The following is a 142,308-nucleotide window of genomic DNA, read 5'->3' on the forward strand; positions in this document are numbered from 1 at the left end:
AGTATATTAAGAGAATCATTCACCACTATCCAGTGGGATTTATTCCTGGGCTGCAAGGGTGGCTCAATACCTACAAATCAATCAATGTGATACACCACATTAATAAGAGAAAGGCTAAGGACCATATGATCCTCTCAATAGATGCTGAAAAAGCATTCAACAAAGTAATGCATCCATTCCTGATATTCTCTGAATATTTCTTTAAAAAATAGCATTCTGTCTCTCTCTTTCTCTCTGTGTGTCTCTCATGAATAAATGAATAAAATCTTAAAAAAGCAGGGGGGATCTCTGGGTGGCTCAGCAGTTTAGAGCCTGCCTTCGGCCCAGGGCATGATCTTGGAGACCCAGGATCGAGTCCCATGTTGGGCTCCCTGCATGGAGCCTGCTTCTCCCTCTGCCTGTCTCTCTCTCTCTCTCTCTCTCTCTCTCACTCTGTGTCTCTCATGAATAAATGAATAATATCTTTAAAAAAAATAGCATTCTGTTCACTTCCCCTCCCCCAGGTATGCAATACATTTTATTAATTTTCTGAGGATATTTTTAGTTTTTCCCTCCTACTTGTCTCTGTTTCATCTGAGTTTCTTTCTCTGCCTGCCAAAACACTTTCTTGCTTCTCTTTCCCTGTCTCAAGGCTTTCCTATCGGAGGCCTTTCTAAGATGTCCGGGGAGCCTTGGCAGCAAATCTTATTTAAGGCAGAAGCACCAACAATCTGACAGGAAGTTGTGTGCACATAGACACGGTTTGTCCTTGGATAGGCTTCCCCAGAGGTGACCTGGTGATGAGCCCAAATGCTACCATCTCCCAAATGCCGTCTTTTCTCCTGAGCTGGGTAGTTTTTCTGCCTGAGAGGAGATCTCTAATTTCTACTGGGGGGTCTGTAGCCTTCTGAGGGTGGAATAGCAGGTGGAGGTCTACGATTCTGTATTCAATCCCCACTTAGGTATGATGCTTTGTCCCCAGCCTCCACTTCACTGACCCAGTGTCACCACTTTCCTCTCTCTGGAGAGGAAGCGTTCCTTCCTCAGCTTAAGTGGGGAGGGACCTTGCAGCAGGAGGGAGAGGGCGGCTCTAACTGCTTTCACGCTGCTCCTTCCATTTCCAGCCTCACTCCTGCTCGCAGAGGAGCCGGGCAGCTCTCCTTCCAGAGTCTTTCCAGGCACAAGGCAGATCCGGCTCGTGTGTCCTGTTGTCTCTTCTCCGGTGTCTTGTCTTTTTCTGTCATTTTAGTCAGTCTTAGTGGGAGTGGGGGCAACCCACGGGGCTTACTCGTGCGGGCACCGTGGCGGGGCTGCATCACCTCCTGGCACATCTACATGCCGGCTGCCCCGCTTCTGCTCTCAGGCCCAGCTGTCTCCCCTGAGCCCAGACCCAAGCATTCAGCTGTGTCCTGGCACTTTCTCCGCAGTGGGTCCCCAGGCCCCTCAAGGGCAGCACAGCTCCCTCCACACCTTCTCTTCCTCCTGTGTCCTGCAGGAGTGAATGCACCCCCCCATTCCCCTGTAGTCCGGGAACTGGGTCCTTCCACTTGCCCCCAAGAGGGTCAACCATCACACACTGTCAGCTCGTGAGCCCGTCCACATCTCTTCATCCCCACCAGGACCTGTCAGGGCCACGCATCATTTCTCCCCCAGACTGCAACACCCCTGGCATCTCTCCTTTCCACCGGTGGGGCTCGGGCCGACCTCTCTCAACCTGATCACGCCCAGGGGGTTCTCACTGTCCTGAGATAACCTAACCCTTCACTTGGCCTGTGAGTTTTATTGTCTGTCCCCAGACAACAACGTCGGCAGGCCCACCCCCTGCTTCTAACCCCGAGTACTCTATGCTCCAAATATCACATGACGTGTTCTCTCCATGCCAGCCGGGCCTTGGAGTTGGGCCTATCTGTTCCTTGCTCCTTCCCCTGTCTCACCTGTCTTCTCTCTTCTTCCTGCCTCTTCTCCTTTCTCTGATCTCTTGTTTATTAAGCGTCAGCGTCAATGTTACTGCCTCCAGGAAGCCTTCCATGACTGCGCCCCACCCCACCTTCCCAAGCTTGATGTGGTGCCCCTTGCTCTTGTACTTGTTACATTGCTAATGAATCAATCCAGGGCCCAGTGAAGTTGGCCGTGGTCAGAGTGGGTGTCTGTCTTTTGTCTGAGGAGGATACCTGTATCGGGCATCTTCAGGAGCCTGCTGTTTGGGAGACACCCCTGGAGGAGAGCTCGTAAATCACTCTGTGCTTGCCTCAGTGGCACCCAGGTCTATGGGGGTGGGGTCGGCCGAGAGAAGGAGGGGGGTCACAAAGCTTCACCCCTCCGAAGTGAGTGCGGGTTTCCCTCCTCTGCAGTTTCCTTGGACTGCAGCTGTGCTGGAACAGAGACCTGGGGAGTGGGGGGTGGGGTGGAGGGTGGGGAGGGGGTGCGCTGGGAAGCAGATCCAAGCCTGGGTGCCCAGGGTGGCTGAGTCACCATGAGGAGCTCCTCCTCGGCGAGTAGCTCCTGAGGCAGGATGGCAGCTGGGGAGCAGCGAGGCCACTTCAGGGTGATCAGAGTCCCTGGCCAGTGTCTCAACCCCATCCCCATCCCACCCCAGTCACCGCTTCCTGCCTCCCTCCTCCTCCCTCTTGCCACCTTTAAACTAAACATCACCCCGCAGTGTTTCCTACCCCCCTCTCTATCCCCACCATCCTGCCGGCCCCAGATCAGGCTTCATTTCCTCTGGCCTGGTGTCCTGTGGGGACCAGATTCTATTTGGCCCCTACACCTGCCTGCTCTGGTGGTGATGAGGCAGGAGCCTGGGATGGTCAAGAGCAGAGGCTCTGGAGCTGGGCTGCCTGGGGCTGGAAATCAGAGACCTTCATGGGTCCAGGGCTCCCTTCCCTCATCTACAGATTGTGTGTGAAAACAACACTAGCTCATCGGACTGCTGTAAGATGAAGCCAGGTGATGTGTGTCAAGCACTTGGAACGGTGCCTGGTGCACATAAGCCTTACAAAGTGGTGCTTCTTATCCCTAGGCAGGTGCTCAGGGATGTCTGGGCATAGACTGGTGTCAGGGCTGCTGGAGAGCGCGCTGTCCTCTGCTCTCTGGACCGTAGCCTCCTTGCTGGTCTCCCTGCCTCCTGCTGACCCTTCCGCTCCGCCCTGTCCTGTGGGACGGCCAGGGCTGGCCTCTGCCTACTTCTCTGCCAACTACACACATGCACACGTGCATGCACACACCCCTCCATTGGGTTCCCTGTGCCCCTGGCTGGTCCCATGTTCCAGGCTTTTGCTCATAAGGTTCTCTCTGCCAGCAAGTGGCTGCTTGTGGCCTTGGGCTGTGGTCACCTTCTCTGTGAAGACTTTTCTTCTCAGCTACCTCAAACTCAGGTGTAAACGTGCCCACCTCACACTTACTTGCCTTGTTCCTCCCACCGGCAGCTTCTTCGGGAGCCCTCCATCCTTGCAGATGCTGCGTGGAATGGCAATTGGTTGCCTGTGAGTCTCCCCAACTCTGGCATCGGGAGTGGGCGTAAGCCTCCAAGGTCCAGGGACCTCCCTGCTCTAGCACAGGCGGCAGGTGCTGCAGGATCCCACGGGCAGACGCAGCCCTTTTGCCTGCCTGGGCAGCTGGGATCCTGGCCATCTGCAGGGGGCAGGGGGCAGGGGGCAGGGGGCAGGACCGTGCCAGCCTCTGCTCACCACCTTCTTGCCCACCGTCCTTCTAGTCCTTTCTTCCTTCCACACCCCAATATTGAGTGCCTGGAGGTCAGAAGTGAAAGGGAGATGTCCGGCCCTGTCGAACTCCCAGGCCTGTGGGACATCACGAAACTGTGCTCTCCGTGGCAGTCCTGTCCTGATTCTGAGGAGGCCAAGGCCCAGGAGGCGGGGGGTTTGCTGAAGGACACGTGGCGAGCTGACGGTCAGGCTCCTACTGACTGTACTTCTCTTGTGCTCATAGGTACAAATACCACGTCTATAAGCCTGGCCTCTGCCCTCCTCCCATTCCCCGTCATTCCTTAGATCTTCAGGGCCCCTTCTGGGGCCAACCACTGCATCCTAACCTGGTCCATCTTAAAGGGATGGCACCAAGGGTAAGATGTCCTTAAGCTCCAGTGGGGACCATTCCTGCGGTCCCATGTGCCATGGGAGAGCACTGTTGGGTTAGCGTGGCTGCTGGAAGATGCTCCCCAATGCCCAGCCTGGGCTTACAGCCATGTCAGTCACGTCTACCTCAGGATGAGTGAGATCCTGACTCCTTCCCAAGGTGGCTTTTTTTATTTTTATTTTTATGATAGTCACACACAGAGAGAGAGAGGCAGAGACACAGGCAGAGGGAGAAGCAGGCTCCATGCACTGGGAGCCGGACGTGGGACTCAATCCCGGGTCTCCAGGATCGCGCCCTGGGCCAAAGGCAGGCGCCAAACCGCTCCGCCACCCAGGGATCCCCCAAGGTGGCTTTTAATAATGGGAGTTAAGGACAGATTCAGGGCACCAGAGAGGGAAGTGCCTTTGCCTGAAGTCACACAGCATGGGCCAGGCAGAGATAGGGAGAGATAGGGAGCCTGGGCTCATTCTGAACGTACATCCCAGAGCCGCAGCTAGTCTTCAGGGCACCCATACTGCTCCCTCTGCCTTCTACCTGGCGGGCCCCATGGGTACTGTGGAAAAGCTGCAGGGACAGGTGGAGGCGGAGAGCGGGCATGCGGAAGATGAAGGAAGGGGAAACATCCCTTCAGACCATTACCCTGCCCCACTCTTCCCAGCTATGCACTTGTTTCGGGGGGGTCTGTGGGAGAAGAGAGGGGCATCGAACCATGTGCCTTCCTCCCTATTTCGCCAGACTCCTGGCCATCGCCTCCTCTCCTTCTAGCGGAGGGTGGAGTTTTTGTTGTTGTTTTTGTGGTGTTTTTGGCATAGACGGTGAACTCTGGTTGTCATGGCAACTCCAGCAGAGGGAAGCAGGGAGAGGGCCTGAGTGGGGTGAATGTATCCCGCCATCAGCTGGTTCTCTAAGTGGGGATGTGCAGACGACAAAGGCTGGGGGTCCAGAGAAAGGCCCTGGCCTAGGAAGGCCCTGTGGGCCTCCACGCCCCCTGTCTGACCTGGCTCCAGGCTGCCTTTGGCATAATGCAAGCCTTTCTCCTCTTGAGGGAGACATGGGCTTCCCCCTGCTGCCACATGAAGTTCTGAGTAAACTGTCTTAGTGTGGGTGAGGGAGAAAGGTGAGGGAGAGCTGCCCGGAGAAATGTCCCCCGGCTGGGGCACTCGTGCTGACTCCTTGGTCCTGTTGAGGCAGCGGACAGGGAGTGACAGGGCCAGGGAGTCCTTTGGGTGGCCTGAGACACGAGCTCAACCACTCCAAGCCTCCGTCTGGGCAGCCACACGAGAGCACGGGACCAGGCCTTTGATGGTTAAACACTTTTCCAAGGCAATAGTCTCCCTTTGCTATTCATTTCTTATAACACATGTCCCTCCAGTTCACTTTTCCACTTTGACAGTGACAAAGAAATAGTTTTCTACTAAAACAACAGCACATGGCCAGTGCTAAATGGCAGCTGGCGTTGGGAATGGGGGCGATGGGGAGTGGTAGGGACCGTAGCCAAATGGAGAGCTTTTTTTTCTGGATGACGGGCACTGTGCCTACTCACTCCAGTTGACTGTTGCCATGTGGACATGCTGGCTCAGTGGCTCTGGAGGAGCCAGAAATCCTGATTCTGGGAAACTTCCTGATTTTTACCTTTATCCTCACTGTAGTCCTGTGCCCACGCAGACACAGGACTTCTCAGGATCAAGAAGAGAGGACCCCTGCTCTCACCTAAACAGTTAAAATAGACCAAGCCTTTAGAAATCATCTCATTTGCCTCATCCTGTGCCAGATAGGGACACTGGGACCCAGACAGGACTGGGACCTGTCTGGCCAAGGATACTGAGCGGGTTTGCGGGAAGGCTGCAGCGGGAGGAACCCAGGGCGGATAAACAGGACCACCCAAGACTGTGTGTGCTGCTGAGCCCCATGGCGAGCACCTTGCCCCACATCAAGGTCAGATGGGATTGAGAGGACCTGGGGATTATAATCATCGTAGCCTATCCTGGGATAGACACGTCTTGGTGCTTTACACATATGTGTCCAAGAAGCAGAGTTTGTGTCAATTAAAAAAACAATTTTATTTTTGTATTCCAGAGACCCCTGAAAAATGCTATTGGGGAATCTGTCTTTTGCTTTATGAGATGAGAACTTGGGCAGATCCCATGTCTTTTCTGCTCACTCTTAGGCTATAGAGAAGGTGTTAATTATAACTCTGATATTGATTTAACAGCCCTTTGCCCACGCCTGCCTTGGGTCTATAGTGGGAAGGAGCCCACGGTGGGTTTCTTTGTGCTTCTTCCCTCCTCTGGCCCTTATCCAGCTTACTAGCCTGTTTCTGACCCCTCCTGGGTGTGGGAGCGGCAGAAGGGGCAGGAGGGAGGTGGGAAGGGAGAGTTGGCACCATTATGAGCTGGCTTCCTATTCTGAGCCTGGCAGGTGGGTAAAGCTGGCCCTTCTTCTGCAATACCTGGGTGGGCGCTGTCTTTATTCTGGTAGTCAGGGAAGGAAATGGCACTCTTCATGGGAGGCAATGCCCACCCCACTGTCCACCGCCCAGCCACAGGGGCCTCTCATCAACTGGACCATCCCAAGGAACTTGATTGGTGTCGGATGTCTTATACCTGGGTCACTTGCCTGCTGTGTGACCTTGTTCAAGACCTTGTTCAAGACTCCGTTGGTCTTAGCTGCCCTCCTCTGTAGAATAGAGAGGCTACGTACTTTTGCATAAGGCTGTATTCCTGCTGACCAGGGGCAGCCAGGTCCTCTTGTCTTCTGGCTCCTACCTGGGCCCCAAGCAGAAGAGCAAAGCCACTCCCCAGTTGCTCGAGGATTCTGAGCTCATGTCCCCCTCAGAGCCTTCAGGGCCTCTGCTGCTTGCTGGAGATGCCCTCCCGTCTCTGAAGTCGCCCCTGTCCCTCTGCCCTGTGAATGCCCCGCTCCTGCCCTGCCATCCTCCTTCTTCCCCAGCACCACCTGAGGGTGGGGAATGTGATGCAGGGGGAGGACTTGACACCTGCTGGGTCCCTGGACTTTTTCCTCCTCCTTGTCTTCCATCTCCTGACCCCACTCGCACCCAGCACAAGGTCCTGCAGATGGGGAACTGCCACAGAGGAATGGTGAGGATCCAAGAGGGCCAAGTCAGTGCCTGGAGGAGGATGGGAACCCAGCAAGAGTGAGCTGCTGGTCTTGGGTCGAGGGAGAATTTGCTTTGAGACAAGGAGAGTGGGTGCAGGCCTTCCACCCGAGAAGGGGCTCAAGTTCTGGGGACCCTGTGCTTCCTTTCCTCTGTAATCAGAGTGCTGGGGAGGCATGCCCCTGACCTCCCGGCTGGCTGGGGACAGGGCTCTGGGGGCAGGGCTGAGACTGTGTAGCAGGATGGGCTTATTACCAGGAGTCTCAGCTCCTCCTTCCATTTGGGAAGTCACTCTGATTTTCAGAAGAACTGGGGCCAGTCAGGTTAACCAAGAAATATCTAGGAATCAGCCCTTGACATTTTGTCCTAACTCCCAGAAAACAGCCCCATTACCTGGGCCCCCACAGGCTCCCCTGCTCCTGGCCCTGGTCTAGCCCTTCCCATACTGTGGGGAAACATGCACCATGCACCCGCCCCCTTCTTTGAGGCCCAGGGCTTGGGCTGTGTCCTGCTCCTCTCTGGACCTCAGCCCTGGGCCTCTTACCTGGCACAGAATCGGTATTTGACCAATGTTTGGCGAGTGAATGACTGAATGCATCCAGGAAGAAGGGGGGACAGGAAGAGAGGGGAGAGAGAAGGGGTGGGAGTCTGGGTGTGGGTGTCAGCTCCAGCCTGCTGAGTTCATTTTTGCCTCACAGCAGGAAATGGGGGGGCACGGGGGAGGGTACTTAAGATAATGACCTTCTGGTGGGAGGTGACACACCGCTGGCCTACTGGCCCTGCCCCTGCAGCCGGTTGAGCAATGAGTGGCTCAGCCCCACACTCCTCCCATCCTGCCCTTGTCTGGGCCCCGGGAGCCGCTTTGGGGAGGTAGGGGCAGGTAGGCAGAGATTTGGAGAGGGCCAGAGGCAGCAGCAGGTGGAAGAGGACAAGAGAGGAAAAGAGTGGGGATGGAGACAGTGGAAGGAAAGAGAGCAAAAGACGGGTTTGCTTTCAGAGCAGGGATGGAGAATCTGAGATGGTTCTTGGCCCCACAAAGAAGAATCTACCTGCTGGGTCCTGGTTCCTGAATCTGGCCTATCTCCTCTGAAAATGGGTGGAGTTCCTGTGGGGGACGAGGGGCTCCAATCCAGCCCCCTGGGCATGGTTGACCAGAGCCAAACAGACTCTCTCCTTCAGTCCTTAGAGTCAGGGGACGCAGTAGTGAGGGAGTGTGACCCTGTGCTGCTCACTAAGTGTCTCTATGGGCCAGCTGCTTAAACTCTGTCTGCCTCAGTTTGCCCATCCGTAACCTGGGGATAATAATAGGACCATTTCATGGAGGGGTTATGAGTTTTGGACGACATAATCCAAGGAGAGGCCTGAGCCTGGGACATCACACAGTCTCCGTAAATATGTGTTATTATTACTTGGGGTTCGGTGAATGGAGGCAGCAATCGGCAAACACCGACCTTGTGCACACCTGTGTTTTTACCCGCTGAGAGGGGGAGAATGACGCTGGCTCCGACAACCTGCCAAGAAGCCAAGCTGATATCAGACAAGAACAGCAACCGTTTACAATTACTGGCCTCTTCCTTGGCTTTTAAAAACATTTAAAATCTCCGTCCAATCCTCTGAAGAAGACATTGACCCCCATTAGGAAGGGACAGAAGCCAGAGGAAGATGGGTGTTTTACCCAGGGTCACGTGGCCGTCTGGGGGCTCCCCCTGACTTGGGCTCTGGGGAGGGGGTTAGGGGTGTTGAGAGGTGGGGACAGGAGGAGGCAGTGTTCCTGCTTGGTCCCTGTCATTATTTGTCCTACACACTTGCTGATTCTGAACAGCAGACACCGAATCTTCAGGCCTCAATCACCTGTCTATTTGAGGAGAAAATTGGATGAAAATGGCCTAGAGCTTTCAGCCTCCAGTTCACGAGAAGGGAGGGCAGCGAGGAAGAGAGTAGCTTCTGAGTCTGAGGGTGTTCTCAGGGCCAGGACCTCAGGAAGCAAGGCCCCGAGGCCTGGTGGATGCCTGGGGAGGGGGTAAATGTCAGGGGAGGCATCAGGGTCCTAGACCCCGACCTCCCTGCTGCAAGATAGAGGCTCCTAAACCCCTCCCCCACAAAAAGACATGATGCAAAACTCACCTATGACCACTGGGTCCTGAAGTTTTTCTGCAAGAAAAATAAAAAGGACGAGTGGAGGACATGTGTGGCATGCCCGGAGGCCCTGCTTGGCACTCCCTCCCCTGCATCCTGGTCTTCATTTGTTTGGCCTATTGGAAAAACTGGGAAGGAAGACCTGGATCCTGCCCTCAGGAAGCCTGTGGTTGGTGGGGACCAGACTCAGCCCAGGTCAGCCAGAGAAGAGCCCTGGTTGAGGTGGAGGTCTGGCTGGAGGGTAGCGCTTGCTTGGCCAGCTAGGCAGAGAAGTTCAGAAAAGGGAGGTCAGTAGAGGTTGAGGCAGTTGGGGAGGTTCCTGTGAGAGGAGTGGATAAAGCTGGTTCTTCAGGACTCGGACAGGGGGACTGAGGAGGAAGAGCCCTCGGGTGGAGGTCTTCTTGTCTTCCCCTAGCTGGGGCAGAGTAAGCGATGAAAGATGACAAGATGGGGGAGGTGAAGGAAAACACCACCTAGTTGGGCCAGGAAAGGGTTGAGTGGCCAGTAAGCCAGGAAAGAGAAACCATAGACCTGGAAGCCAGATGCAGAGAGAGTTGGGCTACGGGTATTGGACATGACACAGTGGGAAATAGGGAGCCATTGAGGATTCTGGAGCAAGGGAATGGCTTGGTTAGATTAGCAGGTGGCGAAACTCATTCTTCCCCTGGCTGGAGAGTGGATGAGAGTAGAAGCTTGGTGACTAGTTGGGAGACTATCATAACTGGTAAAAGGCAGTGGTGCCCGGGTTTGGACTATTCCCAGTGGTTGGAAAGGAGAGACTAAACACCTTTGTAATGCAGATGTGGGATAGCCTGGGGTGGATCAGATGGGGATGGGATTCATCTACGCGGAAAAGGCTAACTTCTACCTAGGTTTCTGGTTTGGGCAATTAGGGGGATGGGGTGCCATTTGCAAAGACTGAGAACACAATGAGGAACTTGACTTTGGACTGGCTGAGTACCAAGCATCTGTGAAGCAGCAGTGTGGAGTCAGTCCATTGGATGGTTGGGTAGGTAGGGGCACAAATGAGCGATGGGGGCCCACTGGCAGATAGATGGGAGTAGAGTATGGTGCTCAGTAGGGTGGCTGTGAATAGCAGAGCCTGGAGAGAACATCTGCACCTCTTCCCACAGACACTGTGCTATGACCCCATCCTGAGGGTTGCCTGGGAGTTTCTGCTAAGAGTAAGAAGAGGGTCAGAACCCAATCCTGGGGACCATCATCGTTTAAAAGGAGGCAGAGGAAGATGGTGATGGGTGGACTCTAGGAAGACAAGGGGCATGGTCATAGGTGTCTGGTGTCACAGAGGGCAGTGTGGTGAGGCAAGAGGCTAGCAGGAGGTCATGGGGCCTCCAGAGTCACAGCGTGGGGTCAGCTGATGGAAAAGCTCAGAGCCCAGAAGTCAAGTCAGGTCTGCTGTTGCTGGTGCCCATGGGGTAAGAGGGGGTCTGCAAGCTATCTTGGAAGCAATTTGGGGTTGTACTACTCTGCCTCCCCAAGACCCCACGGAGGCCCTCCATCTTGTGCTCATGGGATGGAGGAGCTGACCATCTGGCGTCTCTACCCTTCCCATTTGTCCTATATCTTGACCATTTGTCTTCTTGGCCTGCCTACTCCCTTTCCTGTCTTCCTCCCCATGTCAGAGCCAGAGGCCTAGACTATTACAGGCCTGAGCTTATTACCAATTCCTGCACCCTGCTCCCAGGACTCAGGACTCCCTTTCCAGGGGTGCAGGAGTACCACGTGGACAGAACCTGAATTGCATGCTGCTCTTCAGATCTATTCCATGAATAACCCATGGCAGGGCTTGGGGGTTAGACACGGGGGGAGGGACCAGACTTTAAGGTGACAAAGTACACTAGCAAGTTGGCCTGAGGGCCACTGCAGGGAGCGTGGATGGCTCTCTGCCACCCACCCCGCCACGGTGAGCAGACATCAGTGCCCACAGCCATGCCCGTGACCGAGGGAGGCAGTGAGCACCTGGATGTCAGAGAGCTGATAGCACAGACTCTGAGGTCCATGCAGGGGGCACCGGGCGCTCTAGGAGTGGCTGAGTCATTCCCTGAAGCTGCGGTGGCTGGAACATCCAGTCCCTGCTGGTAGACAGGAGCTTATCTGGGCCACCCGCCTGCCCATCTGATGTGATCTCTGCGAGGAGACCTTGTCCTCGGCACTTCCCTGCAGCACAGAGGCCGTGCAGAGCTGGGCTCAAGAGGGGTCAAGAGGGTCCTGAAGTCCATGGCCCCCACACCAGCGCACAGGTCTTGGGTCTTAGAAGCACCAGATATGCCCCTGTCTAGAGAGAAAAGGAACCCTCGCTTCTGTTTTTTGCAACCCCTGTGGGGTGTGAGCCTCTCAACTGCAGCCCCTGACAAGGGGTGCCTATATGTATCTCACCCACTGGGCTCAAATACCCCTGGAGATCAAGGATGCCCAGTTCTGCCCAGAACAGAGGCTCGGTTTGGGTAGGTGGGCCAGCAACATGGGGGGAGGGGGAGGACTTGGAATCTGGAAGGACTTTTAGAGAATGTCTTGTCTGGTGTGGGGTTTCAAACACCTTTAGCAGCAGCTCAATGACTAAAACACATGAGGGTAGTCACTCTGACTGCAGTGGGGGTGGTGGGCTGGGGCCACCTATTGACTCCTAACCTTGAAGCCCACCCCCAGCGGCCACCACCAGGAGTGGCTTTGATTAACCCCTAGGGTGCCGGGTAGCACAATTTGAAAAACTGCCCACCAGCATCACTCTGCATGATATACTCGGCCTACCTGTTTTACAGATGGGTATGTTGAGGTGTAAGAAGGAGGTATAACTTATATAAGGTTGTTTGTGGTGGAGCAAAGGGACAGGAATCCAGATTCCTGCATCCCAGCTTGGGACCTCCCAGCCGCCTGATAGGACTCCATCTTCTCAGACTGCTGATGGGATGCCAACAGCTCTGTTTTAAAGAATAATTGTGTTGTCCTAATTGTGCATCTCAATATTGTAAGCCACCTTACATCTGCTTTGGAAACAGGCCAGTAAGCATCGTAAATGCATATGTAAAATCATGCTTCCTTTCGTTCAACCCTGGTCTCTGCTGCCCTGTGGGAATATTTAATAAAAGAGGGTCAACCTGGCCCCTGCCCTTGAGGAGCTCACAGTCCAGATGGGCATGGAGGAGAGAGGACTCTGGCCCACTGTCAGATGCTGCAGCCAGGCCGGAGATGACAGCTGGCCTTCTGTTGTGTGCCCCATGGTGGTGGTGGGGGGGGTAGGCTGCAGGTTAGATTCCCCTGGGGGCATCTTCCTGGCTAGCTGTAGGGCAGAGGCATGTGATCCGTATACCCTCTGGCTCCAGCTTGAATGCTGTTGAGAATATTGACTCTATCTGTTGATAGCCATGACCTTAGGCAACTTTGCTAACCTGTCTGTGCCTCAGTTTCCTCATCTGCAACGTGGAGATTATAAATTACAAATCTCAAAGAGTCGTGAAATTTGGCATGTATCCATTTGCTAAACACCTAGCACTGCACCTAGCATATGGCGAATGCCCCTGAGCAGTTAGCCGGTGATAATGATGATATATGCTTGGGTTAAAATGGGCTCTGGAAGAGTGCCCGCCCTGGGGGGTGGTGGGGGTTGGGGTATAAACTCTCCCATGGGCATCACTTCTTGCCTGAGGCTTGATCATTGGAACCCTGCTTGAATGGAGCAACCTATTGTAGAGGACAGCCTGGGAGCTGGGAGCACGAGGCTGGGAGCTCAGATCCTTGTGCTGCTGCCAAGGACCTGGGACGGGGCTGTGTCTTCTCTGAGCCTCCATTTCTGCATCTGTGAAGTGAGGGACATTACACCAAACACACGTGGCGCTGAGAGTTAGATCAGACGAAGGCGTAAATAACAATCACTTGGCCTGGCATGTTGGAGGCATTCAGAGAAAGTTTGTTCCCTGCGCTCGGCCCCGTCAACAAGAGGATAGCAGGAGGACCCTGGGTGACATATCACACAAGGATCCTCCCTAGAATTTGGGAAGAAGGTGGAAGTAGCAGCTGGCAGCTAACACAGATGGAAGCAGGTAGAGAGTCCAGGCTGGGGCAGAGGAAATGTGCATTTTCATCACTTAGCACATTTCCCAGATGTTCACTGTGTCTGGCCCCTGGGCTGGGTCCTGGGTCGATGGACAAGGCTGACATCACTCCTGCTCCCGGGAGCTCCCAGGGTGCGGGGAGAGGGGTGAAGATGTATGCTCAGATGAACACTGTGCCGGGTAGAAGTAGAAAGGCTGGCCTGCGGGCTGAGGGCTCTTTGAGCTAGGGAGGGCTGGGGTTGGGTTTGGTTCGGTTCGGCTGGGGCTTGAAGGACAGCTAGGATAGAAGAAATTCGGGTATGCCAGTTAGGTTGAAGAACATCCCATGTGGAAGGGCCCCACAGGCAAGTGCTGGGCGGGAAATCATAGGCAAGCGGATCTGAAACCCCGCTACATCCCTACCTCCTACCTGGGTCACCCCATTCAAGCAGGAACAGAATTCCCCCTGGAGGAATCAGAAAGGGCTATTTCCAAAATTTTCACATAGCAACAAATGGTACAACCCATGGTTCACTTTTGAAATATTGACCAAAGCTCTAGCACCACACAGGGGAGTGTTGACTGCAAATTCACCATAGGCCGGGAGAAGGTCCAGTGGAGCCTGGTGGGAGCCTGGGCAGGGTCAGCCTAGGCCCGGAAGGCTTCTCCGAGGAGGTGATGTTGGCGGAAGCCAGCCTGCTGGCGGGAGAAAGCCAGGCTGAGAAAGCTACAGGCGCTCATTCACTTCCTATTGCAGATCAGAGCAAGGAGTTTTCCTCAGATTACTTCTCACTAATAAGACAGGCCTCTTCTCAGGCACGACTGCTGACATGTTTTGTTTTCCCCAGATGGGGATAATCAGCCTGTTTGGTAGTCAGGCTGACAGCTCAGGCAGCAGGCGGGGGCTGGGGCGGGAGGCCCGGGGCTGCAGGCAGCTCTCAGGGAGCAGATGCCGCTTGGTTGCCTGGCTGCCTGGGTGACAACCCCGAGCAGGTGGGGACTGTCATTTGTGCCGTGGAGAAGAGGGCTGCGGGGCAATGTCGCTCGGTTACGTGAACCCCAAGAGCCCACCTGGCCGTCTCCCCACCTCATTCAGGCCTAATGTCAATGCTGAAAAGCATCCAGCCAATCCCCTTGCTTCACGAGAGGAGACCAGTCAAGATCTGTGCTTGGAGCTCCCTCTCCTTCGCTGGGAAGATGTCCATGGTTCCCCATCCCACAGCCCTGACAGCCCCGGCCTTAGATGCCGAGCCAGGCATGCACGCTTCTCCCACTTGGGAGACCCGCCTTGGGATCTCGATGCGCAGGTCATGGCCAAGCTCTTCGGCTCCATCTCTAAGTGCTGGGCTGGAAGCCTTGTGAACGGAACACAGCCGGGCTGAGGAGTGGGTAAAGCAGCCATATCCACCTTGAGGATGATGGGTCCCCCACCCCATGGGTCCCTGGAGGTCCAAGGGAGGCCCCAGACCTGCTCCACCTGGCTTCAAGTTTCCCCTCCTTCTAGGCTCTCCTTCCCCTCCTGGACAGCCTTTCTGGATGCCTTGCACTCGTTTCCCACCCAACACACACTCTGATTTCTTCTACTGTATTGAAGGAAGGGGGTGGGCCGCCCCAGCTCCAAGCCCCCACGGCCCCCACCTCAGCACCCCTTCTCTGGCTCCCCAACCAGAGCCCAGCAGAGAGCCCAGCTCTGGGCCGACAGTGTTTGCTTCTCGCTTCCAGTGCAACAGGCCTGGGTTTCCTCCTCCCCTGTGGCTGCACATTCCAGCTCCTCCGGAGAGCGAGGTGTAGTAGTGGCCTTTCTGGAGCCTGAGGTGTTTCCAGAGGGGCCTGGTGGGGGACCCGGCCACGGAGACCATATGCCCCCCGGCTGTGTGTGCCTGTGTTGCAGCTCCCGGGCCCTGGCTCTGTCCTCGGTTCCTTGCCCTCAGTGTGTCAACAAGTCAGGGCCTCCCTCGGCACCTCAGTTTTCCCAATCTGCCTTGTGGGTGTCCAGAGGACCCCAGCAAGAGGCCTACAAGGCAGTGGCCCCCAGGAGAGGCACCTCGGGGACCACCAGCCATCTGGCCCTCGGTCGCGGTGTGGAGCAGCTTCCTCCTTCGTGGTCTCCCAGGCAACGCCGAGTGCCTGCCAAGCTCGCCGCCGAGGCCTGGCTCCTGCGCACATCTTTAGTGCCACACAGAGATGGCTGATGGCAGGAGCCGGGGCGAGACCCAGCCTCCCCAGCTGTCACGGGAAGCAAATCAGATAAGAGCTGAGTGGGGTCAGGAGGAGGGAGTGTTGGAGCCAGGGGTCCTGGGAAAGAAGCTCAGAGGCCATGACTGCCACTGCCCCCCCCCCCCCCCGCCCCGCCTTAACACTGCCCTCTCTGTGACCCTGCTTTCAGAACCCTCCATGTGGAATCTCACAGCCCTGGACCTCAGTTTCTCTATATATCAGAGGAACGGGGTGGGGGAGGAGGGAGGGATCTCTAGCCCTCCAGACTCTAATGGCCTGAGACAAGGGCCCAGCCATGATGCCAGGAGCCTGTGCAATGGGCCCCGAACAATCTTTGGGAAGGTGCATCTCTCAAGGGTGTTTATTAGGCAAAATCTCTAGGATCATTTGCTCCAAGATCCTAAAACCACCCTCTGCTCTTCACTCCATGCCCCAGCTGAGGATCCTTATCCAGGCTGCTTTGCTCTGCTAGCCTCTCCCTCTGCCACTCCCAGGATTTGCAGGCTCTGGTGGTTGGGCAGTTCTTTCTTAAATTATAGTCACTCATGAGCTAAGGCCCTTAGTGCATTCCACCCCTGTCCTGAGAGATGTGGAAGCTAGAGCTGGCCCTGGGAGGGGGACCAAGGGGGTGTGCAGAGAGGATAGATCCTGGGTACTGCTACTGCTGCATGTAGAGGGCTGAGACGTAGGGAGAGCTCCTAGGACAAGGACCGGGGAAAGGGGTGATGTCCGGCCTCCAGGGTATTCCCAGGTCTGGAGGAAAGATCCAAGCATTCCCCCTCTAGGCTGGGCTCCCAGATGCTCACCAGGCCTGGGACACGAGAAGGGACTGCTATGGTGGGGAGTTCTGCTGAGACTGGGCTGCTGGCAGCATCAGATGGCCACAGAGACAAGGATGTCGTCAGCCACCTTGGCCTCTCTGTGTGGACTGGAAAATGCACCCTCTCTGGGCAGACATGGCCCCGCAGTGCACAGATTCCAGTCCCTCAGAGGCTACCCCCACAGACTGTTGTTGAACGGAGCAGATTCGAATTGCTGTCCATAGAGGCCTGCCAAGCAGAAATTGGAGAGGCAGCAACTCTGGCCGACCCACTGGAGGATCAAGGGAGATTGGTGGCACAGGAGGTGGGGAGGCTTTGGTGCCTGTGGGCTGAGGCTGGATGCCAGGGCAGAAAGGGTATCGGTTCCTTCAACAACTACTAAGTGAGAGCACCTGCTCATTGCCGGGCACCGTTCTGGATGTTGGGAGCACAGGGATGCCCAAGATGGACAAGGTCCTGGAGCTTATGTTTTGCAGGGGAGAGGCAGTCAATAGTAACCTAAACAAACAAACAAACAAACCAGGTGGCAGGCAGAGGCTTACGTCAGGCAGCGCGATAGTGAGTGAAGGGCCATGATAGATGGGGGACAGGTGGATGAGTCTGGCAGGCTCCTCTGAGCCTTAAGCTGAGGCCTGAGTGACAAGGAATCAGCAGAGTAAAGGTCAAGGGAAAAAGCATGGCAAGTGGAGGGAACAGCCCGGCGAAGGCCCCACGGAGGGAAAGAATTTGGCCTGTTCATAGACTTCCAGGAGGCTAGAAGACGGGAGCGTGGTGGATGCTGAGGAGAGAGTAGGAGAAGCACTTAGCGGACAGAGGCCAAATCTGGGGACTCAGCCAACTGTGGTGAGGAGTTTGGACTTTGTGCAGTGAGAAGCCAGTAGAGGAGTCCAAAGAGAGGACACTCAAGAACAGTGATTCTCAACCGGGAGTGACCCCCTCCACCCCGGGATAATTGACTGTTCTGACTGGGGGTAGGGGTGGGTGCCACGGGTACTTTGTGGTAGAGGCCAGGGACACTGGTAAGCGTCTTACCATGTGCAGGACAGCCCCACAACAAGCGATTATCTGGTCCCGAATGTCAGCGGTGGGAGGGGTTCTGAAGCCCTGGCTAAATGTTGGTGCTCCCCAGGGCTGCTGCTCATTTTGAATAACCCAGGGTCACACTGTACTCACATCTAGCTCTTTCTATATATACTCTGGGTTCAAATTCTGTTTCCACCACGTGCCCGAAATGTCAGTGGTGCAGAGGTTAAGAAACTCTGGAATGGAAGCGTCGAGACTGCTTAGACCTGCGCTGGCCAGTGTGGTGGCCCCTGGCCTTGGGGGGCTCCTGAACGTTCAGATGTGACTAGTCTCAGGTGAGATGTGCCGTGGGTGTAAACCGCCTACTGCGTTCTAGACGAGGTATACTGCAAGTGATGTAAAATATCCATATTTTATATTGACTGCATGTTAAAATCTTAATATTTTTGATACACTGGGTGAGATAAAATGTTTCTTTAAAATGAAACATTTAATGAAATGTTTGCTTCTTTTCACTTGCCTCTTTTCATTTCTTTTCAACGCGGCTACTGGAAAAATTTAAGTTAGACACACGGCTTGCATTTGTAGCTCCGTTATGCTATTGGATGGTGCTGAGGTGGCCGGCGATAGTGTGACGGGACGGCTTCCTAGGTGCCCAGCACTGTTCTACACACATCACCGACTTCCTTCCCACAACAGCTTCCTGAGGAAGATATTATATCCCGTTTAATGCAAGGAAGCTGTGGCCCAGAGCAGTTAAGTAAGTTGCCCAAGACCACACAAGGAGGAAGGGTAGAGCTGGTTCTGGAATCTGGGTGCTTAAGCAGGCCCCATGAGGATGATGGCTGGGTTATGGTGGAAGGGATGGAGTTGGACAGATGTGAGGTGATTCAGGACCCCCATGGGGCTCCACGGGACTCTAGTGGGTGGGCACAGCAAAGCGGGAAGGGAAGAGAAGGAATCAAGAATGCTCACTAGGGGACACCTGGGTGGCTCAGCGGTAGAGCGTCTGCCTTTGGCTCAGGGCGTGATCCCTGGGTCTGGGGATCCAGTCCTGCATCGGGCTCCCTGCGGGGAGCTTGCTTCTCCCTCTCCCTCTGCCTATGTCGCTGCTTCTCTTTCTGTGTCTCTCATGAATAAACAAAAATAAAATCTTTAGGGGATAAAAAAAAAAGCTCACTAGGCTTTGCTTTGAGCAGCAGCAAGTGGGGGTGATGCCATTCATGGAGATGAGGAAGCCAGAGCAGGAAGCCCAAGGGTTCCATGCTGGCCCTGCCAGCTTCAAGATGACTGTACGCATCCAACTAGAGACAGCAAGAAGGTGGTGGGGTTTGTAGGGGGGCATTTGGGGTGGAGATAGACACTTGGGGGTCAGTTGCAGGCCGCATTTAAGGACACGGGGGTGATTTTATCACCCAGAGAGAGTACAGATGTTGAAGAGAGGGTTGCTCAGGATGGAGACGCAGAGCACACCAACATTTAGAGGGTGAGCCATGGGGTAGGAAGCCGAACGGGTGGCTGAGAGAGAAGCCAGTGGTGCAAAAGGAAAACGAGGCAGAAGGAGAGGTCTTGGGAAGGAGGGTGGCTCATTTTCAGGCTCATTGAACAGCCTGTGAGCTCTGGCTGGTGGGAGCAAGATTGCAGGAGAACTCGGGGTCCAAGGAAGGACGTCTGGGCTGGAGCCTTGCAGGCTGCCCAGATTCATGCCGAGTCCCCAGAACTAGGCATCTCTGTTTCCCAGAAGATCAGGCAAGGAAGGGCCATGTCAAAGGGCCCCAGCTAAGGTGAGAGGAGGGCCCAGGGGTGTGGGAAGGGAGACCCAGGCAGCTTATTTCATTTGATAGTCAGGAAGTCCTTCCTGATACCTGACTGCAATCTTAACTGCCTCAAAGTGGGCCTACAGGTCTTTGTAGCCAAGCAGAGCAAACCCCCTGGGACACGTATTTCTTTTGGCTGAAGACAGAACATGCTTCTCCCTCCCCACCTCTCCCCCCAAACCCATCAGCCCCAGCTTCCCCAGGCTTTTCCTTCTCCCTTCGCCTAGGAAAGGCAACAGCCCACAAATTCATCTCAGGGCTTGGACAGTTTGGAGTTCGTGACACATGGGGAAGGATAGGTAGCAACTCTGCTCTGAGCTTCTTGGGTCCTGCCTCACTCTAGAAGCTTCCAGCTGGCCCTCATCCCTAACTTCCACTGTTTCTCTGAGCTGATTAGGAAGATCTGTCTCCAGGAATCTGTTCTCAAGAGCACTTGTTTCTGGTTTGGCAACTTGCTCTCTGCCACCTGGTACCTGACTGCAGCCCAGCCTGGCTTCTGTTCTCTGCTCATTCTTGGCCGTTTGGGGTACCCCTGCCCCTAGCCCAGGCCTGGTCTCGGCTCTCCTACCGCTTTCTCGGGGCTGTCATCCCAGCGCACCAGCCCCCGCCTGGCCCCCACCGCTAATCTCTCCATCAGCAGCTTCTCCTCGACCGCACTGCCCACAGAACCAAGTGCTTTGTCGATGAAAAAGCCCTTTGGGGGCAAACACAGGAAATTAAAGCCTCAGAGCACAGTAAGAAAATCCATTCTTTTTCATGGATTTCTGCAATCCGATTGTGTTAGTTTCTCCTGAGTGGTTGGGATATTCCGGTGTTGCTCACACTCACAGGGGCTGGTGGCGGGGGGGCGGGGGGGTGTCAGGAAGGGGGGTGATGCTGACAAGGAGGGCCTATGTCTGAGATTTGGCCACCCACAGTTCATACCTTTGGGGCTGTAAGGCTGGCCATTCGGTCACCGGTCTCTGGTCTCCGGGGTGTCTTTAGCAGGAGGGAGCCTTCAGGGCATTGTCAGAAGCTAACACCTAGAGTGGATTTGTTGATGGCCAGCTGAGCTTTGTGACTCTGAGTGTAATGTGGGAAGAGAATAGACTAACTCGGGGACAGAGGCATCCATGGTCTACTCTCCATGCCTGCATGGTTTCATCTCAAAATGAGGGGGTTGGATGAATGGTGTTTAAACTCCCTTCTGGGTATAATTCATGCCACAAATGTTAGTAGAGCTCCATCCATGTGCCAGAACTTTCTGAAGCCTCAGCCACACTGAGTGTTCCCAGAGCCCCAAATCCACCAGGCAGCAGCTATGCCCCCTTACCTCCCTTGGCTACCACTGAGACCAGGCCCAGCCTGCCGCCCAGCAAGCAAGCTCACCGGCTGGGATCTTTGGAAGCCATCCTGCCACCGAGGACCTCAGGAATGCTGCACTCTGGTGGGCATCTTCTCCTTCGAGAATCCCAAGATTCCACCAAGGGCACTTCACCACTGGGTCCCTGAGAAGGCAGGCAAGGTGCCGGGGGAAGAAAGGTAGGGAGTGCAGAATGCAAGACATGGCCTCAATTTGGGGCCTTAACTTATCATTTGGGGGAGCAGAAAGAGAAGGAATAAAAGGAGAAGGTGGGAAGAGCAGGGTTTTGGAGTAGGATACATGGAGGACTCCTTCAAGTGCTCGGGCTCTGCTGACATGTCCCAGTGTGGGGACTGTGGGCTGAGGTTGCAGCCAGCCCTGGGAAAGCCCTCCAACTCAGGGCTCTGGGAGGTGGCCGCATGCTGGACATTGGGAGAGCAACCCCACAGGACAGACTGGGCCATCCTGGCCCAGGGGGAGCAACAGCAGTCACAGATGGGGCAGGAAGATCTGTGAGCCTCAGGGTAGGGGCTCAGCATCGGATTATCCAACTCCATCATGTCTTCTAGTTCTATCCATTTTTTTTTAAAGATTTTATTTATTTGTTCATGAGAGACACAGAGAAAGAGAGGCAGAGACACAGGCAGAGGGAAAAACAAGCACCTGCGGGGAACCTGATGTGGGACTCGATCCCAGGACCCTGGGATCATGATCTGAGCTGAAGGCAGATGTTCAACCACTGAGCCACTCAGGTGCCCCTCTATCCATTTATCTATCCACTCATCCAGGAAACATTCTCTGGTAGGCATTCCTTTGCCACCCCACCCTCACCCCTCCCCATCACCACTGACCTCTTGCCCAGGGGCTCCCCCGCCCACAGGCTGTGGCTATTATTTCCTGACCCCGTGTCTGACCTTTCACATCTGCTCCTGGCCAAAGTAACCCCCGGCAGGATAACTGATTTCCTGCTTTGTAGATGGTCACGATAGGTGCTGGTTCTCAAAACCCTTACCCCCGCCAGCCCATAACACTGGCAGGAACCTCACCCTTACAAAGAATTGGCAGTCCTCACATTCTACACTTGCAACACACTAAAGCTTTATTTGATTATAAACTTGAAGGAAGAAAGGGAACCAGTCCGCAATGAGTGCATACCCCGGGTCAGGCATTTTCCATAATAGCTCACAACCATCTGAATCTGGTAAAATCTTAACAGCAAAAGTAGCTAATAGTTATTATTAAGTACTGCTGTGTTCTAGGTTTTATGCTAAGTGATGAAGACACAGGCTCAGAAGGGATAAGTGCTTCCTAACTCTCCCAGTGTCACATAATCAGAGTGTGGCAGTGTGGACGTTCAAACCAGCTCAGCTGACCCTCGTCACCTTCCACTTCGACCTCCCAAAACAGACATTGGTCATGAGCTTTGGGGACCCAGTGGAGGGAAGAAAATGATTGCTCTCAAGGAAATTCTGAGGGTAGGGCCCTCTTCGGGGGAGCCTACCTGTACCCTGCTGTTGACCTCTGCTCTCATAAACCCTGGGCTCCTCCTGAACCAAATGCTATAAGGTTTTTTCCTTTTAGGCTTTCACTTATGTCAGGCACGTTCTTCTGTAAGTGCCCCCAAGAGCAGCAGGGATTTATGGGTCTTTTTTGTCTCTGCCTCCCTCCCTAGCTCTTCCTGGTACTTGACCTGAACAAGATTAAAGGTGTTTCATAAATTCATACAGTTTCATTAGCACCCGCTTGGGTCCCCACCAAAAAAACCTTACCACTTTGTGGGATTGAGTACCCTATAGCTATTCTGTTTTACAGATGAGCATTTTGAAGTCCAGAAAAACAGAATGGCTAGAGAGAGAAGTGATAGATGTCCCGAGGGTTCACTCGTGCGTATGCACGTGCTCACAGTACAGGCTGGCCTGGCACTTGCAGAGAGGACAGGGGGCTGTGGCGACAGCGGCTGCAGTTGTCCTGGGCAGGGGGGGCTGGTTCCCAGGAGGGAAGGCGGAGCCCCTCAGTAGTAGGCTCCGGCCAGATCAGCTTCCAGGGCCGGTGAAGGCCAGAGCAGCTTCCTGAAGAACTCATGAGTGACGAGTGACATGCGGGGAGCCCCGGGAAGTAGAGAGGGATGGAGGGAGAGAAAAAGGGAAAGGAACCTATTTTGTTTCTCTAAAGCCCTGTCACTCCTGAGAGGACCATCGTGTTTCCTGTTTGGCTCTCCTTACTGCGTTCTTGCAAGGACCGTGATGGAGGTAGCTGGGTGGCTGCTCTGGGTCACCTGCTCTCCTCTCCACGGGCCTAGGAGTGTGGGAGGGACTGCAGGTTGGTTCCCTTCCCACCCCATACTCCTTCCCGAGGTGTCTCATCCATGCCTGTGGTTTCAGTTATGGCCACACCTGTGCTTCCTCCACCGCACCCTGCGCCGTGAGGACCACCGTGAGGGAGCTTTTAGCAAATGCTGCTTGCCCGCCCTGTCCCAGACCGACTAAGTCAGAATCTCAGAGATGGGCCTGGCTATCAGAATTTGTCACCCACTCTTGTGCAGTCAGGGTTGGGAACTGCCGAGTCCTCCTCTGGTTTCCCTTTCTTCCAGCTGCCACCTGCCCTTGAAGCTTCCTACCTATCCCCTTTGCACCTCTTCTTGTCTCCTCTTAGGATGCCTCCAGCTCAGTTTGCCTGAGTCAGGTTCATCATCTGTACACCCCATCTCACTCCGCAGTGAAGCCTGTTTCTCCCTCGGGGCTCCACCCAGCAGTGCAAGCCGGAAACCTGAGGGCGGACCTGCCTCCTTTGTCCATTTGCTTAGTGTCTAATTGCCGCTCCATGGAGATCTGATTCAGCACCTCGGACAGAGAGACATAAATTAGTGGTGCCCCAGCGTCCAGAGAGCATAGAAGTTTCTCTAGTTTCCCTCTTTCTCTCATAAGAATTTGTATGGACCATTCAGGATGGTGTGGCAGCTCCATAACCAGCGGGGTCCCAGGGTTCCTCCTCAATCGGGTGCATTTGCTCTCCTTCGTAAGCAGCCTTCTTCTCCTTGTCCAACATGGTGTTCTCATCCTGACCATCATGTTCCCGTTGCAGCCAGTGGGAAAGGGCAAAGGGGAAGAGGAGGTCATGCCTCTCCCTTTGGGGGTACAAACTGAATGTTGTTCACATCACTTCTGCACATGTCCCATCGGGCAGGATGTAGTCACAGGCTCATACTCAGCCATAAGAGAATCAGGGAAACACAATCCTACTGACTTCATCTCCTCAAATGGTGTCCAGTCCCCCCACTTCTTTCTACCTCTCCCACCATCCCCTTAGTACAAACCATAATCTCCTTCCACATCTCCTGCCACAGCCTCCTCATCTCCTCACCTCCTCCAGCCTGGTTTGTCCTTTGCATCCTGGTGTGATATCATTTCAATGCAAAGGAGACCTGATCATCTGTTTAGCAGCTTCTTACTGCTCTTAGGATAAAGCCCCAGGGTCTTTCTTGACCCTTCATCAGCCCCAAGACTCTCATGATCTGATCTGCCCTCTGGCCTCAAATCAAAGCCTCCCTCCCTTGCTGTCCATCCTCCAGCCACACTGGTCCAAGTCCCGGGGGTTGAGCACAGACAGCTTCATCTCTACTCATGGCCTTTGCTACTTTCACTGCTGCAGCATTCTCCCCTTCCCATCACCTCCTACCTTCTCCTGTTTCCCTGTATTTGTCCCGCAGATGGAAGAAAAACTGACAGTTGCCCTGAAAAACTCCCCTGACCCCTTGAATGAGATCAGATCACCCAGTCCCTAGGCTTAGGGCACCCTATTCTTTTATTTTGGCATTGCAGGTTGTATTATATTGTTAGTGTGATCATTGCTTAGGTTGTGTGTACCCAGCTGACTGTAGGCTCCAAGAAGTTAGGACCATTGCACTGCCTGTACGGTGCCTGGCATGGTGCCTAGCCCACAGGATATCTTTCCTAAATGGTGGTTGCTCTGGTGAACATTGAGGATTGTAGAAGTATGAAGAGTGATTCCCAGGTTTTTGGCTTATCAAGGAGATGAATGTGGCACCATCTGTGGAGATAGGGCACCAGGAAGGGGTGAAGACTGGGTCAGTATCTTACATTTAGTGTTGGAAATGCTGGGCTGAGATGTCAAGTAGGCTATTGGACATATGGATATGGACTCTGGGGAGATGTCCCACTTGAGTCAATTGACATGAGGGGGGATTCTCCACCTGACCCAAGGTTATCATAAGTCAAGCCCACCAGAAAGGCAGCCATTTAGGGCAAGGGGTGTGTGGGGGGGAATCCTGGCAACATGTTCAACTTTAAGTGGGGCAAAATGGGAAGGAAGTACCAGAATAACTCCCCACTCTAGTTCTCCCTACCAGATATTCTCAGAAGGGCTTGCTTAGAGGCCCCTTAGCCTGTCCAGGAGACTGAGGTTCTGAGTAGCATGTATGGTGAGCATGGGAAAGCTGGAGCCTGTGCCCGCCCACCTGGTGATGGTGTATACCTCTCGCTCCGCTCCACACCCACAAGCAGTCTAGCTCAGCAAACACAGATGGAGTATCTACGGAATGCCAGGCCCCATGGGGATCAGTAATGACAGTGCTGGGGAGGGGCAGGGAAGTAGAAGTAGTACTAGCTAGTGCTTGCAGAGGACTCACTCACACCAGACACCATCCTGGACACCAACTATTTAAACACATTTGATACTTGGGACAACCTTATGGCATAATAATATGCTATTCTTCACATTTTACATCTAGGAAAACTGTGGCAACCAAAAATTAGAAATAAGACCACAGCGACTGAGTGGCAAAAAGAAGACTTCTTTGCTTAAGCAAGCTTAGAGGTGTGGGACTATCTCCTTGTAATAGTGGCGAGAGCTATTGTCACTACTATTGGATGGGTAGGCCCACAAAGGGGTTTCTGGTGAACATAATGCTTCTTACCAGCACTCAGTCACCCCCCACGTATATCCTCAGTAGTTTTCATTGAAACTTCTTGCCTTCTCTCAGAAAGCCTGGAGGTGGGTGGTGGGCTAATGTTGGCAAAACAGTTTTGAGGCCATTCCCCTTGCAAACCCTGCATAGACAATTTCCCAAAATGATTCTCAAGGGGGTAGAGAGTGGGCAGTGCTGGAAATGGATAGGAATTTTATATAAAGATTTTATTTGAGAGAGAGAGAGAGAGAGAGAGAGAGAGAGAACATGAGCAGGAAGGAAGGGCAGCAAGAGAGGGAGAGGCAGGTTCCCAGGACCCTGGGATCATGACCTGAGCTGAAGGCAGACTCTTAACCGACTGAGCCACCCAGGCACCCTACATAGGAATGTTTTTAACGTCACAATGACTGGGCAGTGCCCTTAGCATTTAGAACTGGCCTCAAGACGCCAAATGATTTGCATTGCAAAAAACAGCCTGGCAATATCCTAACCAAAAAGCCCCGGTATTGTCCTCCTTGAGAAATGAATGTGGGGTTATGTGACTGAAGCGTCAGTTAGAAGCAGTGCTGTGACCCAGATTAGCAGGCAGGCCTCTTCCCATCAGTCAAGAGTGCTCTGCAGGGCATATTCCCACCTGTCACTGAAAGAGAATGAGTCCCAGTGGGGGAGATTTGGATGAAGCACTGGACAAGGAAAGTTGTGGAGGGGGTAGAGCATCTTTCCCTGCCATCCTGGCTCCACTGGCCCTGTGAGGTGTAGCTGGCACAGCACCCCCACTGTGGCCTATAGTCTCTCCCTCCTCTGTTCAGATGATTGCAGTTGAGAGGTCTGTGGGTCCATCCATTTCTTCCAGGCAGGACTCCCTTGACCTTCCTGGGACTGAGCAGGGTGTGTGTGTGTGTGTGTGTGTGTGTGTGTGTGTCTATGTGAGAGAGAGAGAGAGAGAGAGACGAGTTACATGCCTAAGGGGGAAGGCTCTTTCTAGAAGAAGACTGTTGTTCCTCCACCTTGGAGATGCTGAAAGAAGTGCAGGGAATAAACAAAGACTCAAATTTATTTGTTACTTGAGCTGGTATAGAGTTCCTCCTTGAAAAGTGCCAGGCTCTCTAAGGAAAAACAATGACCTCTTGCAAGACGCTAAAACCAGCCATGCTGAAGACAAGACAGGGGGTGACAGAGAAGAGGAAAGAGTGCAGTTGAGGAAGGGAAGTTGGGAGACCCGTTTGTGTAGGTGGCCACTGCCAGGCTTACAGACATTCACCTATATTGGCCATCATCAAGGTCAGCATCCCTATGGCCACTCTACTTCCACCACCACCAGGACCAGCTCCTCCATCACTCCACCCAACTCTCTTGCCACAGTCAGTGTCTCCATCTTCACTGTCTGGGTCAGGTTAAACCCTGGTCCATCGGCCTCCTTCCACATTCTCTTTCTCATACTGGAAAGAGCCTAGGGTGGAGCAGAGCTACCTCTGGACAGAAGACCCTTCCGAGAGTCTGGACTTTGAGCGGGAGTTCAGCTCAGGCCTTCATAATTGTGAGTTTCCAAAAGCCAATGTGTCTCAGGGGGCTCTATCTTACCATTTTTAAGAATCCTACTAGTCATTTGGGTTCTTTGAGGTAAAGCCTATTTTCAGAGATCTGTGTGCTCATTAAGGAGGAATCCACAGGGGGGATCAGGGATTGGTCTTGGATTAGGGCAAGGGGTTACAAGTCAGTCTGTGGTCAGGGCAGAGGTTTCCTCTGAGACTGGGATTAGAGACTAATTTGAGACACGGTCAAGGGTCAGTGTCCAGATGGGTCAAAGTGCTGACTGGGACTGAGCCAGTTCTCAGGGTAGAAGATCATCAGGTGTCCATTAATTGAACCTCTTATATGCAAAATTTCTTACAAAGTGCCACCATTATTCGGGGTCAATCCATTTCCTTGAGGGATTCCTGCACCCTCCAGTCCCCTTGCCACCATTGCCCTTTCAGCTCTTAGTCCTCTGGGGCTCAAAATGCAGCCATACTCCTGCGCTGGGGGATAGACTGCAGAAAAAGATGGAGAACATTCTGAATCCAAAGCCCTCCGCAGCCTGAGCCTGCAATTGGAGGAGAGGGCACAGCCGGGCCTGGTGCCTAGCCAGCCCTGGCAGCTGGATGGCCAGTTGTAATGGGATTAGGGCTGGCCATGCCCGCCCCCCCCCATACTCCGCCCCAAACCTCTCCCTCCCGTTCTCCCCCCTGCATCCTGATTAGGATGCAGCCCTCGGCTCTACCTACCCCGCCAGCCTCATTGTCTCAAGCAGAGCCAGTGCCTAGCAACCCTCACAGGGGAGCCCTTTCCCACCACCGCCCTGGCCCCTGGCCCTGCCCCTCCTCTTCTGAGCACCGGCACCACTTGTGTTTTTGTCGCTGCAAAGGAGCCAGGGAAGCAAAGCCAGCTGGGCTCACCACGTTCTCCCAATGACCCGATTCCAAGAGTCTCTTCTGAAATTCTGGCCCTCCTTTCCAAGATTCCTAGGTCCTATCAGCCATTCTCAGATGACATTCTGAGATTCCAGAGCTCCGTTCTGGAATTCTCCAAATCCTAGAGTCCATTCTAGGAATCTATGAATTCTAGAATTGCAAAATTTTATGACACGGTCTCAGACCACTGAATTGTATTCTAGGATTTGGCTTTGGTGTTACAGAGGGCTCTGTGGTGCCAGAGTGGGATCATGAGCCAGGGTGACAGAGGTTAGAAGATGATGAGGGCCTGGGAGCTGCATTTTATTCTCCAAGAGCATGGAGATCAATGAAACTGCCGCCTGGGAAGAAGGAAGGTGGGACTCCCTCCTGGATTCCACAAACACTCTTCAAGCCCTCTAGGTGCTGAAACAGAGTAACGAGCAAAGGAGGAGCCTGCCCTTGAGCAGCTCCCACTCTCTTGGGGGAGACAAATATTGAACAAATAGACAAATAATACCACGTTGTACAAAGTGCTATAAAGAAAGAAAGCAAAAAAAAAAAAAAAAGAAAGAAAGCAAACAAAGAATTAATACTTTATTGTACTTACCCTGTGCTAGACGCTGTCCTAATGCTTGACATATCTTATTTAGATTTTATAACACTGTGAAAAAGTAGGTGCTATTCTTTAGTCCCACTTTAGAGATGAGAGAATTGAGGCACAGAAGGTTGCATAATTTGTCCAAGTGGCAGAGCTGGGACTTGAACCCAGCAGTTTGCCTCCAAAAATCTATGCTTATCCACTGTGTTGTAATGCAGGGTAAGAGGGTAGAGAGTGATGGAACGAGAGTGCTGTCACACTGAGGGGGAGCGGGGGGTGGGCAGGGACATTTGACCAGAAACTTATCGGAAGGCGAGGGGGTGATGCATGTGTCTGTCTGGGGAGTAAGCCAGGTCTCTTCTTGCAATGTGGAGGACCCATGTTCTCTATGTTCCAAGGCTGGAAAAAGGCTTCTCATGGGGGACCTGGTGGGAGGGGGTAGGCTCATGGAGGTGCTTGTCTCTACGGCCATAAAAGTCCCCTTTGCTCACCCTGGCCAGATTCCCTTGTGTCCTCTCCTCCTTGGTCATGCAGATGAGTCCCTTCCTTTCCAGAGAAGTGTCCTCTGAACACAAAGGAAAGAACTAAAAGAGACAATCCTCTCATGACAGGACCAATCAGCATGGCTAATTCTGAGTAATTAGCAACCCTCCCTACCACCTTGTCAGGCTGTGGGTGGCCCAGAGTGAAAGTGAGTGACACTGTGAGGACTAAATCCCTCTGAGAAGGAAGGGGGAGTGGTGAGGAGTGGTCAGTGGGGGGAGGTGGCCAAGCATCCTTGACCATCCACGCACACCTGGCCTCCTGATGGTGTTCTCAGTCTGTCCTGCCTATAGACACAGGCTAGGGAGTGTAGACAGGGGTACATCAGGGACAGTGGGATCAAGACAAGTGAGCATGAGTTCTGGCTTTATGATTATGCTATTAGCGTCTTTGAGCAAGTTACTTCGCCTCCCTGAGGCTTGTTGTCTTCATCTATAATCCTGGGGTAATCCTAATCCCTAATCCTTCAGCTTTATGATGACTCAAAGAGCTAATGAAATAAGTGAACAGGGTGCCTGGCATATAGTAAATGCTCAACAAGTAGAAGTGCTCATCAGTGGTTCACCTTCGTCCTCTGTTGCCTTGGATGACTTGGAACAGTCCTTTGTTCTCTCTGGGCCCTGGTTTCCACACCTGTACAACAGAGTTAGGAGTTGGTGACTTGCTTGTCCAACCAAAAAAAAAAAAAAAAAAAAAAAAAATTCCTGAGTACTGATTTCATGCCAAGCACCAGAGATGGAACAGGACCGACACAGGCTCTGAGCTCAAGGAGCTTTGGTCAAGGGCTGTTCTGACCCCATTCCTCACGTTCCGGCTCTAAGTCATGGGGACTATGGTAGACAGACTTGTAAGGTCCCTGAGATTTCTGCTTCCTGTGTACATGCCCATACAAACCCCTCCTCTTGAATGTGAGCCGGACCTATAAATATAATGGAATTTTTATTTTTCTGGTTAGGCTACTTATGTGGCAAAGGGGAAGGGATTTTGCTGAGGTTGTTAAAGTCCCCTAATAAGTTGAATTTAAATTTGCCAAAAGGGATATTAGCCTGGGAGGGCCTGAGCTAATCATGTGAGCCCATTATAAGAGGGTCTAGAAGTCAAAGACCGAGGCAGAGTCTCTCTCCTGTTGGCCGGAAGAAGCAACCTGCCATGTTGTAGAGAGGGCTACACGGCAGGGATGGTGGGAGCCTTCTAGAAGCTGAGGGCCCTCGCCCCACAGCCATGATGAACAGACTGCCTATAACCTTGGGAGAAGACGCTGAGCCTCAGACCAGACCCCAGGCCTGGCTGACACTTTGACTGTAATCTTGTGGTATCTTAAGCAGAGGATCCTGCCTATGTTCCTGCCCCAAGAAAACTGAGATAACCACTGTGATTTGTTTGAAGCCCTTGTGGTAACTTGTTACATGACAATAGAAGCCTGATAGACAGACCCTACCCTTGAATGTAGGCGAAGCCTTGGGTCAACCCCATCCTGCCACCTGCAGCCAGCTTCCCTGTCCCTGCTCAGGGCCTAGAGCCCCCAAGGCTCCAGTGAATTCCTTGCAGACAATGCTCCCATCTGCCAAGGCAAAGGGTTGTTTCATCAGCTGCCAACCTGCTCCCAAAGTTGGTCGTCAAAGAACGTTCTATTTGCCCTACTTTTAACATAATTATCAGCATTGCTCGCACAACACCGAGTCAGGGCTCAGCCTGTCGCAGGCCCCTATTATCCTGAGCTGCTTTTCTGGGAACGGCTGTATCCACGCCTCATGCCTGCTGCTGCCTCCCACATGAATTATCTGTAATTTCCACACCTCCGTGCTTGCCGAGGCCCCATGTTAAAGCCAGGGACTTGTGGCGGGCTGGGTGCACTGTGATTTCCAAGGCAGCCAAGTCAGGCTCTGAGAAAACTGGAGCAAGTGCAAGTAGAACCTGGCTTTGACTGTGGGAGCTACAGGGGGGTGGGGAGAGCGAGCAGAGGGGAGCGGGTGTCCATCCCAGGAGGAGCCAGAGCCAGAATGAGGGCAGTGCCTGAGCCCCTAGCAATCAGAGAGGGCAGGGCATGCATGATGGGGCTCTGGAACACACGCAGTATGGCCCATTTGTGGGATGCCCGGGAGGGGTCCCTTGTGCTGCAGAATATTACACCAACTCCAGACTGTGCCAAAGAGGGAGGAGGGGATGGGTGTAGGGATAAGAAAAGAAAGCCCTGTGGATAGAGAGGAGTTGGAGATGAGAATAGATCGTGCTATTCTCCTTCAACCGGTGCCCTGCAGGGTATTCAGCTCCCATGGGTAAACAACTGAGCTCTCAGGGAAGGGAGTAGGGAAGGCGAGTGAGAGATGTCCCCGTCTGACAGCTAAGAAGCTATGCCTCCACCCAGAGGCCCACTGCCCGCGTGCAATTCTGCAGGAGAGAAAACATCTCTGTCTTGGTAGGGAAGATGTACTTTCATACCACGTATCTGTGGATGGGGCCTTTGTGTGTGCGTGCGCACATGCTTGGACCCCATGTGAATGCCCCTCTGGGCACAGATTTTGGATGGAAATGCATAGGTGGGGACATCTGGGTGGCTTAGCGGTGGAGCTTGTGCCTTGGGCTCAGGTCGTGATTCCAGGGTCCTGGGATTGAGTCCTGCATCTGGCTCCCTGCAGGGAGCCTGCTTCTCCCTCTGCCTCTGTCTCTGCCTCTCACTGTGTGCCTGTGTGTAAATGAATAAATAAAATCTTAAAACCAAAAAAAAGGAGATGCATAGGCATATGTGTCACAAGTATTCAGGAGTATGCATAATCTGAGCACTACGCTGCATTCGAGTATTTGTGAACATGGGGGAGGGAGACTACCTCTCACTTTCGCTCTGAGCTTTATGGGATTACTTCTTTGGCCACTGGTCTTCCAACACACCCACATTTTCCAACTCCCTTTCTAAGAGTTATTATGGTTCAGGGGAGAGAGCACAGTAGTCCAGAGACCTGGGATGAGGCCCAATTCTGCTACTCGTTAGCCTTGTACTACGAGCCTGTCGTTCTGTTGCCCGAACCTCATTTACCCTGTCTGTGAAATGGGGTGCTAACCAGTCACATCTACCTAGAATTCAGAGCTCCAGGCCCCGTTGTCCCCTGGCCCTACCTGCCCCTACTCCAGACAGTTCTCTTCTTGCTCATCCTTATCCATTGCCACGCCCTGGTGTGGAGGCAGGGCAGAGACAACTTGGGACTCCTCAGCTCTGAAGGTGAGTCTTCTTTCTTCCTGTACTCCAGGCTGGTGGGGAGGCAGGATTTCCAGAGCTCCTGGAGCACAGTTTGAAAACCATGGACCTAGGCAGCCTTGTGTTCATTGCCTTGGCTTCTCAGAGAATCCAGAGGGTCCTGAGGACCAGCATCCATGGGGTAACATGGCATGATTCATGGATGAGGATGTGGACCTCAGAGGGGAGGGCCGGGGAGGAGAGTGTATCGACCTCCGGGATGTGCATGTGGAATGGCTACTGTCTCAGGGGAGCCCCAGCCCTGATGCCTGCAATGTCCCTGGAGTATCCATGGGAGAGGATGTGTGTATCCATGGGAGAGGGGACCTTCATGGGACAATGGGCGTGGCTTGCACACTTGCATGGGCTGAGCACTCCAAAAACCTCCCTGCCCCTGCCCTGCTGTGCTTCCAGGCCTTCCACTGGGCATCCCTAGGGGCACCTGGGGCTGTCTGGGTCCAGCACAGGAGCAGGAGCTGATTGGGGGCCTTCAGAATCAAACTTTCCCCAAAGCTGTATAATCTGGGCCTCTGGCTCCCACTGGCCTGAATGAGGACTGAGCCAGGATCAGCATTTTTTATTCCAGAGAAAGAAACACATACTCTAGTAGAGCTGGGCATTCAAGGCCCATTCCCCACATACGAGTCAAATGGGTTAATGCACATAAGGCAGTTACTCCCCATCCTTTCCATGCCTTAGAGATCGTAGAAAACTAAAGTATTTATATAGTTGCTGGCTGCCTAGCAGGCCGAGGGACAGTACTGCAGTGCACAGGTAACCGGTTCTGGACATACAAGGATGCCACCTTGGGACGCTCACATGTAAAGCATTTAGCCGAGGCCCTGTGACGGTGGATCTGAACCTTCACCACACTTTAGAATGGGCTTTAAAGAAAATAATTTTGCCCAGGCCTTACCACGGGCCAACCGTCTAGTGATTCCGGGTGGTGAGACCTGGGCATGGGTATATTTTTAAAGCTCCCCAGGGAGAGTTGAGAAGCCCTGGCCCAAGAATGAAGTGAGCATTCAGCAAATGTCAGCCAGCTCTAACGAAAGTGGCTCCGTGTCCTCCAATGTGCTGTTCTCCTTGACTGAGCAGCAGAAGGGCTGGGCTGGGCTGGGCTGGGCTGGGGGGCCAGGAGTCATGGAGGGCACCACTGCTCAGGAGAGATGAATGCCGGGTAGGGCAGCCTGGCATCCATCTCCCTCAGCCATGTCTCGGAAAATTGAATTACCACTTGTATTTTTCAGCTGCTGCCCGCCTGGCTGGCTGGAATGTGGAAGGGAGCTGAGGCAGTGAGCACCTCAGGGTAGGGAAAAGGTTGTGGGGAAGACCCCCCCAGCCTCCCTCCCTAGGAGAGAGGAGGCAACTCAAGGGGTCCTTTGGGAGGAGACCATTCCCAAGGTGGGCCCTCAGTCTCCGATCTTCCCAAAGGCAGGCAGGTAGGATGAGAATGCGCTGGCTGGCTCGGGGGAAGGGGGAGACTCTGGCCCTGTCTGTCCTCGGGAAGGTCCCTCTGGGGGAACAGGATTGGTGTAGCTGCTGTTCAAGGACAACCAGGTTTGTTTGGAGAGACCAGAGCCTCTGCCTGGAGGAGCAGAGCCCAGGTTGTGAGAGCCCAGCCTGGGTCTCCAGCACGATGGAGGCGGCCCACCAAGTAGAACACCACTAAACTGAACACCGGGACACAGGCTTGGGTCCCCAACCTGATGAGAAAGTTGCCTGTGTGTCCTCAGCCTAGTCCTCTCATCCCTCTGGGGTCAGGCACTTGATTCACAGGGAAGGGGACTGGACAACCTCCCGGATCCTCACGCAGGCTGATGTTCCTAGGCAGGGCTGGCATCAGAGTCCATCCACAAGGCCGGCTGGCCCATACAGCGCTCTGGAGAGAATTAGGGAGATACCCCCTCTAGGACCAATGAACAGAAGTGTGCACTGCCCACACCAAGACGTACATGTGGGGACACAGAATAGATGGCAGGGGGTACAGAACCCTAAGCACTAGGGATCACAAAGCAAATGCACCTGGAACAGAACGAAGGATCTCAGAGCCAAGGGGACCTCTTCCAGGGCCCTGGCCATTGACATTTCCAGGCTGAGCTGGGCTGCCATAGGTGACTCTTGGTTTCCACCCTTCCTCACACTCCCGGGTCCCCAGCGTCCTGCTTCCCTCCTGCTTCCCCAGACTCTGAGACTCCCAGCAGACTTCCTTTCCCTCTCCTGACATTTCACAGTTCACAGAGCACTTTCAGACACAGCATCTTATTTGAACTTCACTGGAGAGGAAGGAAGCAGGCTCCCAAGGGTTAGAGGAGCAAGCCAGGCAGGGGTGTAGCCAGGCCCACGGGGAGGTTCTGTCTGTCTGTCTGACTCTAGCACAGCACCTGGCCCTCTTCTCTCTAGAGAGGTCCCACTCTTTATTGACACAGAGAAGGACTGGCATTCTCCTCCTCCAGGAAGTTTTCCTGGACTGAAAGGAATGTGATTCACGCAGACCAAGTGTGGTGTACCAGCCGGGGCTAGCGTTTGCTGTGCAGTGAGGAGACATCACCAAGTCTCTGGGTGGACCTAGGCACTCCCTGCATCTTTCTGGGGCCTCAGACACCTCCTATAAATCTCCATTATGGATTTCTCTTCTCAGTTGGACTGGAATCCCCAAGAAAAGATTCATCTGTTCTTCCTTCCTCCTTCTTGAAGCTTCCTTGATAGAGTGGCCACACCCAAGGCTTGGCCCATAGAAGGCTGGACAATAGCTTACTTGAACGGGGAAGGACAGCCTGGTTGCAGAACTGTGGATCGGGGTTTGGAGGGAGCTCTCGGGATGCTCACGTCTGGGGTGTGACCAGAAACCAAGAGCAGGGGCAGGCGGAAGCAGAGGTTGTGGGTGTAGGTGGGCAGCGGTTAAGTGCTTTGCCTGGGAGCACTAACTGTCTTCAGTGAGGCTCTGGCTCTACTACTGACTGGCTACCTGCCCTTGACCGGCTCGGTTCCCCTCATTAAGCTTCAATTTACCCACCTGTCCTAGGAAGAGGCTGAGTCGGACCCCAGTAACAGTAGTAATAGCGATTTATTCATTAGCGACTTAAATAAAATCAGCGAAGGCCTACTAGGGGGGATATGCACCATTCTTATTTAATACTGGGAGGGCGTGGGCATTATGATTCCACCCACACGGGGTTAAGAAGCTGAGGCTCGGAGAGGTCAAGTCACCAGCCCAAGCGCACCGTCTGACTTCAGAGCAGGATAAGTTGTAAGCACCCCCCCCTCCCCGCCCCCGTCCCCACCCTCACCCCCCGCTCCTTTCTGGCCACAGAGGTGTTCTCCAGGGGTCACATTTGAGGACATCCCCGGAGGGGGGGGGGCGGGCAAAGCTGGCCGATCTTCCCAGGCCCTGGGCTGTGGGGGCCCAGAGTAAGCCAAGCGGACTCTGGGACTTGCTGGGTAAGGAAGGCTTCCCGGAGGAGGAAGCGCAGACTAGACCCACGGACCCGCAGGGACTCCTGAGGACGCGGAAGGGGGCAGAGGAGGGCTTTCTGGCTCGGGGAGGCTGGGAAGGGGGGCAGCGAGCCCCGGCCCAGCCCGGACCCTTTGGGGCGCGCGCTCGCCTCCGCACCGCCGCCGGGGTCGCCCGCAGCTCGGGCGGTGTCGGGGCGGCCGGGGGAGCGCGGCGGGCGGGGTCCCGCTCCCCCGCACCCCCCGCTAACCCCTCCCCCGGGCGCCCATTGGTCCACACCCCCACCCGCACCCCACCCTGCGAGGAGCGCGGCGGAGGCGGTGGTCGCTCGCCTCGCTCCGGCCCGGCCTGGCTTGGCGGCGCCTCTCCCGCAGGACCGAGCCCGCGGGGCGCGGGGCGCGGGGCGCGGGGGGCGCGGGGGCGCGGGGGGCGGGCGGGGGCGCCGCGCCCGGGCCCGGGCGGTGACTGGCGGCGGCGGCGGCTCCAGCTCCGGCGAGCGCGGTCCCCGCGTGCGCACACGCACACGCACACGCCGCGGCGCAGGGGCCCGGACACCGGCCGCCGGCGGACACGCGGACGCGGGGACCCGGGCTCGGCGCGCGCTCCTCGGCGCCCTCGCTCCAGCCCGGGCCTCCCGCCGGAGTCCGCCCGCAGCCCGCAGCCCGCAGCCCGCAGCCCGCAGCCCGCCGCGAGGCCCGGTGCGAGCAGGTAAGGGCCGCCCGGCCGCCCCTCCCGATGCAGAACCCTCGTCCCCGCGGGGGGCAGCGGCCCCTTCCTCCCCTCGGCGACCCCCGCGGCCCCTCCCGCTGCTGCTCCCTTCCTGCGCGACAGCCCGACCCCCCCCCCCCCTATCTGGGGTAGTACCTGGGGCAGCAGCTCCCTGCAGCCCCTCCCCGCGCCAGAGGGAGAACCTGGGGCAGGACCGGCACTGCGGCCGGGGGGACCCAGGGGGACCCAGGGGGACCCAGACCGAGGGACCCAGGGGGACCCAGAGGGACCCGTCTCCCTACTCCCAAGGCAGACGGACGCGCCTACGCGGATGGGGAAGGCAGCGCTGGAGGGGCCCTGGCTGCTGGCTACCGCAGTCCCCAGGGGGGCTGAGGGGTGGGCAGGCGCCGTGCAGGGGGGGTGGGGGCAGGGGCCAGCCTAGAATGCCCCCCCCATAGTGACACATTCGGGATTGTCCAAAAGAAGCGTCGTCTCTCGGTTTCCCGCGGCGCAGAGGGGATGGGGTCTTGACGCCTGGGCGCGGGTGGTGGTCTCGCAGGAGACGCCCTAAGGGGGCCCGGGGGGGGGGGGGGGGAGCTCCGGCCTCCCTGGGCCCAAGAGGGCCAGCCCGAGACCCCTGCCGGCCGCCTTAAAGGCACAGGCTCCTGCTGCAGCTGCGGGAGGCGGGGGCCACATCCTGGGCGGGACGTTGGCTCTTTGAGGGCCTCCGAAGAGGCCAGGGCCGGGGAGGGGGTGAAGCTAGCCGCTCAGGAGGGAGCCTGGCCAGAAGCTGATTGCATGTCACACGGAGCTGGGGAGCGGAGCCTCACCACTGGAAGGAGTTCAGGCCCCTTTTGGAAGCCGCTGGGGGAGGGCTGGTGGGCCCCTGCGAATTCTCCAGACCATTTCTACGCTTTTAGTGTGGTCAGTGTCCCTGACTTTACCCTGGCCCTATAGCGTCCCACAAAGCATCCCCTCTCCCCGCTAAAAAAGAGAGAAAAAAAAAAAAAAAAAGAGAAAGAAAGGAAGGAAACACACAGCAGTTAGCTTTTCTGTTGCACAGCCCAGTGTGTGGGGTGCCTGGGGAGTGGGATGGGGCTACACACCATCAGTGGAGGGTCACTTGCCTTGGGACTGCTGTTAGGCAGAGAGAGACAAGCATCAGGTCAGGCTCGAGGCTTTGAGTGGATGTGAACTAGTGAATGGGATGAAAAACTATTTATGAGCTTGGGGGTGGGCAGCAGCACCCAGATTTTCTCAGGAGACCCCAATCTCAGTTCGGTGCTGGCTGAGGGTGGGGTTGGCAGAGTCCCCAGCTGAATCTGGGGCTCCTGCTCCCCGCTGACCTTGGGGAGGGCAAGCAGAGGTGCCAGTCTGGATACAAACCGAAATTGGAACATACCCATTGGAAACAACACACGGGGGTGGGCTCTTGGCCAAATCTTCCAACCAATCCATCAACAGGTGGGTAGGGTGACCAGGGATGCAGTCCTGGTCCCTTCCTCTATGGATGATTCATTGGTGGGTCTGTATCTGGGCCCGGCTCCCTCTAGTCTGTTTGTCCCTGTGTGCAGTGAGGACAGGTGTCAGTGGGGAGCCTCTCGAGGGACCCTTCCCTGCATTCTGAGGACTAACCAGGCTGAACATCCATTAAAGTCCTCTTTTGTGTAAAGTTCAGGCTGGCAGGAGGTTGATTGGAGAAACACTTTGGGACCCCCTCGCCCCCCCCCCCTTTTTTTTATGTGGCCACCCCTCCCTGTCACTCTTCTACTTTGGGACACTCCTCAATTTGTGTTGAATACACAAACACATAAAATAGGTATTTACAGGGATCCCTGGGTGGCGCAGCGGTTTGGCGCCTGCCTTTGGCCCAGGGCACGATCCTGGAGACCCGGGATCAAATCCCACGTCGGGCTCCCGGTGTATGGAGCCTGCACCCTCTGCCTGTGTCTCTGCCTCTCTCTCTCTCTCTCTGTGTGACTATCATAAATTAAAAAAAAAAAAAAAGGTATTTACAAATCAGTATGTGCAGCTAAGGGGCTAGGAAAAACAGGAGCTAAGGCCACAAGGTGGCTTTCTTCCTAGGGAGGTGGCCTCAGATTGAGTGTCCTGGGTCTCTATCCTCCCAGGGATGAAGTCTTCACTGACCAAGGGCTGGCACCAGTTAAGTGGAGGACACTTTGTGCTGTCTGCCAGAGGGCAGAACCAAGGTGTGCCAAGCGCAGAGCGGGAGCCCAGCTCAGTGCCAGGAAGGCCTCACTTCCCTGAGAGCCACCCAGCATGGAGCCAGTACCTGGGGGTGACAGTGAGTTTCTGTCTTAGGAGGTATGTGAGCAGAGGTCTGATGCCCCAGATAGGGCTGTTGGGGGCTCTCTACCCTGGTAGGGCCAAAGGCGTGGGAAACCTTGGCCGCCCCTGGACAGAGCAATCTGAGTCCAGGGACTGAACGTGCTGGGCCTAGTGGTCCAGCTGCCTGGCAACATACAGGCTTAGAAACTCCTTGGCGGCGACATTTGTACTAAGCCCTGGATGCCGTCAGAGGCACATGGTGACAGCCACCCCCACAGTGACACACAAAGAGGTAGTGACACACTGCCTAGGAGGCATGTAGGTTTCCAGTGACACCTGTCACCGGGCTGGGGCAGGACATGCAACAGCAGAAAGACATATGGACTTTGGGACACACTGTCTCACACAGATCTTGCATACCTGGGGACTCGGACATTGGCCACAGGAAGATCACAAAAGTCTTCCTTAATGAAAGTCTGGATGCACACGGAATCAAATGGAGAAAGTGCACGTGTTGCATGAGATTAGACTGAGGGTTGACAAACTTTTTCGGGAAGGGGCTAGATAGTAAATAGGCTTCGCTGGCCGTGCACCCTGTGGCAGCTGCTTCGTTCTGCTGTTGTAGCAGAAAAGCAACCGTAGGTGACACGTAAACAGATGAGCGTGGCTGTGTTCTGATAAACTCTGCTTAGGGATGCTGAAATTTGAATTTCATACAATTTTTTATGTGCCATGAAATGTGAGTCTTAATTTTTCCTGACCATTTAAAAATGTACAAACCCTTCTTGGCTCCCTGGCTGTACAAAAATAGGGGACAGGCTGGCTCGGACCTGCTGGAAGTGTTTGCCAACCTCTGGCCTAAGGTCAGAGAAGAAAAGTGATTTAAAAGATTAAAGGAGGAAGGGCTTAGTCCTGGGAGGCCGAGCTGCCCTAGGGGGCCGTGGATGCTTCCCTCCACTCTGCCTGGAGCCCCGAGTGTCCATCTGCTTAATGGGTCAGTGCCAGGAGAGGCTCCCTGCCCGGCCTCAGCACCGCACCCCAGACAGGTCTTTGCTGTGTACGTGTGATAAATCTAAGGACACCTGGAGACAGCATTCATGAAGATGAAATGATGGTGTGTCGCTTTAGCTCACCACATAGGTCCTGAGTCCCCTTTTCCATTGACCCTCTGTGTCCGGGTCCCTGCCCGCCTCTACCAGGAGGGAGATGCAGTGACACCTGGACAAGCCCCATGTTTCCAACAAGATTTGAAGCTCACAGTGAGCAGGATGAGACCTGAAATGGCCCAGGCAGGAGGGAGGGTCTCCTTATCTAGGGCTGATGGTTCTCAGACAAGGGTGAAATCAGTGGAGGTAGAGGCAGCCAGGGCGGGCTTCCTAGAGGTGGTGATGGGAGGTGGGCTTGACCTTGAGGATACCTGGATGCTCTCCATCCAGTGCCATACGTTGCCTTCACCATCCTCAACCTTCCCCTTCTCCCCCCGACAAATGGGCACTGCAAAGGCTTGGCGGAGGAAAAAAAAAGCTCCTTTGTAGGCTCCTCCACACGGCCCAGCTTCTGATTGAAGGCTGTGTAGTGAACCAGGTCTTGCCTTTGGTTTCTTCCCCTCCCTCCTGTTCCCTTTTGACATTTCCTTCCTGCCATTTGCCCCGAGGTGGGCCAGGGAGTCCTTCCTCTCCCCTTTTCCATGAGTCTCTGGATTCTGTTCCCTTCCTTCCATTCCCTGCCCAGGGATTCCCCTCCATCACCTCCACCCTGAATCCGGAGAATGGCCTCCATGTGGGTTTTTCCCCTTCTGCTCGGCTTGCCAGCCGTCTGAGTATTGCCTCAGTGGGAAGCTTCTCACTTCACTCCCCAGCTTAGGGGCCTTCAGTGCGCCTGTCTTATCCCAGGGACCAAGGCTGCAGTGTCTCCAGCACCCGCAGACTGGCATCAACCTCCCACCCCCCTGACATCTTGCTGAGCCCCTGAGCACCCCCAGTCACCCTCCCAAGCCCATTCTCCAGGCACTTGTCAGAGATCCCTGGGGAGGTCTCTGGGCTCCCACTGTATGCTGGGGTCATGTGCGAATCAGAGCTGGCTCCCCCTTCCAGGGGCTCATGCCCACTCAGGAGGGCCTGGGGGGGTGACAAGGAAAGGCAGATAGAGAGGCACTCATAGTCCCTCCCTGCCTGGGAGGTGCTCCCTGGACTGTCAACAAACAGGGGTCTGCTCCTGGCTTCCATTCCCTCCCTGGCCACCCTCTCCCTCCACGCCTCCCACTGCCTTCCACCGGGCCCCTGCCTGCTATCCGGACTCTCCCTCCACCCCCATTATTATCTTCTGCTTCCTCCTCCCCCTCTCCTCCCCTCTCAATCCCACTTCGTGGGGGGTGGGTCTCTCCCTGGCAGAGAACTTCCAGCATCCCTTCCAGGACAGCAGATGTGCCTGGACTCCTCAGTGTGGAAGGGCTTTGCAGCGTGACTTTGGGAAAGTCTCCTGGTTCCTTGGGGCCTCACACCCTCGTAAGTGAGATGGGATAACACTCCCAATGTGCATGTGTGCGTTCCAGCCCAGCCCTTCCCTGCCCTGAGCCCAGGTTTCCCACGTGTCAAGTGGAGGGTGTGGGTGGGATCGTGGGGGACCCTTCCAGGGACCTGGGTTGTGTCACTTACTGTGCACAGGACCTCAGAGGCCAGGCTCTGAAAGGGGAAGGTTTGAACACCCAGAGGAGCATCAACAGTAATGATTAATCGAGAGGATGCCCTGCAATCGAGAGGATGCCCATTACCCAGGCATCGGGCTGTGGCCCTCATCAGCTCTGACCCTACTGAGGAGGAAAGAGGCTTTAGAGGTTCCCTGTTCCTTCTCCAGAAGCGAGTGTAGTTTCCTCCCTTTGAAGGGTGAACTTGGCATGGGGGGTGGGGGCAGGGTGTCGGGGTAGGTAACATTTTTATCCTTTGGTCTTCCCTTCCTGGTTTCCTGCCCTGGGAGGGAGAAAAGGAAGTGGGGGGCAGATCCTGCTCAGGTGCACTAAAAAAGGGAGTATGTGGTGAGCAAGGGAGGCCAGTGATCCACTTCCTGTGGGTCAGCTGTCTCGTGTCAGGCTTGGCAGTGCCCGGTGAGGTGAAGGGAGGGGTGCTGAGCAGCCAGGGGAGTTCAGTAGTGGGTAGCCCAGATGGGCCCCAGCCCCATGAGGGCAGAAGAAGGGCCTAGATCTGTGTGGCCCAATGGAGCAGGTGGGTGAGGTGCTGCCCTCCCACCGTGGGGGTGTGTAGAAGGCAAGGGCTGGCCCCGAAGGACATGGTGGAAGGAAATCAGAGCTTTTCCCTGAGGGCCCTGGGCCAGCCGCTGAGCGGGGTGGGCGCCCGGTCCCCGGAGCTGGGCCACCCTCAGCCGGAGTGCAGCAGAAAGGGTCCTGCAGGTGCAGTCGTGGGGCAGCGGGGAGTGGCTGCAGGGTCTCTGAGTCCCCTCCCACTCCCATGGGGAAAGTGGGGAGCCCGGTGAGTCACCGCTGGCTCCCGTGTGCTGACTGATGACACTCTCTTCCTGTGTGCTTGGCGCAGTGGCTCACCGAGCACGCGGCGGCTGCTCCAGTCTGTTCCCGTTGGTTGCTGTCAGTCCACCACGCTGGTGGGGCCCGAAGAGGGCCTCCCGAGTGTGGACGGGGGAGCAGACTCCCCTGTAGACCACATACCTGTCACACGTGCATTCCCGCCAGGCAGGGCTCCAGTACTCTCTGCTGTGTGACCTTGGGAAGAATCTCACCCTCTCTGGGCTCAGTTTCCCCACAGGGAGCACCGTAGTAATGAAAGATGGCCTTTAAAGCCCGTCTCTGGTGTGAAATGGTGTGTCTATAATGAACTCTTCCTAAGGAAGATATTTCAGATGTAGAAATACGTGCAGGGGGGAGCTGACCAATCCCCTAAAGGTGTGGGAAGGATCACGAACAACATACAGTGCATTCTGCGCTGATCTTCCCTTTGCCAAAGACGGAGAATGGCAGGAGTGTAGGATGGAGTGTTCGAGCTTTGGAACCAGCCAGCTTGGGTTCCCTCCCAGCTCTACTGCATATTTGCTGTGTGACTTTGGAGAAGTCACTTAGTTTCTCTGTGCCTTAGTCACCTTAGCTATAGAATAAGGATAATGCTAGCAACTACTTTAAGGTTTGGGGCAGGTGAAATGAGTTAATGCAAATTGATTGCTTGGAAGAGTCCCTCGCACATACTGGGCGTTTAATAAATGTTAGTCATTAGCAAATAAAGGTGTAGCAGCCCTGCTGCTCCCATTTTGCAAGTGACACAGGGCTATGGGGATAGAGGTGACAGCGAGAAGTGCAAAAACCTGAACACAGGTAGTAAGAAATTAGTGACGGTTAATACCAGTGTGGCCCTACTGTTGGAACCAGGCTATGCGATAGACTCTGTAGTTTACTTACATGAATTTGGTGTCTCACCGTAGTATTTCTGAGATAGTATTACTATTATTTCCATTTTACAGTCAAATCGAGGCACAGAAAACCTGATTTTCCTGAAGTCCTAAGTCTTAAAACTCTAGCAAAGTGGTCCCCACGTCCGCCACCATAAATGCCAGGGAGTAGGGTTTAATTGTTCTCAGATCAGTTGCAGAAGCCAGTTGCCCCAGCAGAGCCTGCACCCGAGAGAGCGAGCCTGGAATATCGGTGACCCGCTTGTCCTGAGCCAGCTGTGTGGCGGGGCCGAAAGAGTCCAGTGTTCATCCTCAGGGAGGGGAGAGTCCCACCCCAGACCACAGTGGCCAGGCCTAGCCTTGTCCTGTGCCATGGTCCCTGGCAGGTTGGGGGAGTGCAGAGGGGAGGTGGCCAGGATGGGGTGGGGGAGGAGGAGCAGCTGACAGGACTGGCAGGTGTCGGGGAGGGACACATCTCAGGGGGCGGGATCTCAGGGGGCAGGGGCACCATGCATGTGGCCCACAAGAGGAGCAGGTTTGGGGCAAGTGGCCTCCAACTGTAAACTCTGAGCGTAGTCCAATAAGGGTGCAGGGAGGTGTGAGGGCGTGGATGGGGGGCGGATGAGGGGCAGAAATGCCAGAAGGGGCTGGGGACACTGTCATCTTGGAGAAGCTAGAGAAGATGATCCCTGAGGTCCCCAGCTGGGGGTGGGGGGCATGGGGGAGATCAAGGCCCTGGAGCTCTCCCACACTCTCTCTCTCACTGGGGAGTCCGGTTGGGCAGGGGGTGGCCTGGGGAGGGGTGGGGAGAGGACACTAGTGGGCTAAGAACGATTAGATCTTAAGAGTTCTCATCACAAGAGAAATGTTACATCTGTGTGGTGACGATGTGAACGAGACTTAACCGTGGCGATGGCACAGATGAACATCCACTCGTTACGTCGCGTACCTGGGACTAATAGAATGCTACGTGTGTCAGTTATATCTCAATTAAAAGAAAAGAGGGCGAGAGTGGGAATGGGGAAGCCGGGTCCAGATCCAGATGAGGCCCTGTGATGAGAGCACCCCAGCCCCTCCACCCTGCGTCACTGGGCTGCTTCACATCATTGCCTGAGCAGCCTAGTGACAAAGCAGAGCTGGGGGATGGTGGGGCCTGTGGGGCCTCGGCTCCGGCTGGTTTCTAATCAGTGCCGAGGCGCTGGCCTGCGGAGAGCGGGCAGGAGCACCCTGCAAGTCCGGCGTGCCCCTGGGAGTGTGCGAGCGTGTGCGTATGTGTGTGTGAGCATCTGTGCCAGGATCCAAATATATCTAATTGCCTCTGTGCATCTGAATGCCTTTGCGTACTCATGTGTGCGTGTTACTCCTGTAGATCCAGGATCTGGTAAATGTACGTGAGCCTCTGCCCTGCTGGGTGCTTGCATCTGTACCTACCTTTACGCTGTGTCCTGGGTGTGCTTCTGCATTTCTGTGAGGGAGAGCGTGTGCGTGTGCAAATGCGCGGGGATTTGCCTGTCAGCCCCTGAAGGAATCTTCACCTTTGGGTATCTCGTGCGTGGCAGTGTACTGATGCCTCAAGTGGGTGCCCTGGGGATGGATGTCTCTCTTTGTCTCTGTGGGGTTGACATGTGTTTACGCTCTTCTCTGTGGACCTGCTTCTGTGTGTGTGTGTGTGTGTGTGTGTGTGTGTGTGAGAGAGAGAGAGAGAGAGAGAGAGAGGATATCATCAAAAACCAGCGAGCTCTCAAACACAAATCCATTCTCTGCTTGCGTGCTGCCGCCCACTTGCCCCTAGAGCACCCAGAGTTGTGGGAGTTGCTTGCTCTTCCGGTCCAGCCCTCTCAGTTCTAATAAAGGTCAAAACAGGCACCTTAAAATCCTACCCTATGTGAGCGTTACCTGGAGAGCCAGAACCGGCGTTGATCTTCGGGGCCTCAGCCCCGGAGACACTGACTCAGTTGGGCAGGGATATTTTTAAATGCCCCTCAGTGATTCTGATGGGTGGTCCGAGCTGAGTGTGGGCTAAGAGGTCAGAGCACATCTTCGGACCGGGGTTGGGGCTTGGGGACGGGGCAGCAAGTCTCCATTTGGGGGACCCCGTCCTGAGGGAGGCAGGTAGTGCTGTTGCCATCTCAGAGTGTCGCTGAGAGCCCGGAGCTCTTGATGTCATTTCTAAGTGCTCTTGTCAGGTGTCCTCCTCCAGGAGCCATGCTCTGTGTCCCAGGGCAGAGGTCTCCCCGCCCCCCCCCCCCCCAAGAGACAAATAGCAGCTGGTCCTGTTTATGGTGGCGCCTTGCTGGGAGTATGAGGGAGGTGGCCTCTGAGGAAGGAGCACTGTGTCCATTTAGTGACACAGGCTGTGCACCCATTTCCCTTCTCTGGCTCTTGTCCAGGTCCTGCTGGCTTGGAGGGTGCTGAGATGGGGAGTCACCTCCCTCTTGGCTAAGACATGCATGACCAGTCCAGGTGGGGTGTCATGTGGAGGGTCCTGGGAGTGGGTATAAAAATCAAAGCCTGGGAGTCCAGCCCAGCTGGTCCTAGGGGTGCCCAGGGATGCTGGGGCCAGTGTTTCCCCAGCCTGCCCAGTCCTTCCTGCCCCACAGGGGAGATCCTGCACTGGCATCCTCAGGACGCCTTGGACTTCTCCGAGCATTTCTTGGGGATACCCGAAGCCTCCCTCAGTGTTTCTGAGTGGGCCCTCGGTGGATAGAGCAACAGGTGGATAAGATAGGACCCCTTTTGTTGAGCTTTCCTGCGGCACATTTTTTTCCTCTTTTTTGGGTCCTTGCTTGTCACCAGATTGAGCTTGGAGAAGCTAGGAGAGAGGGGGAGGACACGTGGGTAGGCAGAGAGCCAGGGGCGCAGAGGAACCAGGGTAATGGCAGCTCTGCCCCCCGAGGGGGTTATGCAGAGACTAATGGTTGGGATGCAGCCCTCCATGGGTCTCTGAATCAGGCACCTATGGTGGTGGCCCTGACACCGACCTACTGAATCGTTTTAATAATAATTTAATAGTAATAAAAATACTATTTTTTAAATTACCGTGTGGTATTTCCTTGCATGGCTGCCGGGGCCTATTAACAGTGCCTGCTTGATGGATGCTTTGTTGCTTCATTTTCTGCTGTTGATGCTATTTTAGGTGATGCTGCAGTGAATATGGTTGCATATGCTTTTTTTTCTTCCCCCTTGACCAGTGCAAATATTTCTCGATAAAGACCCAGATGTGGAATTGCTGGGTTGAAGGGAATACACATTAATGATCGATTTTAGAAGCAGACCAGGCTCTACCCCTGGGAATGTGCCAGGGCTTGCACATCCTCCCCATTGGGCTCCCTTTACTCGGTCTGGTCCCCACCAGGACCTCCCCACTTGGAGCATGCTCTTTGGCAGTCACTGTCTTGTATGTCACGGTGGTGGAGGCTTTGTCCTGCAGCCCAGGTGGCCTGAGAGAGGGTGAAAGGTTACGTCTGTTAGCAGGCGGGGCTCGGCAGCTGGCATGAAGTGGTGAGCGCGTAGTAGAAGCGCAGTTCTTTCTTATGTAGTGGTCCGGAGCGAGGCAGGCCTTCCAGGCTGGTGGGGTGCTCACTGGGATTTGGTTCCCTTTGGTGTGTTTGTTACTCTCCACTCCATGGGTGTTGCCTTGGTGGCACTGTCACAGCCAGGTCTAGCACTTAGGAAGGGTGAAAGAGCAGAAGCGGGGAGTGTGTGCTGCCTGAGGGACACATGGTACAGAAGTGATGCATGTCACTCCCACCCATATTCTGTAGGTGGGAACTTCATCACAGGCCCACACCTGCGAGCAGAAGGGACTAAGAAATGTCCTCTTGAGGTGGGCATGCTTGTGCCAGCTAGGACTCTGTGGCAGTGGAGGGAGATATGGGGACACAGTTGTTTGCTACAGAGGAGAAGCCATGCAGACCCTTCTGGTGGTCTGATGGGGGCCTGAGCCCGTGTGTTCCCCACCGCATCCCCACTGCCCAGCACTGTGTAAGTGCTCAGGAAATGCCTGTTTGATAGAAGAATAAAGAAGGCATAGACAACGGCAGGGAGGGGCTTACCCTTGTAGGCCAGAGCCTTGCTGCAGGTGAGGAGGGTGTCAGGTGCCCCTCCTCTGCCGCGGGACCCGCAGGACTCATGCTTTCCTTTCTCTCTAGGCCGTAGACACCTTGGGGTTAACCAGTGGCTGCTCTGAGTGGGAGGCAAGCAGTGCTGCCCTGAGTCTCCTTCCGGATTGAGAAGCGTCATGGCCAGCATCTTGCAGGCCTCCCTGGCTGCTTTCCTCCTGCTGCCTGTGGTAAGGGCCCAGGACCCTCCCCTCCATGACCAACTGGAGCCCCAGGCTCACCTGAGCTCACACCCCAGAGAACCTGTGTCTGTTGTGTGTCCTTCGCCAAGCTCGGGTCAGCTGGCTGTTATCTCTGCCTGAACCCCCACCGAGCCATTCAGTACCTTTGTGTGAGGTACAAAGGGTACCCCTTCTTCAAGATCTTGTACTGACTTGCCTAGAAATTATGACACAATTTACTAATGTATTATGATGAAGCAGATGTGGCAACCTTTAGAGTTGTGCAGTGTACAACCTGCTCGACTGTATGCAGGGGCCTTAGTTACAGCTGCAGAAAGCTTTTTGATCCCAATCCCTAGCCCATAAGTCTCGGCCAGGTTAGAGCTCAGAAGCTTGCTCTTTGCTAATGCGTCTTCCCTAAGAAGGGAAGGGTGGGGGAGGAGGGTTCCTAGGCCTTGGCCTCTGCCCCTCAACCTGGGAATTTAGACCAGCAGTCGATGCAGCTGTCTTCAGAGGCCTGGATGCCAGTCCTGTCTCCATAATGGCCTTACTCATGACCCCAGAGAAGCTCAGCCCTCTCCCTGGAAGCCTGCACAGCTGTGAATAGTCAAAACTAGATCGGATCCCTCAGCACTGTCCTTAGCAGCTCAGATGCCTGTGCCTGCCTCCGTACTTGTGGGCACCCCTTGAGGAACCATCCCTGCCCCAGGGTTTTACTTGAAAGTGACAGCATTAGAACACAGCTGTCATGGTAGCAACACATGGGCTTAAATCCACACCTGCCACTAACTGGTTGTGTGACCTTGGGCAGGAACATTTGATCTTAATGAGTCTTGGTTTCCGCTTTTGTAACGTGGGGGCAGGAGTGAATGGGAGCAGTAGTAGGTCCCACTGAATGCAACCACTGCTCATTTGCCCACAGCCACTGGGGGTGCACCTCCTTCCTGAGCCCCCAGAGGAGAGAGAGGATGAGCTCTCCTAGCCCCTTCTCTCTCCCATCCCCTCCTTGCTCCTCCCCCGAAGTCCAGTAGTAGTAGCCTCATGGCCTCTAGAGCCAGACTGCCTAGGTTCGGATCCTGGCTGTACAGTCTCTAAGCTGTGTGACTTTGAGAAAGTTACTTAATGTCTCCGTGTTTAGGTTCACGTCTGTCAGATGGAGAATGAGCCCAGTACCCACTTTCTAGAGCTCTTAGACGGTGTATGTATGTGACAGAGTAATGCGTGCACACAGTAGCACAATGCTGTGCGTGTGTTTGCTACTATTATTAAACACGTGGAAACGGAGACCCAGGGAGGGGTGGAATCCAGTGAAGGCCGCACGTTGAACTAGGGAAGGACAAGAGCCCCTGTGGTATCCATGGCAAAGTGGAGTCAGGGCCCCTGCTGGCCCTGAAATCTTTCTGGCACTATCTTCTTCCCGCTTCTGCCCCCCCAAGCCCCCACACACTTCCCCGGGGGCTTAGGTAGCAGGGCTTGCAGGTGAGCCTCCTGCTTGCTCCTCCTGTCCATCCTGTGTGTCCCTCGCAGGCCACCACCATGCACTCTGACTGCATCTTCAAGAAGGAGCAAGCCATGTGCCTGGAGAAGATCCAGAGGGCCAATGACCTGTTGGGCTTGAACGACTCCTTCTCAGGTGAGTAGGGTGGCGTGGAGGTCATGGCGTCCCCAGCACATCCAGGCCAGCCTTCAGAAACTGGTGTCCCAGCCTCTGGCCATTTTGTATAGGGTGGTGGAGGGTATAGGTGCCTGGGCCCTTCCGAAAACCCTCTGGGGTGATGGGAGTCCTGGATCTGCTCTGGGCAGTGGCCCCGGGGTGGCCTTCCTCGGGGACAGCCTGCCCAGGATATCTCACTCTGGAGGAGGCAGTTCTGGGTGGCTGGATGTGGCCGCCTCTGATCCCACGGGGGCTGGGATCGGGCTGGTGTCTGCCCTGAGGAGCGGCTGTTAGTGAGCTTATTAGCAAGCAGCCTGGGCTTGGTGGCAGCAGGGACACAGCTGTTGCCAGTGGCTGAGCCGGAGAGCACCTGGTCAACCCAAAGCAGGCAGTGTGGGGTCATTCCCCTCTTCTTCTACTCGCTCTGCCAGAAGCCAGGGAATGAGGCTACAGCAGGAACCCCACTCCTACGCCTGCTGGGTACAGAGCTTTTCCTGGGGCTGCTGTTAGCAGTGATGTAGTGGGGGGTGCTGCCTCCTGGTGTTGTATGGGGCCATGCACAGCAGGACACTCAGCAGTCATAGCTCTCCCCATTAGATGCCTGGAACACCCCCAATCCCAGAGACAACCCCCAATTCCTCCCACCTTTTCCAAGTGTCCCGAGGGCATGGGATGGCTCCTGGCTGGGATCCAGGGGTCTGTGTAGCCCTCTCCTGCCGACTCCTCTCTGCACTCGTGGTGCAGATGGGATGCAGGCCCACGGGGCAGAAGAGGGCCTGGGGATTCGGGGCTGGGGGCATCCCTGGAGGCTTTGGAGCCTCACCTGTGCCTATGTTGCTGGAGGGTGGGGCTCTCTGCCCAGACTAGAGGGCTCTACTTTTCCCTCTGGATCCTCCTCATTTATGAGGAGCTCTTCTGAGCACCATCTGTTTAAATCCTTGATTAATCGGCAGCCCAGTTAAATGTAATGGTCCCTCCGGGCTGAGCTCCCTGTGCAGTCAGTGAACATTAACTGGTAATGAAGCTGCTCCTGGCCAGGCTGGCCTTTCCCTCCAGGGCAGGCTCTGGCTCAGCCCTAACTGAAGCCGAAAGTGGATTCTAGGCCCTGTCACCCAGGGAAGCTGAAGCAGGGGGCCCAGGTGGGTACACAGTTGCAGGAGACCAAAAGAATATCTGGTCCAAGCCTCTGGTCTCAGGGATGGGACAAGGGGAGCCCTGGGGGCAATGACTTGTTAGGCCACATGGGGGTGGGAGTGGGCGTGAGGCTGAGGTGTCCTGCCTCCCAGCCCCAGGAATTGTTCCTTTTGTTCCTGCATTGCAAGTCTCTGATGTACTTGGTGTTGAGCAATGAGAAGCATCCAGGAGGGAAGAGTAGAGGTGGGGTGGGGACCAGGCCTGGTGAGCTGCATGCAGGTTAATTGCACAGTGATTTGGGGAACCCTGGGTTGGGGGAGGGCATGAGGGCCTGGCCACAGGGGTGCCCTCAAAGAAGCATGAGCAAGATGGATATCAGGATGCACACCCTCCCAGGAGGGGGCAGGCCAGTGCTGAGTTGGGGGGCCTCACCCCCAGGTGATGCTCCAGACAGGAAGAAAGGAGTTCTCTGTGGGGAAGGTGGGCAACGATTCATGGAAAAGGTGGTATTCAAACTAGATCCTTGGTTCTTAAACCTGGCTGCACATCAGAATCATCAGGAGCTTTTAGAAAAATTTACCCAAGCCACAATCCAAACCAATTAAATCAGAACCGTGGTCCGCTGTAGTCATGAGTTTTAAAGGCTCCCCAGGCAATTCCGATGAGAAGCTAGGCTGAAACCCCTGAGCGAGGCTTACGGACAAGCAGGCGCTTGATGGCAGGTGAGAGCTGGGGGATGGATGAATGGGGAGGTGGGGAGAACATTCTCAGCTGAAGGAACCCTAGCAGGAAGAGGTGGGGGAGGGGAATGGGTAACTCCCTGTATCTGGAACCCTGAATGAGGGTGGGTGGGAGTGGGCTACAGAGAGGTCTGGCCTAGGGTCCCAGGGGCCCTGTGAGTCAGGGCTGACCACAGGTCACCCTCAAACCTGGACTTGGGTGAGGAACCCCAGGCCTGTGGAAGAAATTCCCTCATCTGCGGACCCACTCATTCATTTATTCACTCATTCATTCACTCACCCATTCATTCATTCACTCATACATGCACTTACTCATTCACTCACCCATTCATTCACTCTCACTCATTCACTCACCCACTCATTCGCTCGCTCACTCATGACAAATTGGAATCTTAGTGTCTGGCCTGGATTGCGTAGGGCAAGGCCACAGGTAGGGGACTGCAGAGAGACTCTGATAGGCCCAGATGCAGTTCACAGAGGTCATGCCAGGGGGGAGAGGTGGAGCTGGTGCTTTGGGAATTCAGTGGAAGGAGAAAGTACTTTATGCTGCGCAGGGTGAGTGGAAGTGGTGGGATCAGGGAGGGCTTCAAGGAGGAAGGGGCATTCAGGCTGGGCATGCAAGAGGCAGGGTGTGGAGGGGTCTTCCGGAAGCGAGCTTTCCTCTGACTCTGAGTGACCAGAGCAGAGAGGAGTCTACACCCTCCTACAGTCTGCCTCAAGATTCTCTTACCTCTCCCTATTGTCCTGCCATGAGTCATAGGATGGGGCTCTATAGACGAAGCTGAGATGTTATTAAGTAGAGTCAAAAGGCAGCCATCAGGTGGCAAAGAAGAGACTGAGGGCCCAGCTGGATCACCACCTCCACAGCTCTTTCTTTCTCTGTGCCTCAGAACCTTCTCTATTAAAATGAGCAGGTGGGATGGATCATGTTAGTAGCCAGTACTTATATAGACTTACCATGTGCCAGTCAATGTGCTAGTGCTTTTTTTCTCCAGAAACTTAGAGGGTTGGGTCTGTTATTACCCCTATTCTATAGCGAGGAAACTGAGGCCCATGGAGATTATGTACCTTGCTTGGAGACCAGTAAGATCCAGAGGTGAAACTTATAGTTGGGCACTCTGTGCCCTCAACCATTGGGATCTGCTGCCTTGGAAAAAGGATACGATCCGCTAAAGCTCTACCCCCCTCACCAGCCATGTGATGTTGCAAAGGGCACTTAATGCCTTCATTTTTCTGTCTGAAAAATGGAGGAAAAGATGATATCTACTACCTAGCATTATTGCATTAAATGCCAATCATGGGAAATGCTAAGGGTTCTATGTGGCATTTGCTAAGTACTCAACAAAAGCATGATAGTTACTTAGAGTTGTCATCTTCTGGTATGGAGTGCCTCCAGGGTCTCCCATCTTCTACTCGATCTGAGTTCTGGGGAAGTGTGGAGATCTCTACAGGAAACAGATCAGTACAGTTTGGAACAATCTGGAAGGGCTTTCTGGAAGACCGGAGGAGGGGTTGGGAACCAGATCCAGGCTGCAGAGGGCAGATGGAGAAGCATGGGAAGGGGAGAGAGAGCTCCAGGTGGGGGATGACCCCTGATAAAGATAGGAAGGGAGCAGTGAGTTCAGTGGGTGGGGACTGTGACAGCTCACACTTGAACACCAAGGACAGCTTCCGAATCTTCCCACACGGAGTTGCATGTAACCTCACCGACCTATGGGCTGGGTAGAGTTTTTCCTCCCATTTTACAGCTGAGGCTACGCAGACTCACGGAAGTTAGGTTGCTAGCCCCTTACCTGGTAGGTCACAGGGCCAGGGAGGGAGGAGCCAGGATGTGCATTTGGTAGTTCCGCAGTCCTTGCCGTTAACTGCTACACTGTGTTGTGGCTCAGAGGAGGAGCCGAGAGATAACCAAACTGCTCCCACCCCCCTTGTGCAGTGAAATGTCACTTGGCAGAGGAATGAAGCTGGAGAGAGAAGTAGGAGAGGACAGCCTTCAGTGTGCCCCCCGAGGCCTGCACTTCACTTGGCTAAAGGGCATCAGTGTTTCTAAGGGCCAGGATAGCAGGAGGCCTCAGCCTCTAGTGACCCTCTAGGCCTCAGCTCCGGTGCTGTGGAAGGAGACAGGGCCTGGCAAGGGGAGGCTCAGAAGTGTCCAGCCTGGCTCACTTCAGGCCTCTGGTCAGCAGGGACTTTGCCCTACAAGCTGAGGTTGGAAGAACCCCTCGGGGGGGGCATTGGGCATCTCTCCAATGCTGAAGTTCTGGTAGAGCACTGATCTTGCGGTCAGCAGATGGGGAGAGTTTGCTAGGGTCTTAATTTTGCTCACGTGCTGTATCCGAGCCTCAGGTCCTGGGGGCAACCTTGTCATTGCAGTTGAGCTAGGCTTCCTGGCTTCGTATTACACCTGCTTGAGAAAGCCAGGCAGCAGTTGATCTCCTTGCGCTGTGCAGGGCATTAGAACCCCCAGGAGCACTTAACAGATGCTGATGGCCAGGCCCTTCTCACACCAACGTGATTAGCATTTGGTGTGTGTAGGGGGCTTGTTGGAGGTATGTGTTAAAAGCCTTCAGATGATTCTAAAGCATATCCAAGTTTGAGAGCCGTTGTTGTGGCCAGAGGATGGCATCCACTGGATGCTCATGCCCTCTTGGACCAGAGAGCAGCCCCCTGAGCACAGCTAAGCCAGGCTGGGAGCTCATTCTTAGCCGAGAGCCAAATGTGAATGTAATGGAGAATTGGCAGTTGGCATGGTGTTGTGCTCGGGTGAACCAAGAGGCCAGCCCTCCCACTGCACCCCTTCTTTGCACCTCCCCCCTTTCTGTCCCTAAGCATATGCACCATGCACAGAACTCTGGCCAGAGGTCAGCTGTTGCCCCGAAGTGTACTTGAAAATGGAAAAAGAAAATCTGTCACCCTGTTCCAGTAACTGTGAGTTGTGAACTCACAGTCATGCTTTGCTATATTTGAAAAATGTATTTCTATGCATTTCGTATATTTCCTTCATTCTTTTAAATTCTAAAGCGAGTGTGTTGGAATGAGGATACTAATCTACTAGAGATGAGGTGTGTCCATCCTACAGTGTGTGTGTGTGTGTGTGTGTGTGTGTGTGTGTGTGTGTGTGTGTGTCTGGGGCAGTAGGGGGCTCCCTGGAAGGCACCTGCTTCCTGTCAACCCCTTTTCTGTCCCTGGGACACCTTAAAGAGAACTGGGATGGTAATGCACAGAGCAGCCTTCAGAGTGGAAGCCAAGGGGCAGAGAGATGTGAGGGTGACAGGGTGGGACCAGAGTTCCACAGACAGCTGAAGAGGGTAGAGAAGCCAGGCAAGGCCAGAAGAGCGAAAGCTGCCTGCATGGTTTTTTGTTCACAACATCCTCGGGGTGTTTTAAAGATGTTTATTGAGACTGTTTTGAGGAGATCTGTTAAGTGGTTTTGTACCTCGTCCCAGACCCCTGAATGCTCAGTGGGACTTGGGACCACATGGAGTCCAGCTCTGTCATGGGACACAGAGAGAGGTTGAGGCTAGAGGTGGCAGTCACTGGCTGGGTCACATGGAGGGCTGGAGCCAGCTCTGGGACAGGGCCCAGGTCTGCCATCCAACTGGGGGCTGCCCTTTGTGTGGCGGTGCTCTTGTGCCCAGAGAGAAGGAGAAAGGACTCCAATGCGTGGGAACGGGGGCTCTACTCTTAAAAGAGTTGCCGGGCCCACCCGGGTCACAGGCACAGCCTGCTTTGTCCTCTGCTCAGCCCGAGCGAGTCCGGCCAGCACCTCCTCTTTGCAGGGCTGCGGGGCTTCCGGCCGCCTGGAGGCCTTCCCTGCATGTAAGTGGGGCTGCTTGGGTGTGGTCCTCCTTGGGGGTCCCCCTGCTTTGGAGAAGATGAAAGAGGCCCGCGGTGGCTTTGGCTGGAGCAGGAGGGAAGATGCGGAAGCCTGCTCATTGCTATTCTGCTGCAACCTCAGAAGCCTGTCGGGGGCAGAGCGCTTTGCCCCAGCCCCACCTCCACTCTCACCACGAGAGGAGAGGCCTGGAGGAGGGCACCACCTAAGGGCTGGTGCCCTGGCTCCCCAGCCCCAGGGCAAGATCAGCTTCTTGACAGCACCTCCCAGCCACTCTGAGACTGAACAGGCGCTCAGCATGGGAAAGGCTGGGGTCTGCGGGGACCCTCACTTCTGACAGTCGGTTCCGTTTCTGTCCAGACTGGTTTTCCCTTGGTCCCATAGTTCTCAGACTCGAGCCTGCATCAGAACCTCCTGGAAGGCTTGTCAAAACGCAGAATTACTGGACCCCAACCCCAGAGTTTCTGACTCAGTGGGTCTGGGTGGGGCCTGAATGCGTCTGCATCTCTGGCAGGTTCCTGTGCTGTCCCTGGCCTGCGGTCCCCACTTTGAGAACCCCTGACTTCCAGAGGGGAGGACTGCATCTTCATTCCTCCCCCCTCCACTCCCAGCACTGAGCTCACAGCTGGTCCCCATTTTATGGATCAGAAATATTGGCTGTGAGGTAAATCGAATCATTTTTTACCCTGGAACTGTGTGCTAAAATGAGGGGCTTGTTTTAACAATACCCAAGCATCCTCCAAGGGAGCACTGTGTCTTTGTCTGAGTCCCTTTGGTGCCCCTGGTCTCATGGGTTTTGAACACTGCGTGGAACTGGACAAAATCATCACCATGACAACCTGCGATTAGCTCCTTATTTTGTTCCAGTCGAGGCTAATGGCCCTTGTGTTCTCTCTCTGTTCAGTGCGCCCAAGTGGTCTTTCCCCCTCCTGCTGTCACGAGGCACCACGTCTCCGTGGCTGCTTTGTGTCTAGTGTCTTAGTGAGAGCAGCCCCCCCAACCCAGATCCCCCCAGAGTGTGCACAGCGCTCTCCCCTGAGCAGGATCCCAGCTGTGATGGAGCCCCCTGCCCAGGTTCCCTAGAGGCTTTCAAGCCTTGGGGTGGGGGTCAGGGGGCAGACTGAGCTAGGAGGGCACAGGCAGACTTTGTGTAGAATTGGAGAACTGGAGGAGAGGTGAATAGGGAGGCTTGGGGGTGTCAAAGCAGAGAGCTCTCCCAGGGCATAGGAGCCATTCTGATTTTTTACCTTTCTCCCAGGGGGAGGAGAAGAGGGGACCGGTGGCTGGTGCACTTGACCACAGCCTCCTTGAAGCTTGCTTTCCTGGTTGCTCTGTTGCTAATCTGCCCTGGTTTTCCCTGGGTTCCTGGCCACTACTCCTCAGTCTTCTTTGCCACCCTGTCTTCTAAATGCTGCGTTTATTCTTCTGTTGGGACCAGGCCCTCTACTCCACTCTTCTTCTTACTCCACTCTTCTTCTTCCTCTTTTTTTTTTTTAATGGGTTTTATTATTCATGAGAGACAGAGACAGAGAGAGAGAGAGAGGCAGAGGCAGAGAGGCAGAGGGAGAAGCAGGCTCCCCAGGGGGAGCCCAATGTGGGACTCCATCCTAGGACCCTGGGATCATGACCTGAGCCGAAGGCACATGGTCAACCACTGAGCCACCCAGATGCCCCTCCTCACTTCTCTAATGCACGCCCTCCCACTAGGCGCATCACCCAGGTCCGTGGTCCTCCCTAGCACCCTGTGCTGACCACTCCTTATTCTCTTGCTCTGACTTCCCCCGTCTGCACTCTGGACTTTTATCTGACCGCCTGCTTGAAATCTGCCTCCACTTGGCTCTTGGCACCATCTCAAACTGAACACACTCCAAACAAAACTGTTGAGCTCTAGCCTGCCTAATACCCTCCACCATTTACTTCTCATCCATTTCTTTCCACTGTGGAGAATGGCTAACGCCTCTGGCCATAGAGACACGCAAGCTAGAAATCCAGGTGTCGTCTTCGGTAGCTCTTCCACTGCATTAGTCAGGGTAGCCTAGATTTCACTGCGGTAACAACAACAACAAAACCCTTAACATTTTGGAGCCTGGGTGCCACAGCCTTTATTGCAAGCACAGCTCACAGGCCAGCTGTTGGCAGAGTCAGGAGGCGGAGCTTGACTCTGCAGGGGTCCTTCAGAGCCCCAGGCTCCTTCTGCCTTAAAACACTGTCACCCTCAACATGTGGCCTCCAAGGGTGCCACAGAGAGAGGAGAGAGAAAAAGAGCATGGAGCCTGTGAGGGATGCCTTTGAGAGCAGTTCATCACCTCCACTTACCCTCGGGGAGAACCCAGTCACGTGATAAGGGTGAGCTTGCCAGCCACAGCTGGTCTGTCACCAGGCCCTTCAGTCCCACATCCAGACTCCCCAACACAGAATGCCTTTCCGTCTTGCCTGTCCTGGCTCCAAATAGAGTCCCTCCACCTTCCCCTGGACTTAGGCCCATATCCTAATAGGTCCCGTGTTCGATTGGTTGCTTTTGAAATGGATTACCTTCCCACTCAGCTGAATCAGGTCATATGACTCCTTGTCTTAAACCGCATCTATGGGAGGCAAAAGGGTGCCCCTGCCAGCGATGTCCACACCCTAATCCCCAAAGCCTGTGAGTGTGTTACCTTACATGGCAAAAGGTACTTGGCAGACGTAATTAAGTGAAGGATTTTAAGATGGGGAGAGTACCCTAGATTATTCAAGTGGATCCAATATAATCACAAGGGTCCTTATAAGGGAAGGAAGAAGGCAGGCGGGTCAGAGGAGAGAGTTGAGGATGCTATCTACTGTCTCTCAAGATGGTGAAAGGGGGCCGCCGGGCAAGGAATGTCTTGAATCTGGAAAAGATAAGGAAATGGATTCACGCTAGAGCCTCCAGAAAAAGAAAACTAAAACAAAAACAAATGCAGCCCTGCAGATGTATTGATTTTATTTAGCCCAGTGTGGTCAGTCTGGGACTTTCTGACCTCCAGATCTGCAAGGTAAGAAATTGTGACATTTAAGCCACTGAGTTTGCTTTGTTGCAGTGGCAACAGGAAGGCAATTCCTAATCTAAGGGCTGCTCCTACCATTTAGCATAAAATGCAAACTCTTTTATTTGACCACCAGACTATAAACTCTGTGCAGGCAGAGACCGGGCCGCTTATTCACTCTGTATTGCTCAGCAGCATCTGACTCATATTATAGATACAGAACTTCTTGAGTAAGTGAGTGAATAAGAGGGAGGGGAAGGGAGAGTGAGAAGAAAAATAAGATAAAAGGGGGGGGGGTAGAAGGAGAAAAGGTGTCTTGAGATCCTCCAGTCCCAACAGAACTAAGGTTTGTTGGGACTAGAGTCTGGAACAGATGGGGGTAGAGAAGCTGGATGTGTTCTGTGGGGGTGGAAGGAAAACGAGTTGCTGTCCTCAGAGAAACCCAAGGCTTTTTCTAGAGCCCAGATGGTATCCTCCTCATCTGCCCGGAGAGGGTTACTGGAGGGATTCAGAACAGGCCCCATTGAGGAGGGGAGAGGGGATAGAACCCACACCACCTCCATCAGGAACAGGCTGAGAGGTGAGAGCTGTGCAAGTGTGAGTGGGGCATTCTGGAAAGCCTCGAGGTGGCTGCCTGAGTCTCTTGTGACCGCAGTGATGCAGGCCAGAGGGGTGGGCAGAGAGCTGTGAGCTCCTGATGGGATCAGGGACATTGTCCCCTAAAGGAAAACCATGTCTCTACTCACAGCATTTCTGACATTGAATGTGTGGCTTTCCACACCAAGCCATTCTCCAGTTTTCTGTGGACACCGATCGGTGTCCCTACAATTTAATTCACTTCTGACACTAACTACCTGGAGTTAGCACAGACCCTACTGGCTAAGAGCTTAGTCTGAAGACTGTCACCTCCCCAACTCCACATGCCAATCGCAAATCATGGGTCCCTATGTTATCCACACTTCTGTCCGACTTGACTACAAATCGGAGGTTCCCATGACTTCCCTCTTCCTAAGTTTCAGTGATTTGCTGTAATGGCTCACAGGACTCGGGAAAACACCATAGTTTACCAGTTTACTATAAAGGATATAAATGACAGCCAGATGAAGGGGTTCATGGAGTGAGGTCTGAAAGGATCCCAAGTGCAGGAGCCTCTGTCCCTTTGCACCACTCTGCTAGCATGTGGGTGTGTGTGCCAACCCAGAAGCTCTTTGAACCCCACTGTTAAGGGTTTTTATGGAAATCCTGCTGTGTAGGTATGATTGACTAAATCATTAGCCATTGGTGATTAGCCCAATTTCTAGTTCCTCTCCCCTCCCATGAGGTTGGTGGGTGGGGTTGAAAGTCCCCACCTTCTAGTCATGTGGTTGGTTCCCCCTAGCAACCAGCCAGGGTCACCCAAGAGTCACCTCCTTAGCATAAACTCAGGTGTGATTGAAAGAGGCTTTTGAATAACTAAAGACACTCCCTTCACCCTTGTCAGGAAATTCCATGGGTTTAGTTTAGGAGTGTTGCCTGGAAGCTGGGACTAAGACCAAATATATAATTCTTATTATATCTTAATATTACAGTCCCCTAAACCCAGACCCTGGGATTGGACCCTCCAGTTATGGATTTTAGTTCTAGTCTTTCCACCTGCCTTGGTGCTGTAGGAATTGCCCCTAGGAACCTTAGACCCTGGAGGGGAACGAGGCTGGGAACCTAAGGAGGGCTTCCATAGTGTGGTAGGCCGTGGGGTAATGTGGGGCACCTTGGCAGGTAGCCCTTGGGAGATGTTTGTCCTGGCCCTGGGGCCAGGGTGGGCAGCCCCAGATTCCCCAGCCACCCTTCTGGGCACCCGCAGGTCCTGAGTGAATCTCTGTTCCAAATTGGAGCTCTGGTCACCCAGAGTTGAGCATAACCTCAGAGACACCCCGCCCTCACAGTGCACACAGGGAAACGGAGTCAGGGTGCAGTGGGTAAAGACTTACCAGCGTCATGAAGTGAGCCCTTGGCAGAAGTCCGCAGAATTCAAGGCTTAAGGCTGCCATGCAGGTGCTGAAGGGACATGCAGGTGCCCTTCTGCTTCCTCTGCCCTCACTGGCAAACTTCTTAGATTTGTTTTCTACACCATTGTGGCCCTGGGCCTGGTGGGTGTGGTAGGCGCCGCAGGGGTTCAGTAAGTAGTTGTCAAGAGAGTGGACTCCCCACCACGCCTCTACACCTCTGACCTCCAACCGGGGGGCCCCATCTCCCCTCATGGCATCCCTGCCTCAGCCCTCCTGGCCATGCTCCCTGTATCTCAGGGGCCCTGAGACCTCAGGAATGTCAGCTGGCGGGAGCCCAGTGTTGCACATGAAGGGAGCGTCTGTTGGCTGGGGCTTCCAGGGCCTGGGCCAGACCCACGATCAGATCAGCGTGGACCATGACAGCCAAAGGTGTGCTGTTGCGCCTCTTTCAGGGACGTGCTGTCATAAGCAGCCACGTGCCCGCTGGAGTCCTGCTGTGTGGGGTGAACGGGACTCAGCCATGACGGGCTATGGCTCTGGTCCTGGTGTCCTTATCTTCCTGGTGTGTTACCCTCAGAGTTTACTGTGGTGCTTCCAGCTCCGGAACTTGGTCATTCCAGGAGACTGGGCCGGTGTGACTGGGTAGGAATTCCAAAATAGCCGGGTCTGAATTCTGAGAGAGCGGGTCTTCCGCATTTGGAAGCTCTGGATGCCTTCTTGTCCAGACGCGGCCCATTAGTCACGGGCCCCAGCAGAGCGCCTGGGAGCCCACAAGGCCGCCCTAGGTCCTCTGGCCCTGCTTAGCGCCTGCCCAGGCGTCCTCTGTGACCTGTTGGTGGCACTCCACTGAATCTGTCCTCACCTTGCAGGGCTCTGCTTCATCTCCTTGCCTGGGCCTCTCTCAGGGGAATGATTCTCAGGGACACCTAATTGAAATAATGAAATTAATGCTAATAACAGCAGTGAATATGCATTGAGGGAGCCTGGAGTTCCAAGGGCTTTACGTGTATGAATTCATTAATCCTCATGACAGCTCTGAGGTGGGACAGTGTCGGTCACCCGCTGACTGTCCCTTATCTGGTAAGGAAGCCCTCTCCAAAGCCCTCGTACAGACCCCTCAGCAGGGTGTGGGGCCTTTCCTGAAACTACTCAGCTGTTGGACCCTCCACACAGCTGCCTCCCTCCTCAGCCTTTGCCCCCCTCTTAGGAATTACATTCACTGTGTATACTTCCTCTGCCCACCTGGTAAATGTGGGGTTCCCTGGGGCTCCCATCTCCATGCCCTTCTCACTTCATGCCCTTCCCCTGGGGGAACCGCTGTCCCAAGGCCTCATCCCCTCCCCATGTGCCGGAGGGGGGTGGCCAGGGCTGGGTCTTGGGGGCCACATTAAGGACTTGAGGTGATAGGTCCTCTGACAGATATGCTCTGCTGGGGGTGGGCCGTATGACCTGACCAGATCTTCCTTTTGAAAAGATCATCATCATAGCCTGTGGGGTTGAGTGAGGTGACCATGGTCCCGGTGAGAGGATGGCTTACCCCTTAACTAGACAGGGGTGGGAGGATAGAGAATAGGCCATGGATTCCACAAGTGTTTGGAGGTCAAACCAGCAGGACATAGTGACCAGTCGGATATGGACAAGGAGAAGGAGACATAGTAAGGGCAGTCTGTTACCAAAACCCAACTTTGGCTGCCCTTTGTTTGAAAAGCCAATTCTCCAGGGACAAATGTTTGTTTTTATTTAGTGTCTAAATAAAACAAAAGTTTTTATAATATTTTATTCTATAAACAATAAAGACTTAATTAGAGAGAGAGGCAGAGTACAAGGAGGAGGAAGGGTTGAAGAAGAGGGAGATGGACAGGGACAAGCAGACTCCCCGCTGAGCAGAGAGCCCAACACAGGGCTCCATCCCAGGACCCCAGGATCATGACCTGAGCCAAAGGCAGACCCTTAACCGAATGAGCCACCCAGGCACCCCAAGAGATGAGTTTTGTTTGGAAAAGAGTACAGGCTTTATTCAGAAGGCTGGCTACCCAGAGAGAACGCAAACTTGCCCCAAGGCCGAGTCCGAGGTTCCTGCCCGCCCCAGAGACTTTTTAAAAGGGTTGTAGGCAGTGAGTTAGTTAAGGGAGTGCAGTGGTCTGTAACATTACTTGATTACGTGCACGCTACAGATGCCACCTACAGACACTACTGGGACGCGCAGAGGTGGTACAGGAGGGTCTGGTGCCTGGTGCGGAAGGGGCTGTGTCCTTTTCGAGGAAAGAATGCATCATCTATAGATCTACAAAGAAAGGTTTAGTTAATCACGTGGGCCAAGGGTGCTTGCTAAAGCTGCAAGACTGCTAGGTTGGCCAGAGGGGCTGTGGTGGCTTCAAGTCTAAGTGTCCAGCCGAGACGGGAAGTCAGGTTTTAGTGAGAGATGCCGAACTGAGCCCTGGATGGGCTGGGTTGGGATTCCCTTGGGCCTTTCATGTGGGGCTCTCCAGCCACGGGAGGCTGTTTTCAGGGAGTGCGGGTCTCAGGATTGGGGGTTGTCTGAGTGTAGCTCTGTCCCTAAGTCCATGAGCCGGTGATCTTGTCCCAGGTGAGAGGGGGTGAGGCCCCAGGGGCCGGACAGCCACCAGCACTGCATTTAGTCAGGGTGGGCAAGACATGCCTTGTGGTGGCCAAAGCTGGTGGCCAGAGGCATTTCAGCAGAGAGGAGGGCTAGTCAGAGGAAGGGGTGGGGTGTGAAGGCAGGTGAGGAAGTGGCTGTGGGGAGTACAGAGAGCTCCCCGGAGAGCTGGCGAGGGCTGGAAGGAGAGAGTGGAAGGTAGGCAGAGGGACAGGAGGCTCCGCTGAGCCCCCAAATTAATACCTGGCCGGCAAGCTTGTCATCTTTCTCTTGCTCCCAGCAGTGCATGTCCAGCAAGGCGCTGTGTCTTGATGATTCCTAAGGACCCCCCAGTCTGTCCCACCCCCCCCCCCCCCACCCCGTCTGTCCCACCCCTCAGCCAGCCCTCAGCATTCACCTGAGCTGGGTCTGTGCCACCACCACCCTGGCCTTTTCTGTCTCTGGGCGCCGTGTCCCTTCACAGTCCTGGGCCGTGGCTGCGCAGGCCTCTGCCTGGCTGGCTTTCCCCTCTTCCCTGTCTGGCTGGCCAGTGGCCGCTCCTCTCCCAAGTCTCAGAACCTCACTATCCGGAAGGCAGGTGCAGCCCTGGAGCAGCACCCTTAAGCCAGCCGGCTCCTGGCCCTGCCCTCAGGGACAGGGAGGGACCACCGAGGAGGCCTAGTCGAAGCTGGACCCCTTAGTGATGGTGGCGGCTGGAAGGACTAGGGGGAGCTGGTGTGGGGTGCTACACAGACCCCCAGCATCTCATGCTTAGTGATCCCATATTGGTCTGCTTCTCCCTGCCCTGCAATCCTGCCAGCACCGTGGGGTGGTGTGAGGTGTAAAATCAGGTGAGCGCTCCCTCTCCACCTTGGGAGCTCCTGGAATGACTCAGCTCCTCTGTGAGGGGTCTTCCAGGGATGAGGCTGAGCCCTGCCTCACACAGTGAGCCTCACTTTCCCTCCGTGACACTGTTCCCTCCCCCTGCAAGGGCATGGCTCCCAAGGGTATGTGTGTGGTGTGTGTGTGCATGTGTGGGGCTGGGCCGCCTCTCACCGTGGTGGTGCTCTTCTGCACAGGCTGCCCTGGAATGTGGGACAACCTCACGTGTTGGAAGCCTGCCCGCGTGGGTGAGATGGTCCTGGTCAGCTGCCCTGAACTCTTCCGAATCTTCAACCCAGACCAAGGTGAGTTTCTCCCTGGGGTCTCCCTAGGCCGTGATTGGTCTAGCCTGCTCCTTACGCTTGAGGCCCAGGCTTTTCTGGGACACAGGTACCAAGGACTGGGGCATCCTACAAGCCAGTATTCCCTGTTCCAGAGTTCCCATGCTAGTGAGAGCATGAAGCTACAGACCCTAGTACACACAGGTTGACGTGGAAATGTGCCACATTGTGCTGTCATTGTGTGTGAGGCCAGGCTGTGCTCTTGGAGGTGTCCACATCCATCACTTACCCAGGCTGGACCTTGAACAAGGCAATTCCCCCTCTGTCCCTTGCCCGCATTCTCTGCTCTGTCAAATGGCAATGTGGCATCGTGACTGGGGAATTAAGTGGAAGAACACACGTGGTAGCCCAGGCCTTGGCACATGCTAACGGTCAATAGTGTTAGCTGGTGTCACTATCACCACACAGGGATGCTCAGAGGGCCAGAGACACACCCAGATATGGACACACAATGAGTCGCCCTCAGTCAGCTAGACACAAGACACTCCTGTCCATACCCACATACCCACTTAGATACTAGGTATGGTATCACAAAGAGCTCAGTTTCGGACATGTCTGTATTTGAGGTCTTGGCCATTGTTGAGCTTGTGGAAATTATCAGGGGCCCCAGACAATCTGAGAGTCCTAGAGGTGGGCAGTGGCTGAGGTTCCTAACTCAGGATGTAGGAACATGGAGAGGAAGGGCCAGAAGGGGGCGGGCAGTGCTCTGTGACAAGGACAGGGTCTTAGTGACTGCATCTTCAAGGGGAGGGGTCTGAGGAAGAGGGCTTCATGCAGATCTCTTCTTTGGGTATGAGTCTGCTGGGCTCTCTAGGCCAGTCCCCACCTTTCAGCTGGGACCTTGTAGAGTCTTAAGGCTGCTCTCCAGCCCATCCGCCCTGCCTCTGGGAAGGGTCTAGAGCTAGCTCCTGCTCCTCCACCCCACTCCTTGTGGCTGTTGAGGGAAGCAGGACACCAAATTCGGTGGGGCTGGGCTCCAGGCAGGTGATGTCCTAAGAGCTGGCCCACTCACTGCTGAGCCTTGGGCTGGGGCCTTGTTGAGAGGAGGGTGGAGGGCAGGGGCTCTTGAGGGGATTAGAGGCATCTGACTCACTTGTGTGGTCATACACAGCACCTTGCGACCTGGTCCTCAGCTTCCTATTTCACCTGCCTAAGCCTTAGGCCAGTGTCCTTCTGGAACTGGAGCGCTTCTGAGCTCCACTCCACTATGAGTCCTGCCTATCTCCATCCTCCCACTTGTCTGCGAGAGACAGAGACACCTTCTCTTTGTCTTCTGGAACCCCAGCACCCGTGACTCTGCCTGGAGGGGCAGGTGCTTGTGGGAATTGGCAGAGGGGATAGTAGCTGTATTGGGGGGTGGTGGTGCATGGCCCTACGCAAAGACCAGGGAAAGCAGCTGCCCTGCCTCCCCTCCCCTCACTTCCCCTTCTGGGCTTTTAGCCACACCTCCCATCTCTGGACTGGACCTGCCAACCCAAAAGGAGGGTGGCTTGAGGCTCTCCCATCCTGACACCTGGGGGCCTGGGCGTGCCCCAGCGCCAGACAGGAAGTGAATCTGGAAGAGGAGGCGAACTGGGGAAGTGCTGGGGTGTGGGGTACAGTGTGTATGGAGGGCATCAGGTGCGGTGGCAGCCGGTGACTCAGCCACCTCGCTGCCGCATTCCTATGGAAACCGCCTTCCTCATTTCCTCCATTCACGTACTCCCCTCATTCATCATTTACCTGAGGTTTCTTGCTCGTCTGCTTTGGGGCAGGTACCGTGGCAAGACTGCTGCTTTTCAACAACAACAAAAAGAGGCAAAATGAATCAGCAGTGAACTAAGATTTTAAGAAAGGCTTTCCTTCACACTCCGTCCCTCCCTCTGGCAACTGCACCGAACATGAATGGCTTATTTACACCTGATTCTTAATGGCTCATTAAGGCAGGCCCTTTAGCATCTGTGTTCACAAAGCTGGATTAGTGAGATTCACCTTACCTACTTAGAAAGTTGAGAATGGCATTTCTCATTCTATTTCCTGGCACCAGGGGCCGAATCTGTTTGCTGCGGTCATTGCTTTTGCAGGCTTCTGAAGACACAGGGACGTTGATCTGCCCTCCCCCTCGCAGATGCATTGGCTCATCTCTCCTTAACTGGGTCCCATTCTGGAGGGAGACGTAGAAGTCTCCGGTGTCTGGTCCACCCCCAGCCTATAGTCCTCACACCCCTGGGTCCCCAGCAGAGTTTGGGAGTGGGGAATGGTGGGGGGCCCCAGTGAGAGCAGACCCAACTTTAGCTCCCTCGTTCACCTCTGTGTTCTCTCTCTTTCTCTTTTTCAGTGTGGGAGCTAGAAACCATTGGTAAGAGGAACCTTGGAGAGGACAAGGCTGCTGATCATCTGTCCATGTGTCCATCCAGTGGGAACCCAGTTCTGACTGCTGGGAATGGTGCGGGTGGAATGAGAGGCTCCTCCGGGACCAGATTCTCCCTTTACCACCTGCCCTTAGCCATCCGGGGAGGTGGGGGACACAGGCAGATGGGGGACACAGCCCTTGGCCTTGAGGTGCTCATGGGCTGATCTGGGAGGATGAGATACACCCGTGGAGGGCATCATACAGGCCTGAATGTGTGTGTGAACCCACATAGATACCAACATGCTCAGTGGCCTTGGCCTTGGCATTGAGAGCAAGAGAGACCTAACTGCAGCGTGCAGCCAGGGTAATGAAAAGGTCGGGGGGTGGCATGTCAGCTACGTGTTGGAAACAAGATTTTGAGAACTGGAAAGGAAATGAGGGTTCGTTGCTAGCAGGGGGCTCATCATAAGAAAAGGATGAAGGCGGAATAAAGAGTCAGGAGAGAGGGAAAAAATGTCTGCGGACGAAGTCCTGGGCTCCCTTGGATGAGACAGGTTTGGGGCTGAGATGGAGGCGTGTGGACCAAGAAGAAACCCAAGTCCAAGACCCATGTTCCTCTTCCTGCCTCTTTCTGGAAAAGGCCTAGTCATCTTTTTCCATTCCTCTCTCTGTCCGTAGGCCCTTCCACCTTCCTGACGCTATCCCATTTCCACTTCCTGTGGCCCAGTGGGGAGAACTGAGTCATGGGCCATCATTAGCATCACAGAAGTACAAAGCAAGAGGGATTGATGCCCGAAGGCACAGTGTGTCAGAGATGTGTGTGGCTGCCCTGGGTGCTGCAGCCTTTTGGCCTAGACCCCCACCCCTATCCTCAGGACCGGGGATGGCCTTGGCCTTCCAGGGTAGAGAGTAAACCTTGCACAGCTCTGGCATGCTGATGGCTGTGTACTGACTCCTGCCCACTTCTGTGCTTTGCAGATCGAGAGTTCGATTTCCCTGACACTAACTCCTTGGATCTCTCAGGTGAGGGCATAAACCAGGTCCCACCACAGGCTGGCCAGAGGGAGGGCATCCACCGACACGTGAAGTTGGGGAGCACCCCCGTTCCCGGGCTGGCATCCTTTCTGTGGCTATGTGATCGTTGGCAGGTCCTTTTCCTTCTCTGGAAGAGCCGAGGATTTTCTCTGCAGAAACTTGCACTCACGTGTTCAGATAGAATATTGTGTGCACAGATCTCCCGAAGTCACACTGTGGGCTCCAAGCACAGATCCCCTCGGTTAGGTGGTCCCAGATAGTTTGGGACTCCCATGGGTGCCAGTGGTGGTTCTCAGGCTTCCCACTGTGACCACCGTCACCTAGAGGGCTTGTTAAAACTTGGATTCCTGGACCCCACCCCCAGAGTCTCTGAGGTCGGGCCTGAGAATGTGCGTGCCTAGCCAGTCTTCCCAGGGATGCTGATGGGCTAGCCTGGGGGGAGAACCAGTTTTGAGAACCAGTGCCCTAAAATCCTATGCGCCTATGAAATCATTGGGGCAAAAGAGTCTAGTGAAGTGGGCGCAGTCACTGCAAGGTTTTGACAGTCTAGAGAGTACTCCATCTTCTGGAGATTTCCATCAGAACAATACAGTGGCAAATTCGTGGAATAGTTCTGAACAAAAAGATTTATACGCCTCTATGCCCACTCTGTCTTACAAAAAGAAACGGAGAAAGGGGGAAAATAAAAGAAAGGAAATGGCTTTCACCTCTAGGACCCTTTTTTAAAAATTGCTTTTCAAAGCAGCTTCCCTTTCCTCTTCCCACCACTCTGATGTGGGCAAAGCAGAGAGGAGATGAGGCTCAGGAACGGGAAGGGTCTTGGCCAAAGCCATGATTTCCCCCTGGGGCATGCAGATTTTCAGAGGGATTTGGAATGAGGGTGCCAGTAACAGCCTTATGTGGATTTGCTGGAAACAGGAAGAATTTGGCATCAAAATGTGGGACAAAGCGACTCCTCTCCCTGGGCCTGCCAGGTGTCCTCTGTGTCCTATGTCACAGGACTCTGAATTGGAGAAGTGATGGAGACCAGTAGTCTCCCACTCTGGGCAGAGCTGTCTTCTGTGGCAGGGTCACTCACCCTCTGCTTCTTCCCAGAGTTCCAGGAAGTGTGTTTCTGACTCTCTTGGTAAAAAAGAATTGGCCTGGGATCTTCCAACTCAAGGCGAGGATGCAAGATTGGGAAAGTAGAAGGGTTTCCTGTCTTGGCCTCTGCCCTTGCCTCCTTCCTGACCTCCCCAGAGGTGGCCTTGGTTGGAGCTAGAGGAACCTTCCAGCAACGTGGGTGCTGGAGGAGCCCCTTTCCTGCAGATGTGTCCCGTTGTACACAATTTCCTGGGCCCTGAATCCTGAGAAAGAGCGAACCATTCCTAAATGTCCTACTATGCCAGGTGACCTCCCAGGAAGCCAGTCTGCGAACAGGGGTCAGCCTGGGCCGGGGGCAGGGGGGCTGCTTGCCTTTCCCCTCCACGGGACGTCTGTGGTTCACCCTTATAGACAGTCAGGAGAGGGGAAGATGAAATGAGCAATCATTAAAGGCTAAAAGGCCCCAGGCGGGGCAAAAACCAATCTAGATTCCACTCTGCAGACAGTAAAGGACTCCCTCCCCTTTGGTGTCCTACAAAATGGCCTTTAAAGTCTATCAAAAGGAAATTAAAGTACATTAGTGACAGGAAACAGACCTCTAAACCTGGGAAGACAAAAGTTTTTTTTTTTTTTTTTAAACCTAAATGCACATCTTAATAAGATCTGGCGCTAGGTTAATGGAGGTCTGGTCCTTGTTAATCAAGCAAGCCATGTATCCCCTTGGTGGGGGATCTTGCAGCTGCTGGAAGGCGCAGAGCTCCCGGGGGTACGACGACGGGCACTCCTGCTCCGTGGTCACCTCAGGTGATTCCTGGGCCAGGATCTGGGGGCTGGAGTCTGCAGTGGTGATCTCACATCATTCTTTTCTGCTCACTGACGTCTGGCAAGTGCTGAGCCAGAGCCAGGGGAGGGGCTCAGGCCTTTCCTTGGTGAGCATTTGCCAGTTCCAGAAGAGAGGGAGACTCGGTCCCCTCAGCCCTTGTTAAGAGATCAGCGGTGCCTTGTCCTCCCCGGTGTCCTTTGTGTAAAGGCTGAGCTTGAGGTCACCGGCATGGACTGTTTTCTCTAAGACAGTGGAAAATTTCGTGAACCTGTAGTCACTATGCTTCCCAGTTGGGCATATGGGTTTCTAGCAATTCCCACTTAAGAAGTAATTTTCAAGTAAGAGTTTCAGGGTCCTCTTAAGTCTTTCCTGTGCCTCACTGAGATTTTGTTCTACCGCAGACATGAGGGTGGTGAGCCGGAACTGCACTGAGGACGGGTGGTCAGAGCCGTTCCCTCACTATGTAGACGCGTGTGGGTTTGATGAATACGATGAATATGAGCCTGGGGACCAGGTGAGTGTCTGCCCCCACCATGGGGGTGAGGCTTAAGAGGCCCGTGACAGCATGTCCCCACCAAAGGCCTTGGCTTCTGTTGGGACTCTAGGATCCTAGGCAGCAAATGAGCACCTGCTGTATACCCAAGCCAGACACACAGGGGGCAAGCCAGACACACACACTTCATTCACTCATTCTGGGCCAAGAAGCACCTGCTTTGCTGCCCAAGTTCCTCCAGCCCCCACCACATGTCCCCTACCTCCCTGGGTATCCTTCCAAGACGCTTGTCTTTTCTGTGGCCCAGAAATGAGAAAGTTGAGGCCAGGCCCAGCAGGGAGGGCCTCCTGGATACTTCACCGGGCTGAGGCTGGTGTCTGTCCTGATTGGTCAGTGCCCCTGCACTCAGCAAGCATTTACTAAGCCTCTGCAGAGCACAGACACTGAGGGGGCAGTAAGAAGCTCATGGGGGGTGGGGTGGAGGGAGCAGGGTAGTAGAGGCACTGACAGGGAGAGCAAGACCAAGACGTGAGATCAGCAAGAGGAGAAGAAAGGAAGGAGGGGCTGGGTGCTGGACCCCTGGGGTGGGCAGGCCCTGGCCTCGGGGAGCTGGGGGCTGGGGTAAGCCCCATGTGGGGCCCTGGATGTTTTGTGCTTTCCTCCAGGATTATTACTACCTGTCAGTCAAGGCTTTGTACACAGTTGGCTATAGCACATCCCTTGTCACCCTCACCACTGCCATGGTCATCCTGTGTCGTTTCCGGTAAGGATCCCTCTCTTCCCCACCAGCAGCATTTGAGCTAAGGCAGCCCACCCTAGCTTGGAGCCCGTGCCCTGTCCCACCTACCCTTGCCCTCTCCTCTGAATGTCAGCCTTGGAGGCCCCTTAGAAGGCATGTCACCCACCCCTACAATAACAGAAGGGGAACTTGATCTGAGAAAGGGCACCTGACATGTCTGGGGCCACGCAGTGAGGTAGATGCTGGGCAGGAGACCTCCGTTCCCCACTTCTATCTTCCTGGTCACAGGAAGGGAAAGTCTGGCCTCCTGGAATAGTGGAGTCTGGCAACAAAGGCCTGGGAAGGAGGTGGGAAGGTGGGGACCCACCCGAGACAGAGCCTGGAGTTGGCCCAGAGCAGCCCTTGGAGAGGAGGGGTGGGATGCTGTGGGGTTCCTCACCTCAAGCCTCTTCCTCCCCCTGCCCCCCACCTGCTGGCCTAGGAAGCTACATTGCACCCGCAATTTCATCCACATGAACCTGTTCGTGTCCTTCATGCTGAGGGCCATCTCTGTCTTCATCAAAGACTGGATCCTCTACGCGGAGCAGGACAGCAACCACTGCTTTGTCTCCACCGTGAGTGAGCTGAACCCCGGTAGGAAAGGCCTTCCAGGGGTCCCTTGCTGTGACACCTCGCCAGCCAGGTGTTTTCCTGCAGGCTAAGGCATTGTCCCCAGTGAACGCAGAAATCCAGGAATGGCCATGAGGTTGCTAGTAACCAGCGAGACCATTGCTTGGTGTCATTTCCTGCCTCTCAGTCTGTGTGTGCGCTTGGCAGAGCAGATGCAGAACGTGGAGAGGGAACGCCTCTCTCGCTTGTCTGCAAAGGAAACTAGGCTTAGAGCGAGGCTTGCCTGGCCCCTGGTCATTTAATGAACCTGTGACAGAGCTGAGGGGCTGCTTGGCTTGGGTCTCTCCAGACCGTCTCCCCAGTTCTTAGACCTTTGGAGGTAAGCAGACATGATAGGTTTTGATGGAATAAAATGGAAAGAACAGCCCAGAGCACAGGACTTTGACCCAGGAGGGCACACATGGTGGGGGCGGGGGGAGCTGTTGGAGATTTCTGGGGACCAGGAATCTCCGCATTGATGTCTAAAACCTTCATTTGACTAAGGAGTCTCCTGTGGGGTCGTCTACTCCCCTTACTCCCCTCTCTGAGGGGCTGGAGAAGGAGCAGGAAACTGGGGGGTGAATGAGCCTGGGGAGGTAGAGGGCCCTGTGCTCACCCCACCCCCATCCTTTCCCGACAACTGTAGAGTTGCCTCCATGGGCAACTCAGAATCCTAGGATGCTGCCGTTTTTAACTCTTCAAATTCAGGAATGTTGAGTCTTTCAATCCATGGGATGTTTGAGCGCAAGCATGCTGGAGCTGAAGGGCCCTCAGGATTCTCCTTGGTTCTGCTGGCTTCGATTTTTCAGGGCCGAGTAGGGGCCAGCAGAGGGGTCTTCATGCTTTCCTCAGTCTCCCCACCCTCTTTGCAGGTGGAATGCAAGGCCATCATGGTTTTCTTCCACTACTGTGTCGTGTCGAACTACTTCTGGCTGTTCATCGAGGGTCTGTACCTCTTCACCCTGCTAGTGGAGACCTTCTTCCCCGAGAGGAGATACTTCTACTGGTACACCATTATAGGCTGGGGTAGGTCGCTGGCTGTGGCCTGGACAGGCTCAGGCCTCACGGCCAGGTATGTTCTGGTCCCGCTGTCAGAGGTGTTAGGTCAGAGGAGGGAGGTGCTGTCATTGTCCTGCAGCTGATGTCTGGTTCTTGGTTCCTTTCTTATTCTTCCTGCCCATAGAAAGCCCATAGAAGTTGGAAGGTGATATCAGCTGAAGTTCTTCCGAGAAGTGAGATAGCCAAGGGACTGGGGGATACATGGACCCCCAGAGGCCTCACTGTGAGGGACAGTTAGGGTCCCTAAGACTCCAGGTCTGAAAGGGAGACCTGCCCCATGATTAGGACCCCCTGTTTGAGTGGCGATAATGGCCCCTGGGAGCCCCAAATCTGAGGGGACCCCAGGGCCTCTTGGCTTTCCTGTTATCACCAGGCTCCTTTTCTTGTCTTCCCAGGGACCCCAACTGTGTGTGTGTCTGTGTGGGCAATGCTGAGGCTCTACTTTGATGACACAGGGTGAGTACATGCTCAAGAGCCAGGGCCAGAGCCCTGAGTAGGTTCTTACAGATGGGTCTCAGTGGCTGCCCTGACTTCACATTAACTGCCAGACTGTACCCCCATCCTCGGTCCTGACTTCACCCTGATCCCACTGTCATGGATCCGCCCAGTCACAGCTCAGCCAGAACTTAGTGACAACGTGCAAGGTTTCAGAGTCCCTTTCCACTTCTGGGCTCAGCTCTGAGTGTCTATTTTTCTTTTGGGGGAGAGAGGAAGAATATTGAGGATGAGGTCACCTCCCCACCCTCACAAGCCTGAAGGGGAAACATGGCCATTTGCTCAGGAGCCCATTGATGATTCTTACTCTTGGGCTCCACTCGCTGCCTTGATGGGGAGCAGAGGGAAAGACCAAGGCACTAGAAGAACCGAAACTGGGCTTGGGTCTGCAGGATGCCTGAAAACTCTTGTTCCAGCCAGCCCCTCCTCAGAGAGCTGCAAGGGAAAAGTGCCAAATGGGGCCGGGGTCATTGGCTTGCAGGCATCCCAGCCCTGAGCTTAAACTCTCTTCTTTCTGTCTGTCTGTCTTTCAGCTGCTGGGATATGAATGACAACACAGCTCTGTGGTGGGTGATCAAAGGGCCTGTGGTCGGCTCCATAATGGTGAGTATCCTTGGGACAAGGCTGGGAAAGAGACGTGAGCCTGGGCTGAAAGCAGGAAAAGGGAACAGATTCAGAAGTCACTGCACAAACTGGCCTCTACCTTTTTCGTGGCTGCATTATATTCTGCAACATGGGTATACAAGTTGTGTGCTAGTCCACTAGTGTTAGACATTTATATTTTCTCTTTTTTTTTTTCTCGTAATAAAGGATGCTACTAGGAGCAATTCTGTGTGTAATTTTGAGCACGAGCATTCCTTTAGACTAAATCTCTAGAAATGGCATTGCTGGGTTGGAAAGAGTACCTCTCATCATTGTCTGTGCTTGTAACGTAAATCATTTAAATTTTTGCACAGGCTCCTAGGGGATAATGGTAGCTCATTGTTTTAATGTGAATTTCTCCATATTGCTAGTGCAGTGAGGTATTTTTTTCCCCACTTATTGGCAATTTGTTTTTATTCTGGTCATTACCTGTATTTCTCTCGCTCATTTTCTCTTTTGCTTGCTTTGCTCACTTGTCTTTCTAATTGTTTGAAAGGTAGTAACGCTTTATCTCGTAAACATGTTGTAAGTATATTTCCAAGTCTGCATAATTTTTGACAAACTGTCACGGTTTGTCTTCCTAATTCTGAAATTTCTTTCTTATTATGGAAGCCTTTTCCCATCCTAAGTATTTGTAGTTGTTTTATAACATTTTTATGGGGTGGATTATTATATATATGTTCTGAATCTGAATAAAGCTAAAGCTTTATTTCTTTGTCTGATCTGAAATGTTACCTAATCTTCTTTAGTTTTTTTTTTTTCCCTACCAGTGGATAGACATTCCACCCTCCCAGTTCTTTTTATTAAATAGACCACTGTTTCCCAGTTATGTTGAAATGTCACTTTATCATGAACATTCTGTGTACTCTACTTGTATTCTATGCTACGTTACTAATCTATTGGACTGTTTCCACGGTGAATGCCCCCTTGTGCTGGTTGCTATAACCTGGTAGCAGGTTTTGGTATTTGTTATGTTAATATTCTTCATTCTTTTTTTCTTCAAGATTTTATTGTATATTCACACTTTGAGGTGAACTGTCAAATAGCCTTATCAGGCTGCAAAAAAAAAAAAAAAGTGTGGTTGAGATTTTTAGAGAAATGGCATTAATTTTATGAATTAATTTGGAGAAGTGATTTTCTTAAAATATGGAGTCTTCCTCTCCAAGAACATGGCCCGATTCTCCATTTATGCAGCCTTTTCCATAGAGTCATTTTGTACAGCTTTTCAGTTGTCTTCAGTTTACCTTTAGGGTATTTTCCGTTTGGGTTTGTATTGTGTCTGGGACTCATGCCGTCATTCTGTGTTCTAGTGGGTTACGGCTGGTGCTTCGGGAAACTGTTCGTTTCTGTGTATTTTTTCTTGGTTACCTTTCTAAACTCCCTTAGTAGTTCTTGTTGCTTTTCAGTTGGTTCTTATGGTTTTCTAGGTAGAAAATGACATAATCTTTATATGAAAATAGTTTCACTCTTTCCAGTCTTTATACCGTTGATTCCTTGATTTTGACTAGGATGGTGTTTGCTATTTAGTTTTAGTTAGTCTTCATTAAATTAAGAGAGTTTCTATTCTCGGCTCATTTTAGTGTATATTTTTTCAAAATTATGAAATCAAATGTTTTGGAAACATTTATTGGAATGATCCCTTCCCTTAGTGATGAGCTTTTATAATATTCCAAATTTTCTTCTTATGAACAATGCTATAATAGATATATTCATGCACATGAATATGTCTTTAGAATAAATCTCTAAGAGTGGAATTTCCAGGACAAAGGGTATGTACCTTTAACATTTTCATAGATATCAAATGAGCAGAATACAATAATGCTCATTTCTCATGTCTTTGTTGATATTTTGATGATTGAACTATTCACCAATCTTATGGGGGATAAGGGCAGCTTATTCTTTTTAATCTGTTAATGTAAGAAATATTAGCAGATCTGAGTTTTTTAAAGTTTTGTTTGTTGTTGTTGTTTTCATTTCTCATATAAAACTTTTTTTTGGCCATGACCTGTTTGTTCTTTTAATGTACTAAAAAAATTCTATTTGTTAATATTTTATTTATAGTTTTTGCATTGTTCTGTGTAAGTTCTCTGTTTTTGGGTGTGTGTGTATCTATTTGTATACTTCTTTTATTGTCTGGGATTTGTAGCAGAGTTTTGTTAGCCTAATAAGTAATTTGTGGGGTCTTCTTTTTACGTGCTCTTAAATAATGAAGTAGGCTATAAATGACATCTTCCCTAAAGGTGTTATGAAACTGGTCTGTAAAGTTGTCTGGGCCTGATGCCTTTTAATGCATACATCTTTGATAACTCTTTAACTTTCTTCTGAGGTCGTTGCTCTACTCAGATTTTCTACGGCTTCTTGATTTGATTTTGTTTATTTCTGTTTTCCAATTTTGTTTGATTTTTCTCTTATGTTTTAAAATATCCTGTACATCTGTTGTCTTGTCCTCCTTCTTATCCCTAAATATGTTTAATTTTATTTTCTCCTTTTGAATCGACTAACCTACACAGTGAGCAGTATGTACTGTGCAGAATTTCTGGTGGTGTTCAGGCACTGGGCTTGTATTGGAGAAGAAGACTGAGAGAACTCTGCCTTTGTAGAACATGTGGAAACAAACAAACAAAACCAGACCCCCAAAATAAAGTTTTTAATTGATCAAGTCTACTTTTTCTATTTCTTTATAATGAATTTTTATCTTTATTAATTTCCTTCTTGTGTAAGTTAAATTTGTGGTACTCTCCCCCTAGCTTTTGATTTGAATGCTTAATTATTTTATCTTCAGTATTTAGTATTTTTTTCACATGTTAGTGTCAAGCTCTACATTTTTTTTTTTCTCCAGGCGCTGCTTTGGCTACACTCAGAGGGTATTGCCCTGTGGTTTTCTCTTTGCACCTTGTTTCTATTTATTTGTTCCCCATCCTCCCCTTTTCTCACTGTTTAGAGAGATTTTGTTCCCTGATCTTTCTCTGAAGGTAAATGCTGTTATTGCCATTCCCAGACAGTCCTTTAATTAATAATGCTTTTGGTTGTCCATTCTGGTTCCCCGTGTTCCATTACTCTGAACTTGGAGTTTCTCCAGAGGACAGTTCTCACCTCTGCAGGAGCCTCTTCTCTATCTGTTTGGCATTGTTTTCCAACACCCTGATCCTATTTGCTCTTACAGAAATTGCCTACTTTTCCAGCTCACTCATGATAATTTTTCCTGTTCCTCAGTACCCCTATGACATTCTTTTTCTTCTATCTTTTCTGTCATTCTAGCAATAGTAAGTGGGGAGGCAAATGAGTGTTCTGATGCCGCCATCTTGGATTATTGGGATTTGGACTGGATTGGGGAGGGTCCTGTTGGGGCAAGAACAGTCTATGCCGAGGCAGGGGTATGGAAAGTCCTTGCCCAGAATCATTTCTATCTACTTTTTCTTTGCTCTTCAGGTTAACTTCGTGCTCTTCATTGGCATCATTGTCATCCTTGTGCAGAAACTTCAGTCTCCGGACATGGGAGGCAATGAGTCCAGCATCTACTTGTAAGTACCATTGTGAATGCCATAGTCACTTCCAGCAGCTGTGTGGGCCCTGCACTCAGGTCATAGGAGAGGGCCTAGGTTTTGCTGACATGGTAAACTAGCAGGGGCATTTGCAAGATTTCTTTCTGATTAAAGTGCCTTTAAAATGTAGTTGTCTGCCCATCCTCCAGTCAACCCAGTTGCTGATCTGCATGATTACATGTCAGGGAAGAGAGCGAGAAGATGAGATGGTCAGATCTTCTGTCACTTTAGGAAAATCAAGATGGGAAACACTTGATTCCTTAGAGTAATTAGGGTCTTAGTTGTTTAGCAGTTGGATTTCCTTGGGGGATCTTGCTTCTGTGGGAAGTTTGTGAATGCCACTGGATGCACTGTTGCCTGATGTCCCACCACCAGCCAAGCATGTACAAGTTGCTCAGCCCCTACTAGCGAGCCAGGTGGACATTCTTGCTGATCCGGATATTGGAAGGGGGGAATCATTTCTCTTCTCCACCTTCTTTCAGGGCCACTCTATCTCTAGGTCTGGTCTTCCTCCTGCAATTCCCTTCTCCCTGAGCAGAGGGACAGGTGATATGTTTGAGATTGAGGGGATTTGCAGGCAACCTTTACACCATTGAGCATAGGGTTTTCTCCACTTTCATGGCCATTTGGCTTGTTTCCTACAAGTGTTTTTGCAGTCATGTCCCTAACAGCTTGTCCCACTTGCTCTGTCACCCCTCCTCCAGTCCTCCACCTGTTCTGAATCAGACTAAGAACTTCCTGTTTCACTCCTCTTGCTTCATAATCAGGAGAATGGCCAGCTGGGTGTGTGTTCTGATGATGGGGAGGAAGGTCGAGTCCCCTGTGGTTGGCTGGAAGGGCTAGAGAGGCATAGGACTTTGGAGAGCAGTCCCTGGGGTCTATCCATGGGCAGTAGAATCCATATGTATTGCCTCCTCAGTTTTTTAAGAAGAGGGCAGGTTAGAAGGAGCCAAGGTCTTCTCATGGCATCAGTGGGGGATAGGTCCTGCCTTCATCAGAGACCCCAGCCCAGGGCTCAGAACCTTGATGGCTGCCAGTGGACAAGTGGAACAGCAGAGAGACTGCAGCAGAGGGTTCTCCCCACCTGACCATTGTGCTGGGTGGAAAGAGAGGCAGGACAGTTGAGATTCTTCTGCTCCTTGGGGCTTCCTCAGGGAGGCGGAGTTTGCCCTTGATCTGTATGTTAACTTGGGCACCTCCCCTTGTGGAAGTCCTTCCTGTGGGAGCAGAGGATCTGCACAGGGCCTGAGATGGTCAGCCTTGTTTTCCCTGAATTTAAGAGGATTACATTACATTGGAAGGGACCCCCCACCTATTTTTTTGCTATCCATTTACTGTCTTTTTTCCCCCATGTTTTTGCAAGTTTTTTACCAACCCGTGTTTGTATGTATGTGTTTTGTCGTCAAAAATTGTTCATACATGTAAGTCATAAAGTCTCTGAGGCCTTGCACTGGGGGGCCAGTGGGGTTGGCTCCCTGCAACTAACTGCCCTCAAGGGATCATCCCTGCCTTAGTCTCCAGGACCCACAAAACAGGGCCTTCCTGCTCCCTTCACCTCCCTGTCTGACGTCAGCACTCCTGCCCTTGTGTCTGGCCCAGGGTGGACTGCTCAGAGGCCTTTTGGCTCCCACACAGTTGTTTCAGAGATCTGAAGCTAGCCGTAGTGAAGGTGGCCTCTTCTCTCCTTTAAGCTCATGCCTTGGATCTCCCCACCCCCTCTCTCTGCTTCCTGGTAGGAAGTGTTTCTTTCTTTGTGGTTCCTGGGATCTCTTCTCTGGGAGGCTCTCCCTGCTTCCCCTCACCTGGCCTGTGCAGGGATGTATACAGGGACCCAGCTGCAGCCTAAAAAAGGCCCCGATGCCACCCCTTCAGTGACCCCGACACACACTTCAGCTCAGACATCTTGTCCCAGGCAGCAAGAAGCCCTGGGGTCTGGCGGGAGGGAAGCAGGTGGTGGGGCTTTCAAGTTACCACAGACTGGAGTCCTGTCCGGCCTTCCTAAGGCATAGACGACTATTTGTCAAGGTGCTTTATACATTTAAGTACAAGTATTTAAAGAACCAGCTAGTTGGTTTGCTTCTGTCATATAAAAAAAAATCCCCTTGCTACCTCTGTACATCTTCTTCTTAGAGAAAACCTGTGCTAGTCTCAAGCCCCAGAGATGAAAAAGTCAGATGTGGTCTGTAAGCCAGGGGGAGCGCTGATGCGGGATACGGGACCATTTCGATTCCAGTAAACATAGCAACATATTTGAGCGTTTGCAGGGTCAGGGCGACCTGTTGGTGGGAAGTGAGGGATAATCAAAGTGACCGTGCTGCTGGGGACTGCAGAGCTTCTAGCAACACTTGCCACCCAGTCCACAGACATTTTGTGCTCGTAAACATCCAGTGAATCTGGTGGGCTGAGTAACCAACTGTTCAGTATAATCCTCATTTTGCAACTGAGGGAACTAGTTGTCAGTGAAGTGAAATGAATCCAGGAGGAATTAGTGAAGCCATAGCTTCGGTACAGCAGGCCCTTGGCTCTGAGCTTGACTGCACCGTCTTTCCTGTCGCCAAGGAAGTTACAGATGAAAGATGGTGTTAAATAAGCATATAAACAAAGCTTCCTGGAAGAAGAGGCCCCATAGGATCCAGCCCTGTCGAGTGCTTTGGGTTGGGAGGGAGGTGTCTGCTGTAGGAGGGGAGATTATGGGGGGGATGGGAAGGGGCAGGACCTGGTGGGAGAAGAGATTTCAGGACTGTGCCCAAGTCCCCTTGGGCCACCAGAGTTATATGTGGGGCTGAGAAGCCCCTTCCGATCTGCCCACAACAGCTTTCTGGTTTTTTCCTCTGTTTCCAGAACAAATTTAAGCCTGGGAGTCCCCAAGAAAGCCCGAGAGGACCCCCTGCCTGTGCCCTCAGACCAGCATTCACTCCCTTTCCTGTAGGTTGGTTCCAGCTGCTCAGATGATAAGGGTTTGAGACATCGCTTCTATTGGGGCTTGGACCCCTGCAGGGGGCAGTGGCCCTGAGCCACCCACACTCACTCTGAGGAGCTGGCATCAGGACTTGGGCAATGGCCAGGCGTGGAGTGTGGGCCTGGGTCGGGGCTTAGCATGTGCTCTGGCTCCATTTGGTCTGGGGTGGGGGTTAGGGCTCAGCCTGAGGCGGGGGCCAGGGTTAGTCTGCCCTTCCCTGCCCTTAGCTCTGTGACAAGCCAGCTGGCTCAGAAAGGGGAGGGTGAGGTTCCGCAAGGGCACCAGTTGTGCTGAGACCACCTTCAGTTGCTGGCTTTCCTCCTGGCGGCCTCCGCATTGCAGGATGGGCTTTGGAAGCTGCCTCTCGGGTCTGGGGTGGGGGAGGGAAGCCCTTGGGGACCTTGCAGAGCAGATCTGCATGGCCCCTTGGGGTAAAAGAGGGAGAAGAGAACAGACATTGTGATGTTGGCAGGGCTGTGACACCCAGTGTCTGAGCGACCGCACCACCTCCAAAGACGGACTCCTTCGTGGCAAAAGTGCAGTCAGGAAGCTTCCAACTCCCACGGGGCTCCATCTTCCACTTCCAGAGCACCCCTCCCCTGTCTGGCAGCACCCGTGTCCTCACAATTTCTCTTAGGGATCAGCAGCAGGGAACGGTTACTCCCATTTTGCAGATGGTGAAACTGAGGCTCAGAGAAGGAAAGTGGTACCACCTGAGACCAGCCAGCAAGTCAGTGTGTAGACAAAGCCTTGAGCTCACGAGCCCTGACCCCCAGAGGCTGGGGACGGGGCACAGAGGGTGAGCTTGTCCTCAGTGGTGAGGAGTGGGCAGGGAAGCTCCGAGATCTGCTGAGCTGAGCTTCTGGCTGGAGTAGCCGTGCGCTGTGCAGTGCTTCCCTGGGCGCTGGGCCAGGGTTCTGGGGGGTATACAGCATCTTAGCTTCACAAGGGATCGGATGGAGAATGTTCAGTTCAGGCTGAGACCTTCTGTGGGCCTGCCGAGTGACCCAGTGCCACCAAGTCACTAGGAGCAGGGCGGAATAGATGGGTGCTGCCCTCCTAGGGCTCCCCCGCAGGGGTCTCTGTCTAGCATTGGGTTGGATGTTCCCTGGGGCTCTACATGCCCAAAGGCAGCTCTGCACACCAAAGGCGCCAAAGCATCCACGGAATTTAGCCTGTGGCCAAAGCAGGGCCGAAGAAACCATGTCCTGCCACCCTGGGTTATACAAGAGCCCTGAGACCTGGACGTGGCTTTGACCTTCCTGCAGATACCCAGCAAAGCCTTGGCGGAACCAGGCCTGCGGGCCGGGGCTCCCCCGGTGTCCAGATGGTGGTGTGGGCCGTGTACCTGCTGTGGGGACCTCCAGCCTTCCGAACCATTCCCACCCAGCAGCCTTGCCTTAGTTTCTTATCTTCCCTTAAATCCAAATCAGAGCTGAGCTCCCCAGCCAGTCTGGCGTTATGTCTTTCTCTTGGTTCAATTCCCCCCACCCCCACCCTTTTTAAAAATTTAACTAATTGTAGTGTCTTTTTTGAGGTTATGGCATCTCTTCTTTCTCATGCCTGTCTCTGGCTTTTCTGCTACCCTCTTGTATTCTTTTCAGTGGGTCCTTTTGCATAGAGTCATTGATGTATTGGGAGAAGTGGAGTGTCTGGAAAGGAGGGCACTTACCTTTGTCCCTAGAGCCTTCTCCCGAGAGCCCTCCCCAGCATCAGCCCCCCTCCCCCCTTTGTTCTGCCCCCATCTGTACCCAGGGGTCTGACCTCCCAGCTCCCCTGCCACTAAGTGGCCTTTAGCATACTGTGAAGAAATCATAGGAGTCAGTATTTACTGTGGCCAGGGCCCAGGAAGGGCAGGGACAACAACTTGGAAGCGCAAGGAAGAGTGGTCTCCGAGGACAGCAGCTGAGGATTTAGAATTCAGGGTGAGGGCTTAAGCCTGGCACGTAGGGGGTGGCATCTGAGGTTTGGGCTCTCGGGCTCCTGGGCACCGCAGTTGAGGGATCAGGCCCCTGACTGCAGGAGAAAGTAGCCAACCTTTCAGTCTGGGCCAGGTAGAGATAAATTTGGAGACTAGAATGGCTCCCTTTCCTGTATACCCAATTAAGCTCTTTTAAGTTGTGAGAAAAACCTACTTATGTGTGTCCATCTGTCTCTTCATATATATATATATATCATATCATATCATATCATATCATATCATATCATATCATAGATATATATATATATCATATATATATATGAGAAACCGACCTTTGACATTCCCTGAGCACACATGAAGAAACTTCTCAAATACGTGACTTCCTCGCGACAGTGCTTCTCAAGCTCTGAGTTGTCTGTGGATCATGTAGGGATCTTGTAAAAATGCAGATTGTGAGCCAGCAGGGCTGGGGTGATGCCTACGATTCTGCATCTCTAAGAAGCTCACAGGTGGTGCTGATGCTGCTGGTCTGGGCAGCAGAGCATCATGCTGTCCCTCACACCTCTCCCCTCACACCTCTCATCTGCAAAGTGGGCCAGTAGCGGCCACCCCACCATGTGGTATGAACTGAGAGGTGCCTTTTGTTTTGTAATCAATTAATGTATTTACTTAAAAGATTCTATTTATTTATTCATGAGAGACACACAGAGAGAGGCAGGGACACAGGCAGAGGGAGAAGCAAGTTCCCTGCGAGGAGCCCGATGCGGGACCCGATCCCAGGACCCCAGGATCACGACCTGAGCCAAAGGCAGCCGCTCAACCGCTGAGCCACCCAGGCGTCCCGAGAGGTGCGGTTTATTAAATGAGAACCACGCACCTGACAGAGGCAAGGGTCCTGGGTGGACCTCAGCTTGCTTCATCTTTTTAAGTGTGTCATTCATATTCTTGCCTCAGCAAAATGACCTGTCTCCACATGTCAAGGACCTTCAGACTGACCTTCAAAGAGGTGGAATCACAAATTACGAATCAGTGAATGCCCAAGGTCTGGTGTTTTCGTGTGTGTCTGTTCTCATGTGCATTGGATCCCCTCAGAGATCATCGGCGGGTCCTAGGGGCTCGGTGCCACGTGGTGCCCGAGGAGGGTTCGCGGAGGAGGCCACTCTTTTGCAGTCTGACGAGCTGACATGGCTCTTGATCCGGGTCCTATATGTGTATCGGAGAAGGAAAAGCCTACATGTGGGCTTGTCCCCACCCAAGCGTAAGCAGGACCATGAGAAGCTAGAACAGATGGACGTTTAGTCTGACATCTCCGAGGTGGAAGCTCTGTGCCTCCTCACCCAGCGGGATGTAGAGGGAGCCTGGCACCCAGGGCCCACCTGCGGATGCCTCCTTTAAGATGACCTGTTACTGCAGGCACGAGGGCAGTGCCCAAAAGGCACCCTCCCAGCCTGCAGCCCCTGCCTGTTGAACTTTATCAGGAAGTCCAGCCCAGCGCTGTGCCGTAGGACTCTCAGCAGGGACGGACATGCCCGAGGCTGTGCCACCTGGTATGGGAACCACTGGCTCCATGTGGCTCTTGAGCCATTGCAGTGTGGCTAGGGTAACCGAGGAAAGGGGATTTCTGATTTGATTTCATTTTAACTCAGCTGCCAATGCGGAGTGGCTGTCGTATGGGGTGATGCGGATGTAGATTAAGTAACACTCTGTTCCATCCATCCCACCTCTGTCGCCCCTTTGTGCCCACTGGGAGCTGCCTGGGAACACAGAGAGGAGGAGGTCCAGGCAGGAAGAGTGAGAGGTATAGAGGACAAAGGCTGGTGGACGCCCAAGCCCAGAACTGGCCTGATTCAGGCTGGGTCGGCCCGGCGTAGGCAGCGTGAGGCCCACGGCGTGCGTTTCCAGCTGCCCGTCTTGCTGAGTGACCTCCGGCAGGCCCACGCTCTGAGCCTGGAGCTGACTCAGCAGACAGCGTCCGGGCCCCTGCTTGAGACCCAGGCCTGCCCCCACCTTCAGAACACATGTGCTCTCCATCTCCCCTTACCTGCTGTGGACCCAGTGTGGTGCTTGTTGTGTGCGTGTGTGTCCATGCACACACCTGTACACGTATGGGCATGCGTTTCTGTGTCCAGAGCTGACCGTGTCTTGGCCCCTGGCTTCCTCATTCTCTTCCACGTCACCGCCCCAACCCTGTCTCCACACTGGGGGCTCCCCTCTCCTCCCCTGAGCCGTGTCGCTCTAGGTCCACCTCAGTTTCTCCATTGCCCGATGCCCCCAGCTGACAGAAGTGCTGATCTTGTCACACCCAGCAGCTGCGTGCAGAAATGCTACTGCAAGCCACAGCGGGCTCAGCAGCACTCCTGCAAGATGTCAGAACTGTCCACCATAACTCTGTAAGTGTGCGTGGCGTGGCTGTGGCCGGGAATCCTGGAGGGGAGGGGGCCGCATGCTGCTGCTGCCCGGAGCTCGTACCCTGGCCCGGCTGGACGAGGGCGGAGAGCAAGCCTGTGCCTCCTGCCCAGCCCTTCTGTGCTGTTGCATGTTGACGTCTGTGTGTCTTGTGAGTTCTCTGCAACCTGAAGCCATCGGGGGGGAGTTGGGTGGTCGTGGGGTGGATCTGTGGGCCCAGGCGGGAGCAGCAGGGCTTGCCCGGCACTGAGGCTTGGAAGCCTCGGAAGCATCCTTGCTGCTGCCATGATGTGTGGTTTGCCCTGAATCCCTCACTTCTCTGGGCTTCAGGCTTTGCAACTATCCAATTGTTTCTAAGAGCCCTAGAACTTGAGTTCCTATAGATTGTCCCCCTGCGCGGGACAGGACCCTTACTCTAAGGAACCTCACTCACACTTCATGTGCCAAGTGGCTTCATCCCCTCAATGACCCTGTGAGGGGGATCCTTGTAATAACCTCATTTTACAGACGAGAAGACTGAACACAGAGAGGTGAAGTACTCCCTCAAGGTCCCATAACTGAACCCAGGGAGACCTAAGCATTAAGGCCCCAAGGCATCTCTAACTGAAGATCGGTCTTCATTTCATTTGGAAATCCTTTGAAGGGGGGAGCCCAACATAATTTGGGTGACTGACTGTTGGAAGCTCTCCTTTGGGTGTTTTAGGACTCTTCTGCCCATTGATGCCTCCTTGGGGCAAGAGGACAGAGGCTGAGGCCGGTGTTGCTGTCTCTGTGGCCTAATCAGATCATAGGGTGATTCTTTGTCCTCAAAGGGTTTCCAAGACACACCATGTGTCCCCATTTCATGGCCTCTGGTCAGCTCTGAAGTACAGAGGTTCCAGAACTTTGGGTCCTCACGGCCTCCTCATCTGTGCCCCCCCACCCCCATCTACCAAAGGGGTCACTGGGATGCCCTGGGTCCCTGGCCGAAGTCCCCAGCCATTCCAGGGCTCCAGTAAGGCCATCCATGAGTGAAAAGTGTTGCCCTTGCTGCCATTTGCCACCTGGCCAGGGACAGGGAAGGCCTGAGCTCATGTCTAGAAGGACCCTGCTTCTCACACACTGAACGCATCCATCCACTGCCCCATGAAAGCTGGAGAGGTTTGGCCTTTTGGTTTCTGAGAACTTTCAAACTGCAGGGATGAGTCCTGCAAACAGGCCCATGGAGGAAGGGAGTGGGGAGGAGGGCAGGGGCCACAGGTGCATCCCAGGGCTGCCTTTCCTCCTGATCCCCTTCACTTACCCTTGTAAGGTAACCCCCTCTGGGCAGGGTCTACAGGGGCCTCCAGGTGCCCACGTGCCTGCATTTCTAGGCCAGTTGCCTGCTTCTGCTGCCTTTTGAACTTTCGTTCTTCAGCTGTCACTCCCTGCTGCCTCTAGGTGCTGGCCACGGGGGACACAGATGAGCAGGGCCTGGGCCCTGGGGCACGTTCAGGCCCGCGTGTCCATTTATCCCTTCCCAGGCAGGCACCTTCTGCGTGTGAGCTCCCAGCCTGGCGTGTGCTGGCCAGGGAGGGCAACTGGTAAGGGCAGTCCAGGCCCACCTTCAAGGAGCCAGAGACTGGCAGGGCACAGACCACTCAAGGACCACACCTGGGTGCAGAGTGGGACCAACTCACATCCTGTTGGTGCCAGTTCTGGTCCAGGGCACCCGGGTCCTGCACAGCTGGCTGCCTGCGAGCAGGGGCAGAGGGGGCGGGCACTGGCACTCGTGGAGCTTCTTGCTTCCAGGGCTGAGCCTTGGTCCACCTGAAGGTTTTCTCAGGCTACTCCTCCCCCTTCCTCTGTGTCTCCTCCTCTGCTTTTCTTCCTTCCCCCCTCTCACTTTCCTTTTCTCTTTGTCGAAGCTGAGATGCCAAGGGCCTCCCTCAGACTCTATGGATTCACCTTCTCCTGAAATCCAGGGCCCCTACATTCAACAGAATGTTGTCTCCCCGAAAGGCTGGAGTGGAGAAGAGGGCAGGGCACATGTGTAAAGGTCCTAAATCACAGAGCCATCCCACACCCCCATGGACAGGAACTGAGAGAGTCGGGAACCCACTTCACACCCCCACTCTGATTGCCCAGGGGGCAGACCATACCTTCAAGGGCAGGGCTGGCTCTTCCAGGAACTCCAGAGGGAGCCAGTCTGCTGGGTGGGCAAAGATGGGGTCCCAGTCTTGGAGACCCTCTGGGAACACCCCTTCTGATAGAGTAGGACCCATGAGTACATGCCATGTGGATCCTTGGGATGTCATATCATGGCTTCTGTGCCCTGGTCCCTCAGAGCAGAGCCCCACCTCACTGGGCTTAGTAGCCAGGGGCAAGCAGAGGAATCCCAGAAGAGGAGCCTCAGGAGGCATGGAGGTCCCTTTGGCCCTGTCTCTCCGTAGCCTGCAAGCTCCAAGCAGATTGCCGCCTCTCTCTTGACTTTCCCAGGTAGTAGGTTCCTCTGGCTTAGCTGGTGTTTGTTGATTCCCAGAGTCAGAAAACCCTTCCCCAGATCCCTCCCGAGTCTCTCCTTCTGTGGTCCACCCACTGTGCCCCCCACCTCTCCCTCACCCGCACTTCCCCATCACTCTCCATGAGCGTCCCTGGCAACCCCAGACTCAGAAAAGCCCACTGCCTCCGTGTCCCTGAAACAGGGACATGGAACTTCCATCCAGAGCAAGAGAGGGTTTGCTTTGCTTGAGGGCCCAGCATGTCACTCAAACCTTCCGGATCCCATCCCTCTATTTGTCCTGATTTCACTTTTCCCAAGGGTTTTGTACCTCCCACCCACGAGGGGTGTCTGTAAACCACACACTCACACGTGCATATTTAGTGGTTGTGCAGGATACGGATAGGGCCTAGAGGGATGCTGTGTCCCCCTCTCCCCCCAGAACTTCCCAGGGAGTTCTGGAAGCCCTGCTGTGTTGCCACCATCTCTTCCGGGCCGCACGCACTGGGAGAGGATCCTGAGAGGGTCTGTGGACAGGAGCTCCAGCTCTGGGGTAGAATGGGGAGCTGGGACTAGGGTCTCTGCCTTCCAAGGCTCCGGCATCAAGACCTGGCGGCCCCAAGAGCAATATCTTGCTCTCTCCTGACAGACGGCTAGCCCGGTCTACTCTGCTGCTCATCCCGCTATTTGGAATCCACTACACGGTATTCGCCTTCTCCCCGGAGAATGTCAGCAAGAGGGAGAGACTTGTGTTTGAGCTGGGGCTGGGCTCCTTCCAGGTACGTGTGGTGGGGATGGCAGGTGGGGGACTCAGGGGGAGCCAGGGCCCGGCCCCTAACCTGCTGGTGGTTCTGACTTCTTTAACCTAGATCCAGCCTTGTGTTTCCATCTCTGAAATAGCACTAGGAGAAAAGGGAGCCGGGAGAGATCCTTCTGTCTACCCTGTGGGCTCCTATGAGAACACACACTGCTATCTGCCTGTTGCCGCACCTGGGTGTTCTCAGCAAGGCCTCCCCTGGGCTCCCCATCTCTCACCTTCAGCCTGGGGTGTGAGCAGGATGCTCTCCAGGGACCTGTGTGTCCACATCCCGACTCCAGCCTGCCGAACCATGCCTCTTAGGGGCGCTGGAGCTCTGTGTTACCCAAATTGGGGTCCCCAGCACCGGACCTGGCCACAGAGAGCCGAACAGGTGGATGAGCAGAGATGTAAATGATCCAGGAAATAGCAAGTAGGGGGGACCATGCACCCATGCCTGAAGGCGTAAGTGGATGTGAGTGAGTTGCTTTAAGGATTTGGAGTAAATTAATAGAAGGCTGCACAAGTGGATCCGTGAAGGTAGCAGTGACAACCTTGAGTGTCCCCCTGATAGAGCACCTCTCTCTAACCCAGCTGTCGGACCCAGCGTCTTGATGGTCAGAAGGTGACTCTGTGTATCTGACTTAACCTCTCCCCACCCCATTCTAACTCAAGGCCATTTTACCGGTTAGGGTTCTTAGCCTGGCGTGGCCGGGAGTTGTGTGGCTGCAGCCCCAGCCCGGAGGCAGAGCCCAGCGTTCCCGTCTCGGCACAGGAACTCTAAGTGCCAGGAGTACACGTGAAGACTCCACGTAGAGTAGCTAGCTGCCTACTTTGTGTCGAGCAATTACTCATGTGGTGTTTTGCGTGCTGTGTATATGGGTATCTGGCCAAGGAAGGCTGCAATGGGGGAGGTAGTGGGGATAGACACACGTCTGTTCTGTCCTGGAATGGTGCCACCCTCAGGGCCCTGCAAGCTGGTTAGGGAGCCCAGAGAACATCCCTGGGAACATCCAGGAAAGGCTTCTTGCAGCAGGTGGGTAGAGCTGGCCTTCGGCAATGGGAAGGATTTGACCTAGGGACTGTGAGATCCAAAGCCGGGGGCAGTCACTTGGCCTCATGGGTGTGGCCGTCTTGGTGCAGCAGAACTTCTCCCATCTTAACCACAGGTTCCCCGGGCAGGTGGCCCCCCATCCAGGTCATTGTATTTTTCTGCCGCCTGGTGTCATTCCCCATTTCCGCCGCCTCCTCCGCTCCCTGTGCACAAGGTCCCTTGCTAGCACTCTCAGGTTATTTTTACTCTCTCTCCCCAGGGCTTTGTGGTGGCTGTTCTCTACTGTTTTCTGAATGGGGAGGTAAGATTCCGACCCTCTGGCTTCTTAGTAATGGAGGTGGGGATTGCTGGGGAGCAGACAGGGGCGGAGCCTGCTGCCCACCAGAGCTGATTCTCTGAACCAGGGCCATGCCAGGCTCCCCCCAGCACCCAGTGGAGGGGGAGGGCAGCGGTGCTAGGGTCTCCTGGCAGCCTGCACCCTGTGCCAGAATCTGTCCCCCTTTGCCTGCTGTGCAAGGCATCAACTGTGCCTATAAAGGCATCACCTGCTGAGCACAGCTGTGCCTGGCAGGGCTTGCAGTGTGGGACATAGCTGCCCCAAAGTCAGCACCGTTCCCGGCATGCCTGCTGGCCTGCCCAAACCCATCCCCTGTAGACCTGGAGAGCCCCCTCCCAGAGAGGCCTGGAGCCTTCTCGTAGTGTTCCATTTCCAGAGCTGTAGTCTTAGGGCCTCCTGCTCCAGTGTGTTAGGGTGATGCTCTTGATTAGAGCCCAGAACAGAGGTCCTAGGCCAGGGTAGGGGCTCCTTGGGTGGGACCAGTATGGAGAGTGGGCAGGGATCATGCACCCGTGCTTGGGTCTCAGCTGCATGACCTTGGCAGACTCCTTCCCTTTCTGCATCTGAGAAATAAGAAGACTGGGTCTAGAGATCGCCAAGACAACTCTAGAAAGGTCAGATGAGGAGAAACAACAGAGCCCTGCAGGGGGTGGCTGGGGGAGGCAGGGAATGGGAGTTATGTGGAGCTTGCCAAGAGACCTGGGGGAGCGGGGGAAGCAGGAGCTGGAACCGGAGGGCTGGAAGCTGGGACCGCTCACTCGCGGTCGTGCAGTCGGTGCGCCACACGGAGATGCCAGCCTGAGGGGGTGTCTGGAGCCTGAAACTAGCCCTGCCCCGTACATCCCGTGCTAAGAGCAACATGGGGGTGTGTTCGCCCAGAGAGCACATTATTCAGTGGGCCCTGACCCTGGGCGCGTATTGGAATCCCCCGGGGAAGCTGTACAACGTACGGATGCCTTACCCCAGGGACTCTGATATAACTGTCCTGCGATATGTCTGGGCATCTGGGTTTGTCGAGCTCTCCAGGTTATTCCGCCGTGCAGCCCTCTGTTAATGGTCTGAGACAATGGGCTCTTTGCCCTGACCTGTCGGCCCCAAGGGCCTGCTTTGTACGATCCCCTGAAAGAGCCTGAGAGCCAGTCCCTGACTGTGGAGCTCCAAGGCCCCGGCCCAGAGGCCCACAGAGAGCAAGAAGCCATGAGAGGGCCTTGCTCAGACGGTGACTTGGGCGAAGGACTACTACGGTCGGCTCCTCAGCGGAGTTCCTTTCGCATTGGTGGCCCTGAGGGCTCCAAGCTGCCGTTTGGGTCAGACGGTAGTGCAGGAGGTGGCGATGCCAGCCTGGGAGGGGCCTCAAGGTAGACGAGGTTGCAGAAGATGTCTGTCTAGAAGTGACCATCTAAGTTGCTCCCTGCAGGTGCAGGCGGAGATCAAGCGTAAGTGGAGGAGCTGGAAGGTGAACCGCTACTTTGCCGTGGACTTCAAGCACCGACACCCATCCCTGGCCAGCAGCGGGGTGAACGGGGGCACCCAGCTCTCCATCCTGAGCAAGAGCAGCTCCCAGATCCGCATGTCGGGCCTCCCGGCTGACAACCTGGCCACCTGAGCCCACCCTCCCTTCCTCCTCTCCTCCGTACACAGGCTGGGGCTGCGGGCAGGCGCCAGCCCACGCACATTGTGCTTCTTTTCTCACTTCGGGCAGGCCCTGGGCTGAAGGCTGGGCTCCCCGAGGTGGGAGAAGGATGCCGGGCGCAGATGGGTATTGGCCCTACCCGTTTGGCACTGGCCCCACCCACCATGGGCCTCTTGGCCCTGATCCCAGACATGTAAATACTCCACAAATTTTGAGAAGTTGTCTCATCCCTACCCCTTTACCCACTGTCCCTGCTCACCTCAAGCAAGTCCCCAGCTTCACCCTACCCTGTTTCCACCAGCCTTAGTGATCTTCTTGACCCCTGAATGAGGCCTTGTGGGCTAAGGCTGACGACCTTGCTTTGAGAGGCTTGGGGTGGGGCCTTCCTGACAGCCCCCACAGTGTCTGACTTTCAGTGTGGACTCCTTGAGTCTGCTTGCCACCTGAGGCCCTCCTCAGGCCTGGCCTGGTCCCTGAGGTCTGCCAGAGGCCCAGTGTGGGTGCCCAGAGCTTCCTTCAGTGGAAGCAAGACTTGAGCTGAGACTCCTTCGTACTCCTCACCCAGCATCTTGGTGTCCAGATGTCCCGCTCCTGGGTATCAGGACAGTGGACAGCTCCAGGGCTCTTCCAATCAGAGACTTCATTTTGGGTGTGGGGCTGAGGGTCCCGGAATGTTCTGGTGCTCTTCATCTGGTTGAAGAAAAATTACCAAGATCCAGAAATGTGGATGTGATTGGAAAGGAGATGGAAAGAGTTTTGGGGCCCATGGAAGAAGACCTTCACTGGCTCCATTGTTTCACTCCGGACTCAAGGGGGTGGGGATTCACCTGGTAGCCTCCCTTCTACCCGTCCCATCCCCGAGCATCAGCTGCAGGAGGTGAGAGACACATGCCTCAGAGAGACTGCTCCCCACCCATACCTACTACAAGGAGCCCTATGCCCTCCTCCTTCTCGTTCCTCCTTAAGTCAAAGCCATGATTAGGATGAACCAGCCGCCTTCCTGTGATGTCACTAAATCCCAAAGCACCTTACCTCCATGTGCCCGAGTCCAGGGCATGAGACTCCCCTTTCCCCCACCCTCATGGACAATGAGCCCCAGCCACCAGCTTCTTGGGCTTTGGCTCAGCTACTGAAATATCTCTGAGACCTTTGCAAAGACTTCCCTCTGTGTTTTCTTGACATTGAATCACCACAGATGCCAGAGTGTCCTAGGGTGTTGGGAGACGGAACCACACCCACCAGGCCTGTTAGAAGAAGCTGCAGATGGAAGGCACAGCAGCTCTCCAGCTCCCATCGTGGTTCTCCAGCCGCAGTTCTTGGCCACAGCCTAAGAATTCAAAATGGGGCAGAACCAGGTTGGGGGATGGTGGAGCAAAATGCTAGAGTGCCATGGCCCGTGTGTGGGGCCCACTTCATTCCATGTCAACTTTTGGTGTTGTTCTTGTCCAAGTGTGTTTGTGGACTTGCTTCGTGATCGTATTCTGGAATGCTTGGGGAACTTGGGTGGAGAGGGAATGCTGCTTAGCTTGGTTTTATAAAGGGGAAGAGGCCTGGGAGGTTTGGGGGGTCTGTTTTTGGAGAGATCCCCAAGATGACTGGAGAAGGACTTGGTTGCATGGTTTAGGGATGAGCCTTGTGTTGTTGGACAGTGAGGCATTGTTGACCCCTTGGGTCTTTGGCAAACCCAGAATCTGCCCCAGTTGGGCTCATACTGCTGAGACTGTGGACACAGAGCTCCCTGTTTGGGGCCTCGGTTTCTCATTTGTGAGATGCAGTGACCTCTAAAAGCTTCTCCAAGCTCTGTACATCAATAATTCTCCAGTTCAAAACTAAGCAGATAAAAGGGCATGCGTCATTGTCATGTGTGTCACCTAAAAGGTTCTGAAGTGCATGTATTTGTACATATGTGGAGAGAGGGGAGAATGTTGTTTATTTTCCCTTTCTTAGAAAGGAAACACTTGTCTCTTCCATTGGGACACCACAGTGGAAGCTAGTGGGCTGGAGGGAGGGATTATGCCAGGGACAATTGGACAGGGGCCTTGGGCGTGATGTGCAGATCCAGCCGTGTCCCTAGCCCGGGCAGGGTGCCAAGGCTGCTTGGACAGTAGCCACCCCGAGATCCTAGGAGCAGTCCCCCGAGTGGACCTAATTTCTTCATCCCCGTCCCCACCAGCAAATCTGCTTCACTGTGGAAAAAAGAGACTTTGATTTTATATATATGTCATCACAAAACAGCAAAAACATAATCAGCCCTGATTTCCATGTGCTGTGCTGCCACCTGAGCCCTGGGTTGCATCCTTGTAGAGGTTCCAGGTTCCTGTTAGTTTGTTGGTTTGTTTTTCTATCTGAACGAATAATTGCCAGTCTTGTGAACAGATGTACCCAATGTATTTTGAATGTTCCAGAAGGTTAGGCAGCTGGCCTTGAGCATCATAGGCAGTGAGGGGGATAGCATAAGGTCTGGATACAACCTCTCTGAGTCTTTGTTTTCAAATCTGTAAAATGGGCAGTAAGACTAGGTGATTTGTGTGGCCCATTGCGTCCCTGGAATTCTATGTCTACACACCAGCCATCTACTTACTGGGCATGGGTCCCAGGCAAAGATTGTGGTATCTGCCTGTCTGGGAAAGGATAAGAAGTGTGGGGCGGGGAGGGGTTTGAGGGCTTTGGGAATGGTTAGGCTGCAGAGGAGCAGTTATCCGACTCCATGACTCTAGAGGATCATTACCAGGAAGGGGTTTTTTCATTGTTTTATGCAATCCTAAAGGGCAACAGTCACCTGGAGTGGCTGAGTTTTTCTTGGAACGAAGAGATTTTTCAACCTCTTTTATGAATGTCTCATCATGGGACAGGTCCTGTTAGGGGAGAAACTCCAACCCTGGAGGAAATGGGATTGCAAGTCAGGGATGCTGAGGCTGTCAGGGAACCTGTGACAGGACAGAGTGTATGATTTGGAGAGTGGAGGGCGGGCAGTTCTGTAGCTTCTTTGTGGTCCCCAGTGCTGGGTGGGGGGGGGGGACTGCTTAACCCCCTACTATACCTAAGGCCAGGCCACATTGTATAGCTCGGTGGGTAGTTCTGTGACTCTCCTTGACACATCCAGTGGTGTGCAGTGATTCGTTTTCTTACTCTCCTGCCTCCCCCAAACCAGTTTCTTTGGGGAGTAGGGCCAGGGAGCTGGAGCTGGGCCAAGGCTTGGAATACACACCATCACCCACCAAGTGTGCTGACTCACCTCCTTCGTTTGACCCTTTCCCTTCCTGGAAGGAAAGCCAGAAGAGGCTTTCTTTGTGATCCTGTGAGTACCCTCGACCCCCTTGAGGCCACACCAATGTGAAAGCAGTGAGTGCTTTGTCATCATAAATTCCTGCTTGAACCCAGTGACCATGGAAGCCTGTCAAAAAAGCTTTGAGCACGGAGCGGAGAACCTGGGCTTCTCCCAACTTTGCGGGGGACCTGCTGTTTGGCCTTGACCCCTTCCCCATATATCTTGAGGAAGACTCACAAAGCACTAGATCTGGGAAGAAAAACAGAGGTCGACAGGTCAAACCTCCCCATTGGGCTGCTGAGAACTCACTTACCAGCAGGCTTACTCAGCATGGTGCCTGTACTGTGCTGGGATCCAATGTGCTTTACAAACCTGAATGAGGCAGTGGGCCCGCCAGCATGTGCCCAGCCCTGCACGTGAACCAGAATAAAGCATCCATACAGGAAACAGTCTTCTTGCACAAGAAAGGGCCTCTGGCTGCAGAAGTTGTTAGGACTCCAAATTACAGGAAGAGCCATGGAGTCAGTGTGGCTTGGGGCGAACTGTGTTCTAGCCTGGGGTTTCCCACCTGCTTCTTGGAGCCTCTGTTTCTTAATCTGTGAAATGGGAGAAGATGATTTGCAGTCTGCCCCATAGGCCAGGGATGAGGTTGAAATGAGACATCCTTGTGTGTAAAAGGGCTTTGGAAACTATATTATTGGCTGGTTACTGGGGCAAAGACCTCTGAAAGGGACTCTGTGCTATTTGTCAACTGCTTTGAGCCATCCTGGGTTAACCTATGCTCCAGTTGTAAAACCACCAGCACTGGGAGTGAGGGGGAGGCCAGTGGACTGTGATGGACATGGAATTCCAGATTTATGTCTGTCAACTGATTCACTTTGCTCTTGGGGTTAGGATGGGGAGGATTTCATGTGGGTGGTGATTTCCATGTCACCTCCATGGGAATCCTTCAAGGATCTGGGAAATTCCTCAAGTGGGCTATGTGCCCCTTTCTGCTTTCCCTAAATGTGAGGTCCTGGGATGTGTTCGTGCTTAGTCATTTGTGTCTTGTCTTATGTTCGTGTTCTGTGGTTTGCCCTCGTGAGGGCTGAAGTGGGGCAGTCTCCAGCATCCCAGACGTGGCTTCAGGCTTGCTTGTGGAACCAGGCTCCCCGCTGTGTTTCGTCTCCCACAATAAAGATAAACCCCAAAGACCTCACTGCTCCCGCTGCCGCCATTAATGCTGTGCTCACAACCTTGTCCGGGATTTTAAGGATGTCAACCTGCTGTAGATGACTCAATAAATGTCTTACCATTTTTCCTGGTGGCTGTTAACTTGGCAGAAGTGATGGGCAGGGAGGAGAGGAGGTGGAAGGGGAGGAAATCTGACCACCCATAGTAATCCAGTCCCCACAGTCCTGTGGCCTTTTGGATTCCAAGGGACAGGTGTGAGAACAAGCATGAATGAGCTTAGAACGAACCGGCTTGGAAGAGTAAAGTCATGACCTCAAAAGGACCTGAAAGGATCCTGCAAATTGAGTGGAATCAAGGTCTGTTAGATGTTTTGAGTTCCCAGAAACGAAAGTAACTCACCCCATGGTTTTGATTCCCTGTGGCCTTATGTTGTTTTATGAGCACAGCTACCAGATACCCTAGAGCTTGCCTGTAATTCCAAATAAGCACAGGTGCATCACTGGCTACCAGAGCCCACCCCCTAATCTGGATATTCAGAGCCATTAGCCCATGCCAGACCAGTTCACCAATTCCAAGTAACTTCCATTTCCTCAAGTTTCTACTGACTGTCATAAACTCCAGTGCCCATTTGTAAGCAGTCAGAATTTACAGTTGCTAGCAACAGAAGATAATTTGGGCTGATAAATCCAAAATGGGGTTTAGAGGGAAGATATTGGGCATCTCCTAGAACTCTCTCGAGGCTGCAGAAACCAGCAAAGATGTCTCAAGGCAGAGCATGCTATAGAACTGGTGGTGAAGCTGTTGTCTGCTGCTGCCACCAGCCCAGTGAGGTCTCTTCTGTGCCAAGGACCCACCCTCATAGTTACCGGTTTTGAGAGCAAATAGCTTTGCTGCCATCTTCACCAGGAAATCAGTCCACATGCAGCCTCTTTCCTCAAGTCTCTCATTTCTGAATCGAAGCCTCACATGAGTCCATTAGGTTGGCTGTGTTTTGGTTGCAAAGGAGGCCAGAAATTTGACTTTTCTGGATTCTTGGGGAAGTCAGGATCCTAAATCTGGAGATTTTCTAAACTTAACAATAGTATTAAAAAGCCCTAGAATAACAAATGCCCATTACAGCAGGCCTGATGTCTACACCTGAAGCAGAGCCAGCTCCCTCCAGTGATCGGGTGGGCCACGATGAGGATGTCAAGCCAATGAAAAGATCAATCCCAACTGGAAACATGTGAGCCTTACAACCAGCTAGGCCACTTGCCAAATGCACCAGGTATCTAGTGGGGCTGTTCCCCAGATGTTTCTTCTTCCTAAGATTGCCCCTGTTCTTTCCTCTCCAGGTCCACCTCTTGTTCGAACCCTAAAGGATAGTACCAGCTATGTCATATGACCCACTTAGCAGATATTTTGAGCTGCTTCCAAAATGGAACTCACCCTCAACGGGTGAAAATCAATCTTGCATGTCTGACTGCTGATCACTTGGGCAGAAGACTAGTGTCTAGAAAAAGTGTCCTCACTGGTGTGACCATGATAAATTGAGGTTCCATAGGTTTCATTCTTAGAAGGAGGTCACATTCAAGAAGCAAAGATAAGGAGCCAAAAGCAAACTGAAGCCTTGAATTCCGTATTAGACTTGAATTTCTTGGCAACTGTGAAGATCATCAAACTACTCAGTCTATGAACGCTTATTAATCCTGTCCTATCCATTCCACCAAATCTGTCAACCATTCCAGCCCTCTTTTCTCCCAAGCCTTTTAAAAGAAGGCCTTCAACCCTGATTATTCCTGAGGATGCTCTTTGCTATGGATAGTGTGAGGAGTTCCTCTTGGGTATCCAGTGGTTCTCAAGCATTACCATGCATCAGAATCACCTGAGGGTGATTAAAGCACGGATTGCTGGACTCAAATTTCTGATCCAGAAGGTCTGAGGTAGGGCCTGCCTAATAATTTCCATTTCTAAAAAGTTCTCAGGTGCTGCTGCTGCGGCAGCTGCTTTGGTCTGGAGACAATACTTTAGGAACCACTGTTCCGGACATTCTACTGAGGACACTGAGTAGACATCACAGTGCCTTTTTGTGAAACTTAGGCCTGGACAATGATTAACTTACTAAGAGGGGGAGGACAAGCACAGACAGCAGCAGCATAAGCTTTAATTGGCTTTTCTTCCCAGGCCACTGTAATAAACATGCATTGGTGCTGGCCCACCCAGCCCTGGTCTGGTCCTTTTTTGAGCATTTCTCATGTTTCCTATGGAAATTGCCTGGCTTCTAAGATTCCGTTGCCTTCCAGATCACATTTGGAGCATCCAAATGCTTAGGGGGCCCAGTCTCAGCAGGTGAAGCTGGATGAAGCCCATTCAGGAAGGCTAGACACTGACCTCTCAGTGTTCAAATAACCCCAGCTTTCAAAGAAACTGAGTGCCCATTCCAAAGCAGAAGCAAAGGCAAACCAAAAAAATATTGAGTCAACTACACATATTAGGGATGCTAGAAGACTTGTACAAAACCATCATTTACATCTATTCCAACTCATATAGACTTTCACATGGAGACTGGGGAGTGAAGTCCCACCAACTCAATGGAAAGGGTCTTTGTTGTGGCCCTCTGGGCTTTCTCTCAGGCCACCCCTCTCAGTCATTGTCTCCTATTCCCTTTCCAGACAGTCCCTACCCCCAGTTTATTCTATTCTCTTTACTTGTTTTCTTTACCCTGGGTTCCCTCTCTCTGCTCTTGATCTAGATTTAGGCATGGTTTGGTGCTCAATGTTTTTCTTGAGATGATACCCTTTTGGTGTGCCTGTCCTTTGGGTTTCCCTGACACTTGGGAGTCGTCTGTGGTTTTCTTCTCAACCTTTTTCTTTTTAGACATTCTCTCCAGGGACAAAAGCACTCATTCGTATTCATTAACCATGACTTCAGTTGATAATCCCGACCCTTCATCTCCAAGCACAATCTATTGGCATAGGTGGGGGTTTGTGCAAGAAGTACCATGGAGAGAACTGAGTGAACTTCAGGTCCAGCACCACAGACAGTTCCAAGACACTACACCTACTTGAGAGTCAAATCTTTGTGTGGCCAATTTATCTGACTTGAACAAACACAGATCTAGGATTTATAAGGTCTGAAACACATATAATTTGGGGGAGGGTTGGGTCATCTTTAATAAAAAAAATGCAAAGATTTAAATTCAAACTTAGATATAAACATTTTTCCTTTTAGAATGAGAGAAGTTGACAACTATCACAAATATTTCAAAATCCAAAAAAAATTATATAATATTTGTATTAATTACTCTATGACACTTTTGTCTATTTTTTGGTCCATTTGATCTTTGATTATATCTTCACTGGATTAACTATTTTTCTGTCATTCTCCATACAGATAACTGAAATATAATTCAGTCACATAATTCATCAAAATATGTGTTTTATTACTGATGACTTGGACTCATTATCAATGAGAAAAGAATCCCCCACTTAAACTTTTACATATCTGATGATTGGAAGATTATTTTTTACAGACAAATGCCTAGCTCCGTATATGTCAAACTTTGTTTCTTCACAACTAATCACAATGCCAGACATCTTCATATTATGCTATGATCTCTAGTCCTCTGTTTTTATATGTAATGTTCAATGAAATATAAGAGGATTCCTAGATGACTTAGTAATAATCTAATTACATAATGAAGCAACAGCACACTACTTAGTTGTAACCCGAACTGAATGTATCTTTAACTTGACTTCCCTTTAGCAAGATCCCCAAAGTGCTCATGGTCAGTTCACCAGTCCCCAACATGTGAGATGGTGTCAGGCTTTCAGTCTCTTGTGACATAGAGTATCTTGACTGTTAGAGGAACTTGATAATAGCTGGAGGAAGGATTTGGTAAACTTTTTCAAGAGAATTGCTCTTGAGCCTGAGTATTAATGAACAAATACCCAAGAAGACGGAAAAAAAAAAAAACAAACCCAAAACTTTAGAAGCAGAGAAAGTAGTATTATCAAAGACTTCTTCACTTTCTTCTGAAAAGCTTCCTATGATTCCAAATCCAGTTAAATGCTTCTCTGATATTTTCTCATACAATTTTGTTCTGAAGTCACACTGAGTTTGAACACTCATGCAAGAAATATTAATGGCACATCTATTAAGTTCTATGTGCTTTAAATGCCTGGGATAAAACCATGAGTGAAGGAAAAGATTTTTTTCTTGCAGGGAATATATTCTAATCAGAAAAGCAGAAATTATATAGGCAAATGAATAATAAAATATATAAAACCAAACAGGGTAGTGGGGTAGAGATTTTAACACGGTGCTCCACACAGGCCTCTCAAGAAGGTGACACTTGAGTTGAGACCTAAAAGACAAGGATATAGTCATTGAAAGATCAAAAGAATAATGATCTGAAAAGTGCAAAGATCCTGAGGGTAGGCACAGATTTAGTGGTGTTTCTAGAAACAGAAAAAAGACCAGTGTGGATGAAATATCTGGTCAACAAGGCTGGTAAGCAAACTTCAATTTCAAATATATAGAAATTCTGGATGAATTGATATATATATATATATATATATATATATATAATATAAAAATACATAATATATATATATCTTGCATTAGTAGAACTAATGCAAGAAAGGGAAATCTCCAGGTGATGGAAATGAGAAATTTAAAAGACAAAACAATGAGTGCAGTAAGTCATGGGGAGGGTCATGATGTTTGAGAGGCAGGCAGTGACCAGGTTAAGTAGCATCTTATAGGCCATGATAAAAAATTTGGAATATTTCTCAAGTTCAGTGGAAAGTCTTGGGAGAGTTTTAAGCTGGAGAGTTAGGTCATGCGGTTTGTATGTTCAAATCACTCTGGCTACCTTGTAGAGAATGGACTGTAGGCTCATCTGGAGACTGCTGCCACTGTCCAGATGGGAAGGATGATCATTTAGCTTGGAGTGGAGGTGTAGCAGTGGACATGGTGAGATATGACTGGGGGCATATAGAGGTCAAACCAACGGGAGTTGCTCTTGGGTTGGGCATGCTAAGGGAAGATGATGATCAGGTTCTTGGGTTGAGCAATGGCTGGGGCAGGGGTGCCATTAATGGAGACGAAGAAGACAGGTGGGCAGACTGGGAAGGAGACTTGAAGTGTTCTGTTACCCAAGGGTCAACTTTTAATGTCACTATCAGCCAGGAGTCAGGAGAAGAGAAGCTATTGTGGGTATTCCAAGTATGAGGAGTTTTAATAGGGGCATTAGAGGGTCACAGAACCATTGGAAAGGCTGAAGGAGTAAGACCCAAGCTGCACTGAGCCCCTCAACACCAATAGGATCTGAGACTGGGCCCTGGTCCACATGTTTGGAAGCACAGACAGTGCAGAAAATGGGTGTCCTGGGCTCTGTAAATGGCCTTGCCTCCTCATTTATCTGCATCTCGACCAGGGACATACTTAAAACAGGTCATGACCCAACCTGTCATCTAATCTGAACGAGCACGTGAGGTAACAGCAAATAGAAAAATCCCAGGCACTGAGAACCAATTCCGCCAAAATCATCCAGAGACAAGCTCTCTGATCTTGGGTTCTTTGGGAGGAAAAATCAGTGCGTGGGTCTGCACTGCCCCCTGCTGGTCACTCAGTTACCAACAAGGCAGCGCGGCGCTCCCTTCTGGAAGTTGCAGGAGCCCTTCCCAGCCCGGATTTTTCATCCAACCCAGCTTGCTTCCACACAATGACTCATAAATGAAATAATGAGGGGCAAGAGCAAGCTAAAATGTTTACCATAATTAACATCTAGAGGAAAAACTTCTATCTTAAATCGCCTGTGGAGAGAATGTGGCCCAGAGAGGATTTGGCAGCAGGTTTTAACCCTTCGCATTTTCGGTTGTGAAGCATTAACTTACATTTTTCCCCCCCGATCACACAGAAAGTTTATTTCTGAAGATCACATAAATATAAGAAACATATGTTTGGTGTCATTTAGGAAGAGAATATGGGCGTAAGGATTTTCACACTCAATTGTAAACACAAATACACTCAGTTACTCATTCATTCGGGCCTCAGATTTCCACTGAGATGTTTACTATGACCTCCCTCAAGGACACGAAGGTGAAAGAGATAAGGATTCTGATCTCAAGGAGCTTGCTGCTCATAAGGAAGTTAATAAATACACTGAAGGAAGGCACACAGGGAGATATGCCCTAGCAGATGCTATAGATGCCTACCTGGGGCCAGCCGCGGCAGGTGTGGGCTGCTAATGGTATCCACCTGTCCCCTTCTCCAAATGATCGCTGAGGGATGCCCAAGTGGTAACACCACCCTCCCTCCACATTCCCCATCTGGTGCGGCCTGTGGCCAGCAACTAACTGATGCAGGGGTATGACAGCCCGGGCCCTTGCCTCTGGGTGGCCAGTCTCTATGGTGCGGTGTCCATGCCACAGTTCCCTGCAAGGAGGGGCAGGAGGGGACAGATTCAGCTGCAATGACATCTCTGCCTAGCACCCCCCTGCCCCTTCCGGCTTCCCTCATTCCCCTATAATTTCTCCCAAGGGAGAAAAGTTATTTGCTTATGATTCTCAATATCTTAGGAGGAGATAGGAGTCTCCATTTGGAGACTCCATTGCTTAGGAGTCTCCATTTCAGGCTCTTCTATAGAATCCAAACAAAAACACGTGCCATCAAAGAGGCTCAGGAAAGACAATGTCTGTTCTCAGGATCAGGAAAACGTGCCTGGGAGGTTAGGTTAGATTTGAGCACGTTAGAGAGGATCGTTGATTCCACAAACACATCGACTGAGTGTCTTCTCTGAACTGGGCAGTCTCCCAGGCCTTGAGGACACAGCAGCAAATGTGGCAAAGCTTGTTACGTTCTAGTGGGAGGGAAAGAAATGTGAAAACAAATGATGGACAATTAGATAAATTCAGGTAAGTTCTATAGTGAAAATAAAATATGCTAATCGGTCAACATCACCAAGTCTCTCTCCGACAATTTTCCCAAAACTTAACCATGGGGACAGATGTTCTAATTCCTCACAATGGTTCAAGCCTCAGTCAATGTCAGCTCCTGCTGTGGGTGGTTATCTGAAACCATGGCAATAACTGCCAAGCATTTTCCAAGCACTTCCAAACAAATGCTGTATTTGGGATCTTGGAATATTCTCTAGGTTTTCCACATTTAAGGCACTGAAGTATTTCATTTAGTCTCTGCATTCAGAGCTAAGAGTTTCCCTAGAGGACCAGGGATGGTGTGAATCAGTAGGAGGCAAGTTTCTGCCATTGCTGGAGGTGACTACCTAAGGTCCCCTGACAAATGGCCCCAAGGACAAGGCAAGTGAGCCTCTCAAGGAGCCCAGGCCCTACTGGCTACCAGTTCTATTCTCCAAGCCAACGTCCTAAGACTGCACTGTTCTTTGTTCTAAAATAATAAGACTTCAAAAAAAAAAAATAATAAGACCTCCCAAGACCTGTAGCCTTAGGAGGTCGAAGCTCTCCCAGGCAGGGGTGTGTTTTATTTATCCTCCTGTGCCTGATGGACACAAAACAAATTTTACTGCACAGGAGTTAACCAGGGACATTTGTGGAAATAAGTGACTTCGAGGACACTTCTAAATTTTTAATACTTGCTTGCCTTACTCATGATCCCCTGTTCAATGGCTGCCTGGGGGGAATTTATGCCTGCACAGAGTAGGTGCACAACATATTTCTTTCTCCAGCTCCCAGTCCATTTTTGAAGTATTAGCCACTGTTCCCAAGAACCAAAAGGCACCCACCTTCCAAATGTCACCTCTTTCACAAGGGCTCTCATGATTGCTGGGATGGCAGACTGACCTTAGAGCCAAAGCTTTTCTCTTTTCTTCTACAATTTGCATGGGGTGAGATCTTCCTAATGCAGCAGTTACTAATCTTATGAAATCCAACATGCCTTTTTCATCACAATTTTGGGTGGCCATTAGGGCTTTCCTAAAAATTTTGATCCTTCTCTTTATGGGAAAGAAATTGGATGGCTTTCACCCCAGTCCTTGAAGTCAGGCATGACCATGTGACATGCACTAGCCGACGAATCGTGAGCAGAAGTGAACTGGGCCACTTTGCTACTGAAGCATTCAAGAGCCTTGTGAGATTTGTCATGTTCTCGTTTCCTCTGCTGGAGCGAAGATCAATGTGGGGATGCCATTTGTGGCAGAAATAAATTTTGATTGTTTTAAATCACAGAGATTAACACAGGGTTGTTGATTTCTGTGGTATAATTAGCTCATTATGATTGATGCACCCATTTTATTTTCCTAAAATGAAATTCATAGTATATATATGTATCTATATGTATATACATATGTATTTACTTAAGTGTTTAAAAAGCAATATAATGGTCTGACTGCCATATAAAGAAGAAAGAAAGGGGCATTAAACTTAATGATATATATTCAATAAGTAAATGCTCTCAGACATAAAGAAGTAGATTCTTCTCCTTGTACATCATATCACCACAAATACAGCCATTGCAAATACAGACTTTTAGAGGTGTGCCAAAGACTCAAATGCCATTTGCAGAGCTATTGTCATTGATATGATCATCTAAGACTAGGAACAATTATCTAAGATTAGGAACATATAGGTTTTATTGTTTGTTTTTTGTTTTTGCTGTTCTATTATCTATCTATTTATCTATCTATCATCTATCTACCTACCTAGGTACCTACCTATCTATCTCTCTATCTGGAGAGAGAGTGACAACATAAGCAGGGGAAGGGGCAGAGGGAGAGAAATCCTCAAGCAGACTCCCAGCTGAACGTGGAGCCTGACGTGGGGCTCAATCCCAGGACCCTGAGATCATGACCTGAGCTGAAATCAAGAGTCAGACACTTAACTGACTGGGCCACCCAGGTGCCCCAATTTTGGTAGAGTTTTTGACAAGAGTTTAATCCTCCCTTGATTAACAGGGCAGTTGCTTTCCTGAGGAATGCAACGTATTCCCCTAATACTTTTCATTTAAGTATAAACAGCAGTTGTGTTCTCCTTCCAGGTTTTTTTTTTTTTTTATCTTTGATAGTCAAAGAGAGAGAGAGAGGCAGAGACAGGCAGAGGGAGAAGCAGGCTCCATGTACCGGGAGCCCGACGTGGGATTCGATCCCGGGTCTCCAGGATCGCGCCCTGGGTCAAAGGCAGGCGCCAAACCGCTGCACCATCCAGGGATCCCTCCTTCCAGGTTTAAATGTGAACCTATTTTGGCCCAGGTTTTAAGTAAAATCCTGCATGTTTTGCCTACGCAAAGGTCTCTTAGGGCATAAAGCACTGCAGGCTGTGGGACAGTTCTTCAGAGTGTGGACCTGCCCTGTATGTCGCAGGATGTCCACTGTTCTTGGCCCTTGCCCAATAGATGCCAGTTGTATTCCAGCTCTCACTGTTGTGATTATCAAAAATGCCCCCCAAAACTTCCAAAGTAGACTTTGAGACCGGATTTTTCCTTCCTTGAAAGCTCTCCCGTCTTTCTGAAGAAGGATGCTGCTCTACACTTCTTCAGGTTACCTAATGCCACCTAGCACTGGCATAGATCAAGAGCAGCTTCCTGACTCTGTTGAGTTGATTTTCCAAAGCCGATTCTGTTAAGCTGAGTTTTTCTTATTAGCACACGCTGAAGGATTGTTCTTAGGGCCAGGTCCTCCAGGACTCTGTCCCTGATGGCGGCACTAGGACTGAGACATAGGGTAGCACAGTGGTGCCCAGAGGGCTGGGCACATCATTCCTTCCTGGCCAGCACCATCATATGCCATGGGTGTTTCTGGAACATCCCAAACTTTTCTTCTTTTGGTTTTAGAGTTCATCATACAAGTCTTTTCCTCACCTCCCAGGAGGCTCTCCGGGCTTTTCAACCCATTCCAGTCCGTCCTCAGTATTTCTAGTGTTAAATGGCCCAGACCTGGTTTAGGAGATAGTAGTACTTGGGCTGGGACTGGCTCAGGTGAAAATAGCTGTTCATGTCCACTGAAGGCAGCACAGGTTCTTAGCTGCTCCCAGAAAGGATGGTGTTTCCAGATTCTTGTGGTTCTCTGTGCTCTCCTCTTCCCACCCACAATTCACCATTCCCAGCTGACTTCAGCTGCACCTTGGAGGGATTTCCCACTTGCCTTGCTTTCCAGAGCTACACTGGAGGGCAAGGTCCAGGAGGATTCTCCTCCTCCATGTGCTGCTAGGCTTTTGCAGCTCATTTCCTGTAAGTGTTGTTTTGGGAGACAGGAGACGGTCTTGGGGATTAGTAATCCCTGACCCCCATTTACCAGTTTTTGAGATTAACTAAAAGGCTCATTGACAATCTGATTCTTGGAAACTCTGTGCTCTTCAGTGTCCTAAATCATGTACAGTGGCCCTGGACTTGGCATCCTACCCTTCGGTTCCTGTCTTCTAGCACAGGCTCTTGCTCTGTGTTAGGTCTCAGCTTGGTGGCTACTTTCTTGACCTCTGCCTCTGAAGGTTAAGCAATATGTCTGTGTTTTGTGGGGGAGGGTAGAGCCCATATCTTCCAGCCTCCACATCCCACTTCCAGCTGGTGCTTCCCCATGGCGACAGGCTTTACCTCAGGCAGACAGCAGGGGGCAGGAGGGGACTGAGAATCTCATGTCCCTAATTTCTGTGATTCTTCCTTGAATCTTACGTTCCACATTTCCACTTCTCGCCTCTGTCCAAACAGGATTTAGGATACACGCGGCAGACATGCTTTTGCAGTTCTGCAAGATGTTTGAGTCTCTGATTCTTGACTTCCTAGAGCTTCTTAAACAAGGCTGAATTCTATTTCCATTCTCATTTCAGATAGGCCAGCTTCAACCAAACCATACAGCTTTGAAGAAGAAACTTAACAGATTAAAAAACAAAAACAAAAACAAACCAGGAGAGGCTAAACCATAGCATCTATGGCTACACATTGGTGTTGTAAAACTTTAAAGAAGTCAAAGAATTACTAGATTTTCTAGTAATTAGGAATTACTAGATTACTAATCTGATTTTCTAGATTACTAGAAAAGTCAAGATAGTCATTAATTTGGGGGGCAAGGACAAGACTGTGTTTGGAATGCCACACAGAGGGGCTTCTGAAGCAGCTAAGGAAAGTTCTGGTGCTAACTATGAGGGTTTTTACCTTATAACTTATGAAAACCATGTGTTTTTGTTAGATTCTAAGCAACAAATTGATGGGAAATAAAAGGATGAGCAAAAGTATATCATGTGGACAGCTACCACAGGAAAGCTGGAGTGGCTATATGGCTACCGGACAACAGACATAAAGATTTTATAATGATAAAAAGATCCATCAAGGGTATATCAATCAGGAAGACATAATGATTATATATGTATCCACATCTAATAGTAGAGCACTACGGTGTATGAAGTGGAACTGAGAGAAATGCAGAGAGAAATAGTTCAATAGCAATAGTTGGAGACTTCAGTACCCCTACTTTCAATAATGGACAGATCAAGGAGACAAAAGATCAATAAGGAAAAGCAAGCCTTGAACAAGAGTATAAATCAAATTAGACCTAGCATGTATAGAGCCCTGCACCCCATAGGAGAATATACAATTCTCTCAAGCACACGGGACAGACCATATGCTAGGCCATAAACTAAACCTCAATACATTTAGAAGGATAGAAATAATAGGAAGCATGTTCTCCAGACACAGTGGAATGAAATCAGACATCAGTAACAGGAAAACAACTGGGAGACTCACAAATTTGTGGAAATTCAACAACATACTCCTACATAACCTACGGGTCAAAGAAGAAATCACAAGAAGTCAGAAACTACTTCGAGATGAATGAAAATGAAGGTACAAGATACCAAAAACTGATATTAAGCAGTGAAAGCAGGGCTTAGAGAAGAATTGATTGCTATAAATGTCTATATTGAGAAAGAATAAATATTAAAAAAACCTTCTACATGAATGTTTCTAGCAGCAGTATCTACAACAGCCAGAAGGTGGAAACCACCCAAATGTCCATCAATTAGTGAAAAAATAAACAAAATGTGGTATAGCCATACAGTGGAAAGTAAAAGAAGCCAATCACAAAAGGCCACAGATTACCTGGGTCCATTCATATGAAATGTCCAGAACAGGGAAATCCATGGAGACATAAAGGAGATTATGCTTCCTTAGGTCTGGGGGAGGATTGTGAACATAATAATGAAAAGGCTTAGAGGGCTTTTGTTTGTTGTTTGTTTGAAATGATGAAAATATTCTAAAATTGTGGTAGTAGTTGCGAATATCTGTGAATACACTTAAAATCATTGAATTATACACTTTAAATAGGTGAATTGCTTGGTATGTGCATTGCATCTCAATAAAACTGTTTTTTTTTTAAGTTAAAAAAAATGAAACACCACTAGAAAAGAAAAGCATTGCTGTAAGTAGCTTTGAATACATTTGATCAGACCTATTTGGGAGGATCTGTAAATTTAGGCTTAACTACCACTATTATTAATGATAAATGTAAATAGTAGCAATTCAGTGCTTCTTCACTGTATCCAACTTAAGCTATACTTCTTTTATGTGAATACATACTATCCTAGATTGTTTTATACTTAATCTGTCTTCAGCATTTTTTATATTTCACTTTAGCTTTTGTGATTAGCTACGTTAAAAGGCTGTGTATAATTTTTAGGTGCAAATATGCTGAAAGCTAGGTCATAATTCTCCCTACCATTTGTAAGAAATTGTCAAACTGTTTTCCAAAGGGACTGTGCCATTTTGCATATCCAGCAGGAACATGGATGCTCTGCATCCTTATCAGCACCTGATAGTGATAGTTTATTTTAAGATTATTTATTTTTCATGAGAAACACACATAGAGAGAGAGAGAGAGAGAGAGGCAAAGACACATGCAGAGGGAGAAGCAGGCCCCATGCAGGAAGTCCAACTTGGGACTCGATCCCAGGTCTCCAGGATCACACCCTGGGCTGAAGGCGGCACTAAACCACTGAGCCACCTGGGCTGCCCAGTGATAGTTTTTTTTTTTTTTTTTTTTTTTAAAGCCTTTCTATAGTCATGTAGTGATATTCCTTGCAGTTTTATTCTGTATTTTCTTTTTTTTTGTTTTTTTTAAATTTTTATTTATTTATGATAGTCACACACACACAGAGAGAGGCAGAGACATAGGCAGAGGGAGAAGTAGGCTCCATGCACCGGGAGCCCGACGTGGGATTCGATCCCGGGTCTCCAGGATTGCGCCCTGGGCCAAAGGCAGGCGCTAAACCGCTGAGCCACCCAGGGATCTCCTATTCTGTATTTTCTTAATGAATTATGCTGGTGAATATCTTTTCATGTGTTTATTTGCTACTCATATCATTCCTTTGGTTAAATGTCTGCTCATATAACCTGTTCTTTGAAAGAACTGGGTTGTTTCCTTACTCCTGAGTTCTGGGAATTTTTTTGAAAAAAATCTTCATAAAAGAGATATGTGTTTTTTAAATTTTTTTTCATTTAAATTCAAATTGCAAGATATAGTATAACGCCCAGTGCTCATTCTATGAAGTGCCCTCCTCAGTGCCCATCACCCAGTTACCCCATCTCCCCAACCACTTCCCCTTCCACAGCCCTTTATTTGTTTTACAGAGTCAGGGGTCTCTCATGGTTTGTCTCCCTCTCTAATTTTTCCCACTTAGTTCCCCTCCTTTCCCTCATAATTCCTCACTATTTCTTATATTTCCCATATGAGTGAAACCATATGATAATTGTCCTTCTCCGATGGACTTATTTCACTCAGCATAATACCCTCCAGTTCCATCCATGTCAAAGCAAATGGTGGGTATTCATCCTTTCTAATGGCTGAGTAATATTCCATTGTATGTATAGACCACATCTTCTTTATCCTTTATCTGTCAAAGGACATGGTGGCTCCTTCCACAGTTTTTCTATTGTGGACATTGCTACTATGAACATTGGGGTGCAGGTATCCCGGTGTTTCGCTACATCAGTAACCAGATGTGTATTTTACAAGTATTTTCTCCTTGTCTGTGGCTTGTCTTCATTTTCTTGACAGCATCATTAGAACAGACTTTTAAAAATTTTTATGAAGTCCAATTTATCATTTTTCAAGTTTTAAAAATTTATTTTGTTACTTTTGTTTTCAGAGACCTTTTGGGGCAATAGGAAATAGATTTTTTAAAAGATTTTATTTATTTATTTATTCATGAGAGACACACAGAGAGAGAGAGAGAGAGAGAAGCAGAGACACAGGCAGAGGGAGAAGCAGGCTCCATGCAGGGAGCCTGATTTGGGACTCGATCCGGGGTCTCCAGGATCAGGCCCTGGGCTGAAGGTGTCACTAAACCGCTAAGCCACCCGGGCTGCCTGGAAATAGATTTTGAAGCATTTTGAGCAGGGGTTCAACATGTAGAAAAAGACATTAAAAAACACTTGGTCTGATTGTAGACAACAATATAAATTGGAGTAGAAATAAATTTAGAGTAAGAAAAATCAGTTGTTACAATAAATTAGGTATGAAATAAATGAGGATTTAGGCAAGTGTGGTCACAACAGGAATTGCAGTTCATTAAAATTCCATCTCTGCTTAACTAGGATGTACTAATGATGGAATAGAGTTAGTTTCAGTCAGAGTTAGATAGTCCAGAAGGAAATCAAGAGTCCTCTGACTGGCAACATGAGAAGGAGCAAAGTCCTTAATTCCATCTGGATTATTCCTCAAATGTACTCCCACTATCCTTCTTTTCTTTTCTTTCTTCTTTTTTTTTTTTTTTTTTGGTATCATGATTTCCTATGCAGTCGGGAAATACAAATTCTCTATATGCAATTTAGCCACAATACTTATATCAGTTATCTCTTGCTGTATTACATGATTCTGAAGACCGACAATTTGGGCTGGGATCAGCTGGGCGGTTCTTGCGGTTCCGCTGGGTCCTCTCATGCGTCCGTGGATGGCTTGCTCATCTTGGTTGGGCCCTCCCCCGTGTCTCAGTGCCTTGCTACAATGGCTTGTCTGTGCTCCATATGTTCTTGCATGTTCCACCAGGCTGGTTTGGGGTTGTTTGCTTGACAGCTGGCAGGGTTCCAAGAGATTGAGCTGAAGTACACAAAGCCTCTTGAGTTCCAGGCTCAGAAGTGGTTAAGTGCTTTCCACTGCATTTTATTAGACAAAACAAGTCAAATCCAGCCCAGATTCAAGGAGTAAATACAGGGAGAGCAGTGACTGTGCCCATTTTATTGTCCAGGTCTATTTTATGACCTGCTCTAAGGTCATTTTGTGAAATTTCTTGGCAAGAAAAGCATTTTTAGAGACCCTCCTGAGAATTGATGATGAAGGGATTATTTCTACGACAAATCTTCTCTGGATACATTATTGCAAAATCTGGGCCCTTAAAAATGAGCTAGAATTACGATCTAAAGTGGAAATCCCAATTCTTGTTATTTGCCTCCCATAAGGATAAGAAACGGCCGCATTATTAAGTGCCGTACTTTGCTACAAATATTAACTAACAACAATTGACCCTCTCTGGGATTTTCCATTTAGTTATTTACTGGAAGCTGTTCCTGTAATTTTCAACCGTGCTGTTATCTATGAGATTGTCTTTCTTTTAACTGTGCTGGGTTTTCAGATGCATTAATACAGCTTAATATCTCTTCCTGTTGCTTCTCTAATTAAAAGCTTGTTGGATTTCCAAATAAGAAATACTATATCCAGGCACTAGTAATAAAGACTGCTAATAATTAGGAAGGGAAGAAAAGAAAAAAAAAAAACATCAGCAAGGGACGTCATTAACCAGAAGTGAGGGATCCTCTGGTCAGGCAAAAAAATAAATAAAAAATAAAAAAATAAATAAAAATTAAAAAAAGGTGTGTGTTGGGGGGGTGCCCTGGGATCTGGAGAGGACTGTAGGGGAATGACCAGGCTCTGAGAAGCCAGCCTCCCAGGAGGGCCGCCCACGGGCAGCCTGGATGGAGTGCAGGTGCCCTGTTCCAAGCTGGATGTATGATTCCTGGGTCCCAGAAGAACAGCTTCTATGTGCCCTTCCAGTCATTACCTCTCTGGCTCCCCAAGTCCCTCTGCCCCGGGGGTCCTCAGCGCGGATCAGAGCTCCAGTCGCTACAAGAACCAGCCACTAGATGGCGCCAGACGACGGCGCCGGCCTGCGCTCCGCAGGTCCCAGCCCAGAAGGCCGGGTCTGGAGGTGGCTTCTCCTACCTGCCCCGGTCCTCCTCGGGCTCCCCCTTCTCTCTCCATCTTCTCACCCCATCCCCACCTTAATAAAAAAAAATTCTTTCCTCCGGCAGCTGCTTTTGCACGCGTGATTTCCAGGCAGGGGACAGGAGCGCGCCTGCAGGTGCGCACGTGTTTGGCGGGGGGGCGCTGAGCGGGGCGGGAGAGGGGATTTGGGGGTCCCCCCAGAACTTTGGATGGCCTCTCCAAAGGCACAGATTTAACTCCGGGCAAGAAAGAAGGTAGGACCACTGCTTCCGAGTGTCCTCTCTCCAGCGTCCCTACCTGGCCGCCCCACCAGGTCAGAGTCTCTCTGAACCCATGAGTTCCTTCTCCATCCTGGTCCACCCCAATCCATGCTTCTTTTCGGAGCACCCCCCCCACCTTCTCCATTCCAGGCTTCTAACCCAATCATTTCACTGGAAAGCCGGCCAATTTCCTGTCTAACTCTAGGGCCCCCCCTCCAGGCCCCATCCAACCTGCTGCCTGATAGGGCCTCACTGCTGGGCCCCCATCAAGCCCTCCCATTCTCATCTTTGTGCAAGGAACGCTGGGGCTGTTTGCTTGACCCCGCCCCCCCCCTCCCCCGGCTGTCTGGGTATAGCAGGGGTGCTGACACTGGGGACACGGCAGGGACGTTTAGCCAGAAATCTGGAGGGTGGGTTGAATGTAGCCAAGTAAATGGGGGTAAAAACATTCTCCATAGAGCAGCAGTTCTTAGAACTAGGCACCCCTAGAGTTTGCCCCACAGGGGACTTCTGGCAAGGCCTGTAGACATTTTGGGGGGTATTAGATCAGGGTAGGTGGTACTGGCCTCCAGTGGGTAGGGGCCAGGAGTGCTGCTGAACTATCCGACAACCCATAGGACAGCCCCCACAGCAAAGGGTTTTCCAGGCCTCAAAAGGCTCTAGGGCTGGGTTGAGAAACCCAGGGACAGAGGAAGCAGCACAGGGGTGAGGGGACATGGTTTTTTTGAGGAAGTAGATTGATTTTGTTATGGTGGGAAGGTGTGGTGGGGAGATGTGGTTAGAGACCCGAGTGTGTAGAGTTGCACCCAGCAGTTTAGACTCTGTCCTTAGGCGGACACACTGTATACTTGATTCTCAGGGTCGTTGAGAGCCATTGGAGCCTTGGAAATAGTGAATGAAAAGACACAATTTCAGTCACTGGTGTCAACCGGGCATACCTATCCAGATCTTTATCGAATAAATATTGGTATGCCATGATCCTTCGGAAATTAACTGGAAGTAACCAAATTCATCTATTTCACTAAACAAATGAACAGATTAATTGAACTTATATATTAAAGCACTCTTCGAAGCTGTTCATAAAGATTTTTTACCTTTTGTTCTCCCAACACCCTTATATAATAGGTACCTTTTAAATTTTGTTTTTAAATCCTTGCTTTTTTTCAGATGGGGACGGAGAAGCGGTGAGAGGATAGGTCACCTCCCAAGTGTCACATAGCAGGTAGGTAGTAAGGTCAAGATTTTAACCTAGAGCTATAAGACACAGCTCAGATTCTTAACTATAAGCTATACTGTCATTATACGACTTTGCCATATTTCCAGAGTAATGGGAAGTCGGTAATCATCCACCTTTTGTATATTTCCAGTAGCCTTGAAACTAGAACATGGATTTCATGCCCTTTCTTGGAAAACTTTGCATACGTGTATTTATTTTTAAATAGTATAATCCAATAATATCCTAAAAGAATTGGGAAAAAATCCACATACCCCAAACACTTGTGGTCATAAAAAATAAATGATGAAAACAAATGAATTAAGCATTGTATTAAAAGTTAGGAAACCATAAAATAAATCCAAGAAAAACAGAAAAGAAGAATTAAAAGCAGAAACTAATAAATTGGAAAACACGAAATTTTGGAAATTCTAAATAAACTCATGGGTTTGTTATTTGAAAAATTACATACTCTGATTTTTAAAGAAGGAAAACATAAAATCACATATTAGGAAAGATAAGGAAATTCAAAGAATCAGAAAAACACAAATATTTTTGCTCAATATCATGGAAATACATTTGAGCTGTTACATGAAATTGGTTGATACTCTAGGAAAATATGAAGTAACAAAACCCCTCCTAGAAAAAGTTAGAAATTATACAGCCCAAGTACAATAGAAGGAATAGAGAAATTTCCCAAAGAGGCACTGTCATTTTCCATAAAAGGCTCCAGACCCAGATGGGTTCATGGAAATATTTTACCCTATCTTTGATGAACTTGCAAGCAAGAAAATCTTCCACGTTTGTTTTATGATGTGAAAAATGTTAATATCAAGCCTGTCAAAGATAAAAATGAAAATTATATTTCAATCTTTATTTTGAAAATTGGTGTACAAAATAGTAAACAATTCAGTAGCAGATTAATGCAAATAATATTCCACAACTAATATATGTTTATTTTAAAAGTTAGGATTTTTAAAACATATTTTATTATTTATTTTGATAAACGGTGAGTGAGAAAGAGAGAGAGAGCGAGTGGGAGAGAGAGCACACACACCAGCAAGGGGGGAGAGGCAGAGGGAGAAGCAGACTGAGCGGAGAGCCTGATGCTGGGCTTGATCCTAGGACCCTGGGACCACCCCCCGAGCGGAAGGCAGATGCTCAACTGACTGAGCCACCCAGGTGCCCCATGTTGGGATTTTTTACAGTTAGGAAGTGACGACTAATTTGACGGGTCAGCATGGCTGGACCACAGTGCCTAGACAGTTGGTCATAAGGTCTGTATATATTACACTTTAGGAGGTGACCCCAAATGCTTTTCCAAAGATGCCTCCTGTATAACTTTATACTTCCCCCAGCACTACGTGAAATTTAAAACAGCTTTGTTTCCTCACCAACAGGGGGTGCTATCAATCTTTTAAATTTTAGCTATTCTCATGGCTATGTAACCATGTACTTCACTATGGTTTTAATATTTATTCCTCTGTTAAATAATGACATTGAGCATCTTATCAGTTTACTAGGACATTTGGATATTCCCTTTTGTCAAGCGCCTGCTCAAATCTCTTGTCTGTTTTCCTATTGAGTTGACAGGTTTTTTTTTTTTTTTTTCTATTGATTTGGAAGTGATTTAAAAATATTTTCTGTATGCAAATCTCTTGAGAGTTATATATATTGGATAATATCATCTCCCATTTCCAATTTCATTCTTGTGGCATAATTTCATGAGTAGAAGTCCTTCGTGTTAATGTAGCCCAGCTTACAGTCTTTTCTCCTTTGGTTAGTTCTGTTGAGGTTCTAGTTAAGAAATCTTAGTCTATCTCAAGTTCATGAATCTGTTTCCCTATGTTATCTTTTTGATGTTCTTTTAAAAATAATTTACGCTTGAATTTTTTATTTGTCTCAAGTTTATACTTGTGGTTTATGTGAAGTCAAGGGCTGCATTCATTTCTTTTCTATATGGCTATTCAGTTGACCTGGCACTGTTTATGGACAAGACCATCCTAGACTATCCTTTCCCCAACGTTCCATGGTACCACCGTATTCATTTCCTATGGTTACTGTAACAAATTCCCACAAACTTGTTGAGTTCAGGCACCAAGAGGGAAATTTATTCTCAGTTTTGGAGGCCAGAAATTCAAAATCAGTATCATTGGGCTGAGATCAAAGTGTTGGCAGGGTGGCATTCCCTCCAGAGGCTCTAAGGGAGAATGCCTTCCTTGCCTTTTCTAGCTTCTGGTGGCTGCCAGCATTCCTGTTTGTGGGCACATCATCGTAGTCTTTGTCTCCATCTTCACATGACCTTCTGTGTGTGTGTGTGTGTGTGTGTGTGTGTGTATAGTCTCCCTGTGCCTGTCTCTTATAAGGACACTTATGATGGCTTTTAGGGACCATCTGGATGATCAGGATCATTTCCTCAGTTAAGTGTTCTTAACCACATCTGCAAAAACTTTACCACGTAAAATAACATTCACAGGTTCTAGGGACTAAGATTTGATATCTTTGTGCGGTCATATTTTAGCCGACTACAGTCACCAACCATCATAAATCAGGTGTCCATATATATGTGTCTGGACTTTCTGTTTCATTTCATTGATCTATTTGTCTCCCTTTGTGCTGTTATCACATTACTGTGATTTTATTTTAAGTGATTTTGTTATATCTTGATATCTGGTAGTGTCTTTCGACTGTTCTTTTTATTTTTTCCAGGATTGTCTTGACTTCTTTTCCCCTTTTACTTTTCTTTATAAATTCTAGAATCAGCTTGTCAAAAACAGGGTTAGGATTCTTTTGACTGAAGTTCCTTTGCATCTATGATCCATATAGGGGGTAATGACATCTTCAACAATATCAAGTTATCCAGTCAATGAACATGGTGATATTCATCCATTTGTTTTTTTAAGAAATATTTTTCAGGGGCAGCCCGGTGGCTTAGCAGTTTAGCGCGGCCTTCAGCCCAGGGCCTGATCCTGGAGACCCGGGATCGAGTCCCACATCGGGCTCCCTGCATGGAGCCTGCTTCTCCCTCTGCCTGTGTCTCTGCCTCTCTCGCTCTCTCTGTGTCTCTCATGAATAAATAAATAAAATCTTAAAAAAAAGAAATATTTTTCAGTAATGTTTTATAGTTTTCTGTGAAGAGCTAACATCTTTCTCAAAATTATTTTTGGTGTTTAACTTTTTATTATTTTTGAAAATGGCATAATATTAAAAATTTTAATTTTCCATTTTTTTGCTTATCTAAAGAGTTTTTGCATAAAATAACCTTGTTTAATTTATTAAGCATTATATATTATCTGTATTTTAAAAAATTTTCTGTACACAATCATGTCATCTGCCAATCCTGATTTATTAGAATGCAACATAAATTAGTATTTACTACTCTTCTGTTAATGCAAAAACCTTAGAGTTATATATTTTAACTTTACATACATATTAGCTCTATAAACCATTATTATTTTTATACAGTCAATATTTATTTAGATTCACTCTCATATGGACCTTTTTTTTTTTTCTCTTTATTTTTTCTCCATTACCATGATTAATCTGGGATTAATTTCCTTACCTTACATCTTTGGGATTCTGTTTATTATAGACTGGCTGATGAATTATCTGTTTTTCACTATCTGAACTTTTTTTTTTTTTTTTGAACTGTCTTTTTTATCTTTTGAGGATACTTTTTTCTGGGGATAAATTCAAATTTAGCAGTTATTTTCTTTCAGAACTTGAAGATGTCATTCCATTGTCTTCTGTATTCCATTATGTAAATTAAGAAGTAATCTGTCATTCTTATTTTGCTTCTTTGAAAGAAATGTCTTTGTTTTCTTCTAGTTACTTTCAAAACATCTTTTGTTTGTTTATATATATATTTTTAGCAGTTTTACTATGGTAAGTCTAGGTGTGTTTTTTCTTTATATTTTCTTGCTTGTGGCTCATAATATTTCTCAAACCTGTAGCATGATGTCCATCAGTTGTAGAGAATTTCTATCTGGTATTACTTCAAATATTGCTTCAATCCCATTTATTCTCTACATTCCCTCCTGGACTACAATACTACATATTTTTTGCCATGTCTTACATCTTTCTTCTTCCATCCTTCCTTCTTTTTCAGGCTTCACTTTTGATATTTCCTTCTTATCTTCTGCCAGTTAATAATTTTTCTCTCCCTCCCCATCTCTATCTCCATCTATTTTAGCTACAGATCTAGAGTTTTATATATGTACATAATATATATGCATATATTGCTGTTAGACACATCAGTTGAGTTTTTAATTTTAGTTTTTCTTTTCTTTTATTTATTTATTCATTTAGTTTTGCATTTTAAATTCAATTTTTTTATTGTGCAGTTTGTATTCTCTAATGAAATTTACTATCTTGTCATCTAGTTCCTTGAACATTACTAATCACTTATTTTAAAGACCATATCTGATAAAAACAATATTGAATCACCTGTGGCTCTGGAGCTGATATCTCTTTGTTTCTTTCTTTGTCATGCTTGAAACCATCAGTTTTATTTCCTGATCTAATTTTATTTCAAAAATCTAACAATTTTTGATAATAGCTTAAATTCCTTTATTGAACACAAAACACTTTGGAGATGCTCTGGATGATGTTATCTAGGCCTAGAGAGCATTTATTAAATCTCTGGTATGAAGTTAGAGTAGGATACAATCATTTTAATCCATCCAGATATTGAATTAATTTGAAGCTGGGCTTCAGTCTCATAAGGGATGTTTTACTTTTGGTTCATCCCTATTCCTGCTGTTTAGTTCCTTTAGGACTCTCAAAGGAAATCCTTGGATGTTTACTAGAGCTCCTCCTCCAATTATTTCCCTTAAGACTCATAAGAATGCAGGAAATCCTTGCTCATATGGTCTCTTCATAACCACTTGTGAATCATCACATTCCTTGATCAGAAAAGCAGTTTGAAATTAATGCCAACTCACCTCTTTGTAAATTCCTTCTCGTTTCTTTAAGTCCTCAGTGCCTTTGTAGTTCTCTAGTGTCTTCAAATACATATTTTAAAAACATATTCTTGAGTATTTCTAGGTGGTATTAGTGGGACAGTTGATCTGAAACCATCTACTCTGTCATTACCAAAAGGATTCATCTGTGATTGCTTATCTTTAAAATATGTACAATTTTCCCAGAAGCACTTTTATAAGAGGTAGAATAGTGTGATGCTAGGTGAGGTGTTTCTTATGATATAGGGTTTGGTATATAAGTTCACTTGATTTTTATTTCCTTTCTATGAACTGGATAAACATGTATGGGATTTTTCTTTTTCTTCACTACAAAGAACATGTTTATGGTTTCTGTGTTTATGTTTCTCATTCTTCTTTTACTTTACAAAGACTTCCAAGGAAATGAAAGAAAAAAATTCAAATTTTATATTGCTATCTTCAAATTGGAAGTCTGATCTCATTTTCATTTTAAACGTATCACTCTGGTTATTGTCTAGAACATTATTTCAAATAGTAAAAGATTAGCATGAACTTAAACGTATGAATACAAGATGGTTAAATAAATTGTGATAAATTCATATAATGAAATATAACCATTAAAAATAATTAGGTAGCTTTCTATGTAATGATATGGAACTATTCCAAGAGATATTGAGAGAGAAAAGCAGGATGTGGAACAATGTGTGTGCTATTACTGCTACTATTTGTGTGGGAAAAAATGTATTTACATTTTTTTCTAAGTGAGTAAGTTCACTTATAAAAAGTGTCTTTGGAATAATATACAAAAACTAGAAAAATTTAATACTTCCTAGAAAAAATTACTCGTAAGGAATGGAAGACAAGTCTCAGACAGACATTAACGTTTCAATGAATATTCTTCTTTATCTTTTGAATATTGTACTATGGGCATGTGTTACCTAGTGAATAATGGAAATAAAATATTTTTCAGAAGAAAAATTTACTTTAATGGGAGAATCTTCACTTGTGGGCCTTCTTATTGTACCTATTACCTTCTAGTATTTAGTAATTAGAGAATTTTATGTTATTTTAAAATATAACTTTTCACATTTTTATAATGTTCAAAATTATTATTTTCAAATTTAGCGTAATATTTTGTTTAGTTCATGTACCATAGTTTACTAATCCTTTTGGCCAGTTATATATTTACATGTTTCCTTATTATGTGTAACATGGGGATGAGTATCTTTGTGAATGTGTATTCATTTGGATTCTATAATTAGCTCTAAAACTTTATGGTTATTTGGTAAGGCTCAATGAAAATAAAATAAGCACTCTATGGAGTAGAAAAAAGGTTAGGAATGATTATAGATGATACTTTGAGTTACCCATGATAAGCATGGCAATTCTCATTTATTCCAACATTTGTCTATATGGACAAAACAAACAGAGTTGTTGCTCTTTAAATATACATACAGTGCGAATTGAACTCTTAGGAAATAATGCACTTAAAGAATCATTAATTATTACCTAATTACTTGCACCACTGTGGCATGGACAGAAAAGTGCTCTGCAATGATGAAGTTGTCAATTATAGTTGATAATTAAGGGGCCAGGTGCATGTTTAACTTAACAAGATAAATATCTGCCCAGATGTTGTTTGTCTGCTGCTTCATTACCAGGTAGGTTAGAAGATTTTCATAAACTAGAAAGACTATTAAATGCATAACCTTGCTACATCAAGAAATCTTTAACAAATCTGTTACTGTAACCAATATTCACTTAGGAAGACTGTTCATCAGATTTCCTGGAGAGCTGTAGAAGGAAGTGTGTTTAGGTAATAGCATATTTGCAGATTCTCAGCGAAATGTCTATTTGAATATAAAATAGGGCAAAAATACAGCAGTACTGGAAATTGGAGAAGATGCTTCTCCATGTCAGAAACATGAAGGAATTTATGTAAGATTTAAATACTGGATTGAAAAAAGACAACAAATAATTCGTGTGTGGGCCATTCCAAGGAACCCAAGAGCCTTGGATGTAAGAGGTGAACATTCTGGCAGATAGATAGTAAAATATCTTAAGTTGAAGGAAAAGCTGGAAGAAAGGACTGGCTATAGAAAAATTGGAAGTTGGACCATGTCACTATTTATCTGATAGGACTGCCATAACAAAATACTAGGTGGGATGGCTCAAAAAACAAGACCTTATTTTCCCAGAGATCTGGAGGCTGGAAGTTCAAGATTAGGGTACTAGCAGGATTGGTTTCTCCAGAAACCTCTCATAGGCTTGCAGATGGTTGCCTCGTGCTATGTCTTCACATGGCCTTTTCTCTGTGCATGTGCCTCTCTGGTGTCTAAGGACACAGTCATATTCTATTAGAGTAACCTGGGTGAACAATGTACAAGAACTTGGTACTATTTTTTTGCAACTTTTCTGAAACTCTGAAGTGATTTCAAAATAAAAAGTTAAAATTTCTATGTCCTCTATTTTTTTTTTTTACAAAGTAAGCCGTACACAGGGCTTGAACTTAACACCCCGAGATCAAGATAAAGAGTTGCATGCTCTACCAACTGAGCTAGCCAGGAGCAGGACCCTGTGTCTTCTATTCTTGAGGTCAGTTTGGCCAGATACAAAATCTTTGGCTCATACTTTATTTTTTTAAGTATGTAAACTGTTACTCTATTATTTCCTGGCATGTCACATTACTGATAAACATACATAACAATTTTATTCTTTCTCCCTTCAGGGACTTGGTCTTTTTATTTGAATATCCAAAAGATGTTTTCTTTTATTTTTGTTAAAATTTTGGTAAAGCTCTTAGAGTATGCCTTGGTTTGGACATTCGGGGCAAATTTTTCCAACATTTAGTATGTCCTTTCAATATGGAAAATTACATTTTAAAGTTTAACTAAATTAATTTTAATGTTTCAGTAAGGTTTTCTCCAATTTTTTATTTAAAAAATTTTTAGTGTCCAGAAAAATTAAAAGAATATCAATGCAAACATCCATATATACTTCAATATTTACCAGTTGTCAAGATTACTACATTTGCACTGTATCTGTCTATAAGTGTATTGCATTATTTTTTTATTTATATTTGCCCAAACTTTTGAGAGTATAAAATGCATAAGAACTGTTTGGGAGCTACTACTTATTTATTTGCCCTTGTGAAAAAAGAAATACGAATAAGATCTGTATAAAGAAGTCTAAACAAGTTAGGCCCGCAGTTTGTAATAGTCAGTGGTTATTATTCTGTGGCCATGAAATAACCACATATAAAATTTTTTCAAAATACCATTTTCCTCTTAGTCCACACAAACTTAAGTAAAGACCGGGCAGATTTTTAATTAACTTGACTTATCAAGTAATAATCCAGAAATCCAGTTAGTAATAGCCATCATTTATTAAGCATTTACTATTTAAGTGATATTAGATTAGGAGATTTCACAGACTGAAAGATCGCTTATTTATTACGAGATGTTTACGAGATGTTTGCAAGGCAAGTAATATTCTCCTTATTTTTATAGTAGGTCATATAGAGGCGGGTAATTAAGGAAGCTACAACTGACTACATACTAATAAGTGATAGAAGGAGGATAGTAAGTCAGCTCTGTCTGAACCCAAGACCTGATCTTTCCACTACAGAGCACAGAGTACTTGGAAAACTCTAACACACAGCTTGTACAAAATGTCTAAAGGTCTGAATGACTCCCATGGGCCAATCTGTACTGGTTGAGATGAAGGGCTGTTTTCTGAAGCTTGTTCCTCTTTATGTGGCGCAGGCATCCCGTAATGCCCACTTCTGTGGATATCACAAAAGGGAACATTTCTTATCCAATGTGGTTCCTGTGTGAAAGATCTTCATGCAGCTTGATTTCCCAGAGAACTCCTGTTTTGCTGCCCCCCATCCCCTCGAAGTAGGCCTGGATTTCCCTTCTCAGTATCTGACATTGGCAGGCTCCCTGCGTAGAAGAAAAGAGAGTTCAGGTAGTGTTTCAACTCTTCTTCCCTAGAAAGTTTTACCTGTAGAAAAGAAAGGAGGCTGGGGGAAGTGGCCAGCTGGACTGGATTCTTAAGGTACATGGTGGGGCAGGCAACCATGCCAGAGTGCTGGGTTCCAGCACGCATTGTACTCCACTATAAGTAATCATCCTGATTGGGTGGGAGCTTGAATCCATAGTGTGTGACCTCCAGGAAAAATAATATGGCCTTGGATAATTCTAATTCTGTACTAGTGTTTGGGATCAGCAGTTCAGCTACATATTTCTTTTTTTTTCTTTTTAATCAACTCTATTGTTGATTAATTCCTACATGTATTTTAGCATTTCCTTTCCCCCCCTTCTTTTTGATTATTTTCATAATACTTATTACAAAATGCAAATAATATAGATACATATGACAGAATGTGAAAGTTTCTTTCATTTAAAAAAAATCACCATTTGTTGGGCACTAATGATGTCCCATATACTTTATATATATATATCCTCACTCATTGCTTGCAGCAACTCTATGAACAAGCATTATCATTCCTATTTTGCAGGGAATGAAAATGAGGCACACAGATTAAATAATTTTTCCAGAAGGTCTACTAGGTAACAAAAACCATTTTTATTGCGCTGAACTGCATTTAATTCTTGCTTGGCTGACTTGCAGTCTTTCTCATATTGGCTCTGTTGTGATCTTTTCTCCATGTGATCCTTTTCTCCTCTTTGACTTCAATTATATCTTTTTCTGATGGCATGTACTATGGGGAACTCACTAGCTAATAAGCTTTTCAAGAACAAGAAGTAGTTCTGTTTACTTACACGCCTATAGCACAAGAGTGCCTATAGTTGCTAAGCAGTCGGTCTTCATAGAATCAATAAGTGAATGAACAGAGTTTTAACCAACAGGCACTTGTATGCATTATCTCGCTTGGGCCAGTTAAAGTAAAATAAACTTCGTTTTAAAGGGATAATGTATACTGTTGCATTGTTCAATTCAAGAGAGAATTTCATGCTCTTAGTTGTTTACACAAAGATTTCATAAGAATAATCACATTAAGAATTTAGAATTTTTTATGTGCTGTCTAGAGTTGCCAGATGTCATTTTTTATATATTAATCTTGATTTGTCTTCCACCATCCTCTGTTTTTACTATTGTATGTGGGCGGTTTTCTCTTGTGCCCAGGTTAGAGCTCTCTTGCTCCATTCAGAAGTCTCTTGCCCAAGCATCTCCTCAGTTTGCCTTGGTAAACTGCCTCATACCAGTAGTCATCTTGGCATTGGTAAATGTACCTTAAGAATCCAGTCCGGTTGGGCACTTCCCCCAGCCTCCTTTCTCTTCTACAGGCAAAACTTTCTAAGGAAGAAGAGTTGAAATACTACCTGAACTCTCTTTTCTTCTATGCAGGTAGCCTGGTTGCAAACCCTTTTTTCTCCCAGCTTTGTATTTGTTTTCTGTGAAATCATTTAAGTGGGAACAGGTTGAGGGTTTGAAGAACTTTGGTGGCTTTTCCTTCAGAGGTGGTTATGCTGTCACAGGACATTTTCATCTCTTTGGGGTATTCACATGGGCCCCTTCTTCTGCCCCTTATAGATCTTCCCCCAACTCATAGAGGGTCACTCTCACCACACCCTGTGCATCTTTCTGATGCAGCCATGATTACCCAGGAGGCCTGACTTCGGATCTGCCACTGGTCAGCAGTTTGACCTTTTAGAAGTTGGTAAACCTTCCTCGGCCTCTTGGGAATTGGAACTTACTTCAGAAAGAGAATAGTGAATTGACAGTTGTGGAATACGGGCCTAAAAAAAAAAAAAAAATCAGCAGCTAAAAAAGTTAATTATGCCAGTGTTTCTCCACCCATTTTGTTGATAAAAGAGCCTCCAAAATCATTACCTGTCAATCCGATCCTTCAGATAAAAGACTTTTCCTTTGAAAATAGTCATCACATGAAAATCTGAGAGCTAATATCAATATTTATTAGGGGACACATACTCCTCCTGTCCTGTTGTATCATGGATTTACAGTACAACCAGTTAGTTATCCTGGGCTCCCTGAGCTCTTTCAAGGGTTGTGCTAAAATTAAACCTGTCGGCTGTTCCTTGGGAGAATCACAGTTTCAGACATTTGTAGCTGACTTGCTTGCAGAAGTATGAAAGTAGTTTTTTTGAATCTCTACTTGGAAAAATATTTCTTCTTTTATTTCCTCTACCCTTGTGGTTGCTGGCTATTGGTATCTGAAGACCAAACCAAGTTCCTCTGGTGGTGATTGACATGTTCTGCAACTACATAGGTCAAAAGGGAAGAAAAGATGTATGTTGGTCCCTGAGTGGAAAGAAGAAACAGGAAGATTAACAGTAACAGGAAGCTGTGCCAGAAGGAATAAGAAACTTAAAACTGAGAGAAGAAAGAAAACTTTTTAAGAATTAATTTTGGAGAAAGATTAGGTCAATCAGGAATGTTAAAAAAGCTCAGTACACAAAGTAAGAAGCAGCAAATGGTTCACATGAGCTGACATTAGTGCCACAACAGATTTCGAAAGGACTCACATGGCTTTTTCCTAGAGGGAAATACAGTACTCCATCAATGGTCAAGTGTTTTGAGCTGTGTATTAGGTACAGTTCCCCTTTTTAATCTCCAAGAATTTTCTAGGAACAAGAATCAAAGGCATTGGTTGATGAATGAGTTAATGAAGGAATGAATGAATAAAGGGAATGGAACAAGGATGGTGATATTCCTCTCTGACCTAGTCAGACTGCACCTGGGACATTGTGCTTAAACTGAAGGACCACTGAGATGATGACAGTGTGGGGACCACGTACTATGAGGAATTTCAAAGAAACTGGGGAAATTTAGCTTTCAAGAAGGACATTTCAGGCTGGTGGAGGCACCTTGTTAGCTGCTTCCAAATATTTAAAGTCTCAATGAATTAAATTAAAAACTGAGCAGCATTTGGGGGCTGGGCACTGGGCATGGAATACGGGATGTGTAGAAGATGTATGAATATGTCCTGCCTTCTGGACACTTCTCATGTAGAAGGGAAAAGGATACTGAGATTATGACAGCTTTAAGACAAGATTTCAGTTTCATAAAAGGGAAAGTATCTTTATAAACAGGCCTGTCCCAAGGTAGAGGGGCTGCTTATGAGACAGCAAGACTTCCTGTTGTGGCCGTTCACCGTAGTTTAGATGACAAGGAATTGTAGATGTCCTCTAGATTCCTATAGGGACCATCTACATCCTACATTTACATCTACATCCCTACATCTACATCTACATCTCTACATCTACATCTACATCCTATTATATAGGATGACCATCTATGACAGGGCTATTCTTGGATGGGATTCTTTATTCCCTTCTACTTCTCATGAATTTTCTGTGGTTTTGCATCATAATATTTGAGAAAGGAAAGAGGCTAGAGAGTAGGCAAGTAATAAAGGGAGCATAGCTTGAGTTATAAAGCATAAGTAATCATAGCTTACTTCTATTGAGAGTTTGCCAAATCCTTGGCAGTGGTGGGCAGCACCTATCCCATGAGGTAGTACCATTTTATCTTCTTTTCCCAGCTGCTGAAGTAACTTGCTCAAAGAGCCACATCGGGTCACCCAGCATGGGAATGGAGGGGCATGCTCTGCCCTCCAGGCTGTGCTGCCTTGCTTGCTCATGCCTTGCATCATTCCTTGACTCAAACCTGCACTTGTGTGCCTGCCAGGAATGATACCTTCAAGGATTCTGGGGGATGCATTTAATTTTCCTACAACTTGCAGAAGCTCCTGTGAAGGCACTCCATGTATAAAACCGTGGGAATGTGAGGAGCCGTGCAAAATTATTCAGAGCAGGGGTTCTTACCTGACATTTGTGTGTGCGTGTGTGTGTATGTATGTGTACACACATCACTCTGTGAAGACATCTGTAGCTTTAATTACATTCTTAAAGGGATGACCCCTGGCCTCACAAAAGTTTAAGAAATAACTGATCTAAGGCTCTGTGGAGAGAAGAGAGAGTCTGTCCAGATATGGACTTTTTCATTCACAAAAGGAATCAGCTAGCTCAAAAAAAAAGAAAAACAAGACAAAACCCCAGCAATTGAAGTTATTAAACCAATTCATTCTGATTGTAGGAATCATCTAGATTTAACCTTTTGGGATTCGCTTTACTAGGTCTTTCAGACTCTGTGAGGAGGCATTTAGTGGATGCTGCTTTTTCCCTAAAGGAAGTTGGGAGTGCTAGAAGAACACAGGAACTAACCGGGCTGGGGAAATGAGGATTGCTCACTGGCTTTCCTTCAGCACCCTTCCCCGAGGGTTTTGCAATATTCAACAGTAGAGTCTCTGAATGATCATTTTGTTTCCACGAAACTTCATTTCTCCCACCTTCGATCCTTGCCCGACACCATCAAGCATCGCACGGCAGTGAAAACAAAGACAACAAAGTAGAAACTGGGTAGATCAAAAGCAGTCAGATTTCCAAGTAGAAAATTCATCTCTGTTTCTGAGCATCCAAAGATGCTCTCAACATTCTTGCTGAATGCTTTTGATGCCGGAATAAAACTCCCCTTGCATAAGAACTGCGTGCTCGTTCGTGCTATCTGTGAAGATTGTTCTTTGGCAGAAAACTTCTGCAAAAGCTATTGGGAGAAGAGAGGTTTTTGCTTATATTCACTAGTCTTATATTAAGCATTTAATGATTAGAGCCCTGTATTTCTATTGAGATGACATAAAATATCAATACCACTAGTCATGTGTTAACAGTCCATTCTCTTGCAGGAAATGACCCAGAAAAAAAAAGAAAGAAAGAAAGAAAGAAAATTAAATACTTTTAACAAGTGAAAAAGATCACTTCTGTTTTGACTTAGCTGCTTTTCTTTTCTTGCTTAATTCTCACATCTGCTTTGGAAGGACGGCCCCTTTGCCTAAGTGTCCAGCACCACTCTCCATTAACTTGCTGACATCTCCCTTCCTATATACCCTGCCTTGGGCTTCCCTGTACAGTTTTTGCACATTAAGATTTCTTAGTTGTTATCAGCGATAGCTCTGGATTTGTTAGCCATGAGGCTGAAAATCAGTATATATTGGTTCCGTTGATGACATCAAGGTGTTAATAAGGTGGAATAATATAATTGATATATGAACAGTGTCACAGTTTATAAACCGCTTTCATAGGCAGATCTCTTCTAACTTTATTGAAACATGTTATCTTGGAAAAAAATCGTATTTTCCTAGAAAAATATTACATTAGATGACTGTCTCTGGAGATCCCTGACAATACGTCGTGTCTGTGTCTCATGTCTATCTCTATCATTTCTCTGTCTTGAAGACCATATCTTTTTTGCTACTAGCACAATAAAGTAGCCAGGACTTTTTCACTGAGAAGAGAGTCATCCCATACACTCACTGGAGATGGGAAGAATTCCAAGTCTTGATCCTGCTTTACTTTCTATGAGCCAGAGGGTTAACTCATCTCCTCTTGACTCTTTTTTTTTAGGTTGTGTCTGTTTTGCAGATGAGTGGTCATATTCATTAAATGTGGGCTTAACTAGTTTGATGAGGGGGGGTGTTGGTGGGGAGGGAGTAGCTTATGGTTTGCTCTGTGGGCCAGCAATGCTAACAATAATGGAAAGCACATAAGCCACTGCTCTTAACAGTATTGGCAATTACTTTTCTTTACAAATCTGATTTCTTTTTAATAGACTGTATTTTTTAGAACAGCTTTAGAGGAATGAAAACATTACCAATATAGTACAGAGTTCCCATATACCCCACACCTAGTTTCCCCTATTACTAACATCTTAAATCAGGTTGTTATATTTGTTATAAGGAATGAACCAATAATGGTATGTTATTATTAACTAAAGTCCCCAATTTATTCATATTTCCTTCATTTTTACTTACTGTCCTTTCTCTATTCCAGGATTCCACCCAGGGTACCATATTACATTTAGTTATCACATCTCTTTAGGCTCCTCTTTCGTGTGACAATTTCTCTGACTTTCTTTGTTTTTGATGACTTGGCAGTTTTGAAGAGTAGTTGTCAGGTGTTTTTGTGGATGCCCGCTATTGGACTTTATCTGATGTTTTTTTTTTCATGATTAGATGGGAGTTATGGTGATTTGGGAGGAAGATCACGGAAGTAAAGTGCCATCTTCATTACATCATTTCAAAGGTACATACTATCGACACAATTTCTGACTGTTGATGTTGACCTGGATCACCTGGATGATGTGGTGTCTGTCAGATTTCACTCCTGGAGAATTACTTTTCCTCAAACTCACTATGTGCAGCCCACACTGAAGAAATAGGGAGCTATTTTCCCACTCCTTCTGGGCAGAGTCTCTACATAAACTATTTGAATTCTTTTGTATGGGAAATTTGTCTCTTTCCTCTCAAAGATCACTTTCCAAAAGTTATTAAACACATTGGCGTCAAAGTTTTAAGAGAAAGATATATTTTCATTTCTCTACAGTATTACTAATCTGTCCTTCCAAGATACGTATTTTGAATTACTCTACAAACCCCAAATTCAGTTATAGCTACAGATGTGTCAGGCATTGTGCAGATGCTCAAGGAAGCAATATTACAGTTCCCAGTCCACCGAGAAATGTTAGAAAGTCTCTGGGAAATTCCTAAGTGGAATCTGAGACTCCCAGGGCAGCCCCACGCCAGGTGGGTGTAGGATGCTGCAGACAGTCACACATGCTGTGATAAGGACTGATAATGCAAGTGTGGCAGAGAGTGTGCTCTGGGGGCTAGGGTGGAGGAGGAATGCCTTCCCCTGGGGATAGATCAAGCTGATCCTGAAGGGGGGGCGGGCACTGATGAGTGGGGCTGGTGAGGCCTGGAGGGAAAGAGTTGGCGACAATTGCCCACCCTCCCATCCTGTGTTCTCTCTGCAGAGATGGGAAGTAAGAGCCTCAGGTGAACAGAATTGACTTAATCATTCTCCTAAGTTCCTGCCAATGAATGTCATTGGTCCATGCAATCCATCTCTTGTTTCATTTCATTATGTGTTTTCCTTTTTTTTTTTTTTTTTTTAGGATTTATTTATTTAGTCATGAGAGACAGAGAAAGAGAGAGAGACATAGGCAGAGGGAAAAGCAGGCTCCCTGTGGGGAGCTGAATGTAGGACTTGATCCTGGGAACCCGGGATCACGACCTGAGCCAAAGGCAGAGGCTCCAGCACTGAGCCACTCAGTTGCCCCGATTTTGTGTTTTCCACCCATTCATCCTTCTCCCCAGTCCCATTCTCCTTGCTCCGTATGCACCCACTCTGGTATGTTCAAGCAGAGTCCTTTCCATCTACTTTCCTGACACTCCCATTTACTGCAGTGTTGTTTTGAGTTTGTCATTTTGTTTTATTTTTTATTCACTTTTTTTTTTATTATTTGAGTGTAGTTGACACACAGCATTACATTAGTTTCAGGGGCACAACATGGTGATTCAGCTGCTCTATATGTTATTCTGTGCTCACCACAAGTATAGCTACCACCTGTCACCATGCAACACTATTGCAGTATCAGTGACTCTATTGTCTATGCTGTACCTTTCCTCCTTGTGCCTTATTCATCCATAACTGGAAGCCTACTCACCTTCACCCGTTTTACCCATCCATTAAAATATTTCTATTATAGTATTATATGCTAGAAATATTATGTTTTACTTTTTAAAACTTTTTTCTTACTTTATTTGCACTCAATATTAATTTTAAAATCTATCTACATATTCTCCTTTACCCTGTCTTTTGTTCTATTCAGGCTTCCAGGGGATTGGATGAGGCCCCCCATACTGGGAACAGTGATCTACTTTATTCAGTCTACTGACTCAAATACTAAATTCACCTGGAAATACCCTCATAGACATACCTACAATAGTTAACAAAATTTTTTTTAAAGATTTTATTTATTTATTCATGAGACACACACACACACACACACACACACACACACACACACACACAGAGGTAGAGACACAGGCAGAGGGAGAAGCAGGTTGCAGGGAGCCGGATGCAGGACTTGATCCCGGAACTCCAGGATCATGCCCCGAGCCAAAGGCAGAAGCTCAACTGCTGAGCCACCCAGGTGTCCCTAGTTTTTATAACCAAATATTTGGGACTCCCATGGCCTAGTCAAGGTGACACATAAAATTAACTATCAGAAAGAGAGAAAATGGGGGTGAGGGGGTGGGTAATGCATTCAGTTCTTTTCTAGAAAGGTTGTTGAAAGTCCAAAGGTTAGGACATTGGGCCTATAGGAAATAGAATTAAACATAATATGCAGGCCAGCTGTAAATAATATTTAAATTTAAAGAAAAGTTATTGATTTTCAACTTTTAGAATTTATGGACAAAGAATGGATGATGTTTGCAGTTGCAGAAATTAACGTAAATGGTAATGAAAGTAGGACAGTCAAGTGCAAGTTATAGGGTAGAAGGTGCGAAGGGAAGATGTTAGAACGAATGGGAAGTGTGCCAATATCCTTTTCATATTTAGAAGAGAATTAAGATACTCATGTTGACAGAACAAAAAAATAGGCATGATGTTGAATGGAAGCCTAGTCATTCTCTCTCCCTTTCTTGAGGACTCATTGAAGTGGTAATATAGGAATAACCCCATAATAGCAAAGAGGAAAAAGATTAGCAGCAAAAAGTGGTCTTAGTAAATTTGTGAATACTGAAGATACGGGAGCCCTTTGATGGTTAGAGCAAGAGTGCTATAGCTCAGAATTTCCAGAAGGGGGCCCATAACACCGGAGAGCTTCAGTCTGCAGGCCACAGACCTGGAGACCCTCCAGGATCAGGTGATGATGAACAAGTACAAGAGTTGACGTGAATGCGAAGGAAAGCTGGTAATGGTGCTGAGGAGAGGGGGGATTTAACAGAAAGTCTGTCTAATGTTTTCTCCCTGGAAGCACTATTGACATGTGTTGATCAAATTTTATCAAATGGGACAGTCCTGTGTACTGTGGTTCATTTGGTGTCCCTGGCTCCTCCTCCCCATAAATGCTAGTACTAATGATCCCTTAGTTAGTAGCACAACGACAAATGCATCCAGTTGTTTCTAAATAAAAGGGCGTGCTGCTTGCATTTAAGAAACACTGGAAGGAATGCCTGGAATGGTTCCACACCCCCTTTTTCCTTCTGCACAGAAGACAAATAGTCTAGGTTTTTCCCTCCCTCCATCCCTACATATCAGATGTCTCTCTCAAGAAATTGGGTAAAAATCTCTGAGAATCAAGGTTGCGATGTGGATGCCAGTACCAGCTTGGTACCTTCTCGGGATAATAAAAATCTGCCAGCAACAAGCCTTACACCTATATATAAAATTTAGTCAGATTTTTCTATTCTTGGAAAAGACCTAGTAGTGGCAGAGTGGGTAGGGAGATGTACATATACAGCAGCAGCAGCAGCAAAAAAAAAAAAAAAAGCATCACCCAGTTTACCAACAGCTATCACTGGGTATAAAGAAAACCAGCAAGCATGGAAATAAATAACATAATAGATCAAATAGGATAATTCTCCTAGAAGAAAATGGTTAAACCAGAGAACACAAGAAATTAAGAGAAATCTTCTGCTTGATGTCCTCGGAGAGGTTCAAGAAGGTTCTGTATTCATAAAATTAGTACAGTATGCTATGAAAAAAGGAACAATGATGGAGTAAGAAGGTGCTCTTGGGGGGATCCCCAGGTGGCTCGGCAGTTTAGCACCTACCTTCGGCCCAGGGCATGATCCTGGGGTCCTGGGATCGAGTCCCACATCGGGCTCCTTGTGCGGAGCCTGCTTCTCTCTCTCTCTCTCTCTTTCTCTCTCTCTCTCTGTCTCTTATGAATAAATAAATAAAATCTTTTTTTTTAAAAAAGGAAGGTGCTCTTGGAAATTAAGCATTTATTTCCCAAAACTAAAATTTCAAAAGAATTGAAAGATAAAGTTGGAGAAATTTCCCCCAACATGAAAATAAAAAACGAAGAGAGAGAAAACTTTATATAAACGAAGCCACTTATCCTGAGAAGTACAATATTTGACCAATACAACTTCCATATAGATGTTTTATACATATTGATAGAAATAAATGAATTCAAATCCATTGGTGTGGAAAGAAATTCTTCATGTGGCCCTTTTGAATTTGAGTAGATTCTTCTTTCATTGCCTGGAGTATTGGGATGAGGATCTCAGATTTGGTCCTTTCCCTTTGGTGTTTTGAGTGCTCCTGGAGCCACTGTTACAGCCAAAGGACTTCTGGGGTATAGACAGAGGGTTCTCCCAGTCAGGAGACCACCAGGCACACCACACCTGCTTGCGATGCCTGGACCCATTGCTAATGGCAACTGGAGTTCACCTTCACCCTCCCACTCCAGCTGCCTTGCTGCAACTCCCTGTGGATATTCTGCTGGATTCTTCTTCCTTCCAGACAGATCTCTGCTCAAGTATCATCTCCTAAAAGAAGCCTTCCCTGATCATCTGAGCAAGAACAGGCCCCTCCTACATCATCCTTCTCTGCCTTTGAAGCCAGGTTGACATGTCTGCCTATAAGCGCCTGGCATGATGATATATGTTTTGGGTCTTCCCCATAGGAATGCATGTTCCATGAGGCCCAGACTTTGTCTTTTTGTCATGATATTCCTAGCACTTGGCACACTGGATATGCAAAGATGTTATTCTTTGCCATTCTTTTATTTTATTTAATTTTATTTTATTTTATTTTATTTATTTTATTTATTCGCAAGAGACACACAGAGAAAGGCAGAGACACAGGCAGAGGGAGAAGCAGGCTCCATGCAGGGAGCCCGATGTGGGACTCGATCTCAGAATTCCAGGATCACCCCCTGAGCCAAAGATAGATGCTCAACCACTGAGCCACCCAGGAGTCCCTATTATTTGGCATTCTTTATGCAGGGACATCACAAGGGGGAACTTCATTGTATTTTTATATCACAGGGAGCCTCTCTTTCTGTTTCCTACTTCTATGGTTAGTTCCTTTCCTAGTGGAGTCACCATGAGAAACAGAATGGCTGGTGAGGGCAGCAAAAGTGCTGACAGAAGGGCACGGATGCCCCGGTTGCGACTGTGGGATTATTTTAGCTGCAAATGCTGTCCTGATGGCAAGGTCTACCATCAGCCCTCTAACACGTTCACACCACGTGGATGTATAAAGCGCCAGAGTTCAAGCTCTTGGGGGTGGAAGTCTTTGAAGCTAAGAGAAAAATTTATAGAATTCGAATCATACACTATTGTTCAGCTTCAGTTAAAAATGAGTTAGCAAAACAAAGTTTAAAGTTCCCAACTGAGCATTTAAAATAAAAATAGAATTTTGCAGGGAACATAACACCTTTCATTTCAAGAAGGGATAAGCAAGCAGTGAGCCTTTTCTGAAAAATGACATGACAAAACAATCCAAGGTGGTTGTCCAAGGTGACCGGAAATTTGTACGGGGAACTAGAAAATCCTAGCTATTGATAACCTCCTTGCTCTTGTAGTGCTAAGAGAGACGGTCAGCAGGCCTGTGCTTGGCTACAGACACTTCCTAAGTTCTAACGTGTCTAAGGGTTGAGTGGAAGGGGCTTTTTAAATAGTGGCTACTTTAGCTCTGTATCTTGAAAGTTGATTTCCTTGTACTTTTGTAGGTTCAAGAGAAACTTTATTTTTCTACTGTCATGCTCATTTCCATCACTGACCCATAAATGAGCAATTATAAGAGTCAGCACTAACAGAACAAATCTTGTGAGTGACCTAAATCATGCATTTGGGAGGAACAATAATCAAAGCTGTGGGTCACCTGATATGGAAAGTTCTGAAACCATAGCAAGAGGCTGAAGGCTCCTCCTCCTGTTACCAAACTTGCTGTGCCTTTGCATATGCTGTTCCTACTCCTGGGGGTGACACTGCTCCCAACCTGGTGAACTGATCTCATGTGGAGTCCACTCAGTTGTCGCTTCCATTGTGCAGCCTTCCTGATCGTTGCTTCCCCACAGATGGTTAGTTGCTTTCTCCTCTAAGTTCCCATAGCACTTTCTTTCATGCTTCTGTTGTAAATAAGACATGCCACCTATTGTAAATAAGTGTTTATCCGTTTGTTACCGTTCATTGCATCATCAAGTCATCAGGGGCAGGGAGCTAAGTCTTCTTTATTCCTTGTCTCTAGAGTTTTTAGCAAGTGGCTGGCCCAGAACGTGGACAGATGAGTGGGGTCAGTCATCTATAATGTAGATTGATCAACCACCACTCTAACTTTAGGACCAAATTCTCGCATGGCACAATGTGCTAACCTCGGTCATGTTGCCTCTCTGCACATGGATGGGGTCACTGCGGCAGGAGCCCTCTCTCGCAGATCTCTGGGATAAGATTGCACAGAGCGCAGCCAAGATGGCAGAGGCCACACTGGCTCCTACTGGTACGATTGATCATCGCCACTAGGTACACTGCTGTGTGTTTCCTTCCCCTTTTGGCGACTTCCCAGCAGACCCCAAAGGCTTACTATTCAGTCTGCTCCAGATGCAGAATCATGGTTTGACAGGAAGCTTGGATCCATTTCTTGGTGCACTCTGCCTGTCTTTGAGGACACACGCATTCTGCTGAGATCAACCATCAGCAGCATGGAGCTGCTCATCCTGCTCCTTTAAATTAATTTTCCCTGCTGTTTTGAGTCTCTGCCTTCTCAAAAGAGTGACCAGATGTCTTTGAGTGCCTCTGGCAGGCTTGGCACCAGAAGACACTGCCATTTCTCCCAGTGTACCTCCATCAGGATGCCAGGCCAAGATGCTGGAGCAGCTCTCCTGCCTGCCTGAGTACAGGGACTTTCCCGATACTGTCTGAGTTCTTAGATGTCTGCCTAGGGCCCAGTAAATCTGCACTTGTTAATTTATCAACAAGCCTTTAAAGTAAACAGACAAAACCTGGCTAAGATCCTCCTGTCATGGAGAGGAGATGTAATTAGATCAAGTTCATTCTTTCCTAACCCTATATAGCATGTGCTCACCAAATCCGTGTAGGATAGATCCACGTGAAGCTGGAGTTGTGCCTGCGATCAAAGGTGAAGGCACACTCCCTAGAGGGGCGCCAACTAATCATGTTCATTCCTGGTAAAATTGTAAAGTCCAGTCATTTACCAACCAAGTCAGCAGACTGGTCCCCTGACTGCTAAGCTGGCTTTTGATTTTTTGGGTTCGTAATCTGAAAAATATGAGCGATTAGTAGCTCACTGGAGAAATTATTAAGAATGTTTTTATTGCTCCAGAGGTGCTGTGTTTTAGAAACCGGACCTCTAGGCCTGCCTCTGCTGACATTTAGCTGTGTGACTTCGGATCAGTCACCTCTCTTCTGGGCTTCACACTCATTTCATAGGAGATGAGCATTCCTTCCATCTCTAATAAATCAAGCACGGAGAGATTACTGGAGCATTGGAGATTCAATTTGCTGCCGGCACAGGAAGGTGCTCCCTATCCCTTGGGGCATTTTTAATCTCTCCCTCAACAAACAAGTTGCAGGTGGTCTGGCTGTTTTGTCCGGATCTGTCCAGAAGGCCCTGTGCTCCAGAGAGCTCTATTTTCACAACTAGAATCCAAGGGTGCCCGTGCCATTGTGAGACACAGAAGTCCAGCAAAGTCTGCTATTTTTTTTTTCTTGGAAAGATGTGTCTATTTTCAGTTTTATAGCCAAAATGAAATAGATAATGGTATATAAATCATGAGGCAAAGCATTGTTTTGTAAAATGTCATCTGAATATACCTCACAGCAAAAAAATGTGTGCCCAAGTGTAGCTCCATTGAATATAACAGCGTATCTGCTCTTGTCCCCGCCAGTACCAGCAGGTTAAAAGAATTTTCTCTAGGTGTCCTCCCAAGTTCAGTGCATTTTTTTTGGTCATTGAAGTCAGGTCTGCTGTTTGACCCTTCTGTGTTCTTCTCTTCATTTCTGATATCAGCTATTTTTTCTCATTCCTTCGTGCAAGCCTCTCCAGCTCTCATTTAGACAACTTCAGTATCTTTTGGTTTCTCTACCTGCAGTCTCCCTTCCAAGCCATCTCCTGAGCTCCTACCAGATGAACCTGCCTGGAGGGAGCCCAGTCCAGCACCCCCCACCGCTGGCCCACCGCTGGCCACACTCTACATCACTCTACATCAGTGAAGACTGGGTGGGGACTGGGTCGTCAGACTCTGGTTTGGATCTCGGCTCCTTAACTTGCTAAGTGCGCACTTGCGTCGGTGACCTACCTCCTGCAAGCATCACTTTCTTCTATAAAATGGAACTAATTATTGGTCTAACACTAAAGAATGAGGAGAAGCTATATGTTTGGCACATTGTAATTGTCAAGAAAAAATATTAGCTGCTCTTTTTATTCTTGGTATTCATGGCTCTTCATAAACCAAGCTTACCATTTCTGCCCAAATTTACATGTTTCTACCTTGCTTTATGTAACCTGTGAAGCAATGTGGAGTGTGCATTGCTCCCTGATTCTTACAGAATCCTTCAAAGTTCCCCCCTCTATACCTGAACACGTGTAGGTTCTTTCGCTCTGGTTCCTTATTTATCCATGGTGACATCAGTCATTCATATCAAATATTATGGAGAATTTCACCTGTATCACTAAAAGAGAATAATGAAATGAGCCATCCTGTACCCATTACCCAGCTTCAACAAAGAGCAACACATGGCAAAGCTTGTTTCAACTTTACCCCTGAATGGGTTACTTTAAAGCAGATGCCAGACCTTATCTGACCTTATCTGCCTGTGTCTCTGCCCCTCTCTCTCTCTATGTGTCTCTCCTGAATAAATAAATAAAATCTTTTAAAAAGATGAATGGTTAATGCTTAAATTTTCTCACAGATGTTAATTTTTTTTACAGTTGGTTATTCAAATCAGAATTCAAAGTCCACCCATTGAATTTAGGTGATATATCTTTTTTTAAAAAAGATTTTATTTATTCATTCATGAAAAACACACATGGAGAGAGGCAGAGACATAGGCAGAGGGAGAAGCAGGCTCCATGCAGGAAGCCTGATGTGGGACCCGATCCCAGGACCCTGCAATCACGCCCTGAGCCAAAGGGAGACACTCAACTGCTAAGCCACCCAGGTCTCTCTCTCTCTCTCTCTCTTTTAAGATTTTATTTATTTATTCATGAGAGACAGAGAGAGAGAGAGAGAGAGAGAGAGAGACAGAGACACAGGGAGAGGGAGAAGCAGGCTCCATGCAGGGAGTCAGATGCGGGACTCGATCCCAGGACTTCAGGATCATGCCCTGGGCCAAAGGCAGGCACTAAACCGCTGAGGACCCCCCAGGTGATATATCTTTTAAATGTCTTTTTATTATATATATTCTTTCTTCTTTTCATGTGATTTATTTGTTAAAGAAATTGGATAATTTGTCCTGTAGAACTTACCACAGTCTTCTTTTTGCCAATTGCATTCCTACTGCATGGTTCAACACATTCTTCTGTCTCTTACATTACCATTGGCTTTTGGGTCTACAGGCTCGATCAGACTCAGGTTTTTTATTTTTGGCAAGAATATTTCATAGACAGTGTCAGGAACCATTTCTTAGCCACTGAGCCTTGGGCGTGGTTCTGAGAGTACAGGGGGTGAGGCACGTTTTCCACATCAGGTTGTATACTCCTTCCCCAGGGTCTACCTCATGATGTTTTCTTGTAAATAAATTTTTGCCTGGTATTAGGGTTTTGAGGCATAAATCTTCCTTTTCCCTTCTCTGTAGTGGCCTTCCTAAGGGAACCCTCCATGTGGAAATCAACTTCATAAACATCTCTTTCTCCAGCACTCTGACCATGCATAGTCAGGTTTCAATAAGAAGCAATAACCACACTAAACAATCAGGTCCTTTTCCTATTTACCCTGTACCAGGCACTGTGCTTGGTGTACCAGGCACATGCCCTTGACATGTGTACCCTGTACCCTGTACCAGGCACATGCCCTTGACATGAATCACCTCACAAGATGATTTCACAAAAACCTTATAACAAACTTATTTTAGTATTCCCGTTCTCGAGGTGAGGAAGAGTTTCCGAATCCCCTCCAAAGGAACTTCTAAGTGATGCCCCCAAATAACTAGGATGGTGTCCAGTGTTGAATCCTTGCCAAAGGCAAGGATTCAGCCCTGTAGATAACCTGCTTCTTTTCCTCCTTTGAGAGAAACCCTTGACTCTTCCTTGGGTTGTCAAGTGTTATCTGAGTGTTAGCCAACTTTTGCTAATAGACAAAGGAGTTGAGAGTGTAAACTCACGTTGGAAATGCCTTGAGAGCTGCAGATTAGAAGGGGTTGCAGTTGAGTAGTTAGAGGGGGCTGTGGGTTGGAATCCTAACTGCAACCCGCCAGCTGTGTGACCTTGACCAAGCCACTGAACCTCTCTGTGCCTTAGTTGCCTCTTAATAAAATGTGCATGCCAAATGCAAGTACTTAGAAAGGTGCCTAGCATATAGCAAGTGCTCAGTGAACGTAGTTACCTGCTACTGTCGCTATTGTCACCATTATCCAAAGTGTTCCAATAACTACCAGAAAGAGACAAATAAAAAAGCTTATTAAAAACCTTATTTTGTATTCCGTGGTGTGAAAAGGCCAGCTCCCTTTTCTTTTAACTTGTCATGTCTTTCCCAGAGAAGAATGAGAAGTACAGAGGAGGTCTCGAGGTCTCCCCTGCCTCCTTCCCCACCTCCCCCCACCCCACATTTTAATTAAGGTATCTTTTGAGAAGGAATACTTTAATCCAAAGTGATCACTTTGATACTCGAAGAGACACATTTGGAGGCTACTTGGCGAGGGGGAATTAAAGACGGAGAAGCTGAATAAATAGCAAGCAAAATGTTAATGTTTTGGCTTTGTGGTGTCTGCATCTGAGAGCACTCGTCGCAGATTTTCTGGCCGGCTCCAGCTGGAAGCTCCTTTTGTGTGCGCCGGAGCCCTGGCTGCGGAGCTGCGCGCTGCCCCCAGGGGTCAGTGTGGGGCAGCGATCGTCGGGATCCGCAGGTGCCCCCGGGGGATGGGGTGATGGGGGCCGCAGGGCGCCGCCCCCCCCCCCCCCCCCCCCCCCGCTGCCCTGGCCCTGCCGGCACCTGCCGCTCCCCTTCAGCCCCCCACTCCCTGCCCTCCCCTCTCCTCCCTCCCAACAGGATTGTTTAGCCAGGGTCAGAAGAGGTCAAATTGTTCTTTAACTTCAGAAAATGACTGGGGTTGGCCTCCCTTCTTAATGGTAAAAGGAAAAAAAAAAAAAAAAGGAAGAAAAAAAAAGAGAGAGATGGATATAGATGGCTTAGTAATTCTCTGATAAACTCTCCTTTTTTGCTAGTGATGCCTCCCAATCTATTGCATCCGGAGCCATAAGATGTTAGAGGTGTGAGAGGGTGAATAGCTTTCCTGATAGCTGTTCATCTTGCAAAGACACAGGCCCAGAGAAGAAAAACAGACAAGCAGCCCGGATGTCACACTTGAAGTCTGAGCTGAGGGTTTTATTTCTATTTAGCCCTAACCTTATTCGTTAATTATTATTTTTTTAAATTTTTTTTAAAAAGACTTATTTATTTATTTGAGAAACAGAGAGAGAGAGAGAGACACACACACAGGCAGAGGGAGAAAGAAGCAGGCTCCATGCAGGGAGCCCGACGTGGAGCTCGATCCTGGGTCTCCAGGGTCACGCCCTGGGCTGAAGGCAGGCGCTGAACTGCTGAGCCACCTGGGCTGCCCGTTAATTATTATTTTTTAAAAATTGGGAATGATGATTAGTTTTAAAGATCATGAACTGATATAAAAATTAGTTGTAAAGTGGTTAGAACTGATATAAAAAGTAGCTGTAAGGCGGTTAGCTGGCAAAATAGCACAGTGGTTAAGCCGGTGGGCTTCGGAGAGAGATGATCTGTGGGCAAATGGTGGGTGAGACAGGGAAACGGCGGTTGCCACCATATATGTGAGTTCTTACCCTCTCTTTGCCTCAGTTCTATTCTATAAAATGAGCATAAATTGAGAAGATTTATTTAAAAAACCCTACAAAATAATTTGGTAAAGACTTAGTGGATGTCGACTGGCATTAATTATTACAATTGGAAGCATAACAAAGGACATTTTTGAAGTTGGAGGGTAGGAATCCTATATTTCATCTTGGGGAGTCCAGTTTTACTCCTTCTAGTTCATCCTTCGAATGACGCCCGGAGTGATCTTTGAACACAGTTTGTGAGTCCGTTCCCTTATCCCAATACAAAAAGCAGGAAGAATGAATGTCCCTTGGAAATCTGGTGAAAGAGTCAGGAGTAGGGTGATAACTATGAGATTGGCAAGTCTTACAGAGGAAGAAGCTGTTCCAGGGGACATTTACAACGATGAATTCCCAGGATTTAGTACCTTTCTCAAGTTCAATTGCAAAAGGATGGGGCCTTCAGGGGACTTCGGATATTTTTTTGGATACTTCTTTCTTTGTAACTCAGTTGGCTGTGTGTTGTTTAGGGTCAGGTCATCCAGTTGCAACTTCCTAGAGGACTCCACCCAACTTTGGCTTCGTGTGGAGGGGATGCTTACTCCTCCGGACTATCTTGGGTACCATTCTTTCTCTGCAGACACCCTACACAAGATAAGTGGTAACAAGCGCAATCCAACAGTAGACCACTGCCTTTAGGCTTTTCTGTCTTCTTTGCATTGACTTTGCTGCATCTGTGGTGCTTGAAGATCCTGCCATGAACACTTCCCTCCTATTAGTACTCAGTCCACTGTCTGAGAAGGGCTGGCATCTAATTCTCCTTTCACCTGGCCAGTCTGGAGATATTTGAGGACAGCTATCAAGCCTCCTTGAATTCTTCTCTTTTTATGTTTCCAGCCATTTTCTTGTGATTCATGGTGAACATGAGTCATCATTCTCCTGGTTCATCATTGCCCTGGTCACCACCATGGCTTCTAGTTCCTCGCCAGTTTGCGAATGTCTCTCATCACCTATTAGATGTTGGATACCCAGAAATGAATCTAGAACTAGGAATAGGATCAGATCTTTCCAGAGTGCTAGTTTATCACCTGCTTTATTCTGAACACCATCATGTCAGTAACACATCCCCAAAATACATTTGTATCTCCGAGAGCAACATTTTGCTCTTGAATCATGGAGCATGTGGCAAACTATACTCCAAAGTTTTTTTTCACATCAGTGGCCGTGGAGCCACATCACTTCCTATCCTGGATCCCAAAACTGGATTCTGTGTTTGTCTCATCGATACCAACTTGTTAATTTGCAGACTATTAGTCTCTTTGGCCAGACCATGAATTCCTTAAGGTCATAGACTGTGTCTCTCAACAACAGGTTTCTAGTGTCCATTACATTGCCTGGGCTTTCATAGTCTTTGAATCCTGTTTCTTATTTATAATTATAGACCACATTATTTGTAACATGTAAGTATCATACATGGACATATTAATATAAACATTTTAAGCATTCTATTTTTTCATCCCAAGTCAGTAATATCAGTAATATTTTGATTAAGGCAGAGCTATATAGGACCTAATTAGATACCATCCTTCATAAAATTTATTAAGAATAATAATGATAATAATCAACTCTTCTTGACCAGGATTGAGTAATGTAGCATACATTTATTTCATTTTGCTAATACCTAGCTTACATTTTCAGATCTTGACCACAAGGATTTCAGGAAGCTTTGTTGAAGGCCATGTTAAAATCAAGACAAATTATACCTGTGGCATTCCTGATAATCAAATGTAATAACTAAGCATAGAAAATAAGGTCAGTGTATGACAACTTGAGTTTCAGGTATTTGTTGCTTTCTTAGGAAAATGGTTACCTCCTCACTGGTACTACTGCCTCTTTTAATAAATGTGGATAAAATAGTACTATGTCATTAGGTTGTTGTATGGAGAGCACAATACTCCATACAACTTGTTAAGCATGATTTCTGTCACATAGTATATGCTGTAAAATACTGACTACTCTTTCTTGTTATTACTTTTATTTGACCAGCTATGAACCCACTCAGTTGGATTAGTATCCAATAAATTGTGCATTCATTCAATCAAGTCTGTTTTGATTTTTGAAATTAGTTTAACCAGTTTGGTGTTCTACAGCCAGAAACCATGGTTGGCTCAATTTTTATCATATCAACCTTTTTTGTTTACTTGTTTGTTTTGTTTCTTTGCCTGGAAGAGACAAAGACCTGAGTGTGTTCCTTATGAGCAGATGCATGTGTTTGTTTAAGCTGGTGGCGCAGGGCTGGGAAGAGAATGAGGTAGTATGGCCAAGAGAGAACCTTGTAAATACAGGTCAGGCCAATGCAAAGAAAGTTTGTTGGCTAAATCATTTGTGTCTCCGTGATTTGTGAAAATGAAATGCACTGAGTTTTCTCCATCTCTCAACAGGGTAGTTTAAGCATATGGGAAAGGGTCTAGCATTTCATGCAGTTGTATAATTAATAAATCTAAAATCAAATAATGATTGAGGTGTGATCATTTGCCTCTGTGGGGTTTGATCTGTGGAGTTTTCATGTATGAGGGTTTTTTGCTACTTCAGCTGAATGCATGTCTTGAGATCTTTGTCTGCCACAGGTGATAGTCCCAGGTAATTATTAAGATCTACTGGTCGTGACCATGCCATTGTCTTAGATTTTCCTAAATTGTCTCTATAATCTTGATATTATTTAGTCCTCAAAACACGAGTTAGATAGAATTATCCCAACTTCCTAAACAGGGTAAATAATTTGTCCAGTCACACAGCTAATAAGGGACACAGAGAGGTCTGTTCTACTCCAACAGTAATTAACCTTTAACCATTGTGCTTTATCAGCCCCTGCATGACATGCTTCTGTCTTTTAGGAGATCTCAATGGCCTCTTCAGCTTTCGGTGAGCTCTGAGAATGCTTTATCGAAGCAGGAGTAGCATATATATTATTTTTAAAAAACGAAAGGGCCACATAACTTCTTGTTTTAATCTCTGGGAGAAGTAGAACCAAAGGAGAAGTTGGTTATAAATTATTCATAAACAGTCATTAATTTCCTTCTTTGACTTTTGAAGTTTGATTCTCACTCAATTCAGAATTTATTAATTAATAATTTAATTAATTCAACAAATATTAATGAAGCACTTACCATTTGCCTGGTACTGTCCAAAGTGCTGAGGAACTATGCTGATCCAAAGGCTTCAGTGGTCTAAATCCTCACTTTTCAGAAAACTTAGATTCTAAACGTCACTGCAACTTAAGTCCCCAGTGATTACATTATTCTTTATCCTTCTAGTATAATTTATATGTAGCTACACTTAGCCTTGAGCCCT

The 142,308-nt window shown here is 49.5% G+C and overlaps 1 protein-coding gene and 1 long non-coding RNA gene across 7 annotated transcripts; one reads left to right on the forward strand and one right to left on the reverse strand.

The window, feature by feature from the left end:
- Window positions 1–21,672: 21,672 nt before the first annotated feature.
- LOC112670674 (uncharacterized) lies at window positions 21,673–28,081 on the reverse strand. Of its 2 annotated transcripts, XR_004804562.1 has the most exons (3): window positions 27,951–28,060; window positions 27,407–27,545; window positions 21,673–24,638 (listed from the first exon to the last, which is right to left on the reverse strand). It is a non-coding gene; the product is annotated as an uncharacterized LOC112670674 (long non-coding RNA). The 2 variants fall into 2 exon arrangements; XR_003143137.2 differs by lacking the exon at window positions 27,407–27,545 and having other exon boundaries at window positions 27,951–28,081.
- Window positions 28,082–36,330: 8,249 nt separating this feature from the next.
- Window positions 36,331–94,648, forward strand: ADCYAP1R1 (ADCYAP receptor type I). Of its 5 annotated transcripts, none has more exons than XM_025464541.3 (17): window positions 36,331–36,479; window positions 47,327–47,466; window positions 48,985–49,090; window positions 63,483–63,590; window positions 65,944–65,964; window positions 66,937–66,981; window positions 69,301–69,413; window positions 70,058–70,155; window positions 70,613–70,745; window positions 71,652–71,805; window positions 72,234–72,294; window positions 72,867–72,936; window positions 76,405–76,496; window positions 79,359–79,442; window positions 86,911–87,040; window positions 88,371–88,412; window positions 89,866–94,648. In XM_025464541.3, exons 2-17 carry the CDS (start codon window positions 47,416–47,418, stop codon window positions 90,052–90,054), a joined length of 1,497 nt encoding a protein of 498 aa, XP_025320326.1. In that variant the 5' UTR covers window positions 36,331–36,479; window positions 47,327–47,415; the 3' UTR covers window positions 90,055–94,648. The 5 variants fall into 5 exon arrangements, with proteins under 5 accessions (XP_025320326.1, XP_025320324.1, XP_025320327.1 ...); XM_025464539.3 differs by lacking the exon at window positions 79,359–79,442 and adding an exon at window positions 83,704–83,787; XM_025464542.3 differs by lacking the exon at window positions 79,359–79,442 and adding an exon at window positions 83,707–83,787.
- Window positions 94,649–142,308: the final 47,660 nt, after the last annotated feature.

The sequence above is a fragment of the Canis lupus genome, chromosome 14, assembly GCF_003254725.2.
Source record: "Canis lupus dingo isolate Sandy chromosome 14, ASM325472v2, whole genome shotgun sequence".
In the NCBI taxonomy this organism is placed as follows: domain Eukaryota; kingdom Metazoa; phylum Chordata; class Mammalia; order Carnivora; family Canidae; genus Canis; species Canis lupus.

Bases quoted from the DNA above. Each gene is read 5' to 3' on its own strand.
- ADCYAP1R1 (XM_025464541.3), top strand. From the start codon at position 47,416: ATGGCCAGCATCTTGCAGGCCTCCCTGGCTGCTTTCCTCCTGCTGCCT. The intron at 63,591-65,943 runs GTGAGTTTCTCC...TCTCTTTTTCAG, and splicing joins AATCTTCAACCCAGACCAAG to TGTGGGAGCTAGAAACCATT. The intron at 72,295-72,866 runs GTGAGTACATGC...TCTGTCTTTCAG, and splicing joins CTCTACTTTGATGACACAGG to CTGCTGGGATATGAATGACA.